The 143085-nt window shown below is 30.2% G+C and overlaps 14 protein-coding genes, 1 long non-coding RNA gene, 2 other non-coding genes and 4 pseudogenes across 30 annotated transcripts in view; 8 read left to right on the top strand and 13 right to left on the bottom strand.

Moving 5' to 3' along the window:
• LOC114189783 (uncharacterized) overlaps positions 1 to 1748 on the bottom strand; it is a 4535-nt gene extending 2787 nt beyond the window's left edge. The window contains exons 1-5 of the mRNA XM_028078469.2: positions 1456 to 1748; positions 1301 to 1351; positions 1026 to 1077; positions 598 to 656; positions 358 to 403 (exon numbers count right to left, since the gene is read on the bottom strand). Of these exons, the coding sequence (XP_027934270.1) occupies positions 358 to 403; positions 598 to 656; positions 1026 to 1077; positions 1301 to 1351; positions 1456 to 1581 (334 nt within the window). The 5' untranslated portion in view covers positions 1582 to 1748. The remainder of the gene's footprint in view (positions 1 to 357; positions 404 to 597; positions 657 to 1025; positions 1078 to 1300; positions 1352 to 1455) is intronic.
• A 4068-nt stretch (positions 1749 to 5816) lies between these two features.
• Positions 5817 to 7411, bottom strand: LOC114192518 (uncharacterized). The gene is made up of 3 exons (XM_085675522.1): positions 7248 to 7411; positions 6271 to 7157; positions 5817 to 6178 (listed from the first exon to the last, which is right to left on the bottom strand). Exons 1-3 carry the CDS (start codon positions 7409 to 7411, stop codon positions 5817 to 5819), a joined length of 1413 nt encoding a protein of 470 aa, XP_085531648.1.
• Positions 7412 to 8396: 985 nt separating this feature from the next.
• Positions 8397 to 10082, top strand: LOC146884524 (serine/threonine-protein phosphatase 7 long form homolog). Its single transcript, XM_085675520.1, has 2 exons — positions 8397 to 9317; positions 9405 to 10082. Exons 1-2 carry the CDS (start codon positions 8397 to 8399, stop codon positions 9837 to 9839), a joined length of 1356 nt encoding a protein of 451 aa, XP_085531646.1. The 3' UTR covers positions 9840 to 10082.
• A 3989-nt stretch (positions 10083 to 14071) lies between these two features.
• Positions 14072 to 14784, bottom strand: LOC114192164 (dirigent protein 22 pseudogene; annotated as a pseudogene).
• Positions 14785 to 25965: 11181 nt separating this feature from the next.
• LOC114191469 (carbon catabolite repressor protein 4 homolog 1-like) lies at positions 25966 to 32898 on the top strand. Of its 2 annotated transcripts, none has more exons than XM_028080646.2 (12): positions 25966 to 26409; positions 28948 to 29680; positions 29928 to 30014; positions 30092 to 30175; positions 30251 to 30337; positions 30440 to 30526; positions 31018 to 31071; positions 31154 to 31245; positions 31333 to 31447; positions 31570 to 31714; positions 31799 to 31955; positions 32720 to 32898. In XM_028080646.2, exons 1-11 carry the CDS (start codon positions 26252 to 26254, stop codon positions 31945 to 31947), a joined length of 1791 nt encoding a protein of 596 aa, XP_027936447.1. In that variant the 5' UTR covers positions 25966 to 26251; the 3' UTR covers positions 31948 to 31955; positions 32720 to 32898. The 2 variants fall into 2 exon arrangements, with proteins under 2 accessions (XP_027936447.1, XP_027936446.1); XM_028080645.2 differs by having other exon boundaries at positions 32715 to 32898.
• A 2569-nt stretch (positions 32899 to 35467) lies between these two features.
• LOC114190346 (RNI-like superfamily protein) lies at positions 35468 to 41157 on the bottom strand. Of its 6 annotated transcripts, XR_003605790.2 has the most exons (13): positions 40882 to 41157; positions 40730 to 40789; positions 40119 to 40202; positions 39265 to 39395; positions 39083 to 39158; positions 37909 to 37979; positions 37638 to 37724; positions 37491 to 37563; positions 37338 to 37405; positions 37193 to 37261; positions 36743 to 36861; positions 35991 to 36106; positions 35468 to 35742 (listed from the first exon to the last, which is right to left on the bottom strand). XR_003605790.2 is itself a non-coding variant. In XM_085675573.1 (12 exons), the coding sequence occupies exons 1-12, from the start codon at positions 41062 to 41064 to the stop codon at positions 35677 to 35679; spliced, it is 1104 nt and encodes a 367-aa protein (XP_085531699.1). In that variant the 5' UTR covers positions 41065 to 41156; the 3' UTR covers positions 35468 to 35676. The 6 variants fall into 6 exon arrangements, 3 of the variants coding, with proteins under 3 accessions (XP_085531699.1, XP_027934991.1, XP_027934992.1); XR_014996570.1 differs by lacking the exon at positions 36743 to 36861; XM_085675573.1 differs by lacking the exon at positions 36743 to 36861 and having other exon boundaries at positions 35991 to 36096; positions 37338 to 37435; positions 40882 to 41156.
• Positions 41158 to 43000: 1843 nt separating this feature from the next.
• On the bottom strand, positions 43001 to 48868 carry LOC114191537 (DEAD-box ATP-dependent RNA helicase 37-like). The gene is made up of 7 exons (XM_028080760.2): positions 48598 to 48868; positions 47390 to 48265; positions 47212 to 47295; positions 46590 to 46832; positions 45371 to 45538; positions 45056 to 45169; positions 43001 to 43846 (listed from the first exon to the last, which is right to left on the bottom strand). Exons 2-7 carry the CDS (start codon positions 48119 to 48121, stop codon positions 43352 to 43354), a joined length of 1836 nt encoding a protein of 611 aa, XP_027936561.1. The 5' UTR covers positions 48122 to 48265; positions 48598 to 48868; the 3' UTR covers positions 43001 to 43351.
• Positions 48869 to 65884: 17016 nt separating this feature from the next.
• LOC114191768 (serine/threonine-protein phosphatase PP2A-4 catalytic subunit-like) lies at positions 65885 to 72437 on the top strand. Its single transcript, XM_028081149.2, has 11 exons — positions 65885 to 66196; positions 67603 to 67659; positions 67947 to 68030; positions 68351 to 68422; positions 69173 to 69244; positions 69473 to 69513; positions 70580 to 70646; positions 71273 to 71464; positions 71589 to 71678; positions 71773 to 71880; positions 71974 to 72437. Exons 1-11 carry the CDS (start codon positions 66101 to 66103, stop codon positions 72037 to 72039), a joined length of 945 nt encoding a protein of 314 aa, XP_027936950.1. The 5' UTR covers positions 65885 to 66100; the 3' UTR covers positions 72040 to 72437.
• A 2261-nt stretch (positions 72438 to 74698) lies between these two features.
• Positions 74699 to 78578, bottom strand: MS2 (Jojoba acyl CoA reductase-related male sterility protein). Its single transcript, XM_028080007.2, has 9 exons — positions 77774 to 78578; positions 77577 to 77680; positions 77060 to 77259; positions 76879 to 76979; positions 76568 to 76778; positions 76108 to 76269; positions 75772 to 75853; positions 75282 to 75658; positions 74699 to 75084 (listed from the first exon to the last, which is right to left on the bottom strand). Exons 1-9 carry the CDS (start codon positions 78171 to 78173, stop codon positions 74916 to 74918), a joined length of 1806 nt encoding a protein of 601 aa, XP_027935808.1. The 5' UTR covers positions 78174 to 78578; the 3' UTR covers positions 74699 to 74915.
• An 832-nt stretch (positions 78579 to 79410) lies between these two features.
• TRNAG-UCC (transfer RNA glycine (anticodon UCC)) lies at positions 79411 to 79482 on the top strand. The gene has a single exon. It is a non-coding gene; the product is annotated as a tRNA-Gly (tRNA).
• Positions 79483 to 79562: 80 nt separating this feature from the next.
• Positions 79563 to 79634, top strand: TRNAG-UCC (transfer RNA glycine (anticodon UCC)). Its single transcript has one exon. It is a non-coding gene; the product is annotated as a tRNA-Gly (tRNA).
• Positions 79635 to 82428: 2794 nt separating this feature from the next.
• LOC114192737 (uncharacterized) lies at positions 82429 to 84280 on the top strand. Its single transcript, XR_003606138.2, has 3 exons — positions 82429 to 82641; positions 82757 to 82828; positions 84024 to 84280. It is a non-coding gene; the product is annotated as an uncharacterized LOC114192737 (long non-coding RNA).
• Positions 84281 to 84614: 334 nt separating this feature from the next.
• Positions 84615 to 90679, bottom strand: SDG38 (SET domain protein 38). Of its 2 annotated transcripts, XM_028079199.2 has the most exons (7): positions 90303 to 90675; positions 87371 to 87426; positions 86675 to 86801; positions 86280 to 86349; positions 86013 to 86192; positions 85722 to 85793; positions 84615 to 85124 (listed from the first exon to the last, which is right to left on the bottom strand). In XM_028079199.2, exons 1-7 carry the CDS (start codon positions 90609 to 90611, stop codon positions 85006 to 85008), a joined length of 933 nt encoding a protein of 310 aa, XP_027935000.1. In that variant the 5' UTR covers positions 90612 to 90675; the 3' UTR covers positions 84615 to 85005. The 2 variants fall into 2 exon arrangements, with proteins under 2 accessions (XP_027935000.1, XP_085531570.1); XM_085675444.1 differs by lacking the exon at positions 84615 to 85124 and having other exon boundaries at positions 85722 to 85886; positions 90303 to 90679.
• On the top strand, positions 87828 to 89043 carry LOC146884523 (uncharacterized; annotated as a pseudogene).
• A 690-nt stretch (positions 90680 to 91369) lies between the features above and the next one.
• Positions 91370 to 94321, bottom strand: LOC114190100 (lipase (DUF620)). Its single transcript, XM_028078867.2, has 3 exons — positions 93950 to 94321; positions 93067 to 93399; positions 91370 to 92138 (listed from the first exon to the last, which is right to left on the bottom strand). The coding sequence occupies exons 1-3, from the start codon at positions 94169 to 94171 to the stop codon at positions 91617 to 91619; spliced, it is 1077 nt and encodes a 358-aa protein (XP_027934668.1). The 5' UTR covers positions 94172 to 94321; the 3' UTR covers positions 91370 to 91616.
• Positions 94322 to 98900: 4579 nt separating this feature from the next.
• Positions 98901 to 101990, bottom strand: LOC114189599 (serine/arginine-rich SC35-like splicing factor SCL30A). Of its 4 annotated transcripts, XM_028078210.2 has the most exons (7): positions 101812 to 101884; positions 101489 to 101532; positions 100867 to 101032; positions 100374 to 100451; positions 99571 to 99735; positions 99324 to 99413; positions 98901 to 99224 (listed from the first exon to the last, which is right to left on the bottom strand). In XM_028078210.2, exons 3-7 carry the CDS (start codon positions 101013 to 101015, stop codon positions 99077 to 99079), a joined length of 630 nt encoding a protein of 209 aa, XP_027934011.1. In that variant the 5' UTR covers positions 101016 to 101032; positions 101489 to 101532; positions 101812 to 101884; the 3' UTR covers positions 98901 to 99076. The 4 variants fall into 4 exon arrangements, with proteins under 4 accessions (XP_027934011.1, XP_027934009.1, XP_027934012.1 ...); XM_028078208.2 differs by lacking the exon at positions 101489 to 101532 and having other exon boundaries at positions 101812 to 101990; XM_028078211.2 differs by lacking the exon at positions 101489 to 101532 and having other exon boundaries at positions 99324 to 99392; positions 101812 to 101990.
• Positions 101991 to 107535: 5545 nt separating this feature from the next.
• On the top strand, positions 107536 to 109380 carry LOC114189619 (protein transport protein SEC13 homolog B pseudogene; annotated as a pseudogene). Its single transcript, XR_014996555.1, has 2 exons — positions 107536 to 107677; positions 108327 to 109380. The product of XR_014996555.1 is annotated as a protein transport protein SEC13 homolog B pseudogene (transcript).
• Positions 109381 to 111693: 2313 nt separating this feature from the next.
• LOC114189739 (uncharacterized) lies at positions 111694 to 114673 on the bottom strand. Of its 2 annotated transcripts, none has more exons than XM_028078408.1 (3): positions 114474 to 114673; positions 112678 to 113613; positions 111694 to 112176 (listed from the first exon to the last, which is right to left on the bottom strand). In XM_028078408.1, the coding sequence occupies exons 2-3, from the start codon at positions 113599 to 113601 to the stop codon at positions 111958 to 111960; spliced, it is 1143 nt and encodes a 380-aa protein (XP_027934209.1). In that variant the 5' UTR covers positions 113602 to 113613; positions 114474 to 114673; the 3' UTR covers positions 111694 to 111957. The 2 variants fall into 2 exon arrangements, with proteins under 2 accessions (XP_027934209.1, XP_027934210.1); XM_028078409.2 differs by having other exon boundaries at positions 112678 to 113633; positions 114474 to 114637.
• Positions 114674 to 117969: 3296 nt separating this feature from the next.
• Positions 117970 to 124394, bottom strand: LOC114192516 (EH domain-containing protein 1-like). Its single transcript, XM_028082261.2, has 16 exons — positions 124194 to 124394; positions 123672 to 123751; positions 122697 to 122765; positions 122553 to 122610; positions 122372 to 122424; positions 121907 to 121943; positions 121758 to 121813; positions 121267 to 121380; positions 120999 to 121101; positions 120837 to 120886; positions 120302 to 120430; positions 119950 to 120201; positions 119782 to 119861; positions 119220 to 119346; positions 118470 to 118613; positions 117970 to 118380 (listed from the first exon to the last, which is right to left on the bottom strand). The coding sequence occupies exons 1-16, from the start codon at positions 124276 to 124278 to the stop codon at positions 118195 to 118197; spliced, it is 1623 nt and encodes a 540-aa protein (XP_027938062.2). The 5' UTR covers positions 124279 to 124394; the 3' UTR covers positions 117970 to 118194.
• Positions 124395 to 126853: 2459 nt separating this feature from the next.
• On the bottom strand, positions 126854 to 128871 carry LOC114189830 (protein transport protein SEC13 homolog B pseudogene; annotated as a pseudogene). Its single transcript, XR_014996590.1, has 2 exons — positions 128706 to 128871; positions 126854 to 128037 (listed from the first exon to the last, which is right to left on the bottom strand). The product of XR_014996590.1 is annotated as a protein transport protein SEC13 homolog B pseudogene (transcript).
• A 2817-nt stretch (positions 128872 to 131688) lies between these two features.
• On the bottom strand, positions 131689 to 138704 carry LOC114192478 (EH domain-containing protein 1-like). Its single transcript, XM_028082213.2, has 16 exons — positions 138498 to 138704; positions 138239 to 138318; positions 137443 to 137511; positions 137299 to 137356; positions 136708 to 136760; positions 136587 to 136620; positions 136417 to 136472; positions 135092 to 135205; positions 134676 to 134778; positions 134516 to 134565; positions 133948 to 134076; positions 133599 to 133850; positions 133411 to 133490; positions 133113 to 133236; positions 132407 to 132550; positions 131689 to 132103 (listed from the first exon to the last, which is right to left on the bottom strand). The coding sequence occupies exons 1-16, from the start codon at positions 138580 to 138582 to the stop codon at positions 131918 to 131920; spliced, it is 1617 nt and encodes a 538-aa protein (XP_027938014.1). The 5' UTR covers positions 138583 to 138704; the 3' UTR covers positions 131689 to 131917.
• Between the last annotated feature and the right edge of the window lie 4381 nt (positions 138705 to 143085).

Here is a 143085-nt window from a genome sequence, read left to right as displayed (position 1 = left end):
GCTAGATGATATGTTATTTGTGACTGTAAGGCTATTTTTTCCATTCCAGTCATCACACGTGCATTAATATTTGTTTCAATATTATTTCGTATACTGGGATTTTATACTCCATGTTACTAGCAAACGTATTTGTGTCTTATACCCAAGGTAGTATCCTGTGATCTACAAAACTGATTCAAGTAAACCAATTGGCAAAAGCAGAAACAAATGGGGTATAACCTATCTTTCATGCTTCCTTCTATGTTAAAGCCATTACCGTGAAATAGTTGTCAAATATTCAACTGTGACTCTGTAAGCACTATTAAAAATATAAGGAACCAAATATAAGCCTAAGATGTAAGCATGTGCAGAAGTTACCTCCAAAAGCAGTACTTATGCCTGTGAATATCAACAATGGAGGAATCTGTGAACAAATCATAAAAGAAATAAGATAACTACAGAATAAAACCGAACTCTACGGTACATCAAAGCATCAAATATGCTAAGTATAAAAGGAAAGCGTAAAGAAGTTGAAACCAACTTCTATGCTAAGTTTATTCATGGCATAAACAAAGCATAAAGCCAAGTAATTTCAAAAGTCAATCAACGTCTACATACCCCAACTACGAAAGGAAGCCACTTCGGTCCCTTCAGACCCTTTTGAAGATATGGTAAACCTACAGCCAAAGATAATTAGCAATATCCTCAACAAAGAAGGAACATGACATGAATTTTAATTTTAATCCATTAGCAGCACAAAGGATTTAACATCATCACTAAAAATTATAATACAACAACAAAGCCTTATCCCCAGCGTGAGGGCGGCTATATATGGATCCGAAGACAGCATTTGGCTCGATTACAGACCAAAATTTTAAAGATGTTAACATGTCATAATAAATTAAAATTCCTAACAAAAAAATAAATAATTAAAACATTTTCTAAACTAAATGGCCTGAGATTAATACTGAAAAGGCATTACATAACAAATTTAATATAATCTCCAACGGTATACCACAAAGAAGAAAACAAATAATTAAGCTTGCCTGTATTAAAACCATGAACTGTACTAAGCATAGCACCAATCCCCGTGCCAGCCTATTAAACAGCAAACACAAAGACAATAAGCAACAAGAAAGAACACTCATAAAACAAAAGTACAGTCCGAACTCGAGCCGAGAATAACTCAGTTCGAACTTTGAATTCCAAAAACAAAAATCGCAATTTTTCATCAACCTCGACTGCATTAGAATATTAAAATCAATACTGTAATGATACGACAACCCCAAAAGCGGACCCAATTGAGAAGGAAGGAACTTACGACAGCAGTGGCATCGTGCAACACCGGAGTGATTGTCCACTCGCCCCTTTCCTGATCGTGAAACAAAGACAAATTCGTAGAGTCAATTCATCAAACACCTTGAGCGCAGTTACAAACAAACACTTTGAGAAAAACAGAGTGAGAAAAATACTAACGGAATTAGGGTTGAGAAGCGAGAGACAACGAGGGCATCGTGGGGAACCGAGGCCAGGGTTGAGGGTAGGATCGTGATCTAGATTTCCGTTCCTTAGTTTCTCTTCGTAGACCTCTCTAGTACCCATTCCTCTCTCTCTCTGTGCTACTAAGATCGGTGTTGATCACCGAAAGGGTTTAGAAAGATGAAGAATAATGAATACTCTGCATTTTACTTCATTTAAAAGAAATTTGTGACTATCTTTTTCTCATAATTTCTGTTATGTTTTGATTATCTTTTAGATAATTTTCCCATTTCGTACGATAGATATACAGAGATGGTTTCGTTATAACGATTTATTCAAATATATTTATACATCTTAAGAAAGAAAAAATATTCAGATATCTTTCCAGAACAAAAATATATACTTTCTAAGAGGTGATTAATTTTTCGAAAAAAACAAAATGGCGCGTCAAATATTTTTAGAAGTAATTCTTTTGAGAAGAAAAATATTTTTTTTCTATACTACGAAAACACACGTCCACTATTATGTTTGTATTTCTTAATTTTTATAAAAATTTAAATTAGGTTTAATAAAAAATATATAATTAATTTTTAAAATAATTACTAAATATAAAATTTAAAAAAATAAAATATGTACAAAAAATTTGTAAAAATAATTGTTAAAAATAAAAGAGATTTTAAAATAATGAAGATAAATTATGTATAAAATAATTAATTTTTAAAATAATAATTAAAGATAAAACTTAAATAACTAAATATGGATAAAAAAAAATATTTTTTTATATATTATTAGCATAAACACAGGTGCGATAACATCTGTGTGTATACGTATTTTTTAAATATATATAGTATTATATTAGTAGGTAATGATACTGTAATATTATTAATTTAATATATAAAATTATATTATATTATTAAAAATTAAAAATAAAGTGAAATATATCAAAAAAATATGAGAGAGAAATGTTGATAAATAAAAAAAAACAGAGATAGACAGTTTTATAAAAAATTTGTAAAAATAAAGTCAATTTTCAAAAATTTAATAAATAATTATGTTTTAAAGGATAAAATTAAAATTTTAAAATTTAAACACACATGAGGGTAAAATTAAATCTTTTTACATGTTGATATAGATTATATTATAAATTATTATAGATTATAGATTAATAACAGAAATTGTTAATTGGACCCTATACTACTTACCTCTTTAGGTTTTCTGTCTCTATTTGTCCTTTTTCCAAAATGACAAAATTAATAAATAAAATAAAGTTTATAAAAAATTAATTTAAAATAATAATTAAAATTTTATTTATTTTGAGAGAACAGATGAAACAAAAAATTATATAATTTGAAATTCAATTTATTAGTATAAATTTTTAAAAATATTTATAATAAATAATAATAATAATATTGTAAAATTCTAAACTTATCTTTTATTTATCATTCATTTTTCTAAATCATTATAACAAAAACAAAATAAATTTTAAATTATATTATAAAATATATCTTTAAATAATTTTTTTTAATAATTAAACTCTTAATTGATATTTTAATGTCTTTCAAAATTCGACTCTCTAAAGATATTTTTTTTATTTTTTTATTTTTTCTTTTCTAAAAATGATAAATAAAAAAAGTACAATTATTTTTTTATTTTTTTTATTTTTAATTTTTTATGTTTTTTTCCTTTTTTTCAATTCAAATTTTATTTATATGATTAAGATTAAAATATTACTCGTAAGATTATAGAGAATGCTATAAATGATAAATATCTTTTATAAATAGATCTTTTATTGTTTTATTGTTAAAAATATTTAATATAATTAAAAATTAGTTAAAATTAGTTTATTTTATAAAATCTATTGTCTTTTTGAAAAGTGAATTTTTTTCCTTGTCTAACTTTTCTACTTGTTTGTTTTAAAATTGAAATATATCGAATGATTTATGATGATGAGGAATATCTTTTTATCCAATCAATAAGTTAAACAGAGTAAGTGTCTCTTATTTTTTTAGAGTCTTTTGGTTCTTGAGTTGCATGTATAGTCATTGGAGTTTGAATGTATGATTTAAGGGTTTTATATCAATCTTTGTTTAATTGGGATTATTAAAAAATTATCAAAACATTGATCTAATGTTTTTTTTTTGCAAATATTTTCTTTGTGACTATGGGTGCTTAGATGCAAATAAGACTTCGTGTTATGCTCATAGTTAGGTAAGGAAAGTTAGATATTTAAATTGATTGGATAGTGGTTGAATTGGATGTAAATGTGATTTTTCTTGTTTTATAATAGTGATTTAGTGAAAAGGAAAATTTGATGATTTAGGTTAAGTTGATTAGAGCTTTGGGATTGGATGGGAATTTTGTTTCAAAGATAGGTAAATATGGCTCAATTGATTTCAATTAGTATATTTTGAACTTGTATAACTTGTTTTGACTCGTAAGAGAGTTATGGATTATGCAAACACATTGGGTGAGTGTCTCACTCGTTGAGCAATAACATAATTCGCAAAGTTACTGAAGTAGAAGAATACCACTTGTTCGGTAGTAACTCTAAGTGAGGATTGGTTTTGTGAAAGTCAAAGAGGCATGGGCACATCATTTGTTTGGGCAAATTTGTGAAAATTGCTTCGAATGATTATGTTCATTAAGCGAGTGAAACTCTCGGCTTGGCGACATTTTAAGTATTTTCTTCCAATGCTAATTATTGGGTGAGTCTTTTGTAGCTCAACAAGAAAGTATTTCTTTTAAATGAAATGTTTTATGAAGTTATGAGAAATGTTGTTTTGAAATGTTTTGTGCTGTGATTATATATACATTGAAGAGAAAAAAATATAAGGTATGAGAAGTATGGAATGAGAATGTTTAAATATGAGAAGTATTTCATTCTTGTGTAGTAGGATGTATTGGATAAGGATCTAGTTGGAAATTATCCAAACTTTTTTAAGTACTGTAACTCACATAGATAAAAGTATTTAGATAATGAGAGGTAAATAATTTAAGAAATATTATAATACATAAAGTATACTTATGTAGTTATTACACATAATACTAATTATAAAATGCTTAAATTAACAGAATAGTTTTACTCATTCGAGTGTTACATTATGATATAAAGATTATATTGTATTTACATAGATATGGATATATATAAAGATCGCTAAGCTTTTAAACAAAAATGATAATAAAGAGATACTGAATCGTAATACGAGAATACGATCTCATATCGTTCACGCTACCTCATTCTTATTTCATATACTCATTTCTTGGTTTTTTTCTATTGTAGGCAAATGGGATGGGTTTATTACGTATATGGACAAATTTTTTAAAAATTACGGAAGTAGGCAAAACATTTTGGGGGGGCACGTTTTCGTAAGAAGAAATCGTGTAGCCCCCAAACGTTTTTGTGGGTCAGCGTGGTCAGAGGGGAAATCGTGTGGGGGGTGGACGAGATTTAAAGAAAATCGTGTGGGGGCAGAACGACATTGAAAGGAAATCGTTGGGGGGGAGGACGTTTTCAGATGAGTAATCGATTACCCCATACTGTAATCGATTACTGCATGTGTTGCAGTTTTCTGGGTGTAATGTAATCGATTACAGACGAAGTGTAATCGATTACATGGTTAATGCAGTGAAGTGTAATCGATTACAATGGTATTGTAATCGATTACATTGCAAATTTTGAAAAACAAAGTTGTTAAATTTGAATTGGATACATAGGCGAGCATAATAATTTGTTCTCATTTGATAAAGTTTTGTTGGTCCATAAAAGAATAAAGTATTTGAACTTGTAGTTGATGAAGGCATAAGAAATATTAATGTTCATAGAAAATTGTCTTAGTTTTGACATTGTAGAAAGAAGAAAAAAACATTGAAAATTAAATTAACTGAAATAAATAATGTACAACTTATTGACGAAATGGACATTGTCCCCTATGATGACCCTCAGTGCGACAATAAGAGCATTTTTTTGGCTTATCCGTAACGGGTTGATCCATTTCGTTATGGATCCTAGTCCTTGGAGGTCGTCCGGAAGCCTTACGCCTAGTTTGGGGGTCTGGATTGAAATTAGGACCTGTATATGTTGACCAATAGTCCTCATTTCGCAGGGGGTGGAATTGGACTTGATAAGCCTTATTTATGTTATTAAGGGTGTAAACTGGATCGATAAAATTTGAAAGTGGCATGTGACCAAAAGAACAAACAGCTATGACGTGCTGACAGGGTAATCGACTAGCTTGGAAGTGACCACAATCACACCACCAATCGTTTAATCTGACAGTGAATGAGATTGGTTTTGGCCGATAGTGATGGGGGCTCGATATCTCTTGCACCTCGAATTCTGAATTATCTCGATCGTAACGTTAAACATGACAATATGCAGATTTCTGTTGATTTTGTTGGAGCAAGGTTGTGACATCTTCTGGATATTGATGTCCAGCTCTTAACATAGAGTCTGCCTTTAAGCCGCGTTCAACAAACCAGGCATTTATGTTTTGAAATGTAATTTTCAAAAGTGCACAGATAGGTAATGAGCGAGCCCCCTTTAGCACAGAGTTCATGCACTCCGCCAAGTTTGTTGTCATGTGCGTGTACCTGCGCCCCCCATCATAAGCCTGAGACCACTTATGTAAGGGGATTTTATCAATCCAAGCTACTGCTTGTGGGTATTGGGACCTCATAGCTGAAAGTTTTGCTTGCACGATAGGTTGTTTGACTTCATAAGCTGTGAAAAAGAAATATAAAATGAAATGAAAAAGTATTATGTATGGGAAATATTTTGTGCATCTGGAATTTAAAGTTAGGAAAACGTCTTACCCAAGTTAATGAATTGTTTCTTGAGATCGGCATTTTTGAAGCGATTGTTGAAGTTGGAACCCAGATGACGTATGCAGTAGACAGAGTGAAGATTGTCTGATTCCCAGTCAACTTCTTCCGATCGTAGGGCTGACAAAATTCCCTTGCCTCTATCAGTAATTAGGCAGAGATTTGGCAGAGGAGTTACATGCTCTCGCAGTAGTTGAAAAAACCAAATCAATGCCTCCTTTGTCTCACCTTCTACTATTACAAATGCCAAAGGAAATATGTTTCTATTTCCATCCTGAGCAATTGCAGTAAGCAAGGTGGCATGATATCTGCCTGTTAAAAAAGTTCCATCCACTTGAACAACAGGTTTACAATACTTAAAACCTTCAATGCAAGGTCCAAATGCCCAGAAGCAACGTTCCATAATGTATGTGGAACTTCCATCCTCAGCATCAATATTAACTGGAGGACCGGAAAGTTGAAAAATTGTCCCAGGATTGGTTTGCTGGGCAGCTAGTAACCATCTGGGAACTTCATTATAAGATTGGTCCCAATCACCATACTCCATTGTTATTGCTTTCTCCTTCGCAGTCCATGCTCTAATATATGTGACTGTGTATCCGTAACGACTTTTGATTTCAGCGACCAAGCTTTTGATGCGAATGCTTGGATTTGTGCGGACCAAATGAAAAACAATTGAAGCAATTTGGGTGGAATCTAGGTTGCAGTGATCTTGTGACATTAATGTAGGGAAACACGTATGTGTACCATCAATGGACTTGATTTCCCAATGATGTCGGATTTTGCTATAACTGGCCCTCAGACGCCATTGACATCCATTGTTGTAATGGATGCATCGTGCAACATAAAGATGCGGTTTTGATTCTACCACATTGAAGCTGTATCCATTAGTGATGTGATAATGTTTGATGGCAGACACCGTTGCTTCTTTAGAATCGAATTGCATGGCTTCTTGTAGTTGGACTTACACATAGGGATTGTAATCCATAGGAGGAATTGGGACAATTTCTTGATTGTCTGCATTGTCTTCCTCAAAATCATCGGAAGTAAAGTCTTCGACAATGTCTGGAATGATAGGTTCGTCATCAATTGGATTAGACGAAGAAGATCCTCCATAATTCCAGGAACTCATTCTGAACAGGTTGGTATGGAAGGTTACACCGGAATTTTTTAGATCCAAAAATAGATCAGAAAATTGCAGATGTGAAGGTTGTATGCAGAGAACTTGTGATAAGAGAAACAATGGTAGTGTGGTTGAATATATACGCGTTTTAGTAACTACAATGAATTGGAGTGGGTTGGTGTGCAAAAGAAGGGGTCGGGGGGTGTGAAAAGTAAAAAATATTAATTTTTGAAGAAAACATGCACCCCCCACACGTTTTCTACTAGAAAACGTGCCCCCCCCCCCACACGTTTTCTACTAAAAAACGTGTCCCCCCCCCACACGTTTTCTAATTTAAAATCGTGCCCCCCCAATACGTTTTCTATTCAGAGAACGTGCACCCCCAGCACGTTTTGTTCTTACATTTTTTGGATTCTGCGTGATTCCTGGACTGCACCTGCCATCATACTATTACAAATTCACGCTTCTGTGGTAAAATTAAATCAATCACGCTTCTGCAGATTACTATTGAAAAGAATGCATCCTTTTTTGATAGTATTCACAATAATGGTTTGATTGGAAATGTCTCTGCCACCTGCAAATATAAGAAATAATATGAGATTCTCTGAAAAAGTGATTATTATTGAAGAGAAGGTTTGAGTGGCAAACATAGGGAGCCATGTGGTGGTGTGCATGGAGGTATAGGAAAATAGTGTCCTATTTTTTAGACATGTGGTGGAGTACGTGAGAGAGAGAAAAAAGAGAAGTAAGGCATGTGAGTGAATAGTGTTGTGAAGTAGTTTAAGTATCCATATGAGGTGCAACATTCACATCACTGAATACTTCATTGGCTTCCCGTAGTTGTTGGATTTGCAGCATAGAAAAATTTATTTGTCCTCCGTTAACCTAACAGGTTTGGAAAATTTTATGATAATTTGTTTTTTGTTTGTTTTGTTAGTGATTGAGTTGAAATGATATTCTGTTAATATTTTCATAAACTTTGATGTAGTTTATTATGGCTCAGAACAACAACCTCCCAGCAAACTTGTCCGTGTTGCGTCATCAAGACGATCACATCACCAACCACATTTGGGAAGGAAACGAGAGGGTCCTCCGACCACGACGCCATTCTATCTGGATACTAAAACATACTGATCTTATTGACCCTAGGGTTAGAATGGTAATTGATGCAGTTGGTTTTGGTCACGTTCTCAAAGTGAGTAATATGGAAATTAACCACCTAATGGTAACAGCATTATGTGAAAGGTGGAGGACTGAAACTCACACCTTCCACATGCCACTCGGAGAAACAAATGTTACCCTGGAAGATGTTTCACTACAACTGGGGATGCCAATTGATGATGAACCTGTCACCGGTGGAACTTCAGGAAACCTACTACAACTGTGTCAAGATTTATTAGGGGATATTCCTCCCGAAAATATGTTTACAGGGAACCAAATAAAGCTATCATGGCTGAATAGCAGATTCCGAGAATTACCGGATGACGCAACACTGGCTACAGTTGGACAGTATGCACGAGCACACATCCTCATTTTGATTGACAGCATGTTGATGCCGGATACATCAGTCAGTCTCGTGCATTTTATGTTCTTGCCATTGTTAGCAGATATGGAGCATATTTCAAAATTTAGTTGGGGTTCCGCAGTATTGGCATGCCTCTATCGTGCACTGGATCACAGCACAAAATTCCATCAAGACAACATTGGTGGATGCATGTTATTGCTCCAGTGTTGGGCATGGGAGAGATTTACATGCATCTCTCCAGAAATACAAGCAGTCACGGAGGACGAGATTGTGGCTAGGCTCGCGTTTCCCTTAAGTGTCAGATGGTGTCGGCAAACACGTTCTGTGTTCCATGACCAAACAACTGTGGTTGGCTTCCGGAAAAAATTTGATCAAATTCAACCAAAGCAGGTTTATTATCAATCCATGATTTAGTATTATGTTCCTTGAAATTCCCTTAGTTTTATCTTTTCAAATTGTTAACACTAATTTTTGCAGTTTTTATGGACACCATATCGACAGCCACATGTTAATCGCATGATAATAATAAATGTTTCTCCAATTAGTCGGGCATTGGTTCCTCTTATTTGTTTTGCGACGGTTGAATTTCACCAAGTTGACCGGGTAGTTAGACAGTTTGGTTGGCGACAAAACATTCCATCCGACCCGATGAACCTGGATGAGGTTCACCGAATTGATCTCCGAGGAAGGGGGGAAATTAATTGGAGGCAATATCATCATCGCTTTATCATGCTCTGGAATAATCGCCATAATTCCATTGTTCAGGGCGAACCTTTCACCAAAAGCGGCCATCTGCGTGATAACTCCCCCTACATGCAATGGTACATAAATCATACCATCCGGTATATCACGGCTAATGCGCAATCATCCGATGATGAAGTGAGAATCAATTTATCATTCCCTGCATGTTAATTAAAGTTTTGATTATAATTGATTTGAAATAATAAAATTGATTTTTTTAATTTGTATTAGTATGACATGCCGGAGCAATATCAGAATCCGCCTTCACATCAGCAGTTTCGTCCGGATACACCTTTTTCCGGCCTCCTTCAGTCACAAAATGTATCTGCTGGATTTGGGAATTGGGATCACAGAATGCATCCTCCATCGTCATCTCAACAGGTTCCCAGTTCGTATGGTTTTTTTCCAGCACCTTCAAACTTTGGATCAGGTCCAGCGCAATGTTATGGTGGTTCAGGTGGCCCACACATTTCCAGCTATGGGGGTGTTCCATCACAAATGTTTGGGACATCAGCACTAACTCCACCATCTGCATACCGAGGTACCTCATCTTCACAACCATACTACAGACCTGAAATTCCATTTAATGTGTCAGAAGGAGGTTCTGAATCTGTGGAAGTGGAAGATACTGATGACGAAAGTGAGTCACCCCCTCCTCCCCCACAACCTGAGAGACGACCTCGACGACCGACACGAAGGCCACCATGTGGCACAGGCAGCCACCGTTGAATAATGTTGTTGTGAAATAAACTTATAACATTATGGGACAATATTGTACTTTGTATGTGTATTATTTCAATATGACAATTCCATACATACGTAATGAATTCAACCTTTATCATTTTGTCTTTCTTCATTCACTCAATAATTGTGGAACTACTATGCTTATAAAAACCACATCCCCACACTACATCAAATGCAAAGTTTCAACTTCTCAACCACATCTCCTTCCTCTTTTTCTTTGTTAATACAAAACCCAAAGATGGAACAATTTTCCCCTGAAATGTTTGGCATAACAGAGTCACAGGATTTCTCCAATTCATACATAGCTGCCTTATACACAAACGGTGAAATCAAACTCTGTGACGATGGGGTGAAGTTCATATGTCAGACTCCAGAGATTGTTCGCATTCCATACAACTGCACATACAACATGCTGAAGCAAAGAGTTTGTGCAGCCATTCCAAGCCAGTCACACACAACCATTAACAACCTATACTTCAGACGACCCACAATGACTTCTGAAGGAAATGTTGTCTATGACGCATTTGAAATAAAGACAGATGAACATGTTTTTCAAATGTTGGAATGTAAGTCTTCTTTCCCTTTGAACACCATGATTGAATTGTACGTGACCTTCACAAGATCACCTGAAGAAATACTTCCTCTATTAACTACAAACACCCCATCATCATCATCCTCAAACACTCTCCCAACTTCACCAACTATTATTTATTTTGGTGGACCTTTAAGGGGTGCTACTATCATAGAGAGTCGATTAGGTTTTGGTCTTCAGTTTCGTTCCGATTCCACGAAAACATTCTCCATCACACATAATTGCACCTACAATGAATTATTACAAACCGTAACTCAATTAGTGGAGTGTGGTGACCGTAGAGTTGTGAAGCAAATTGACTATCGTCGCCCTTCAACAATACGCAATAGGCGACTATATCATGACACCGCGGAAATCAAATGTGACTTTGATGTTTCACAAATGATCAGTCGTTGGACACACGTACAAAGTCTAGACCAATCTGTCAAAAAACCGCGCATCTCTTCCTATATCGAGCTTTTCATCCAAACTAGAGACATCAGACCACCAACACCTTCCGAAGAATACCAAGATATCAATTCTGGATGGTTTGTGGATCACCGCGGAAGAAGAAGATACAGATGGTTACCGTAAATTGTTTTTTTTTTTTTTTTGCTTTCCATTTGAAGTTATGTGCAACTTATTTCTCATTTTATTTCTCTTTAATTAATGGAATATGTTAAAGTTTCTTATCAATGGAGTAAGAAGGCTTAAAAAATAAATTCTTATCATGAAAGTGTGTGGTAATCGATTACCATGAAAGTGTAATCGATTACAATGACCAAAATTTGGACTTGTAATACCACGGTAATCGATTACCAAAACCCAAATTTGTTCAATGTAATCGATTACCACCGTCTGTAATCGATTACACAAGCAACAGGACAACCTGGAACACAAACAATACCTTCGTAATCGATTACAACCCCCCTCGTAATCGATTAACAGGAGAATTTGCCAAAATTTATTTCTACATTAGTAATCGATTACACAAACACTATAATCGATTACCACTCTACCACGAACCACTGCAACTGATTCTTTTTCTTCGTAATCGATTACAAAACCCTGTAATCGATTACACAACTTTCAGGAGCTCCTGGAATGTTATTTTTAACGTCGTAATCGATTACACAAACCCTGTAATCGATTACGACTCGTCTTCCACTATAAAAACAACATTTTCTCTCTCCGCCGCTGCAGCAAACAAACCCCACCCGCGCCTCCATTCTCTCCTCCGTCAATTCATCACTCTGTCTTCATATCTTCACCAAATCACATCCCGTTTGTTGCAATCTTTCTCATTTTCAATTCTCTACAAAACCCACCGATTCAAATCTTCAAAAACACCCTCAAATGGCAGAATCATCAAGGAAACGCAAGACTCAAGTTGGTGCTCGCCGCCGCCGTGGTCCCGCCATCAACGAACCTGAAGAAATAATCGAACCTTCACAACCACAGAGACTCTTCTCTTCCGTAGCACATGAAAAAGGCATTAAAAGACCATGCCCCTTTACCATATGCTAATCATATTACTGACATTTTTATTAAGTTTAATGTTCCTATAGATGATGAACCATTTGAGGAGATTAATTGGAGAACAGGTCCAATTGGTGCTGAAGTGATTCATTCCTTTGGTTTTGTAAAAAACCAAAATGGTGAATGGATTCATAAACGTGATATGCAGAATGCACCTATTCATGATGACCGAACACCATCTCCACCGCCTCAGCCTACCCAGGATGCATCTGCTGCTATGCTTAATGATATTATCCATGAAATCCGCGATCTCTGGGCTTTTGTTGGTTCAAGATTTGACAGTATAGATGCTCGGGTTGGACAACTTGAGGAAGACATGGCTTATGTGCGGCGCCAATTTCCTCCATCTTAGATGCATTTCAAATGTTTATTTTCATTCAAAAACTTTGTATTTCTTTAATGCACTTTGACATTGATATTATTATGTTAGTACTTTAATTGATAGTCATTTATTTTTTCACTACTATCACTATTTTTTTATCTCATATTCGATTACATTATACATCATTGTTTTCCTATCGAGTGAAATGTTTTTTTTCTCAAAAAATTTCGCTTGTAATCGATTACACAACGTGCGTAATCGATTACACAATACCCAGAAAACTACAACACATTCAGTAATCGATTACAAACAACGGTAATCGATTACTGATTAAAAAACGTTATACCCCTGCACGATTACAACATGCAGTAATCGATTACAACAAACTGTAATCGATTACGCCCCCAAAAACGTTCACCCCCCACACGATTTTCCCTCTGACCACGCTGACCCACAAAAACGTTTGGGGGCTACACGATTTCTTCTTACGAAAACGTGCCCCCCAAAACGTTTTGCCTACTTCCGTAATTTTTAAAAAATTTGTCCATATACGTAATAAACTCATCCCATTTGCCTACAATAGAAAAAAAAAACCTCATTTCTTATATAACTTGCAGGTTGAGTTGAGCCTAATTAAGTGTCACTATAACTATTTTTGTTGTAAACATGATCATTAATATTAATATTTTTGCATTATCATAATTTTTAAATATTTGATGTACTTCGACCGGTTAAATGCAAAACTATTATTTAAGTAAGATTATTCAAAGCAACCAGTAATAAAAAAAATATCAAAAAGTAGAATTTAGTCAAAACAACTTCGATCCCCATTTGATTTAGAACATATATTATTGTAAGTTACCCCACCACAGTTAGAAGAACAAAACCTAATCAAGAACCCGTGACATGCGTGAATTTCCGATAATACACATCTAAATTTTATTTAGATGTGTAAATTTAATATTTTTTTTTTATAAAAATATTAATTTGGTCTTAATTTTTAAAAAGATGTTTTATTCAAATTATTTTAAATAAAAATTATTAATAATAATATTGATATTTAAAATAATTTACAAAATTAAATATTAATATTTATATTAAATTTTAGTAATAAAAATCATCGATATAATTAATGCGTTAATAATTTTTGTCTAATATAAATGGTTAGGACATTTTTTAAAAATTTAAAACTCGATTGACGACTTCTTACAAACAGTTACCAAAATATTCTTGAAAACAGTTACCAAAATATCATATTCAAACAACAAAACAAAAGTGGTATCATCTACCGATTAATATTATTTTTTTTGTTGAAACAAAACCCTTCAATAATGTAAAACATAAACGTCATACTCCACAACAGCTTCCAACGTACCGAAAGAATGCGTCTTGGCCTGCGCATACCCGCGGGCAAACCGGAACAGCCCGCTGCCGCCCACCACCGGCATCTCTCTCACGGCGGATTCCACCGTGTTCCGCCCCAACACGGCCAGGCTGCTCCCGTTGTACTTCCCCTGCGTGAATGCGAAGTTCATGGCCATCAGAAACCCCAGTTCGGTTGTCGACGCCGACGCGTAGATCCCCTGCGCCCTCCCGACCACCGTGGACTCAGCGTCCGGGAGCTCAGTTAGCGGGTCGTCCATCATCATCACCGCGCCGAACAACGTCGACGACTTGTCCGTGGTGGGTGCCGCCGCGACCCGCACCGCGGTCTGGTTGCTGCCGCCGACAATGTCGTGGAAGAAGAAGTGGAGGTGGCTGAGCTTCTGCGGCTGGTGGAGGCCTAAGGAGGAAGGGGAAATGCTTTGCACGAAACGGTGCGTTTTAGCGGCGGTGACGGAGGAGAAAAAGAAGAAAAAGAGGAGGGAAGTGGTAACGAATGGAATCACCATTGTTCTGTGAGAGTTGTTTTGACGAAGAAAACTCTGAAGAGAGGAATGAATAAGCACTTCTTATATATGGAAATAATTATCATTATTATAATAAAATAAAGTAAAGTATCTTCAATATTATACATTAATGAATAAGAAAATGATATTTTGATAATTTTTGATAATTTTATGTTAGAACGATAACATTTTTCTGAGTTGATTTAGAATTTAAAGAAATAAGAAAAATGAAAAAAAAATTACTTAAAAGATGTTATTGTATATGTTGAGTTATATATATTCTTTTCATATATGAATTATCATTATAATAGAAATTATGGTATATATATATATATATATATATATATGACATTAGTCTTACGTATATAAAGTATTTGATATTACTTTTATACAAAAAATTTAAGGTAATGGTGTTATGAGTCTTTCAATAATGAATCTTCAGTATGTAATTATTTCATATATTATGATTATAATTATTCAGAATTATGACTTCATTTAGTTATATGACATTAGTTTTACACATATAAAATATTTGATACTACTTTTACACCAAAATTTTAAAACTATGGGATTGTAGATCTTTATTCTTATATAGTATTTAACTTTATCTGTTACATCCAACGTGAACTTTTAACTCATATTTTGACTATTTCCAATAATATATGATAAAGAAAAGTTATTATTCAGAATTGTAGACATGCCCTTTCATTATCTAGAGTAAATAAATCTAGTTGAAATATTGAAATTACTTGTTATTATTTCATTCCTTGATTTGGCTTAGGGCTAAGTAGATCACCACACCAACACTCTTGATTTTGAATTTATCTACGACTATTTTTTAAATTATTCTTAAAGTGTTAGTTTAAGAATATTTAGTAACTTCTATTGAGCATGCTTAACTTTTTAATCATGAAATAATTTCTTTAATACTTCTTTCTTGTTCCACGTTTTATTATTTTTTTATTGAAAAGGTTACCTCGCACTTCAAGTCATTCATTACAAAAAAAAAAAAATACTAAATCTCTGTACCAAAAGATTAAAAAACACAAAGTCTTATTTACAAATAGTGACCAAGAAGAGTGGATAATAATTATAAGTAAACAACAAATAAAGTGTGCAGCATTTTATCAACTTTATCAATTAACTTGTTATTAAATGGACTCTTGTATCAATTAAACAATTTAAATTTGTTCTTTTCTTCAACCCAAGTGCGTTTGTCTTTAATCAATCTATATAATCAAAACAATTATAAAAATATAAAAACTAAGAATCAATCAATAAAGTGAACCAAACCACTACCATTATTTAAGGAAGGTATAATGGCACACTATCACCATATTATATTATATTATATATATATATATATATATATATATATATATATATATATATATTTCATGCAAAATACACTGGAAAAAAAAACGTATCATCAAATGATGGATGAAAGTAAATGGTGTAAATGACTCTAATATAATTGAAGTGCCCCAAGTATTTACTTAAATTTTGTGTTAATAGTTCAAATTTCATATACATTGTTAGTTAATATAATCTTAAAGTTTAATTTATATAAGGTTAAATATGTTTTTGGTCTTTCAAGTTTCAGTGAAATTTTGAATTAGTTTCTCTTCAAAACTTTTGATTAATTTAGTCTTTTATCTTAAAAAATGTATGAATTTAGTCATTTTAACCAAATTTTGTTGAATTTATCTGACCTTAAGTATATTTCATGGTAGTATTTGAACTTTTTACACTATTTCACACATTTTTGCTTAAATGTTAACTCAAATATTATCATAAAATGCGTTTAAAATATCAAATAAACTTAACAAAATTTGGTAATAAGAACTAAATTCATGCATTTCTAAAGATGGAAGACTAATTTAGTATAAAATTTCGAAGATGGACTAATTTCAAAATCCACTAAAACTTGGATTAAAAACATATTTAATCCATTTAGATATTATTTATTTTTACAAAATTGATTAATAAACCGATGATGATTTTCTAATTATATATGTTTTTTCATTTACTATTTTAAGTCGACGTAGGATTTAATATCTACACATTTTTACATCAATATTATTGAACTTGATGTGGACTTGGTGTGTAATTAATGTGGCAAAGTGCCATTTTTTTTATTCCGTCTAAACATGAGTTGGAATCGTGTATAAATAAACGGAATACTATAAAAGTAAAAATGTATGTTTGCAATACAATATATTTATGGGCTATACGTGAAAAAAATAAATCTTCTATAAATAAAAATAATATATTGTATTTTTCAGATAATAATCGCAATAATATTTTATTACACGTTATAAATAATTAAAAGGATTGATTGTAGAACACATTTTAATTAATGTCATTATTCATTATAATTTTTCAAGCACTTAAAAATATTACATACTAGTTAAGATTATTGTTTCTCCGAATTATTAGTCATTCACTATTAAAAATTCACTTAGTTTTTCAATTTTCAAATTCTTTTATGTTTCATCCTTAAATAAAGGTTTGATTTGTCTTAATTCGTTTAAGTATAATTTCATAATGTTTATTGCTCTATTATTACAAATGAATAAACGATAATATTATAACCATATCAACTTTAATGAAACTTTCAAGTATTATAGATTCAATGTGACAACAATCGTTAATTTTGGAGTAAATTTTATTTTTAGCCTCTTATTCTTTAAAAAAAAACATTTTCGGTCTTTAATATTTTGTTAATTAGTTTTAGTTGCTCAACAATCTATTTTTTACTAGTTTTAGTTCCTTAACAATATTTGTAATGTATTTTAACTTTTCAATATTTTTCTGTCAAAACAAGTATAAAGAGTTAAAAGTTGGATACAAAGTTTGAAAATAAGTTAAAAGTCAACTAAAATAATTTGAGTGTGATCGATGAATGTAAGTGAAGACTTAGAAGTAACAAATTCAAATTCTCTTGAAATCACCATATTAACAGCTCTTCCACCCTCCCTTCCTTTATTTCTAACCACTTGGCCACCTTATATCACTCATGTGAAGTATTGGAAGTATTCAATGAATTTAGATAAATACACTAGAAAAGAACAATGTGTCATATTTGTGAAGTTTTAACAAAACCAAATAGGTAACTTTTGCTAATGAAATATGAATTGAAGGATTCAATTAAGTCTAAAAGTTTGTGGATTATGTTTTTTCTATTAATTTTTTAAAACAACTTTGTCTTTTGACTCAATGTTTAATTGAACTATGATACAATGTTCACCGGTGTTCAAGAAAAAGGTCAATGATAAAAACATAATCATATTTAATCTTTGTCCATATAGGACTCCAAGCCCTTTACGAAAACTAATGAGTATTCCTTCACAATAAAAGTTTTCTATCTTTAAAATTTCTTATATTAATCTTAGTGAAAGAGAGAACACTCAATCTAAATTATATTATATATACGGGGGAGCCACAATAAAGCCAATAGAGGCGGAAGTTGGAAATCACTTTTTTCAAGTTCCACAACAACAACTTCGCTTAGTAACTTGTTCAACTAGTGTATGGTTTGTAGATGCTTATGGTCGATAAAATAAGAAGAGGAGTGTTAACTCTTTGGCAAGTGTATTGAATCGTTACAAGTAATAAATTAGAAGTCCAACTATCATTTTTTCCATGCGTGTGTTTGTCTAATTATGATTACATACTAGTTTAAGTGGTAGAACAACATATTAAACTACGAAATTTTAGAAACTATAAAGTGATTTAGTAAAAGTTTCACCAGGTTGAATTTCACGAATCAAATTAACGCAACAATAACACAATATATCTTTATCTTACTCAAACATTCACATAATAAGCATACTTGACCTAATTCCTTATAATCAAGTTCTAAATCTTTATGTTAAATCACTAATTTCTTATCCATGTAACATAGAATTTGGCATTAAGATAAGATGTCTAAAATGACTAAGAGATTAAGTTTATTCCTATAACCAAGCTCTTGGGTGTTCTATCTATGTCTAAGTTCCAATTCATTTATCACTAATTAAACACTAAAGAATATCATGATATTCCACTATACACATTAATAATCTTGATATAACATATGAATAAATAACGAAAGAGATTATATTACATTGGAAAAGTTACATAAAGTATGAGTTCATTACATTCAGGGGCAGATCATTGATAGGGCAGGGAGGGGCCATGGCCCCCCCAATATTTTTGAATTTTTTTTTAAATTATATGTATATTTTTGAAATTTTTTAAATTCTATATATCTTTTAAATTTTTAAATTTTTAAAAAATTATATGTAGTATATTTTATAAATTAATGACAATTAAATTGTGTGACTTTTTATTTTTGTTATAAAACACAACATTTAATCTTAAAAGTTGGTCATCTAGCTTTTTTTAGTCTCAATTTAGTTCTGATTTTTGAAAAAATTGATGCAATTTAGTTATTTTCATTAAATTTGTTGAAGCAAATGAAAAGATTTTTCATACACTTGGATTATGTTAACTGTACCAACAAAAAAAACATTCTTATTAACCGTTCCAATTTTCAACAAATTGAGACTAAAAAAATATTAGACAACAAACTAGACATTTATGGACAAATAAAGAAAAAAAATTGTTAAACCAAATATTTATTAAGATATTTTTTATTTCTTTCTCATTGTCTTTTTAATTTTTCACAAATTGTATTCATTTCTCATTCTCATATGTTTTCTTTTTTATTTCTGAAGAAAAAATAAATAGTCACAAACTCATTTTTTTTCTGATTTCTCATTTGTTTTCTTTCTTTCTTGAAAAAAAAGGTAACTCTCTATCGTCTTACCTGATAATAAAATATTAGTTTAAGAGTTATTAACATTATTTTTTTATCTTACAAGCCTTTTGCAAATTCATTTTTTATGAATATATAGGATAATTCGTTTTTTATGAATATATAAGATAAAATTTGTATTCTAATATTATTTTGAAAAAAAATATTTATATAGATGGAAAATAAAATAATAGATTTATTTATTTTTAAAAGATTAAAGGGAAGCTATTTGTGAAGATAAAAACAGATACATTCCACTTCATATATTTTAAAACATTATACTAATAATCTAATCTAATGAGAATTATTTTTTGTAACATTATACTAATAATCTAATTTAATGATCAAAAGATTATATTATTTTGGCCCCTCCAAAATTTTTGGTCAAGATCCGCCACTGATTACATCCAACCCCAATGAAATAGGAGTTTAATTACTCCTATTCATCTAAGGCATACAAGTTTGATGAACTTGATGGAATGAATCGAGGAACTTGAAGTCTTTTTTCCCTGTAATTGCCCTTGACCAAATTATGAGTTTCTTAAGAACTCTCTTTTTACGTTTAATTATCAACATATTAACCACTTTCAAAAATTGTCCTCTCGCTGGGCGAGCATAGACTCTCGCCGAGTGAGAGATAACTTTTGTTTCACTTCTAACTTCTTTGTCTCGCTCAGCGAGAAAACATATTCGTTGGGCGAGTATTAGACTTGACCGTTGGGCGAGAGTAATTGAGTGGCTGAGCAAGAAGGTCCTACCAGACAATTCTCAAATATTCTCCAATCTTCCATTTTCCTACACAATAATCCCAAAAAAAAAAACTAAATTATACCTAACTTAAAAGAAAATCTTACATTCTTTTCATAAGATAACACATGAATGAATACAAATATTAGGTTAAAACAAGCATGAATAATATTGACCACACTTATCAAGCTGCAAGCCAACAGGGAAAGAAAAAAGAAAGAAATAAGTGATGACCAATGAGATATTAATAGTGATTCAATCTTTTGATCACCCATTTATTACATCACCTTGTGGTTTCAAACAGAAGCGGACCTATGAAGGGATATAGGGGCCTATGGCCCCCCAAAATTTTTATATCTACATAATTTAATTAATATATAATTTTAAATATCTATTTAAAAATTAATATTTTTAGTATATTTAATATTTTAAAATTATTTATATATTTATATTTAATATATTTATATATTTTTTTCACATTTTCAATTTTACCTTTTTAATATTTTTAAAAATAAAACTAATTATTTTATTAACATTATCTTTCAAGTGATCACTTATTTAATTTAATCATTTTTTTATTTGATTATTTTTATTTGAAACTTAACTATTATAAATGAAAATTAATTATAGTAAAATTATAAAAATTATTTGTATCTATTTTATAATTATAATGATAACAATAATTATAATTTTATTATTTTTTATTATCTTACAAAAAGTAAATACAATGTTTTTACCAATTTATATAAATATTTTGAAATTAATCTTTTAATTTTTATTTTCATTCAAAAATGTGAAGTTAGTTCTCCAATTTTTTTAGTCCCAATTTGATCTCGATTTTTGAAAAAATAATACAATTTGGTTATTTTTTGTTAAATTTTCTGAATCAGATCAAGATTTTTTAATCAAAATTGAAGTTGTGAATAAAGATGATTTGCTTTATTTGTGTAACTGACCTGATCTTAGATTCAGTCATGATAAAAAATCATTGCTCCACTTCAAGAAATTTAACGAAAATAATCAAATTGCATCAATTTTTTAAAAAATCGGACCAAATTGAGGCTAAAAAAAATAGAAGACCAACTTGACATTTTTTAACAAAAAATGGAACAAAAGAGTAATTCAACCAAAATTTTGACACCCTCAAAATATTGGTCGAAGATCCGCCACTAGTTTCAAACTTTTTGGATTGTCAGAGTCACACGTCTTTTATATAGAATTGCATTCACTTTTGGATATGACAACGAGGCGAGACGGAGACGAGTTTCGCTATCTCATACCCATCCTCAGAGAAAAAAATGAATCTCCACCTCCATCCCCAAACCTGACGGGTATAAGTTTTTGTCTCATCCCATCCCCCAGGTAACAGGTATAATCAATTAATTATTTTTTATAAAACAATAAAAAATTATGATAAAGGAAACATAATATTATTAAATATTCAATATTGAAAAGAGTGTTGTTTCTTCAATATAAAAAATTTAGAAATAAATTATATTATATATTATAATTATATACATTTTAAATTAGAATACTAAGTAAAATTTCACGAAAACTTTATTAAATTTGCAAACATTAATCAAACCTAGTTGATAAAATTTAAAAATATTTAAAAAAATATATAAAAGGAAACAAATCAAATTAAAAATTATTTCAAATGTCTATTTACTTTAATTTTTTAAACTTTAATGAAATTTCTTTTTTTTTATATACTAATAAAAGTTATATATTACACCACTTGATCAGAATCGTATAAAGAACAAAGATTAAAATAATAATAATAATAATAAAACTTTAACATAGATCTTTCACCTTTTAAACTTCAATAAATATCGGATGGAGATAAAAAAGGTTCATGAGGATTATATTAAATTATTATATTATAATAAATAAAATTTAATTAAAAAATTATAGTACTAAAATTACACATATGATAATGAGATAGAAAATAAAAATAATTATTAAAAATATCAAAATAGTATTCTACATTATAAAAATAAACAACAAATAAAATATTAAAATAATTATCAAATCTGTCTCTTATAAAAAAAATTGAGAGATCATTAAATGAAATCACACAAAGAAAAATAAATGTATAATTAAGAATATGATAAGATAAAATACCTTAAAGATCTAAAAAACCTTTCCAAATATCAACTTAGTTGATGATTGATATATAACAAAATTCGTTTTACCGAAATAAAAGAGTTCTTCCAATTAAACAAAAATTAATAATAGTAGAATAAAGAAAATAAATGTTTTATATTACCTAATTAATGAAAGTTTTGTACTACGAAACACTTAAATTGATAGTGTTAAACATTCTCATGTGAAAAAGAAAATATACAATAAATAAAAATATTAAAAAAAATAAAAATATTCAAATGTGAGACATAACAAATATTTAATTAATATATATTTGAACGTAATTGCATAAAAGTTGGGATACGACGAAAAATATATTGGAGATAAAAATGAATTTCATGACAAACCAAATAATAAGAAGAAATACAAAAGAGAAAATGTGTGTGTGTGTGTATATATATATATATATATATATATATATATATATATATATATATATGGATATAAGATTACTTAATAGACAATATATATTTTAATAATTTAAACGGGGATGACGATATGGTAGGACGAGTATTATGGCGGGTATGGGGGCGAGGATGAGACATATATGTATATCCTCATCCCATCCTCATACCCAATTGAAAAAATCGGATATTTCCCATATTCATACCTAATCGATGCGTCATATTGTTAAAAAGTTAAGTGAACAATTTAAGATGGAAAAAAATCTTATCATAACATGAAAGCATTAATTGTTTAAGAATTTTCTCTTCTATAAGAAGTATTAAACAATATGTGAGAATTTTCTTGTAATATTTTAATCAACTATTATTGTATTGTCGTGGGTGGTATTAAGTTCTTAGCAAAGAAAGACGTAGTGTACTCATGTCTTATATTGGATTAAGATAAAAGAATAACTAAGAGTGATTTTATATACATAAATAAACTAAAAGTGGTAATTTAATAATACTTTTATCAAGTTTGAATAGTAAAAGCCTTTAAATTTGGTAAATGATAATTGAACATAGGTCAATTAGGGTGAACCAACATATAAATAAGAAACATATTACATCACTAATTAACTTCATATATCAACAATTTAAATGAAATAATCACCTTCTCTGATTTCCAAATGATTAATATATATATATATATAGTTTTAAAATGTTAAATTGGATTTGTAATAATGTTTATGTATAGTACTAATCTCATGATTAAGGATCAGATTGTGTACGGATAGTACTTACTTGCTACTTGACCTGCAACAAAAAATTCACTTGTTACCTGTCAGGTATTCGTTTAAAAATTACTCGCGGGTATTTGTAAATATCGGCGAATATTTAAAAAAAAATTATAATTTTTTAAAATAAAATTATGAAAAATATAAAATAAAATATAAATTAAACTTTAATTTGAATTAATTTAACTTAATAAGACATAAATTAAATTTGAATTTTTTGCAAGTAACGGGTACCTCCAAGTATGGATAATATGATTTATAAACAAGTATTAAAATACCTCCTATCCGTATATATTAATTATGCGCTACAAATTTTATCCGTGAATATCAATGAATATCCGTAATAACGATTATTTTTACCATTCATACTCGTGACATATATGATGAATATTGTTTGGTCTTAATCCATGCTCAACAAATTATTGTGTAAGATATAAGATATGAAATTTGAACATAACAATTTTTAGCTGCAATGTACCTTAATTGCACATAAAATATGAAAAACATATTTTTTGTTATGTAATTAAATCAAGCTAGTTTTTATAAAATGACAAGTATATCTGGTAGTACCTTTTCCAAGTTTACACAAAAGTAAGAATGTAATGTGTGATATCTCACAAAAAGATATATATTTCTTTATCCTGATAGACTTCGTCCATCCATTTAAAGCATCATCACCAATATTCAATAGATATAAACACTACACATTTAATAATAATAAAAATATGTAATTTTTTAAAAACCATTATTATAAACTTTATATTAACTTTTTTTTCTTCATTCACCTAACTTCATTTTAGTCTGGCACACCATCAAAACCTAATGTTTTTGTATGAACATTTATTAACTACTCAACAAAAACTAGCTATTGATTAAGTTATGCACAAAAACTATATTCATATGAACCCTTATAACAAGCTCCATTATATATTGATAGAAATATCGATAAATATAAATATAAATAAATCAAATACATCAAATCATCATTTTTTAATAAATAAGACCAAAAATGACTTATGTAAAAATAAAAATAAAAATGATCTATTCTCCAAATCCTAACACAAACATTATTAATTTTGATAAGTCTAATAATTAATAAAAGTATGAAAGTTCATGGTCCAATAACTCCATAAAAAAAACAAAATATTTTTCATAATAATTTTTATATGACTTTAGGATGCTTTTATAATTATCTTAACAAGTTATTTGATTTTATGTTACTATTTTATATTAAAGTGATTTTTATTATCTTTAAAGGAATAAATTATACACATTAAAGTAAACTAAAGACATAGAATTAATATATTATAATATGTAACTAAATTATTTTTAAAAAATCAGTTCTTTGTTAGATGATCCAACTCCAGTAAAACTCAATAGAAACCAATTTAAAACATGAATTTATTTATATTTTTAATTCTAACCGTTTATTGTTTTTGGTTTTTTGACAAATTAAAATAAAAGAAGTTGATTGTGTCTTTCATTCTTGTTACCATCAAGCATATTGTATATGTCTTCATAAATAATTGAATAATAGAGTCTGCCATAAAAATAATTGAATACAAATTTTGATATTTATACTTTTAAATATTTAAATATATTAACAATTTTTGTCTGCTAACTTTTCTCAATAGAATCAGCTATAAATTATTCAAACACCACACCCACATAACATGACACCTATATTTCATGTACTTTGTTTCGAGTAACTTCTAGCTGGTGAGAGAGTAAGACCTCTTATTATTCCATCATTGATTTATACATAATTTTAATTTAATTTTATATTATAATAATTATATATTTATCATACTTTTAATAATTATTATTTATTTTTTAATATATATATCATATATTATATATATATATATATATATTTAAAATAAATGTATCGATGTATTATATACATATCGTATGATGTATATTGTATACATTAAAATAAGTGTTATGTATTTACTACAATTATTTAATTTTAAAATAATTAAATAATTTACTTTTCTTAATACTATTTTTATAAATTTGTAGATATATATATAATAAACTATATTGTTTTTTAGTATAATAAAAATATAAATACAATTACACATAAATTTATTTATTTATATTTGTTAGTAATTTATTTATATTAAATTATTACTATGATCACATAGATGTAGACAAGAGCTTCATGCAATTTCAGCTATCTTGGAATATTCCACGGTGCACCGTACCCACCAGAAAATCCAATCCAATAATTTGCCCTAAAAAATATCTCCCTAATCTAATCTTCCAAAACATACTAAAACATCACAGCACGCAGCGTCGTCGTATCGTATACCTCCTCCCTTAACAAAAACTCCCTAAAAAAATTCGAAGAAAGAAAAGAAAAAGCAAACCCTGGAAGAGAAAACACAATTACTTGCACTCTCTCTTCTTCTTCTGCAGTAAAACCCTAGCAATCGATCCTTACCGTTCCCTCTTCCTTTCCAGAACCTTCGATTCGAATCCTCAGATCCGTTTGCAAGGCTGGCGGGTATTTGGGTCAAGTAATGGCGGATCCGCCAGGTATCCGCCGCGGCTTTCGATTATCCATCATAGGGTTATCACGTTTTCACGATTGTTTTCGCTGTTGTCAAGAAGAAGAGAACGAAGAAGAAGAAAAGTAAAGCATGCTGAGCGTGGTGCGCGTGCACCTGCCCTCGGAAATTCCTATTGTAGGTTGCGAACTCACACCCTACGTCCTCCTTCGCCGTCCCGATAAGAGCATCTCTACCGACGATGTCCCCGAAACCGCCCCTTTAGACGGCCATTTCCTCCGTTACAAATGGTCCGTTTCTCCATCCGTGCACTCTGTTTTTTTTCCCTTCCTGTTTTTTGAAATAGCAGGGATTGACTTTCGCTCAAGCAAAGGGGAATGATTATTAGGATTTGACAAATTTCACTGTAGTTTTTGGTTGACATGATTAGTTTGCCAAGGGTGTTATAACAAAACCTGTTTTCCGGTTTTGTGTTGGAGTTGAAAAGAAGTGCGTTGAGTGTTTGTTTTATCTTATTATTTGTTTTGTTTTGTTGTGAGCTTTTTGTAATATTATGAGTTAAAGTAGTAAGCCTATGTGGTCTTACCAAGGTTTTAAAAGTGATTTTGGTTGTGGTGGTTTTTAAATTGCAGTTGCGACCTAGTTCGATTGTTTTGGCATTGTGGGAAACTGGGGATATTGTCAAGGTTTCAAATTTTGACATTGTGTGCAATTATGGATAAATGTGACCCTTAATGTGGTCCGGGAGCTCAAAAACCTTGATATGTGGTCACGATCAAAAACCTTGACGTCTTGGATGGCCGATATGGTGGTACTGTTTTTGAAAGCTTGGGTGTTGGTGCTATCTTCTTCTCTTTCTTTTTGTTATAATGGTGGGAGTTCTGTAAGTAACTTTGTGTGAGGTTAAAGGGTTTTTGAGAATAGGATAATGATATACTAGGCGGTAGGACTTTCCCGTCTTGGGTCCATTTTCATGTGTTGTGTGTGTAATAGAATGTGTCACAATTTTGGGTTGTGTAGACCCCAAAACCTTGATGCCACGAACGGCTGAAATCCTGATTGCAGTCGTTTTAAAAAGTCTTGGGTATTATGGCTATGTGATATTTCTTCATAATAACTATTAGAATTCTTTTAGTACGTCTTATGTAAGACTAAGAAGGATTTTGACGATAGGATGAAAGCCTTGTGCCTAATTGATGCAAATTAGTTTAATGGTATACTATGATTGTCGCTCAATGCATTTTTAGGCATTGGGATGCAATTGTATGTGGACCTGCACCTGTGCATTTTCTCAGTTCCCATAGAAAATAAATAGCTTCTCTTGTAGACCTTCCCAGCACAAATCCAAGTTAATTCTTCGCATTTTCAGTGTCATCTCTTGATCTATGCATAGCCACCGTTACCATAATTTCGTAGTTACCATAATTTCATAGTGTAGGTCATATGTTTAATCCCTATGCAATTTAAGACAATTCTGAATGTTTCCCATTTTTCTTATATATTGGAGTCAAAGTTCTCATTCCCTATTTATCTGTCACGTTTAGATCTTGAAATCTTATTAAATAACTGTGAGTGATATGTGTTGTGGTTTTGACAAGTTTTATGCCGGTTACTGGGAGCCTAACACAATCCTCCTCCTTTACCCCAGCTTAGGACTGGTTATGAAATCATGGGTAGTGTTTACTCTTTGTTAAAATTAGCCTTTATAAAGTTATGTTTTTGTTAACTATTCATCAAAATTTCTCTCTAAGCTTTGAATTTTGGGTTATGGGATAATTCATCCTCTTATAGTTTTTCCTAGACGTGGAATTGAGTTCAAATATAATTAACAATGAAAGATATCACACTAAAATTTATATTATTTCTATAGTTTTACTGAATTATGTTATTGTACTTCTATTTTTTGTTGTCAATGAGAATTTTGGTAGATCATCATCCTCTTATGGGTATGTGAGATATTCTGCTATCCAATTTTTATGTTAGGTGCTGCAACTCAAAGTAACTAAAAAGTATTTGTTAAGTAATTAAGGATGTGGAGACATCCTGGATTCCTATTTCCTTGGTCTCCAAAATGTCAATGATTACTTGCAGCATCACGATAGGAATCCAAGAAATTGGGATTATCCTGTGTGCATGTATATAGAGGTAGACACAGTGTCACACACCATGTAATACCCAGTCTTGTTACCATGAGCATGAAAGATTTTATGGGGAATATGCTTTCTTTTTAATTAATGATTCTGGATATTTTGTAGGGTAGTTTAACATATACATTGTATCTGCTCTTGCCTCTGTAAGTGCATGTGTTCAATTATATATAAACTATGATATAATGTTTATATTTGTTGAGGAAACTGTGTTACTACCTATCTACATACATGACATACTTATAAAAAGTGTTACTGTTACTTGCTCAATTTATATATGTTATGTAGATAGTTCATGTGTTTTATAGTTTATCGTGGTTAATTTGTCTGCATTCAAACGGTCAAGTGGAGAAAGATATAACTTCTGGTTTTTCTGTGCTGATGATTGTATTATTTGTAACTGTCTCATGCAGTCTGGGTTTTGCCTGTGAGTTTAATTTAAAAGTTGTTTGTGAGTGAAAGGTTGTATTTGTAGTGTGTGTATGTACGAAGGTTCAAATTCTATATCTTGATACTCCCTCTTTTTTTTTTTCATATTTTGGTTTTGGATTAGTTGGTAGGTCCTGGATTCTTAATTTGTCACTCATGAATCATTCACATATATATTTGTACACTTTGTATTACTCTGATTTCAACATTTGATAGTTTACATTGCTGACTCTGTCCTTTTACTTTTGGCAGGTATCGTGTACAGAGTGATAAAAAAGTTGCTGTCTGTAGCATACATCCATCAGAGCAAGCCACACTGCAATGCCTAGGTTGTGTTAAGGCTAAAATTCCTCTTTCCAAGAGTTACCATTGCACAACAAAGTGTTTTTCAGATGCATGGCAGCATCATCGTGTCTTACATGATCGTGCTGCAAGTGCTCTTAATGAAAATGGAAATGAGGAGGAAGAGGTATTTGGACGCTTTAATAGTACTGGGTCTGGGACCTTATCTGCTTCTGCTTCAAGTGCTAGCTTGACAAATGGGTCTGCAACAAATTTGTATCCCGCCGCTGTTACACAAAGAAGTGGTGAAACTTGGTTTGAAGTTGGACGATCTAAGACTTATACCCCTACTGCTGATGATGTTGGTCATGTCCTTAAGTTCGAGTGTGTTGTAGTTGATGCAGAGACAAAATTGCCTGCGGGGCCTGTTAACACTATACTAACTTCACGTGTCATTCCTGCTCCATCACCTATTCCTCGCCGGCAGATACGTGTTGATGGAGTAGGGCATTTAGATGTTGATGCGAGAATGACAAGTTCAGGAACTTTTACTGTTTTATCCTACAATATATTGTCTGAAGCATATGCCTCAAGTGATCTATACAATTACTGCCCTTCTTGGGCACTTTCTTGGCCATACCGCCGGCAAAATTTGTTACGAGAAATTGTTGGTTACCGTGCAGACATTATCTGTCTTCAGGAGGTACATGAACATGTTCTTGCTTCTGATTTTGGTTGAAGAAACTTGTTTTATTTACTTGGTGCCTTGACTATTTATTTTAATGAGAATGGTGTTTAATTAAGTTAGAGTTGCAGTTACTATAGTGTTATTCTGAAAATTTAAGTTATAGTTCTTAAGTCTCTTCTGATCTTGATATCCTCATAGCCAGCTTCGAAATTTTGGTTTCAATAGCTTCTGTATTAGCTAACAGAACCTTTTTTCCCTCCAGGTTCAAAGCGATCATTATGATGAATTTTTTTCTCCTGAACTGGACAAACATGGCTATTATGGTCTTTACAAGAGAAAAACCAATGAGGTTGTTGCAATATTCTGGTCCTTGTGATCATAAACTTCAAAATATTTTATATGCTAAACACTTTCTGTGGGCTACAGGTGTACAGTAGCAACACCAATACAATTGATGGTTGTGCAACATTTTTTCGCAGAGACAGATTTTCACATGTGAAGAAATATGAGGTTGGGCATTGATTTTGTATATGGCTGTTCTGTTATGTTTCTATACAAATTACAATGATGTGTGCTTGCATGCAGGTTGAATTTAACAAAGCTGCACAGTCTTTGACAGAGGCTACAATTCCAACCACTCAGAAAAAAAGTGCCTTGAACAGACTGGTTAAGGTGGCTTATTTTGTGAAAGATTACATTTCACTTTTTATGTTCGGAAGGAAAAAAAATGATTGTCTTGTATAATTGTTACTTACCAAGTGTTTTTGGTATTAGGATAATGTTGCACTAATTGTGGTTCTAGAAGCAAAAGTTAACAATCAACCTTTTGATAATCCTGGGAAAAGACAGCTTCTGTGTGTGGTAAGCTCTTTCATTTAAAATGATGTGTATTTTTTGTTTGACATTTTCTTTTATTGCTTATTGCATTTATTTATTGTTCCCTAGTTTCCTGGTCGTTACTGCATTTAAGATTTTTTTCTCTGGTGACCATTGTGCCTAGTACGGGTCCTGGATGTTCCTTTCTGCCCCCTTTCCATTATTACTATATAAATACTACTTAACTACCACTTTTTTACGCATGTCATTTGGTGATGCATTGGGGGGACCCACTCTTTTACTTTTCTCTCTTATTTTTTTTTTTCCATTGAGCAAAAGAAAAGTATCTTATGCTGGTAATTATAAAAATAGAATAGATGAAGTTAATGTGCAATTTTCTTAAAACCATAATTTTGATCTTCCTCTATGATTGATATGCTATCCCTCCCGTGTGCCTGCCCCTTTTTAGATTTATGTTGAACTGCTTTTGTAGGGATTCTGCTTGTAACTCCTAACACATTGCTTGTGAACTTTAGGCAAATACACATGTAAACGTGCCCCAAGATTTAAAGGATGTGAAACTCTGGCAGGTATAATTATTTTCTAGTCTGTTCATATCAATAAGATTGTTTTGAACATTACTCTATCTAATTGTTTTCTCTCCTATTTTAGGTTCACACTCTCTTGAAAGGGTTGGAGAAAATAGCTGCAAGCGCAGACATTCCAATGTTGGTCTGTGGAGATTTTAATTCAGTTCCGGGAAGGTTTGATGAATACTTTTCTTTATAATTTTTTGTTTTTATTTTGGAAGGATATTGTATTTATAATGGTTAATCTGAACTTTGTTGCAGTGCTCCTCATGCACTTCTTGCAATGGGGAAGGTAGATCCTTCACATCCTGATTTAGCAGTTGACCCACTTAACATTTTACGTCCTCACAGCAAGTTGGTTCATCAGTTACCACTGGTAATTTATTGGACTGCATCCCATTAAGTAATGGCATATTCAAAATATGCTCGTTTGCCTATTTTAGTTCTGTTTTTGTATCATTTTTCCTATTTAATATGCTGTTCGTGTCATAAATTTAGGTCAGTGCATACTCATCTTTTGCGAGAACAGTCAGCCTTGGATATGATCACCATAAAAGAAGACTGGACGGTGGAACAAATGAACCTTTATTCACAAATGTCACTAGAGATTTTATTGGCACTCTAGATTACATATTTTACACAGGTGGGCATGTTGTATATCACTTTGCTAACTTTAAGTCTATATATGAGTCACAATTTTATGAAGCGATATGATTTGTGGTTTCAGCGGATTCTTTGGTTGTGGAGTCATTATTGGAGTTACTGGACGAGGAGAGTTTGAGGAAGGACACTGCACTTCCTTCACCTGAATGGTCCTCAGATCACATAGCTCTCTTAGCTGAGTTCCGCTGCTGCAAGAATAAATCTAGGCGTTGACGCTTAAGGTATTTGCCATCCTCCGCCTCCACCTCTTCCACAAGCATGTAGCATGTTTGATTAGTTATTATTGAAGAAGATTAATGTCATAAACTTTCTTTTGGTGCTTGGTTCCTCTAAAATTGTAAAGGCTGTCAAGTCTCCTGTTTATTAGCAGAAAAAAGGGGGATAGGGTTGTGTCATTTAGAGTGAGGGTTGAGAAGAAGGATGTTATGGATGAAAAAATAAGTGGTGGAACTAGGTAGTAATTTACAATTTTGAATTATCAAAGAAATGACATTTGCTGTCAGTGTCCTAAAATTGCAAACAAACCGTGTAGCACCCATGTAATGCTACGGCATATCTGACTCCTTAGAATGCTGTTTTAACATTGGCATTGAGGAATTTCTGATATAGGCAGCCTTTGAATTTGTATGGTCCCTTGTTGAACTTGTTAAAGATGATCTCATGAGCAACATGCATATTATTCTGCGCCAGCCCTGCAAAGAAATGTTAACTGTCATGAAGACAAACATTGTCATGATATTAGGAGCTACTCTTTTGTGTTCTCTGAGATTATTCACACTATTATGCTCGGGGGCATAGATAGTTTTAAACATGGTATACGAGTAAAAGAATATTAAGTATTGATTGAACAAACTTGCTGTCTTTTTCTGTCTATTTCATATCCTGCTCCACTATCACATTGGTTAGAGTTTAGGTGTATTGTTTGCTTGCATTTCAGGGATTGTTTAATTTTTTTTGATGATCACTTCCATTCCTTGTAGGTCAGTTTCAGAGATACATAAAGAAAAAGGCTCAAAGAAGCATTTGGTTGGTAAGTTTTTTGTAAAAATGGTAGATCATGCCTGTCTTTTTCAGGTATCTCCATGTGGGGATCATTGCAATGATCTGCTATGTATCATCATGTCACCTTTATCTCATAGAAAAAAATTATGATTTTCTGCCTTATTGACTTGTCTCTTTCTTCACCCCCTCTCCCCAAATCTCCTAGTTTTTCTTTTCCCTTTAAAAGGGAATTTTCTCATAGATGCCCATTGTGGCTCCATACTCCATACATCTTATTACTAGCAATAGTGAAGAACTAGTGTCCCCTTCCAACCTAGTTGCCTCCTCGGAGCCCTATGCATAGATAGAGCTCCAAATTCTCACGTATCTGCCCTCTTAATCTTCCAAACTTGATAATTGTTTTCAGAAACTTGACAAATTTGGCATGGCGTAATTGATAACGTAGAATAGAATTTAAAATGGGATGAGGTCTGAACTGTTGCAATGATTATATATTGCCAAAATAGGAAGATATGCTTACAACTAGGGATTGTAAGAAAGGGCTTAATCAGTGAGTATTCTTGTGTTGCTCTAAAAATCATTAACATTCTATTTTCTCATCACAGTACGACAAAATGAATGTTGTGTTTTTGCAGAATGTTTTGTTGGAGAATTATCTATTTTGATTACGCCTTTTGACACCTTTGATCAATAAAGTTATTTCGAAGAGATCGTGGAGGAGTTTTGAAAATGCTTAATTAAAGATATAATAAACGCAGATGTTGTAAAAATGCCTTGTTTCTCGTTTGATTTTCCGTTTGATAATTATCCATCCTAACCACCACATCATTCGTGATATTTTACTGGACCTAAATAATGATTGTAAAATTAAATTCTTAAAAACATTCATGTTACGTGCACAACCGAACTACAAGTTAAGCACAACATTGTAACAAACCTTTGTAATTATGGGTGTTCATTGCCATATAATTCGTACCATTGTATTGTAGTTTTATTTTAAGTGCATGTTGAGTTATTAGACTACCAAAAGAAACAAATTTTTCTAATGAAAATATTACTCAAAGCAATCAAATCATCAATCTTAGCGATCTCATGAATGGCCTCTCTCCAATTTATCTAAACAAAATCACTAACTCCACGCTTTACTTCATTATCAAATTTATATTCCAGATTATAGTGTAAAATGAGATTAAGATGACTTACAATATGCGATAACTTACGCAATTATTGGTGGTTTCATATTTGATCAACGATTTTCCAAAAGGAAGTGTAGATAAGAAAGATAAAAATAAATAAATTAGAAAATCAAACAAGCGAAAAATAATTAGTTATTGTTATCTTTCACCGAGACTTTGTATGATTTGTTTAGAGCTGTTTGTTTCTTCATAAATAAATCTTAAGATTGGTTTCTCACTTGAATACCCTATCTTCAAAATCCCTTATTTATCAATTATTTTTACAAGCATTCTATCTCCAGTCTCTATAAATTGATTACATAATCACTCCTTGTAAACATCCTAATAAATGATTCTTTAATTTTGTTCAACATCTCAATATCAATAAGTGGCAAATCAAGTATAGGATTTATCAAATCCTTTCATTTAGTATGTTCAACAAGGAAATAAGATTAGTTTTTGGTATAGTTCTCTTCCTCTTCCAATAATCTATAAATTTGTCATTATTGTGTATCCATTTTTTCTTCCAAAAATCTTATTAGTCTTTTCAACCTTTTGCTTCAAATATTTTACTCTAATTTATTGTATGATGGGTGACATAAATTTGGTATCATATTTGACAAGCAAATCAAATATCATCTTCATCTCTTCATTTTTGCTAAATTAATAGGGCAATTTCTTTACATGTATCCCCTCAATTTTCTTAAAGATGAGATTGATAGTTGTTCGACTCAATATTACTCTATCTTCAATATTTTTGAATCAAATTATGTTGCAAGTGATAAATAACACCCAACATTAATTTTTTAACACCGTCTGAACTTACAGTAACGTGACATAAACTGATGTCATTTTCTTTTTTAAATTCTAAACAAAATAAAACAAAAGTGAGAAAGTTCAATAGGCTACATAGTCTGAATCATGATTCTTGTTTGGTCAGAATTAATTAGAAAATTACGTTGACGCTTAATAACAAGTATTTCAAAGTGTTTTACATACATAATGGGATATATATCACCTATAATCAATTATGTGTACTTTTATTTTAATATAATAATTAATAAATAAAATTATTCTTAACAAAAGAAATTATATTAGTTTATATTTATTCCTACTATCTCATCCAATATAAATATACTTTGTCATGTTAATTTTGTTCCTTTCTTTTCCAAAAGTTTATCAATTTCCAATACAACATCAAACAAAAGATTTTCTCATATTCCATTACACCATCCAAAGAAAGGATAAGGAAGGAGTCAATCATTCCACTACATTTTCAAAAATTCAAAGATTTTTCTTTGATTTCATTATAAATACTTATAAAATAAATAAATCAAACTTTCATAAATTAATCTCAACTTTCATTTTAGGAAAAGCTACATAAAACACTTTAAAAAAACGGTTAAAATTCATAGGTTAATTTACAAATAAAAACCCTTTTTCTTAACCTCGTCATTTTCTTAACTAGAAATTCATAGGTCAATACACAATTTTGTTTTTCGCTTACACTCGGGCTTCTTGTGTTACAATTGTAGCTGTAAAATAAGACACAATCATTCAAATCAACAAAAATTACTTGCACACGGTTTTCTAACGCCCAAAAATACATAATTTTACTACAATAAATTGGTAAACTAAAAAAGGCACCACATGAAGAAAGAAATAGGAAAAAATTTGTGATTAAATTTGCAAATTTCAAGGTTAATATGCCCTAATTGTTAAAGGACTGTTTTTATCACCAAATTTTCTTTTCTCAACCACCTCATTAGCTATGCACTTTAAAGCATTTCAAATAGGGAAACAATTGTAGCAAGTCTTCACGGCTTCGTTTCTGCAAGGGAATAAAGGAACTATTAGAAAAACCAGTCCAGCTAATAATTGGAATTTTTCACTAGAGGAATGCTACCAATACACTCTTTCGAACAAGCTATTTATTGGTTAGAATTTATTGAAAATCAACAACTTTTTATAAGTCTCTCTTAATTTCTTCAGTATATATATTAGAAATAGTGAGTTAAAGAGTGTGTTACTAGCATTCCTTTTATATAGAAATAGTGCTATGTTGAGGTAGGAATTTGCCTTGATGCCAATGCATCCATTCACGTCAAGGGTCGTAATTTTGTTGGAACAAGACTTTGAGAGTTCCTCCAGACTTTTGTCAGTCACACCAACTATTCCAAACAAGCTACACATGCCTTTCAATAAATCAGTAAGAGAAGTGATTTTTGGATAACACAAAGCATATTAGGTGACATCATATTATGAAAGGAGTAAATCTCCACTATATAACATATACAATAGTTAAGATTAATAAAAAAAATTGTTAAATATGTTTAGTCTCTAAACTTTGACGCAAAATTGGAATTCGTCCTGTTTGAAACTATATATTTTGATCGTCATATTTTAAAAATGAATAGGTATAGTTATTTTAATCCAACTACGTTAAATTTGTGTCAGATGCATTTCCCAATTGACATTGAAGTGAGAACATGTCAAATGGTGTAAACTACTCAAATGAAACATGTTTGACACGTCAAAAAAAATTAACATAATTGGATTAAAAAGACTATAGTTATTCATTTTTAAAGTTTAGAGACAAAAGTAAAGTTTCGGATAAGGACAAATTTCAATCTCACATCAAAATTTAGGGACTAAAATCATATTTAGCCCTAAAAAAATTCAAGATGATTGCATGACTGAAATGTACTCTTCTCTTAGCTCTTGCTCTTACTACACCTATGCATGATGACAATGCATTACTTCATATGCTATGATTTATAGACAACTTCAATAAGATAAAGCTAGTGACCCCAATCCCTAGTCTCAATTACCTTAAACAAGCTTGGCCACTCGAGAAATGTGGTATGCTGAACCAATGTCTTGCGCTCAAATGCGATGAAAGAAGTATACCATCATTGCATGCCACAGGATTTAAACGTAACTACTCAGGCTATTATACACAATATTTCATCATTACTTGAATGTCATGTACAAGTGTTGCAAGTGAATGTCATGCACAAGTGTTCCAAAAGTGAATGTCATGTACAAATGTTGCAAAAGTGAATGTCATGTACAAGTGTTGCAAAAGTGAATGTCATGTACAAATGAATGTCATGCTCCTCACTGAAACAAAAAAATGAACATTCAAACCCCTTATCCTACCATATATCATGAGAAGAATTTATGTTCATAGTACGACAAGCACAAAAAATTTCAGAAGTCAAGAGTGCACCACCCAGTACTGTATATTCAAGTGCTACAAACTTCTCAAATTAATATACCTTAGAAACTGAAGAGAGGTGCAACCCTTTGCAATGGATATGACCCCTTCATCAGTCACACGTACGCACCTATCGTGCAAAATAATGAATACGAGCGCTTTACTTTAATATGACAGATAGATGTTCAGATTGAAGATTCATTTACCATGTCAGATTGAGGGATTCAAGGTTCTTGCACTTAGAAATACAGGAGAGTCCTTCATCTGAAAGATTCTGCAAGACAAAATTGTATCCATTAGTAGTCTGCACTAGATGGGGTTGCCCAGAGATAGCTGCAGAAAAACCCAATACTTTTTACCTGGGCGCCACAGAGATCCAAAAACTTCAGACGTGATAGAAGACCTAAGTTCCTGTAAGCTTCATCTGTGAAACTGAATAATAGTCATGAATTAATGAAATTCCAGGGCAACACAACTTGAATTCAGCGTCAGGTTTCAGTGCCAACCTTGACAGTGCATAGAGATTCAAACTCTGAAGAAAAATACATTTTTGCAACAAACTCTTCAAACCTTCATCTGTTAATTTGACGCACCTAAACATCAAAATTATGAGACAAGCATCAGAAGATAGGTATAGTTGACCCCACTGTTCATTTGCATCATCCTAATCCTCCCACCCCAAACTATCACCTTACTGATCCATGATCTGGGAAATAGTATTTATAATCTCATAGCATGCAAGATGTTACAAAATCTGTTATAATTTACTGGCGATACCTTGTCAAATTTAGTGACTCTAGTTCTGGATAATTGTCAGCAACAAGTTGAACACCTTGGTCTGAAATATTCTGCAATTATCATAAAAAGTGCTTTGTTGAGACATCAGAAGATACAAGTGCCAACTCTCAATCGATAATTTTCAATTTATCATAGACTAAAAATATGAATTTGCATTAAGGCACTAAATACCATTTCTTTTCGAGATAAAACAAAGAGAACAAGGGTTTGTTCGGAAAAACCTTTTCATAAACACTTAGACAAGAAAAGTAAGAACAGTGAAATAATTTTCTTCAAAAGCTAAAATTAGTTTTTGCATAAGCTAATTTGTAGAAACTCTGATATTAACTTCTCTAAAATCTTATTTTTATCCCATGCATAAGATAATTTTATCTTTTTTAGAAAGAATATTTGATTTTTTTTTAATTTACTATTATATCTTTTGGAAAATTTTATCCAAACAGACACTTAAAGCATATTCAGTAATACTGTTAGAATATTGTAGACATTGATAGCTGTACTTTGCTCACAATAAGAATTAGCTACTAAGTTATAGCCTACAGGCACTTTGTTTGAGGCCTATAAGCAAGTTACATATAATCCATCTCTTTTTCCTTTCTACATTGAAATGCATACATGGAGAAAGCATATATACCAACTATGCAGAGTATGTAGAAAAATTGACGCAAAGTGCAAATTAGAACAGAGTAATGGACACGGCGCGTATTATGAGTGCAAATGACCATAAAAGGATAAGTTGGATAATAATTGCATAAAGGTTAACATCAAATCGAACACCCATCTTACCTCTTTGGATTACTATAATTTGCCTTTGTTTTTTCATACATTTTGTTATTGACTGCATTGCTAATTTTAAGTTTTATAATTAGTAATGACAACGGGACATGTGATTTCCTTAGTCCAAAGAAGCTTTGTTTTCACCCAATGTCTCTTGATTTCCTTTCTTTTTCACTCCCTAATCAAACAAAGGCTTAAATTTGATTTGATTGCAAAGCCCTAAATCAATCTTAACTTCCAAAGCTAGTCTTTCAGAACTTTATTACTTTTAAACCAACCCACAGACTTAAAATGAAGGAATGCGTCATGTAAATGTACATTCATGCAATACTAAATCAATAACACTGAATAAATTAATTACAAAACCAAGACATACCTTACATCCACTTATGTTCAAGTCAACTATATGTTTGCAGTTCTTCACTATATATTGTAGTCCTGTGTTAGATACCCTGCAATTCGTATTTCAGTACTAAGGATAAGGATTGACTTTTGAATGCAAATAAAGATTGCCAACTACAAACATAAACATCAAAAATTAAGAAAAGTTTAAAGCACCTGATATTCCAGTAGATCGAAAAGCTTTTGAGCTGGGGGCAACAACTGGTTATTGCTTCAATTCCTGTATCCGATATTTTTTGGCAGGCATTCAGATTTAAAGACTCCAAGCTTTGAAGAGAATTAAAACACTAGAAATGCTTCAAAATATTTGGTTAGAAACGCAGACGACATATATTCTATTACATAAAGTACTTGTGCAAAGATTATCAACTAATGTTGTTTTCTTTATCAATAAATATCTAATTAGCAAAGATATTATGTCCCAGCTTCTGCCAAAGTATAAATTATTATGAGAGGATAATCAGACAAGACTTCTTCAATCCATGATCTGCATTCCCATTACTAGAATTAGCTGTAAATTTATGCTATCGTCTTTCTATTTATTATCCAACAGATTCACAATGACACAAATTACATTTGGGACATGTGATATCTCAACATGATATAATAACCAAAATTTTAAAAGAGAAAGAAATACTAAAACTAGACTGTACCATATTAGTTTCATCCTTCATGCTCTTTAATTTTATCAAGCTTGGTGAGGTTAGAAAAAATTTCCATTTTCAAATATATTAGCAACTGTTTGAATCAAAATTCAGTAGTGAAGTTAGAAAATATAGAATACAGGATTTTGCAAATTGATTGGTGGACACTCCGCATGCAGACACTTTTTGTTTTCTCATATCAAATCACCAAACATTCCCATACTAATCAATCTTGCTGTACACAACAGAGTAACAAATTTATATGACGATATTTCGGTTAAACCAGCAGACTACTTCCATCCTTAACATTCAAAGGTAAAACTCATACAAAAAAGTATAAAATAGTAAAAAAAATGCATATGTTACCTTATCCTTAATAAGAATGAGATGCGTGTCTTCAACATCTCTCGCAAACTCAAGGTTAATCTGCTTCACATGGCGATATCTAGGCTACAAGAATGCATCAATTCCACCCAAATAACCACAAAATGTCAAACAAAGAGCCATAAAATAACAAATTTTAAAAAACAGTAAAACCTTCATTTTTAAAATTCATCACCTATAACATACGATTTTTTCATACATATGGATCAAGGAGCAGCAAGTTCAAAAGAAAATGTTTATTATTGACTCTCACAATGAAGACACACTATACCATAATGGTAATAAATAAAGCCTTTGTATTATTGATCTTGACACCTTAACAAATTCTTGCACTCACTTGACACTCATTTTTTCGGCCTTCCTCCTCTCTATTACTTTACAAATACAAAAGTTTAATTTTTTCAATAACCAGATTACCCTTAAAGCATGTTATCAAGTAGGTATTTCGGCGTCAAAAAAGATCATTTTTTTTTATTATTACATAGTTAACTTACTTCACCATTTAGGTAATTGAACAAAAGAACAATAAAAATTCTTCAACCCAAACCAAACACAAGTTAAATAAATCAAAAAAGAAAAGAAAAAATACTAACCAAAGAAAGGGCAGCTATAAGGCGATTCCCCGCATTCTTTAACTCGCGCAAATTGAGAAACTAATTACAACCGAAAATCAAAAAAAGATTGATACAAAAGAAAATGAAAATATAATTTGATGAAAAAATGAGAAGTGCTTAGAAGTATATACCTCCCAAAGGGGTTGACAAGAGAGAAGGGTTCGGTGAAGTGAAGGCGATACAAGAAGGAGCGAAACGAGGTCTGTGTTAGAAAGAGGTAATGTGCAGCAGACAAGTTTGAAAACCTTTGGCACTGTTTCTCTGCACCAAATATTCTCCTTCGATTCTGTCTCTGCTGCGTTATATTCCTCCATTCGCGAAAATTCAAGTTCCTGTTTCTGGTTTTTCAAATCGAAACGTTTCGTTCCTAATACACAAGTAAAGGATGTTTTTCTTATAAATGCAGAAACGGTCCTAAAGCTTTTACTTTAATCTTTTGCAGCTACATACATCGACCAATAAAATTCTAAATTTAACTTTTATAATTTTACACCTTACTCATATTACTCATAAATTCGAATCATGTCTTTAATTTTATAGGATTAAATTTTGAACCATGTCCTAAATTTTATAGGATTAAATTTTGTATGATTAAATTAAGTTAAAATTTAATTTTTTTAATCATTTATATTATTGCAAATGAAAGAATATTTTATTTGAGAAGGTAAAACTCAAATTTAATAAATGGGTTAATTTTGATAGGCACTTAACGAATTTATATTTTTTTGTTGTGTACTTTTTCTTTTGCTATTTTTTTATTGTATTTTCATAATATACTGACCATTATTAATTTTTATATTTTAAAATATATTAAAAAATATTTAAAATATTAAAACCCTATATTTTTAATGCTCAAAAAAAAAAGATAAACAATCTGGACTCGCATTTAACCATAAACTTTTATTACAAAACATCCCACCACATCAATGTTTGAGTTTGCATGTCTTAATCTTACAAGAGGAATTTCTATTCACTTTACTTATGCTTTAATTTAATCTGCCATTCAATAAGATAAAATTCATCCCAACTTTGAATTAAAAATCTTTATTCAATTCTTCTATCTTAAACCTTGAATATATATATATTTAACATCTTTATCGATTAATTCTCATTATGTAATTTTTCACATAATTATCATTATCACTGTATAATCTTTGTCACTTATGTCACAATAGTCAGTTTCAATACTACATTTTTTTATTATTCAGTTCAACACTAATAAATACCATACTCTCCACCTGTTTTTCTTCTACTTTATCATGGTTAATATTGTCTTTCACCATAAACACCTTCACTTCGTAATATGATTTTTAGCGATATTAGTTCATCACTACATTCCTCATCTACTATTAACTCATCTCTCACAAAATTTAAATTTACTAGTAGAAAAATAATTTGTACATAATTTATTCACACAAAATTACTTAGCTCAGAGGTATAAAACTATAATAAATTGAAAAGTATAAATTTATTTAGTACTCAATAAAATGCAAAAATTATTAAAAACTTAATTGAAAATTTTCACATTTAAGAAAATAGTAAGAAAAAATTCAATGACATATTAAATGTTAGTGTACCTTAAATTTCTTGAGGGAATTCATATGGCATGTTCTAAATAAGTAATTTAAGTAATTATATTATAAAGTAGTATAAATGTTTTTACACATATTTTATATTATTGAGATTTACATAAAAAAGGATTATTGAGATTAGATAATAATCACAATACAGTTATTTAATTATTTTAAAGGATTAATGAGATTAAAAAAATGATCTCATTACGGTTCAATTAAGTAAATATTGGACGACTCCTCAAAAACTAAAAACACAGGAATTTATCTCGACTACTTAGTAATCTAAAATCGACTGCTACCTGAAGTATATAAGGTTATGACACATACAATAAATAAAAAGGAGAGTAACAAGAAAATACCGTCTTCTATTTTTGATTGATGTATACAAATGGGTGAATAGATGAGAAAGAAGATATAAAAGGCGATATAAAGCATGATAACGATTTGCTTTCTGACCACTAAAAAGTTGGGTTAGTTATTTCATATTAAGGAAAAATATATAATTTTAACGAGCTGACAAAATCAGCATATACTAATATCATAAGATGTAGTATACAACCATTAAACTAAACACAACTTAAGGGTAACTTGGTTTCCAGGAAGAATTGTTAGTTAGTGTGTACTACTTAGTGATAGGAGGGTAGAAGGGTACAGTGAGTAGCAGAGAAAAAAAAAATTGAAAAAATTAGGTAATTAAAGGCATAGAATAACGAAATCAAGAATATGTGCATGCTAATTAGGGATAAATCCTGACTTAAGGACCTAACAAAAAAATACATAACACATCCAATCTGTCCTTTCGTCCCCATCCAATCTGTTTACACCCTCTCTCCCTCTTCTTCTTCTTCTACAATACAGACTCAAACAAGTCAGAAATTTTTGGGTTGCTTACAGATTTTGTGTTCTCCATATGCATTTCCCCCACCTCATTTGCCTAACCATGGTTGAGAAGATACAGCTTTTCACCATTAAAGTCTGAAATTTATATACAATCAAAGTGAGAATGAATTAGTGTTGTGACACTAATCTAATCCCAAGCACTTGTCACACCTTGACCATACCCTCCTCCTCCACCGTAATTGCCATATCCCCCAGCTGCTCCGCCACCATTTCCACCACTATAGTAATCTGTTGATTTATTAAATGAGCCCTCCCTCCTAAAATCACGACCACCAAAACGGGATCCCCCTGACCTCCTGTTTCTGTTGCCACCACTGTAAGCAGCCCTTGCCGCATAACGGGTGAGCCAGGCAGGAACTTCTTGATTAGCCTCTTGCATCAGATCAGCCAATGGTTTGGCCAAGGATAAATTACTTTCATTGAAAAAGGCCGTTGCTAATCCCATTTTACCAGCTCGTCCCGTTCTTCCTATTCGGTGCACGTAATCATCAATGTCATTGGGAAGATCAAAATTTACCACATGTGCTACCCGAGGGATGTCCAGACCACGTGCTGCAACATCAGTTGCCACTAGAATTGGTGTGTTTCCAGTCTTGAACGACCTCAATGCTAGTTCTCTCTCCTGCATACACAACCATTAGTACACATTTATTTTCAGGAGTACCAAAAACGTTTCAGACCAACGGATAAGGGATCTTTATGGTGGAATCAAAGTGTCCAACAAAAGAGGGTACATTAAATCAATATGAGTACAATAATGCCAAGAATTGGGTAAAGCATCATAATGTCAGAAATGGGATAAAAAATTGAGAATGTATATGTAAAAAGCCATTTCTTTTTTACAGGGATTGGTAGGAAGATACTGCAGCAAAGCAGGGTTGCATACGTTTTTCATTTATTGACCTGGAAAATTAAGTATGATTGAGTGCCACGAGAAGTATTGTGGAAGACTTTGAAAAACAAAGGTGTTTGCATGGCTTACATGCGTCCAATACAAGACATGTACAAGGGGGTAACTGCTAGTGTGAGAACTCCAATGGGCAAAAATAAGGACTTTCTATGAAGATTAGATTACATCAAGGCTTAGCATTAGTCCTTAATTGTTTAATCTACTCTTAGATGTACTTACTAGGGAGGGATAACCAAAAGATTGTCCCTAATTTTACGTTTTTTGCAAATGATATATCTGTGATTGAAGAATCAAGTGAAACAATAAACTTCAAACATGAGCTTTGGAGGGAGAGAAAAAGGGTTTTCACTTCAGTACAAGTACCACTATATGCATTGCAATTTTAGTAAGTGGAAAGAGAGATTTGACTTGGAAGTAAATATGAAAGAAAATTTTGGAGTAAATATGAAAGAAAATTTTATACCAAAATTTTTATGCTTAAATAAATATATTGGACCAATAACACAAAATGATGAGAAAATTAATGAGAATATCACCACATCAATACAAGGATGGTTAAAATGGATTTTGTTGTTGTGTTTGTAGAAAAATTAGATACATGATGTCAATCCTCTTTCTATGGTAATAGGGATTAAATTGGAGTCTTGGACAGGAAGTCTTAAATTTGATCCTTTATTTTTCTTTTTCATAAAAATTGAGCTGCTCATATTTGTTAGCACCCTTAGTCACATCAGGAAATGTAGAAATTCATAACACAAGTGAAACTCTCGTTACTACATCTATTTAAACTAAACCAATTCAATCCCCTGGTTACCACTAAAGAAAAAGTGTAACATAAAATAAACAGAAAAAAAAAACGTAATAAAAATGTTGGCATGCTTTAAACTTTATACATAAACTGGATTAGGAAAACAGACTCACTTGTTGTGTTCTGTCACCATGAATGCTGGCTGCAGGAAATCCATTAACACACAAGCAGTGTTCCAATGCATCAGCTCCTTTCTTCGTTTCCACAAAAACTAATGTCAGACCTTGCTGCAAAAAACAACCCAAAAATCCTTTATGAATATGATAAATTAGCAACTCAGATTCACATACTCTTATGGAAACAGTTGTTTCAGTGCAGCACAAATGTATAAAAATAGTGAATTTCACCAACAAAAAAATAACTAATCATGTCATACTCGAATACAAGGCTAAAAGAGCAGCAATATGTACTGGTGACAACAAATTTACCTTGCCGCAAATTCCATTTTCCCTCTGAGCGTGAAGAAGATCCATGAGATGGCTCCTCTTGTCTGACTCAAGCACATATTCTACTCTTTGAGCAATTAGATCAGTACTTGAACCGACTCTTCCAACAGCCAGAAACACATAATTTGAAAGAAAATCTGATGCAAGTCTCTGCATTCAAATGAAAATTGCAAAATTTGTTATCTCAAACCCCAATTTTCAAAAGTCTTACATTGTTCTATCATGTAGCTAAGAGAAAATTACACCTAGCTGATTGCTACATGGTTGTCAACAACTCAAGCTTTATAGATTTTTTTATCACATATACAAGACATTAGCCTCATCACAAATTATTAGTAAGCAAAACTTAAGTATCTCAGTGACAATTGACAACAAGAAAACATCACCCTCAACAATTCCCAAAAACTAATACCACCATCAATTGTTCAAGTAAACTACTGATGCAACCACCATACTGCCTCTACAAATATTATTTTATTGCCGCCCAGTGACAAACCAGTTTCACTGTCTGGTTCTGCCAAACAAATGCACTTTGGTTATAGGCATCAACACTTCCACCTTACCAAATCTAGTTCCACTTACAATGATATAAATTTTAAAACTGAATGGTTATAGAAACATAAGGGTCTACATAACAGACAGTTGCTCAAACACTTACTTTTCTCATTTAAAATTATATATATCCCAACAGTAAAAAACGAAAAGAAATACTAGAAAAATGTACATATACAGTAAATGGTTTTGTTATCTTTATTAAACCTTCGTAGAGGGGAAAGAAATAGTGAGTGGAAGAGAAAAGAAAAGAGAAATAAGTGAGAAATGAGTGAAAAGGTATGTTGTTTGGATGGAAAGAAATAGATGAGAACCTTTATTTTTTAGCTCACTTCATAATCAATTATGTTACGTGCCAATAACGTGGGACCCACCATTATTCACACTTTCCCCTCCTTTCCTTTGTTCTAAACCAGCCCCTCTCCCTCCCTTCCCCTCCTTTCCTTCCTCCCCCGCCCACTTTAAGAAGTAGCAAACAAAATAAAAGGTGTTTCCAGCTTTAAGAAAAATATGAAAAATTCATCTTCCCCAAATTATTTTCATTTCACAAAGGCACAGCAGTAGAGAAATTTTTTTGAGGGAAGGAGGGTGGAGTTCCCAATGCAAAAACATAATTAAGTTATAAATATGAATCCGAGTCACAAGATACCTGTATCTCTTTGGGAAATGTGGCACTAAACAACAGTGTCTGTCTCATGCCCGGAGGAGGCATGTCCATTTGTTCAACTATCTTTCTTATTTGAGGCTCAAAACCCATGTCCAGCATCCGATCTGCCTCATCAAGCGCCAAATACCTTATCATCTGCAGTGACACCCGAGCCCTCTCAAGCAAATCCACCAATCTTCCTGGAGTAGCCACCAGAATATCAACTCCTCTCTCAAGCTCCCGTAACTGAACCATACAACACAATATTAATGGTGGATTTTTCTTGTCAAAGGCTGGTAATACTTATATTACAGGAACCAAGCCCAATTATTTAAACACATCTTTGTCCTTGCTAGAAACAAAAAAAGAAAAAGGCATGTTTTTTGTTTAATAAGTTATGTTCCTCATTGAAAAAGAAAAAAGCAATGTTGTTTTTTTCCTTAACAAGTTATATTCTTCATTAAAAAGAAAAATCAACACATAATTATCGAATGCATCAGCCTAAACCCCAATGTTAAGAAAGTGATGATAAATAAAACAATCAAAACAAAGATATATAGAAGCAGAGCATCATAAGACTAAAATACGTTAGAGTGATTTGAAGACATCAAAGGATGAAAATAACCTGTTGGGTGATTGGAGCTCCTCCATAAGCAACCACCACTTTCACACCTGTTTGGTACGAAAACTTTTTGGCCTCATCGTGTATCTGCAAGATAAGGACATTTTCGATTTTGAGGATATAGATATACCGGTATGCATAATAAAGCGGTGTAAACCAGAATCTAAAATCAGAATAGCACCTGACATGAAAGTTCCCGTGTGGGGGAGAGGATAAGTGCCAGCGGAAAAGCAGTTCTAGCCACACGTGGCCTTTGAACATATTGCTCCCTCATGATTCCACTAATAACAGGGAAGCAAAAGGCAGCTGTCTTTCCTGACCCGGTCTGAGCACAGGCCATCAAGTCTCGCCCCGAAAGGGAAATTGGAATGGCATACCTCTGAACCGGGGTTGGTTTCACATACTTGCATCTCTGTATATTATGATTCAATGCCTCGCCCAAATCTATTTCGGCAAATGTATTCACAGGCGGGGGCACATTGTCCCCACTAGTCTCCACAGGGATATCATCATAAGCCTCAAAGTTAATCCCAGTGCCCTCTTGCTCCACAGATTTATCATCAGCTTCATCATTCTCAAAAGGGTTCACCTCACGCCTCCCACGGTCCCTCCCCGCCCCTCTACCATTCCAGCCACCACCAGTCTGATAACCAGAACCATATCCTTGTTGCCGCCCTTGATCAGCTTTAAAGTAACCACCACCACCCTGATGAGGAGCTGCACCACCAGGATTCCCCCGGTCATTCACCGGCAAAGGAGCCGGCGAGTGTGACACTGCAGGAGCCTCTGACGACATTGACCTGTTGCGAAGATGCGGAGGCACGTATGCACCTCGGGGAGGATGAGCCGAGAAATTGCCATTGCCAGAACCAATGGCTGAGTTGTCAGCAGAATCTGCCCACGAAGTTCTCATAGTTGCAGAAATCGCGACTTTGCTCTTGCAACAAGTAAATGCTGAACAGAACAAAACCAAAAAAAAAAAAAACAACAAAACACAAAACTACGCTTCCCAATCCACGATCCTCTTATGCACGCTCCGTCACACAACCACGATCAACTACACAGCAAACGAAAAAAAAAATTATCAAATCACACAATCAACAAGAAAAAAACGAGATCGCAGTAAGAAAACTCAAACTGAAAACTCAATATCAACAAAATAAAAAAACCTCAAATCACGAAGACGAAATCCAGCAAAGCAAACCAACAAATCCTCAAATAATTATCCAAAAACCGAACAGTTTCAAATCGATAAACGCTCCTAAAATTTAAAAAAAAAATACTAATCCGCGAGCAAACAGATCGAGAAGAAAAACGAGAGTACACGATTTCTGAAAACAATGAGCAAATCGATATCGAATGAGAGAAGAAGAAGGAGAAGGAGCGAACCTGAACGAATGAGGTAAGAAAAAAAGTTGGATTGAGATTTTGTGTTTCGAATAGCACCTTGGCGAGGATATCGGTGAAAGAAAAGGAGATTTTTCTCGGTGTTTTCCGAGTTGAATCAAAAAAATTTCCTAATTTCTCTTCACGTTTTCTACGCTGCCTGCCAAACACAAAAGTTTTGTGCGCTGAAAATGAGACGAAGGTAAAAATATCTAAGTGAAAGAAAGAAAGAAATAAATCCACCGGCGGAAATAAGCGTTTGCGTGTGAATATTCTATTCTGCTTTTTTTTTTCTTATCTGCGTTTACCTCTCTAACCAAAATAGCATTTTCTTTTCTTTCTTTTTTTCTCTCACTTTCATATCCGTTGATATCTTCATGACTTATTTTTACTTCTTTTCTTTTTAGAATATCACTGAACCTATAATAATAGATATTTTTTCTTATAAAGAATATAACCATAATTAGTTCTTTTAAATATAAATGTTATTAAATTTTATTATACATTTTAAGTTTCTATTTTTAAAAATATTTAAAGTAAGAAATAGATGTATTTATTAGAAAATTATAAAATTTTACGAACATGTCTAAAAGATAAAATAGAATTACAATAACTCCGTCCAATTAAAATCTTATATGTATGTAGTCAATAAATCTTGACATATTTTCGGATAGATTGAATTGAGATTTTTAAGAAATAATAATGAGACTTTTAAATATATTTATGATATTCAATCAATGGTATAAAAACTGTTTTTAAAGGATAATAATGTAATTTTGTTATATTCAATTAAAAGTTATATCTTTTGTGATTTATGAAAAAGGTTATACCTGTTTAGAAATGTACAAGTTTTAATAAATTAATGATTTTATGGACTTTGGGTATAAATATCAATTTATTAATATTTCCATAAATATTAATTTTGTATTAATATTTTCATAAACATGTGAACGGTTGAAGTAGTACTTTTGTATTAGTAGTAATTAAAATGTTTTTGTGTAAATAAAAAGAAAATAACAAATCCAAATACATATTTAAAACTAAATAATTTAAAATATAAAAAAAAAATCAAATTTAGTATATTTAAGTTGTTAAAAATGATAAAATTATTTGTCTAAACATGTTAATTAGTTATCTCCTTCTTCCTCTACTGCATATTGTCCCCTCAAATCATAAATATTCATCTATCTTTAATATGATCATCTAACGGTTAGGATTTATAGTTATCTAATTAGAAACATAAATTTGAATATATTGTTCAGATCTATAAAAAAAAAAAAAAAAAACTGAAAAAAACCAATATTATAGTAGGGAAGACTTGCATTAACTTTAGATATGTTACTTATAACGTTAAGCTAAAATTGTATTTTATTTTTTTCAAATCTTCATATATCTTTACCTTTAACGACTATAATTTTGAATAACTTAAAAAATCATAAAGTCAGTTCAAATAATTAAATTTTTCCTTAATTAAACTCATTATAGACTATAGAACTTTAGCTTAAAAAAAATGACAAAATATATTATTTTATTTCCCAACTCTAAATATATTTATTGTCATCGTAACTTAAAAGTTATCTTTTGTTTTGAAGTATGTTTTCACAAAATTTGTTTTGAGTTTATGAATAAAAGAAAGCAATAATTAAAGTTGTTTGTTTTCTTGTTGTTTTGCATCGTGAAAAAGAAAAGAAAAAAAAATGAGACAAAATGGAATTCTCGCCCTTTATTCATGAGTAAAAAAGATGAGTAAATTATTTCTATAAATTGATAATATTCAAAACATATTTTATTCGCATCACATATATCCAAATTATATTTACTTAATATTGATTAAAATTCTCCTCGAAAATTATTCAGTATAAGCTGGAGTAGAGACTCATATAGGAAGTATTTATTTTTAATTAAATTTTCTTCTCTCTCTAATGTTTATATTCTCTGTATTTTGTCACACATTCTTCTCGAGAGAGTCTCTCTCTTGTATAGAAGAAACTTTCCTCATATCTCATGGCAGATAGAGCGATACTTAGTCCATGATTGAGCCATTATGCAACTGTTCTCGTGTCTTGTGGTGTCAATATAGGGAATGGTATTGGTGGATAAGTCAGTTACACGATGTCGCTCCTTATTCGGCTTACGGGCAATGGATCAAGTTGAGCATATTGATTTGATGTACCTACATGCTACATCTCCCTCTAACGAGTGGTCTCATTGTGCATGCTCATTATTAATGTATGTCACGATAGTTATTTTACTATTGTCTTCAGAACTAGGTACAGACCACTAACCCTTTAGGCTTGAACTTGCCTCAACGATGGAAGTGCAGAGCCTAAGAATGAGATGTTTCACATCGCCTACAGGACGAGACGAGGTATGTAACACTGACCCCTTAGACTTGAACTTACATCAGCGATGAAAGTGCATAGCCTAACAGTGAGATGTTCCATGTCGTCTACAAGACAAGGTACAGACCACTAGTCCCCTATGGCAACGTGTTGGAAATCCAAGTGTGAGTTTAAATTTCACATTGAGAAAACATGAGAGAGTTGAGGACCATATAAGGATGAAGACCCATTAACTCATCGCCTTAAGATTTTGGGTTAGGAGTGAGTGGTGTAAATCCCCTATGCGTAGGTTGGACTTATGTCTCATTGGTGTTGTATCTCTCCGGTGATCCTCTCTTGAAAGACCCAACAGTATCAGAGCCAAAGGTTTGTTTGATGATCGGCTTAGACGAGACCCTGTATCGAAAGTCTTCTTGATAGTGAGTCACACAAGTAAGGAATACTCGTAACTTAAAATGCTTTCGCTTGAAGGGGTGTTAAATCTCTATGGTGGTCATTCTCTCGAATGACTCAACACAATGTGTTACAACTTCTAACAAATTACTTTATGTGAAAATACATAATTCACAATGGTTTAAAATAATCCTATAATTTTTGGGCATTTTTTTGGGTATGAGAACATATGGTAAAGCCTTGTTTTGATAACTTAGATGTTTATAAACTAGAGTACATCGGTATGTGACAATCATCCTATACCAAAGTGGAACTAATTTTATGGACTATCAAATCCTTTATCTTTGAACTAAGTTTGAAATTATAGTTAAGATTATCAACTACTTTTTTTACTAAATAACTTCTTCACAATTAAAACCATTAATTCCTTTTCATGGATTATGTTATAGAAATCTCACGTTAAAAAAAATAAAATAAAATAGTATTATAATGCCAAAAATATTTTAAACTAACAACGTTTATTGGTCATCAAACTAAGCTAATCAAAAGTGACACCTCATAGGTAACACTTTACAAGTGAGACTAAAACTACGATGTTTCATTGAGTAAAATTAATCAAAAACAATTATTAAGGGAATAAGTGAATTTCATGAAAACCTATATTATTAAAATTTTAACGTATCCTAAATTTTACATGTTTCAATCAGTCCAATTGATAATTTATACAACAAGGCATAAAGAGTTTTAAAAAGTAGTTGGTAAAAAAATTGTTTAGGAACACAAACTAAAATTTTAAATATTAATAAATAAAAAACTTGTTTTACTAAAAAAAACATTTAAATTTGAAAAAAATGATATAACTATAATATTTTAAGAACAATAAGATTTGCCAGAGTATAAAGAATAGTTCTTATTTGGATTTTGAAGATAATATTATCCTCGTAATAATAATTAATATAAACTAATTTTTTAATACAATAAATTCTCATAATTTAAATAAAATAGTTTTTAATTTAAATCTAATAATAAGAAAAATAATTTAAAATATGTTAAATTTAATAATTTGGATTATATTTTCTTAAGTAGTTAATAAAATATATGTAAAAAATAAGAGATAGAGTATTAAAAATCAGTAAATGGAGAGATTGAATTTTATTTTGGAGAATCAATATGCTTTATACCACGATAATTTGAATTTTGTGGATCTAACTTAGTTGCAATATTGAGCTTTGTAAAATGTTTTGTTTGATAATATTTAATGTTTTCAAAATTTTTGATATGATAGTATATACTATGATGAATCTTAAAATATGTAGTTGATAGTGCTTTTATGTATAATATTACATTATTATTTTCATCGAACAAAATCTATATAATTTAAATGTAAGGAAAAATAGTTTGATTTTTTTACGAAAAAGAAATTAATTATAAATCAAATAGCAAACTAGAAAGCAGAAGTTTTCGATAAACATATAAACTAAGAAAATCATAATTCAATGTTGCCAACAATATTGTTATTTTTTAATTGAAATATCCTATGTAATTATAACTCAATTAAACATTAAAGTGAGATGGAATAAAGAAGATTATCAAATTTTTGGATTAGATTTATTAATCTTTCCGTGCCAATCTTTGTCAAATGTTTTAACAATTAAGTAACATTTTCCATTAGTATATCATGTGATGTTGTATTCTACAGGTGGTGAACAACGTCAACAAAATCCACGTGTCATTTTCATTATATATATATATATATATATGCTAACATGTACCAAACTTTTTTATTTTCTAGAAGAAAAAATGTTTAGTGACATGAATGAATGTGATTAATTGATCGGTGTCATTTTCTTCGATGACATGAGGTCTCCAAAAGAAAAAATGGTTACTTACTCGTTAAGTAAATGTTTTATGTTTTTCTCTTGTGAAAAGTACGTAAAGTATAGGATTTAAGATTTGCTATTGTTTCTCTTTCTCGTTGTAATGAAAAAGTTATATTTAGTTATGTTTTTAACATTCAACTAATTTAACTGGTACACTGATATTTGGACGTATTTGTTTTATTTTATATATTAAAATAATAAAATAATAAAAATATTATATAATGAAATATTATGAAAATTAAATTATATTATTATAAATGTTGTTATTAAAGTAATGAAATAGTAAATTTAAATAATGCAATAATAATTTCAATTTTAAATATAATAAATAAGATTGATATCATAATTTAATACAGTTAATTGATTTTACGAAATAATTATAATAATCTATAATTCGTGCAAACAGAGGCGGACCATGATAGGAGCAGGGAGGGGCCTAGGCCTCCCAAATATTTTTGATTTTTTTAAAATTATATATCCATTTTTTTAATTTTTTAAAATTTTGAAAATTTTAAAATTATAAATAGTATATTTTAAAAATTGATGATAATTAAATTGTGTCTCTTTATTTTTTTTTTTATAAAATATAATATTTAATGTTAATAAATAATAAAACATAAAATCCAAAATAATAAAAAAAATATTTAGGTTTCATTAGTCTTCTAGCATCTATTTTCGTCTAAAAATATCAAATTGTCATTAAATTGAAACTAAAAGAATTGGAAGATCAACTTACATTTTTTGAAACAATAACCAAAAGAGTAATTAAACCAAACATTTATTAAAATATTTTTTATTTTCTTCTTCATTGCCTTTTAAAATTTTGACAAAATTGTACTCATCTCTCACTATCAAATGTTTTTTTTTAAGAAAAATGAAGTTAGACACATACTCATTATATTTGTTCTCATTTCTCATATGTTTCCTTCATTTCTCAAAGAAAAAAAAATGTAACTCTCTCTTGTCTTACTTGATGATGAAATATTACTTTAATAGTTATTAAAATTATTTTTTTATCTCATAAGCCTTTTGTATACTTACTTTTTATGATTATAGAAGAATAAAAAATCATGTATTATGTGTTTTTTTATAACCGATTTTTAATTGTGACTTGATTATAATATATTCTTCTTCTAATACTTATGTCTCTCAATATTTTATTAGATTATGATAAATTATTTTTTAATATATTTTAAAAAAAAAGCATATCGATGAGGAATAAAATAATGAATTTATTTTGTAGAAGTCGTAAAAGGGAAGTTACACGTGAAGATGATTTCTTCACAACTTTTAAAGTGTTTAAAACATTATACTAATAATCCAATCTAATGATCCAATTATTTTATAGAAGAGTCATTTTTTAATTTTTTTTAAAGTATTATACTAATGGTCCAATCAAATGATCAAAAAATTATATTATTCTGGCCCCTCCAAAATTCTTGATCAAGATCCGCCACTGCATGCAAACAATTTTTTATTTTACATTTTTCTAGAATAATAATATAATTATTATTATATTTATTTAACATTAAAAATACTAATAATAATATTAATATAAATTATAAATTATAAAAAATTTAAAAGATTAAAACTCTATTTAGCAAAAGTATTTAGTATAACAACGTTTTCTATAATTAAAAAAGCACATTTATAATAATAACACCATTATGAATAGTAATAATAATAATAATAGGCTTAATTACTGTTTTAGTCCTCTTATTTGTTACCAAATTTCAAAATGGTCCTTCTATTATTCGAAGTCTCAATTTAGTCCTCAAGTTTTCAAAAGTGACTCAATTTAGTCCTCAAAGTTAACAGCGTTAAAAATCAATAACGGAACAGTGACATGGCTGTTTTACTCTGGCTGACTTAGAATTACGTGGCCCGTTAGAATTATGTGGAAGGTGAATTGGGGGAAATGAAATTAGGGTTAGTATATTGGAATTGGGATCAGAGGTGAAATAATTTGTCGCTTCTTTGCGTTGGTGTGAGGAATTTGGAGTAGGGAAATTGCGTTCTTGGGTTTATCATCTGTAATCGCCATCGTGGAGCATATTCCAGGTGAGTTGTTCTTCGAAATTTCGTTCTTGCGTTTTAGGGCTTTGTGTATTTTGGGTATAGGGTTTTCAGTTGGTGGGTTTGGGTGTAGGGTTTTGATTTGCACACTTGATTGTCGGTTTTTAGTGAAGCTTTGTTTAATTTTTGCGATGTTTCGGTGTTGTCCCACCACTTTGACATTAATATGTGGTTTGTGGTCCCCCTTTAACGGGGTTTGTGTATCCTGTCGATTTGTCGGTGGTATATGTTGTAATAATTGTATATTGGTATAGGTATCTGGTAATTTCACAGGTTTATGATGGAAGATGACAAGTTTAAAGTAGTTATTCACCATGGAGGATATTTCGTGAATGAGGGTGGAATCAAGTACGTCAATGGCCATAGAAGCGAATTATGGTGTGATGAAGACAGGTGGTCTTACTTTGAGGTGCTTTCCATATTGAGAGAAATGGGTTATATTAATGTCAAGGATCTGTGTTATTCAGTAGGAGGTTGTCCAGTGTTGGAGGAAAGGTTGCGTCAATTTGTTGATGATGTTGGTGCACTGCATATGGTCCAAATCGCGAAGCAACGTGGTGAAGTCCATATGTATGTCATTCACTCAGTATGTGTAGCAGAGGAGGTTCATATGTTGGAATATTATCCAGCTGGGGATAATGGTGAAGACAATACTGGTGTGGAGAACGACACTGAGGTTGAACCCGTAGAGGAAGTGCAGTGTACTGATGCAGAACAAGTTGAACCCACAATTGGTGAGGCTGAGGTGCAGTGCGAGGCACAAGTAGTAGTAGATGAGGGTGATGTGCAGTGTGAGACAGATGTTTTAGAAGAGGTGTAGTGTGAGGCAACAACAGAAGTGCAGTGTGAGGCAACAGAACAGGTGCAGCCTGAAACTGTTGAGGTTGAGGTTGAAATTCAACATGTTGGTGAATCACAGGCACAACCTCAGAGTGGTGTGTCGCAGGTGCTACCTCAAACATAGAATGTGGAAGAGGTTCAGATTGAAGATGGTTCCTCCACTGATTCCATACATGAAGACAGTGATGGTTTGTATGATGTGGATATAGATTGTGACCCAGGGATGGGTGGGTCAGATTGGACTTCCTATGGACAGAGGAAAAGAAGTAATAAGGCTAAGAATAATGTAGAAATCAACAAACATGCTAGGGGACTATCTGATGATGAATGGGAATCTGATGAGCTATTGAGTTTGGTAGGCACTGATTGTGATAGTGAGGAGGAAGACATTTGTGGAAAGTTTGCTACATTTTCTATGCCCAAAAGTATGGCTGACTATGAGTGGGAAGTGGGCACATATTTTGTAAGTAAAGAAGAATTTATAGAAGCCATTAGAACATATGGGTTGCAAAACGGGAGGAACTTGAAAATTGAGAAGAATGACAAAAAAAGAGTAAGGGTGACCTGTTTGGGTTCAAAAGGAAAATGTGGTTGGATTGCATATTGTGCATATATACCTGTTATTCAGACTTGGCAATTAAGAAAGATATTTGATAAACATACTTGTTGCAGAGAGTTTAACAACAAGCTAATGAATACCAAGTGGTTAAGTGGAAGAATAGAAAACACTATGAGAGAAAATCCTACTGTGAAGGCTGTCCACATTCGTGAAAAGGGCTTAAGAAAGTGGAACGTTTCTATATCTCGTGCAATGTCTTTTCGTGCAAGATCATTGGCTTCAAGCAAGATTGATGGGTCGTTTACAGATCAATACAAACGCATGTATGATTATGCTCATGAGCTGCGCAGATCAAATCCTGGTTCAACAATCAAATTAAAGGTTGAAGATCATGATGGTGCAAAGATATTCCAAAGATTTTATGTTTGTTTAAAAGCATGTAAGGACAACTTTGTATCATGTAGGTCTATAATAGGATTAGATGGATGTTTTTTAAAGGGGAGGTTTGGTGGTGAGTTATTGACAGTTGTGGCACGAGATGCAAATGATCAGATGTTGCCATTAGCATACGCAGTTGTGGAGGTTGAAAATAAGGACACGTGGTCGTGGTTCTTAGACCTTCTAATTGATGATCTTGGTGGGGTTGAATGTTGTCCCTCATGCACCTTTATATCAGACCAGCAAAAGGTAATTCCTTGTGTTAAATCTGTGTACTGCCAGCTTTTTTTCAGAATCTAATGTATCTATTTTTATAGGGTCTCCTGCCAGCTTTGAATGAACTCATCCCAGGAGTTGATCAAAGGTTTTGTATGCGCCACCTGTATGAGAATTTCAGGAAGAAATTTTCAGGGAAAATGCAAACGCTTAATGTGGAGGGCTGCTTACTGCACATATCCACAAGCATGGGAAAAGGTTATGTTAGAGCTTAAAGAAGTTAACGAGGATGCATTCAAACATTTAATAGCTATTCCTCCAAGGCAAGTTCCTTCACTTATTACTTAGCTTTTTATATGCCACAATTTGTTGACATGCTGCAAATTTAATAGGTATTGGTCAAGATCAAGGTTCAATACCAATGTCAAGTGTGATACACTAGTTAACAACATGTCAGAGGCATTCAACAGCGTCATTGTGGATGCAAGGAGTAAGCCAATAATTACCATGCTTGAAGACATAAGGTTGTACATGATGAATAGATGGGCAAGTAATAGGTTGAAGGTTAGTTCCTTCGAAGGTTCAATATGCCCCAGGATTCGTGACAGATTAGATAAGGAGCTGAAGTTAACAAAATATTGGGTTCCCAGGTATTGTTCACATTTGATTGGATTGTTTTATATATTCAAGACTATGACTGGTTTAATAATTTGTGTACTTTTTTTAATGAATATAGTTGGTCAGCAGACAATCTTTTTGAGGTCAGACATGTGTCTACTATTGGTGAGAAGTTTGTGGTTAATGTGGACAACATGGACTGTAGCTGCAAGAAATGGGGTATTACTGGTGTCCCATGCTCACATTCTCTGGTTGCAATGAAATTCTTAAATCTGAGTGTAGATCCATTTGTAGCACACTGGTTTACCAAGTCCTCATATGAAGAAATATACTGCTCAATCATACATCCTGTAAATGGCCAAGATGTCTGGGAAATCACTCCCTTCCTTGATGTGCTGCCTCCATTAAAGCGCATACTGCCTGGACGACCTAAGAAGAAAAGAAGATTACAAGCCTCTGAGATGAAGAAAGATGACACCCAAGTTAGAAGAGGGGGGATAAGGAAGAAATGCTCAACATGTAAGCAACTTGGACACAACAGAACAACTTGCCCACAAGCTCCACCATCTCCACCAACTCCACCACTAACAGCTACTTCTGATGAACAATCTGTGCCTCCAAACCAGGGACCAACTGCTGATGAAGGCCAAAACATTTCCAGTCAACAAGCTGTGCCTCCAAACCAGGGACCAACTGCTGCAGAAGGGCAAAATATTTGCAGTCAACAAACTGTGACTCCATCCCAGCCTCCTACTTATGCTCAATATGTGCCTCTAACCCAGCCACCTATTTCTGGTCAATCTGTCCTTGGAAATATGCCACCAGCTGTTAATTGTACACAAGGTTCAACTTCAACTTCAACTCCACCACTTACAGCACATCCCACTGCAACACCAATTTCACCAATTCCACCATCACGTGGCAGACCCAATATAAGGCCAAAGCTTCAGCATAGGCGAGGCCGTGTTTGGAAACCATGAAAATATGATGTTATATGTATTTTGTATTTTGTTACTGGACAACAGATAAGCTGAATTTGATGTTCTATGTATGTTGGACAAATCTGAATCTGAATCATGAAACAACACTGTATTTTGGAGAAACTATGATGTACTATTTTGGAGAAACTTATTGTGGTTGATATAAATATATCTTAAGTTTCCTTGTTTAATTGAAATCTTTTTCTGTGTTATTATTTTCCACTGTGTAATAGCCAACAAAACATACAAATGAACATGTACATAAATAAAAGGCAAATCACAGAATTCACTAATTTTTCAACTTTATATATCATAGCAAAACCAAATACAACTCTGGTGCAGTATACAACATCGCACCATATCAGAACAAAACATACTACAAACAACCCCTTCACAACAATTTAGGGGCTTTTGATCACTACTGAAACTAAGAATACATTGAATACAACAAGAATACAAACAATTCCTATTAACCTCTTTATCCATTTCTCATACAACTTATTACTTTTCTCTAAACTAACAATCTTTCTCCTCTGTCTCATGATAACACCATCTCTATCATCAACATCATCTTCTCCACACCACTTGAAATAATTACAGCCAACAAAACCTTCATTTCCTCTCTGTTCATCAAATCAAGCACAACAAAAATTACATTATTCACAATCATGAATTACGAATAATCAAAAAATAAAACTCAACAAGCTAACCTTGAAATTTGGACAACCCCAGAATTTCTTTCCAGCATTCCTACTTGTTCTGGCAGTTCTCATTACAGCAACCTCTCCACATTGACAAATGGGAGACACACCCAACCCCTTCCACCCACCACCAAGAGAAGACACACCACGAATTTCATTGTGTGAACATGTGCAAGACTTACAAGAGTTGGCTTCAGACATCTCTGTTAACAACAAAATCGGGGGCGAAATTAATTACAACAATCTTCTGCATCACCGTAACGGAGGAGATGAACGAATGCACCATGGCCTGGGCGAAATTAGGGTTTCGTGATTCCCATTTCTAATCAAAGTTAAACATCTTCTACATATGCCACGTCAATTACTCTTGCCTTTTAAAAACGTTGACACGTATCAGTACAATTGTGCCACCTCACTACTGTTTGAACGACGTTTGTTTAAATTAAACGGTGAGGACTAAATTGAGTCACTTTTGAAAACTTGAGGACTTAATTGAGACTTTGAATAATAGAATGACCATTTTGAAATTTGGTAACAAATAAGAGGACTAAAACAGTAATTAAGCCATAATAATAATAATAATAATAATAATGATACCAATAATAATAATATTTATGCTATAAATATTAATATTATTATAATAATATCACATAATTAAAATAAAAATGACAAGTAATTAAAATACAATCTCGTAGTAAATTAATTTAAGATGTGTGTCTAACTATAATAATAATAATTATTATTATAATAATATCACGTAATGATAAAAATAATAATAATAATACAATAACTACATGTATAAAGAGATATATATATATATTTATTGTATCCTCTTTTGTTTATACAATTTTATCCTCTTAATTATTATTTGTTAAATTAAAATAATTATTCATAATAAAAATTATTTGTCCATTTTATCATTTTAATAATTTTAGTAACTATTTTTTTAATTAAAATATGTACATAGATATAAAAATAAAATGAACAACAAAACAAATAAAAAGTGCAAGTAATTGAAATATGATTGTGTAGTAAATACATGTAAAATGTGTGTTTAACTATAATAATAATAATAATAATAATACTAAAATAATATCATAATAATAATAATAATAATAATACAACTACATATATAAATAGATAAACATTTTTTGTGTCCTTTTTTGTTTTTTCAATTTTATCCTCTTAATTGTTATGTTTAAAACTTAAATAATTGTTTAAAATAAAAAAATATTTTTCAATTTTATTATTTTACTAATTTTAGTAACTATTTTATTGAATTGAAATAATTATTCAAATGTAAAAATAAATAAACAACAAAACAAATAAAATGGTCAAGTAATTGAAACATGATTCATAGATAGTAAGTAAAAGTAAAATGTGTATATAACCCTAGCGTAACACAGGCGCTATCGCGCCTGTGTGTATATATTTTTTAAATATACGTGATATTATATTAGTAGGTGATAATATGATAATGTTATTAAGTTAATATATATATATATATATATATATATATATATATATATATATTAGAATTATATTTATTAAAAATAAAGTGAAATATATCAGAACAGATAAAAGAATAACCATTAATAAATAAAGAAGAAGCAGAGACATCTGATTTTATAAAATTTTTGTAAAAGTAACGGTCAATTTTAAAAAATTTAATAAATTGTTATATTTAAAGGGTAAAATCGGTATTTTAAAAAGTGGACACAAAAAGGGGAATCCCCTTTATATATTGTTATAGATTAAATTATCAATTAATATAATTACAAACGGCAAATAATTATAATAAAAATATTAAAAAAATCATTATTAATGGATTATACTTTTAACTGGATTTGGTCACATCTAAATTATAAATGAATCAGGTTAAATCTAAATTTCATCTTCTTTTTTTTTTTTATGAATCAAATTCAGATAAGTCGAATCAGTCCAATGGTTGAAAAAACTCTACTGTTACTTATAGTAGCATCTTCTTGATAGAGTAAATAGTTTGTTGGATATGGTTTAAATATACATAAAGGTGAGAATTTTAACCGAAGGAACAAATATTTAATAATGGAAAATCCACAATAAAGAACCACGAACATCGATTTGCATCTCATCATAACTATTTAAATTCACATGCCTAAACATTATTATGCATTGAATAGATTTAAAGATTTTGCAATTGTTATAAAATGTAGGCTGAATTAAAATGTAGGCTGAACTAATGGATATAAAATGTAGGCTGAATTAAAAAGTTTATAAAATATGTTTTAATTAGAACATTAAGATGTATACTGGCTAAATATAAATAAATCTAACATTAGTGCCTTAAGTTTTTTTGTTTCCAACCGTATTAAAATTGTTCAAGCATCTATTTTTAAAAATATTAAGTTTAATTGATTTCTATAAATAATCAAACTTAAAAACTGATGAATACTATACTCTTCGGTATTCTCTGTCACAAAATTGAACTTTAAAACACAGGCTGAATTATGCGCCTGTGTGTATTTTGAACTTTTTAATTCAGCCTACATTTTATATACATTTTGCAATTTTCTGTTATTTTACAGTTTTCGCTCATCTTCTATCTCCATAACGAAAAACTTTACACTGTTCCTTTGCACAGTGCTTGATAATTTAAGAATTAATTAACCTTCAGATTTCAAAGTTAAAATAATTTAATCTATATATAAACTACAGCTTTTGTTTAGAAAATTATCTTATAGTGGCCACGGTACTTTTTAAAATAAATTAGAATACATTGCGTTAATTTAATTTGAAAACAGATATGAAATATATTACAATGTTCCAGATATGAAGTATCCTTAAGTTGGCTTTGAATCTGGCATGTTTTGGAGGTTCCGAAAGTAAGTGTTTTTGTTGTTCCTTTGTTCATTCATCTCCTTTTCAGGTTCGTTACTTTGTTTCATGAATTTAATTTAACGTTTTGATGCGTCGTTGTGCAGAAGTGATAGTCAAACTTACTGAGTTTTGCGGTTCGTTCGTGATCTTGAAGTGTCAATTACCCAAGGGAGACTTGGAGACCCTGATTTCCATCACCAAAGAAGAAGATGTCGCCAACATCTATAACATAAATGAAAAAAGGAAATTGGACAATTACCCAAAGCGAATAATCATAAATGAAAAGGAACAATGGAAAATACCGTTATTGTTTTCTCCAATGAAGTCCAATGAAAATAAATAACATCGACAAAGTGAGTGTGAAAACAAAGACAATAAGCAACGCAAAACAACTTCACGAAAGGAATAGAAATGATGTGGTTGCAGAGAAAAACAAACTGTAAAATAACGGTTACTTTTGAAACAATTTTAAAAATAATAAATAATTTATTATATTATTAAAAAGGGTAAAATAGGAATTAAAGAAAGTGGACACAGAAAGGGGAATCCCCTTTATATATTGTTATAGATAATAATAATAATAATAATAATAATAATAATAATAATAATAATAATAACTATTATAATAATTATAGTTCTAATTAATAATAGTAGTAATAATAATAATAGAAATAATTGTAGTTAATAACGATAATAATTGTACTTTAATCCATGATGGGAATTTTTTTAGTTTAATTGAATAATCCTTTCTAATTTTCATTGTTGAAAAAGAATAAATCATTCAAAAAGTTTCGTATATAAATATCATTAGTCATACAAGTAGGTTATGGTATCATCCATCAGATATAAATTCACATTTTCCTTTGCATCCAATTTAATCAAATATTAAAACATGGTTGCATATATATAGATAAATATGTTTGTTTAAAATCAATGTAAAGTATTTGTGCAATGCCAATAATATTGTTTTATAAACTATAGCTCCAAAAGTCTTTCACTTATTAAGTGAGTTTAATCTTGCTTTAATTACATATTTTTATTTTGACCAATCATTTATTTTCAATGGACAATGACATTTATACAAATCTATCAAAAAAGACATAATTAAACCGTTTTAACAAAAATGAGACTTAATTAATAAAACAAAATAAATAAGGGGACTCAATTGAATAATTTCAACAAAAATTGGAACCAAAAAGTATTTTAGTTTGGAATTTAAATTTCATGTCATGCCCAACAATCACTAAGTGACACTCAACCCAAACAAGTCAATGAGCTCATTGTTTCTTTTGCGCCCAACGATACCAAAGTTTTGCCCAACATAATTGAGATAGTGAGGCATTGTCTGGTTGGTGCCCAACGACACTACAGGGGCATTTGGTGTTTCACCAAAAAAAATGAGTTTCTTTATGATATTTGATTGATCAATTTGACTATTTTTGAGTTATTCACCACTTAATATATTTCATTTGAAGACAATATAACACTATTTTAGCTTAAGAAGCACCACTTTGATATCTCAGAAAATTCCCATAAACAATCAATCAACACAACATAAGCACTTCAATTAAATATTTTTAGCTTCTAACCTAACATACTAAATTGTTTAACCAATATACCTAAGTCAGGTCAATCTCTCGTCATTTCTAACTCAAAGAGTATATCATACCACCTCAAGCAAGCAGATACCTAATTAGATATATTAGGTTTTACCATAAAATCAAATAGTTAAATTTCACAATACAAATAACAATTCATAATTTGTTCATCATATCAAACCACCATTAGTAGTAATATTTGAACTTTAATCTAGCTTCCTTTACTTGGATTAACACTCCAAAACTCCAAAGAAGTGTTTTATACGGGCTCAACTCCACAAGCTGCATAAACTCTACCTCACACAACTTGCTCTACTTGCATATAAAGAACCTTGATAAACTATCAGGACACACCCTAACAATCATAATCGAACAAATATTCATCTTAAGCCCTTAACTTCACATACAAACATTTTAACATCTCCATGTAAACACATTTCTTAAACGACCAAAAAAAGAGAGGCAAAAGATGAACTTACTTTGTTTAAAAGCCTAATCGGGTAAAATTTTGACCTTAACACAACCAGGGGTCCTATGACGTACTCCAATCTTTAAATAATTGGATAAATTTATTCCAATATTAGAGAAAATTTAGAGAAAGAAAAAAAAAAGAGAATAATTTTGGAGAGATTCTTGTCTTGTAAAAATGAAACTTGATTAACTTATTATTCTATTTATAAGCTCAACTTTTATTAATAAAATAATCAAATTTATTTCTTAAAGACCTCTTTTACTATTATCTATTTTCTAGTTCCTTATGATTTTTTTTAAGTATTTTAAAATAAATCAAATAATCAACCAACTCATTTAATTAAATTATAAAAAAAATTTATTTAGCTATACCTATATTATATCTACATATCTATATATTATATAAAGGGATTATTTTTTTTATCACGTCTATTTTTCAATTTTATCTTTTAAATATTTTTTAAATTAAAATAATTATTTTATTAAATTTTTTATAAGATTTTTTTATTTGATTGATTTTTTAAACTTAAATATTTTTTTAATTATAAAACTAGCTAAAAATAAATAAAAAATATCAATATAATTATTCATATTTAATTTTATAATTGTAATAATAATAATTCTATTACTTTTATATGATAAAAAAAGTGAACACATGCGGGTCTTATAACTCGTTAAAACATAAAACTATTTAAAGGTGAAAATTTTAATTATCTTTCATATTTTTAAAAAGAGTTAAATATGTTTTTATTATTCGATTTTTAGTAAAAACTGAAATTAGTTCTGAAAATTTTGAATCAATTTAGTCTTTAAACTCTGTAAATACATAAATTTAGTCTTTTAAACCAAATTTTATTAAGTTTATTTGAGGTTTCAAATATATTTTATTATATTTGACGTTTCAAATGCTTTTATCAATTAATATTGAAGTGAACATGTGTCAAACGAGATAAACAATCTAAAATACTTAAACTTTAGTTTAAAGATTAAATTCACACATTTCTAAATATTAAAGACTAAATTTATTTATAATTTTAAAAAAAGACTAATCCAACTATTTAAAAAATAAATGAAAAACTAACGCTCGAAGTTAATGGTATTAAATGTTTTAAAATAAAATTAATTATTAAACTCTTGAAATTAATGTATTTATTTAAAAAAATGAATTGTTAAACTCTTGAAATTAATTGTTTCTATTTCTGTAAAAAGAAATTAATGATTAAACATAAACTCTTTAATTTATCTATTAAAAAAAAAAATTAATGTCACCTTGTTCAAAGAGCATGCAATGATGATAAACCGCGAATTGGAGAACGCCAGAGAAGGGAAGAAAAAACCAAAATAAGAAAGAAACAAACAAAAAGAGCGTTTTACTGAGAGAGCACATAGTTTGTGCAAATCAACCGCCATTACGTAACACTCCATTATTTTCACTTACTCGTCACTCTGCTCTCTCCCCACACCGGAGAAAACCAAATCGCTTTCTCCGTTAGGGTTAGGGTTTCCATTTTCCCCTAATCCAATCCTGCAGCGACATGGGCGCCAATTCGTTGCCATCGGCGGAATCCAACTTCGATCTCGACGAGCAGATCTCGCAGCTCATGCAATGCAAGCCGCTATCCGAGCACCAGGTTTGTTTTCCCCTCGTTCGACACGATCCGTTTCGTGTCGATGCGGAATTCACTGTTTTCCGAGATTTGAAATTGTTCGGTGTTTTTTTTTTCTTTTTCGTTTTGTGTTTGTTTCGCTTTCTTTCCGGCTTTGGAATCTCCGAGAATGGGAGAATTGATAGGATCGAGATGGATATCGCTCTGACAAGATGTGCGGAGAAGAACTTTCTTTTTTATAGAAATGGAAATTGTTTACAAAAACGATTTTCTTTTTCGGCAATTTTCAGTGCAGTTTCCTGTAGTCCTGATTGGATTTGGATGTAGTTGGAGAGTTGGTAAGGGAAATTAAGTGATCAATTTCGTGGGTTTTGAAGGAATTTTAATTATGGTTGGTTGGTTATGGTATATGGATGTTACGAATTGCTTCCTTAAGTTAGGATTTAGGAATATGTTGTTATGAGACGTTTCCGGTTTGGCATGTATGATATTTGGAAATCTAGTTTAGGATTTTATGTTCTTGAAACTCGGGCAGGGCTTGCTTTGGAGTGAGGGGCAGAAAACAGTGGAAATCAGAAGCTATATGGAATAGCTTCTACTTTGGATGTGAGAATTTGATGAGAGTATTGTTTAAACTGGTTAAACCAAACAGCTCATTTTAGGCATGTCCCTTGTGATGGTGTGTAGGGTGGTTGTAAACCACAGCCTCTTCACTTTGTAAGGATGATGTTGCTTTCCTCTGACCCTTGTCCCAAATTTTTGGGATCGTTGTGCCCGGGCTGTTTGTCTTTTGAAGGGTATTTGATTATGGGATCAGAATTCTCACGGAGCGTTGCTAGTTCTGTAATGCATTTGCCGAGATGAAGTAATTTTGTTTCTTGTATTGTATATTATATAGCATTGTCATAACAGAGTTATGTGCGTAAGGTTGTCACGGCTTTGTTTGCGTCATGGCTGACAGTACTCATGGACATCTGTGGCTTTTCTCACTAAACCTCTACATTGAAGAGCAAGACTGCTACCTCTGATCTTTTCTACTTTTTATATTACTTTCGTGCTTTCCAAAAAAAGATACTTTTTATATTACATCTGTGGGTTTTCACTAAACATTATTGCTTTTTTGTTTCGCCCTGCAAAAAAGATATTGTCTCTCAAAGTTTGTATCTTGAAAAATGAAAATTGACTTAAATGGGAAAATGAATAACTTCCATTGCTTCTTTTGTGATCTATTTGCTCCTTGATACTTGTTTTGCTCTAAAAGTAATCACTAATGTTGGCTTTTGTTTCTTTCTTTTTGTGGATTGTTGTAATGACACAATCATGGCTCTTATTTTTTGGACGTTGTCTCCAATATCATTTCCTCCTCCGACTAATGTTATTTTTGTGTAAATAAATATAAAAATAAATAGTTGCTCTTGTTTCTGATGTAGGTAAGAGTTTTATGTGAGAAGGCTAAGGAAATTTTAATGGATGAAAGTAATGTCCAGGTACAACCCTTTCTTCCTTTTATCATCTGTCAATATTTCTCTAGATATTGTTCGTACTTTTCAAAGCTTTTTCATCTGTTCCATTCTTTGTATGAAAAGTAATCCTTTGTAGCAGGAATGAGTTGTTGCCTTTTGTACATCATTTGTTTTAGGTTCCCCCCTTATTTGGGTTCATTTGTCTGATATTATTTCTTTTATTGCCTGTTACTTTTATCTGGTTTCACTCTCGAGCTTTATGACTTTCTCTGGTGCCTATACATCTCACCTTTCTCTCTCTTGTATCACAGCCTGTGAAAAGCCCCGTGACAATTTGTGGTGATATTCACGGGCAGTTTCATGATCTTGCAGAACTATTTCGAATTGGAGGGAAGGTATCAGTTCTGACTATCACTTTCCTTTTGTATTCAACTCTCTGTTTCAGCTGGGGAATTCTTAACTAACTAATTGAGACCTGCCAAAGAAAAGGCTTTTGAAGATTGAAGTGCTTCAGAGGTATCGTGGAGTAGATTGTATAACCAGGAAACTACTCCTTGAATTCACTTCAACCCTAATATTACCACGTTAAAGTTTACTAACATGTGTCACTGGTGCAAAATGAACTTTTTGTGATAAGGTTTCTGTTTTTGTTTTTTATATTATACTTTGCTGACTTTTTAGATATGGAATCTAAGAATTTTTGTTCTTTTTACAGTGTCCAGATACTAATTACTTGTTTATGGGTGATTATGTGGACCGGGGTTATTACTCAGTTGAAACTGTAACAGTAAGTACATTGAAGACAAACTTATTGAGTATTCTGCACCTATAATAGTTGTTGCTTTGTGATTTATCTGTTCGTCCCCACTCCTATTCACCCCAAAAGAAAAAGGAATAAAAAACCTCTGGGCGTTTGCATGTTATGTTTTTCACATTTTTTGGCTTGTGAGATCTATGAAAGTATGGGTATGCATTGAAGTTGCTTCTTCCTATTAGGGTGAAATAGAATATTAGATTATCCCCAAATGGGAAGGAGCTCCTTTCAAGTTTCAACAAAGTTAGATTTAGAAAGGTTTGCAGTTGATAAATAGATTAGATGTTATATATAAGTCTGTACTATATTAGGTGGAGGTATTACTGAGATTTTTGGGTATTGTTGGGGGTTTAAGAAAGTAATATTCTGATGAAATGTCAAACCTGAAATTAATATATTTGAAACTATGGTTGTATATTTGATTTTGTTTTTAAATTGACATTTTCTATTTGCGATCATTAAAGGTTGTAATATCTAATCGTACTAGATTTAAATCATCTGTTGAAGTTAATTCCTTTCCTTTAATGTCAGCATGTTTATGTACATGACTACATCTAAAAGATTGCAATTTTTTTTTTTGGATATTATTTATGCTGTTATTCTCCCTTGAATAAATTAATAATGGTGAAGTTGCTGCATGTTTATTTATTTTAACATGTCTTCGTATATTACTTCTTATTGATGTATTGTGTGTTAGAGGTACTGATTAATTATTATCTCCAGCTTCTTGTGTCACTGAAAGTGCGATATCCTCAGCGAATTACTATTCTTAGAGGAAATCATGAAAGTCGACAGGTATGCATTCAGAATCTTCATCCATTCAAAGTTATATGTTATGTTTTCTGAGCTCCATTTTCTGACTTTTTTATGGAGTTACTGTGTAGCTTGTATTCTTTAATCCTTCAAAAATTAACTTGTTTTGGAGGGTTTTTTAGTTGCATAATGTGTTGTTGGTGGCTTTGATTTTAAGACACACGTCTTAGTTGTTCCTTTCTTAATCTTTTTTACTTTTTTTTTGCACAGATCACTCAAGTATACGGTTTTTACGATGAGTGCCTCAGAAAGTGAGTTTCAATACCTTCATTTAGAGTTCAATTTGGTGGGAAGGGGATAGTTCTTTTTAAAGGGCAATGTATATACTTGTAATTTTGCTTATGTTTCAGTTAAACTTTTTCTAATCGTTAATGTAGGCTATTTTGTTTCCATGAACTTATGTTAAAAACTTAAGGCATGTACTATATAGGCTATTTGGGAAATCCTTGGTATTTGTCTCCTGCAATTTTCTTTGGTGGTGTTCTTTTAGAATTAGATTTGATTTGCAAGTTTCTTTACACACTGAACTGGAGTGTCGTCTGAGCTGTTCCAGAGATTTAACACTGTATGCAACCATTTGATTCCAGATCCTCTATTTGGAGATGTTCAGCTTTTTATTTTGTTTGATATGTGGCAACATCTGACCATGGTTGTATATCTACAATGAAGGCTTTAATACTTAAGAGATTTGGGATTGAATTTTCGTTTGGATGTGGGGAAAGAAATGGGAAAAGAAAATTTTGAAATTTGAATTGGAGAGAAAATTTGACATTTTTGTTTCTTGAACTCAGCTTTCTCTTTATCTTCTCTTCCAACCAAACAAGAGAAATCAAATTTTAAAATTTTCTTCCCTATTCTCTTTTCCTATCCAAACATAGGGTAAAGGTAATACTTGCATCCATGAATGTGATAGAAATATTTTAGGATTATTAATCTTAATGTCAATGAGCTTGAGCTCATTATGACTAATACCCCTAATAAATTTGAACAAATATATGTTATTGGATTCAGTGTTATCAATGGAGGAAGGCCAAAATTATTCCATATAAACACATAACCACATCATTACACCCTATGATGCTGCCATAGTGAGCCACCCTTCACTGTTGTCTGTGGCAATTGATAAGAAATCTGCCAAGCCATTTAACAGCATTGACTGGATTTAGATCAACATTCAACCTGAGTTGATCTGGATTTAATTCTATTTTAGGTTCACTTTATGAGACTATGAATTGATAATAAAATGTTATCTTATAGATTTATCTAATTCCATGTTTCCTTTAAATGCATATAATAATTCATATGATTTTTTTGCAGGTATGGTAATGCTAATGTTTGGAAGACTTTTACAGACCTTTTTGATTTCTTTCCATTGACTGCATTGGTTAGTATATTTTATTTCCTCGCTTGTGATTTTAACATTCGAAAAGAACAATAAATTTTGAGAATAAACTTCATATCGGTTATTATGTAAATTTAAACTACATTCTTTGTAGTGGATTAATCAAAATTATCAACATTTCCCCTTTTTTGGTCAGTTGAGGGTTGTAGAAACCCTTTACCCTAAAGTAGTACCCATTTATTCAAATTTTAAACTAAAAATTTACATGTTCTATTGAGAAGTAAAATGTTGGAGGGATGAGTGTGATGCTGGACCAAGTCATGATATCATAAATTTTAGCAAATTCACAAAGTTGTGCAAAACATAGAGAGGGTTTGTAATTGATTATTTTTCCAAATTAGTTAGTTTTTTCGAAATTGCTGCCTTTTAAAGGTGATCTATGTGGTCTTTTAAGCAAAAGACCATGATCATGAAACTACATTGGATTTCTGTGTTAGTGAATTTAAATGCTCAGGTTTGTTCTGTTAGTTTGTAATTGGAAACTATTTCAATTGGCATTCATTTTCATCATAATGATAGTCTTGCCATAATGGTAGAAAATTGGTAGTTGAAGGTCACAGTTATGGGTTTTGATCATTCAGCTTCTAATTTAATATGGCCCTTTCCAGGTCGAGTCCGAAATATTCTGTTTGCATGGTGGGCTTTCACCTTCGATTGAGACTCTTGATAACATAAGGAACTTTGATCGCGTTCAAGAAGTTCCTCATGAAGGGCCGATGTGTGATCTGTTGTGGTCTGACCCTGATGATAGGTGTGGCTGGGGAATTTCTCCTCGTGGTGCAGGATATACTTTTGGCCAGGTAGCTAAATATACAATTAATTTCTCGATTCTATACTATACCTGGTTAGATGTTAGTTTTTAAGCATTGAGAGAGAGTGGCTACTGTATTTTATTTTCTAATTCAAATTCACATTCTCTTTCAGGATATATCTGAACAATTTAATCACTCCAACAAGCTTAAGTTAATTGCTAGAGCTCATCAGCTGGTTATGGATGGATTTAACTGGGCTCATGTAATTGACCTTCTCACGGAATAATCTTTTTTGTCTGTTGCCTTTTGGAATTAAAGGAGTGAAGTTTTAAACGTCCATTGTTTTGTTGAAACAGGAACAGAAGGTGGTTACCATTTTTAGTGCACCTAACTACTGTTACCGATGTGGGAACATGGCTTCAATTTTGGAGGTTGACGATTCCAAGGGCCACACATTTATCCAGGTTTCCCTTCCTCTCTTGTTTAATATAAATTTTCTTCAATACTGCATGGTAAGTTAATTTCATGCAGGGCCTAAATTTGGAATGTTGTTGCAGTTTGACCCTGCTCCTAGAAGAGGAGAACCTGATGTTACCCGTAGAACGCCTGATTACTTCCTATGATGTTGCTGCTGCAGCATATCATACTGATGTCATAGTTACAACTCATTCTGCACAAATGGCGTGTAGTTTGTTCATCCTCATCCGCATTGATGAGATTGCTGTAAGCACTTAATCTATGGGTACGCACTTCAAACATTTTCGGCGACTGCCCAATACTGCTTTGATGTAAAATAGGCAGGTAAAAAATTCCAGTTTTTTTTTGTGACGCCCAAGAACTTGTTGGACATCCTATTGGAGAAATCTCCTTAGATGATGGCCGGCGAAATGTGGATATTTTTTTTGTTTGTGTTTCCCTGTCTTTAGTAGCAAGGGATTTTATATCTGTTGATGATTTGCATTGCTTTGTTCCATCAATTTTCAGTTAAAGCTGCATGATGATAGTGATTCAGTTTTGTTCATACTAATTACGTTAAATTTCATTACATTATCGGTGTTTATGATTTGGTCTGAGATAAGATAGCCAGTAAAAACACACACACACACACACACTTGTCAAACATGTCCCCTCTCCTCACCATGTTGCAGCCAAACAACTATTATAATCAAATACACAGAAAACAGAAAGTTCAAGACAATGGGCATACAAAAAAACTGGCAAAAAAACTGGCAAATTCAAGACAATGGACCGGGTTAGATTAGCGACATGATTTGGGCATGAACAACTAAATTATTTTAGTTATGAAACGAAAATGTTTATATTTTTATATTTTGATACATTTAGTTTATGCTTAATACTTTCATAAAATAATATGATTATCATATGGTCCTAAGAGTCTTTTATGATATATTTAAATTATTTCAATGAACTATTATATTTTAACATTTTAAGTCATTTTATTTATTTATTGATATTATAACATTATGAGGATGTTCTTAATAAACATGTTCAAATCAACCAATACCCGAGATGTACATAATAAACTCTGCCAATTATTTTTGAAGTACAAAATTTATTTTAATGTGCATCGTTTAGGTGTACTACTATAGTTTTAATGAATAACTAAGCCATGCATAGCGAAGGAAAATTTAAGTGGCATATATTTAACAGTATTGAGCAAGAAACTTTTAAACATGTATATAATATTTTCTCCTTATTTGAACATGAAAGGTTGAATGATTATTTTGAGCTATCAAAAGTAATAGACATTCATTTCCTCGCGGATGTGTTGGATTTCTTGGGAGTGTTGTGGCGAATGCAAACTAGGAAAAAAGAAGAAGGAAAGGCTCTTTGTTGTGTTATAAATTACGGATTACACATAATACTACTTTTTCTTAAAGTACTAATACTTGTTGGATTGGTGCATATGCAACTTTGCAGCATAGAATAATGTGTAATAAAGCAAGTTGTTTAATATAAAATTATGAGAATGTTTTACAATACTTGTTTTTTATATTCAGTAAATTCATTTTTATTTCCGTTCTTATTTTGGTGAGTATAACATTTGTGTTTTATTCGACTTAATCTGGTCGCGTGTATATTTTATAGTCACATTTGTACATGTTCTCGTATCAGGTAAGCTATTAATTAAATAATTTTTTATAATAGATAAAATTTACAATTAAACAAATATAATAATATTATTAAAAAATTAATGTTAAAATGACACCAATTTTTTATGTTGAACATTAAGAAAGAAATTTGCATAAATATTAAAAGAGAGTACCAGTTGACGATTGAATAAATGTCGAGTAATTGCAGAGAATATAAACTATTACACATAATTGAAGTTTCCTAAAAACTTTATCATCTATTATTTTTGTAAACATTGAAAGAATAAAGTACTTAAAAATTTAAGTGAATTTGACGGTATAAGTTAAACAGTTGACAAAGAATAAAAATTTGTGTAATGAAAGAAAAGTTTTCAAATAAAATAAAACTAAGAATAAAAAAAAATAAAAGATATATTATTAGGCTACATAATAAATTAAAGGTATAATCAATTGAACAGTTTCAAAATTGAGAGTTATACATTATGTCACAAAAAAATAATAAAAATAAATATAAAAAAGAGTAGAAAGGCTTTAGTTTGATGAAATTGAGATTGATATTTTCTGGAATGTAATATATTGTTCAAATGAAATTGTAATTCTTTTATTTATCAAAATAGTATCTTAATAAGACAGTTAAAATAATGAAGATTTTGAAAATAAAGATTAAAATGTCATCAATAATAAACATCCAAGTTAAGACTATCGACACTAAAAGTTAATGGAAGTAATAATGGATAGTTATAATTTATGTTTTATAAATATTAGACTTATAGTTTGTACTAGGAATTGAAACTTGAAAAACTTCTACTTAAATCATAAGTCACCTACGCATCAACGACTTATTACAATGTTTTCAACCATTTTATTATAATAATTTACACTCAATAACCACAACGTTTTCCCTTTCTTCTTTTTTGAACTTTTTTCTGCTTCACTAATTCACTTTAGGAACTTTATAGTCTTCTCTTACTATTTCTTTTATTATTTTCTCGTGCAGTCTCTTGAATAAATTCTTTTTGAACGTAATATTCTCATTCTCATTTTATATAATAGTAAATGATATATTTTGGAGAATGAAATGTTTCTAAATAAAGTATACATCTTTTGCCTCAAAAACTGATGGAATTATGTTTTTGAAAGTTCACCTAAATGAATTTGAGAATTAAAATACGAAGCAAAGGTGTAAATAAGTGAAACTGGGGAGTAGTCAATTACAGAGATTTGATTATTCTTATTATTAAATTACAGTATAAATAATGAAGCATGTCCTTGTAGTAGTTTTTGCCACACCCTAATGGATTCAATGAAAGAAGGAAATGCACATACATTAGTACAGTTTGTTGCAGCATAAATAAAAGCAGTGGTTTCATGGCAGAACTTGGAAGTTACTGGTTACTCATTCCTCTTCCCTTCATCACATGTCTCCTTAGTCCTGGTATATGAACATTGGTGATGTACTCTTTCCAATCAATGCTCTTTACATCAAACCCAAATTCTCTCTTTTCTTCTTCAGACATACTTTCCATCAATCTCTGTGTGTTACTGTTATCAAACCTGCATCACATCACAGTTCTTGGTTTTAAATCAGTAAACTATTTTACACTGTTATGTGTTGTAACTTTTTTGCAGTATCATGTAATCATGAACTGTTATGTATTGTAAGATTCTTGACTTAAGTTATAGAGTTTAGTTTACATGAAAATTGATGTTTTTTTTTTTCTTTCTGCAATGAAATGAAAAGAGTATCTAACCTTCCACCATAAAATGTGTATGGTTCATAAATGTTGGCCAAGTACTTTGCTTGCTCCACTGATTTTCTGCACATGTTTTCAAGTTTTTGAGACATGTTCTTGAGACCTCTTTTTTGAGTTGCATCTCTCCACAGGTGACCAGAGAATTCTTCTGTAGAACTGAACAACTTCATCAATGGAACTTGAATTGGCCTACCCTTTGAGTCAATGCATGGTGAGGAACTGTAATGTTCATACAGAAGCTTTGCCAGGTCTTGGAAAACTAGGGGGTTCACCACTGATGAAGCAATTTGGTACACATTGATATCTGGCTTCTGGGTCACTCCATGCCTTGCCATTGCTGCTAAGGTTGCATTCACAACCATGTCAGCTGGAACCTATGATGAGAGAAAATGAAGCACTGTTTATTTAGTCTGAGAATTGTGAATAATGTATTAATCTATGGAGTTTAAGAATTGTTTAAGTAATCTAATTCTTTAATGTCCCTTACTACATCAAGCACTCCATTTGGATCCACCAAGAAACCTGTTAGCTGGCCTTTCCCATAGCAGAGAACTATTGGATCCATCATCCTGGTGGTTGCAAGAATTATAGCAGACAAATTTAGAGTACAGTTTGTTCAGATTCTTCTTCTCAGAAGTGTCACTTTTCAAACATGTTGAAAGTATTTGGTGAGCATTTAAAAGAATTAGAACTTGAAGAAGGAAATCAGATTTTAGTTTCTTTTGAGAAGTTATGAAACAGTAACTTCTGAAAAGTCTCTAAAAGAAAATTACTTTCTGCTATCTTAAAATCACTTTTTTTTTAAGCTTAAACCAATACTCACCTATTTCCTTCCATCCACCCAGGAAATGGTTCACTGAAAGTGCTCTCAATGACACTTGGTCTCATTACAACAACTGGAATATCCCCTCTCAATTTGTCAATCATCATTTCTCCCATAGCCTTTGTGAACACATAAGTATCCTGCCACCCATATCTTCTGGCCCTGTGTTGGAAATAACTCAACGATCAAACCAGATTCTGAATTTTATGATCAAAATTGCAAACCCTTCTGTTTCTACTGTTTTTTCTTGATCTTATCACAATAAGAAAGGTAACATAGAAGTTATTAACAAACTTTCTGCGTCCATAGTTGTGTTGTGGTTGTAATTTTATGGTTTTTGGAATCTCCACAACAGTAACACTAGTTGCATCAGTCACATTTATCTGTAACTTTTTGTAGGATATATGATTGCAATGAAACCAAAACAACAATTTAAAACCTTCATAAGGACACTGAATACCTCTCTAGACCAATCTCCTTCATCTTCTGAGCTAGTATGTTGTCTTCAACATCCCCTTTGTAATTTGAAACGAGATTGATTTCTCCTTCAACGTCCAATGTGGGAAGGTATTTTGGTGAAACTTCAGATATGAACTTTTCTTTTGCTATGCACTCTCCAATGCTAAATGGTCTTTCCATGATCCTACCTTGCCTTTGTCCATTCACATATGCTGTTCATTACAAGAAAGAGTTTTTGTCATTTTGGTAATATACATGTAAATCATACACAGCACATGCATCTGATTTTTAAGCTCTTTGTTGTATTTTTACCTGTTGAAACATGGAGAAAAAGCTTAAGCCTCTTGCACTTTTTGGCAATGTTCATGAGACGGCATGGTCCTATGGTGTTTATGTTGATAGCAGTGTCATATCTAATCACATTATTACTCAAATGATTAGACAAAGAACTTATCATTGGTGAAGAAGCTTATGGAGGGTTTTAGAGGCTAACCTTTCATCAAATGTTGTATTAGCTGCAGAATTTACAATGACATCTACCTCCTCTTCAATTAAGTTTGATATATCTTCGTCTAGTCCAAGATTGTGTTCACAAATATTGCCTACAACAGGAACTAGCTTGCTCAACATAAAGGCTTGGTACGATTTTCCATGGACTTGTTGAAGACTTCTGAAAAGCTCTGTATTTATGATCTAAACACGAACATAATATTAATGAGATCATGAAATGAAGCCATGTACTTGGAGAAATGCAAGCTGAAAAAACAAGAGCTTGTTGGCATGACAAAACATTTTCTACTCATTCCTATGTTCAAAACTACACAAACATCATCTTATTTTCTGCTTGTTCTGTATTCCAAAAGAATCATATACAAACAGTGAAAACAGGACTATTTCATGCACAAATCTTGAAACAAAGAGAAACTAAAATACCCTTTTTGTAATTATGTGTGAAAATAGTTGTCTTTTTTCTCAAACCAGATAGACTGCGAAATTCTTAAAAACCTTACTTCATTTTGCAATCTATCCATTGCAGCTTGCTTATTCTTTGCCTTGATCAGAAGGTACATTTTTCCCACTTCTGGTTCTGTCCTTAGAATCTTCTCAATAAAAACTGAATTAAAGGAACAAACTAAATTAAACCACTGAAGACTCTAAAGATGCTTAGCATATTATCACCACAAATGATTATATTTGACATACAAACCTTTGGCTAGAAAACCAGTTGCCCCAGTAATGAAAAACTTCTTCCCTCTCAGAAATTTGACGATGCCTATTCCATCTTCCAACCCTATCAATGTTGTTGGTGCACCATAAGGCATCAAATCCTTCACAACAATCTCAGCTTGATTTTTCACATTTTGTGACAAGACCAAGTTCCCTGCCTCCATCAGAGTTGCAGCTGCATTATTATCAGTGCCAACCAATGATGATCTTTCTGTCAACACAGAAGAAAAGCCTGAGGACTTGATCACATTCCCTCCCCCCTGACAGTACACAACATTTGTTTTCCTCCTTGAAGAGTACCAAACACTGTTTTGTGGCACTGCAATGAGTTTACTGAGAAAACTTGATGAGTAAGAATACCCTATGGACAAGACCCCCATGACTAGCAGGGAAATTGAGAAACAAAGTCCAGAGCCAAAAGGGTAGTGATTTCTAGATGTTGTGCAGTTAAAGTTTGTTGCTTTGAACTAATTTGTTGATGAACCAAAAAGAAAAGCTAGTAAACAAACTGAAGTGTATAAGATAAGAGAAGGGTTTGGTTGGTTTGGTGCACAAAGAGAATGAATGCAGGGAAAATAAAGGTAGGGTGGATTTAAGGGTGAAGAAGATGAGGGTTAGGTGCTTATAATATTGTTTTTGTGAAATGAAAGAGATGAAAAACTCTCTTTTTGCCGCATTGTCACACCTCACATCACATGAAGGCACCTAAAGCTTAGAAGAAGGAAGCACTCTTTCTTTCACATGTTTGATTTTTTCTCTTGTTGGTAAGTTGTGGTTTCCTATGATCTATCCTTTGCTAGAAAATATGCCAGAAGAAAGGGTGTGAGACACTGGTTTTGGTTTTGTTTCCTCTTCAGATGAAACTTTGCTCTAACCACCAACACCATAGATGTTAGTTAGACTTAACTATATTTTTGTCCTTATTCTTCTTCTGTTTTTTCACATATATATAATCTTTTAGAGACAATCATGTTGGATTATACACTAAATATTAAACTTTTTTTTTTTATATATTATTTGGTACTTTAGATTTTTACTATTTCAAATTTGATCTGTCAGGGGTGTGGTTTTGATTCATTTTTTTTAAACTTAACATTTAATAGAAAATGTTAATACGACAATGCAATCAAATATTGATTATAAATGGATGATATATTACATAAAAAAAAAAAAAAAATTGAAGCTTTAAATGGGTAAGATTTGACATGCCATGTTGGAAAAATGCTTTTAATGAGAACTAAGATGTACCATTTTTGTAATATGTTTTATAATCACCAAATTTGCAATCTTTCAACCTTTTCTACAGTATATATCGAATTGTAGCTTTAGCATCACAATATTTTCAAAATCAGAGATTTGTAATACAAGAAGTGCATATTTATATTTTATTTATTACTTGAAATAAAACAAATATTATAGAATAAAAGATTTTGACAAATGAAATTGTGTTGTCGTTAGGATAATCGCCTTTCAAACAATATAACAAAGAAAATATATTAAAGAATAAAAGATTTTGGCAAACAAAATTGCGTTTGTAGTCCAATGCACTTGGACAAAATAGTTTTCTTACAAGAACAAAGGAATTTTAAATATTAAAAGATTTTGACAAACAAAATTGCGTTTGTAGTCCAACGGTTAGGATAATTGCCTTCCAAGCAATAGACCCGGGTTCGACTCCGGGCAAACGCATTTTTATAAAATTTAGTTTTGTTTTCTTTAACTACAAAGGAAAATATATATTAAAATGTAAGGTTAAAAGAAACAAAATTGCGTTTGTAGTCCAACGGTTAGGATAATTGCCTTCCAAGCAATAGACCCGGGTTCGACTCCCGGCAAACGCATTTTTTTCAATTTAATTTTATTGCAAAAACTAAAAAATAATATTCTTATAAAAGGATTTTAATACACAGAGTTGTTTTTGTAGTATAACGGATAGCATAATTGCCATTTTAAGCAATGGATGGGTTCGACTCCCTGGAAATGCTATTTTGTTATTTAAATTTGATTCTAAATTCTGATTCAATAAATACAATTATTTTGTTAAATGTTTATTTATTTTTAATTATAATTTCTATAACAGAAATTTGCTTTAAGTAACTTGTACAAATTTGAGACCTAAATAATTGAAATAAGAAATAATATTTAATTTAAACAAAGAATTCAATGTCAGTTGTAATCTTATCAGTACAAAAAAAATAATCAAGCTATGTTAAGACAATGTTACCTAAATAAACAAATAAAATAATTAAACAATAAAATCAACCATCGAAGGACTAAAATAAAATTTATATATTTTTATATTATCATATGATGTGTCATTGACTATAATATGATATACGAGTACGTATTAGATACGGATACTAATCCAAATTGAAGTATAAATACATGGTTATTGAGATTTACTTGAAAAATCATGAATGTAATTTTCTAAAATTTAAAAACATAAAAATAACTTTTAATATTACAGACTAAAAAAAAAAACTACATTTGAGAGACCAAAAAAAAAAATAAAAAAAATAAAAAAAAAAAAATATATATATATATATATATATATATATATATATATATATAATCATAAAGAATTATTTATACAAAAAAAATAATATTCTACGAGCACAACAAACCTATATTCTACAAATCCTAGACATGAACATTAAAGTTGCAAAGCAACCTCACATCTCAATGTAAAAACTAGTCTAATAGTCCAAAAAGAGTCCAATAGTGTTATAGTCTAAAAAATAGTCCAAACAGTCTAAAAGTGTTCTGTAATAAATTCTGCATCGTCATGGACCATGGTAATAATATATTGTTCTTCATCTTCTATGTTAATAACATTTGATGGAACTTTAGATGATCTTTCATTTAGTACCACATTTGGATAATTAACATCTTCTCCATCATAAATTGAAACAAAAACAATAACTATAAATCAATTTACAATAAAAATAATACAATAACAACTACTAACAAACAAAGTCAAATAATTACACAGTCAATGCGGGGACAAAGTGGATATGTAAATCCTCATCCTCATCCCCATACTTGATTGAAAAAATCGAGTATTTCCCATACACATATTTATATCTAGTCAATGTAAGGATTCCTCATCAAAATAAGGATGAGTTCGAACAATACTAACGTGACGAGTTTATTTATCATCTCTAATTGCCAAGGATCTAATTTAGGAGGATTTGAGGTTAGGTTGAGAGAGTTAGGTTAAGTGCAGGCTAGTAGGCCAGCCTGTCCCGTTCAGCCTCTAGCCCACGTGTGCTGCAGGTTATGCGAGTTAAAATTTGTGAGTCAACGGACTCAATATCTCAACTCGTTCTGCATATTTTTTGTGAGCCTATAGACTGATCCACCAGGCCAAGTCCACATTGTGATCACTACTAATAATTAATATTGTTGATTTATAAAAAAAAAAAACTTTATGAGTTGAATTAGTGAGTTATCTAAAGTAGATGATAAGTTAATGGGTTAAAATTTTAATGCAAGCCTAATTCTTTTGGACTCATTAATGGATTAAATAACTTTAATTGTTTTTCTTCTTTAAAATATAAATGCATGATTATAGATTCGTGAAATATTTTAAAATATTAGTATTTCTTCCACAATTTTAAATATATAACTATTTTCATTATATCATACAACAAATTTTTTTATCATCATATAAGAATACGCTTAATTAATTTGATAGTTCCAATTTTGGAGATGTGTCAATTTGGTCCTAATTTTTTTTTAAAACATTTCAATTGTATTACAACTTTTAAAATGTGTCTCAATTAGATCCTTAAAAAAATAACGGTGTACTATATGTTAGTTTCTGATTTTTTTAATGTTTAATTTTATTTAATTTTACTTTTTGGAATAATTATATGAAAAAAGGTTATAAAAAGTAATATACTTTTTATATAATGGTGTAGATATCAAATGAAAAAAATATTCCTTTGACTATATATTATTATTGAATATCTTTAACTTGCTCAATATTAATCCAATTAATATCTCTGCTACCTTAGTTATATTAGTTAATGTTAATATTTTGATTAATATTATTTAATTTTGATTAATATTATTTAGACTATGTAAATATGACATCTATGTGTACGCATTTTTCAAATATGTATGATATTATATTAATATGTGATGATAATGTAATATTAGTAAGTTAATATACAAAATAATTTATATTTATTAAAAATTATTATTAGAAATAGAGTGAAACCAATAGAGATAAGATAAGAAAATAACTCTTGATCAATAAGAAAAATAAAAGAGGGAAGATAAACAATTTTATAAAAAACAAGTAGAAGTAAATGTTAATTATTAAAAATTTAATAAATAATTATATTGTAAAAGATAATATTAAAATTATGAAATGTGGACAAAAAAAAATTCTCTTTACATATAATAATTATAGATAATCAATGTAAGGATAATTGAATTAATATTATATTAAAATAAAATACATTAATTGATGTAATTAAGGTAACAAAGATTATAATTAAATTGTTATTACGCTATATACTGAAATATTAATTAACATAATAAATTGACTAATCGAATTATTATCAATTACAAATAATCTGACATACATATTGTAAGCCCTTTTTCCTTGTCCCAGAGGTTTGGGCCTGGCCCTTCGTAGGCCCAAGGGCAGCCCTTCTGAAGGACACCCTACCCTACCAGCCCCCTCACATTCTCACTTACCTCTGTTTCAGAAAAACAGATTGCCTTGGTCTCTCTTGCAGAAGCAGCTCTCTTCTTCCTCTCAAATTCCTAGAAAAGTGCTCTGCTAGGGCACAACTCTCGTTCAGCTTCAAGCTAGCAAGTCCTTCTCACCTTCAAGTAAGTTAAACCTTAAGGTTTTGGGTCCCTTTTCCTCTTCTTTGCACCGTTTAAGTAAGTTAGACCGGTTAGGGTTTTGTCTCATACCCTTGTTTGTCTTCATTCCATGTTCCAGCCCTCTGCTCTAGTCCTTGGAGCTGACGTACTTCCTAGTTGCGGGTCTTTTGCGTTTTAGCACCTAAACAAGGTAAGGGAAGCTAGATTCATCGGTCTTAAATTATTCTTGGCTGTTTTTGGTCGTTGTATGTTTATATGCGTGCATAGTGTGCTTTTGTTGGATGAAATGGAGTTGCATGTGTGTTTGGGAGTGGATCTGGGCGGTTTCCGCCACTGCATGTGGGTTGACAGTGGTGAGCTCTGCTATTCTCGCCCAAGCGAGCTCGTCTCGCCTAGGCGAGAGTATCAGAATGCTCACCCTGGTTCTGCCTCGAGCACTCGCCCAGGCGAGGGGCTGCGTTTTGAGCGACAGGCCAGCTCGCTCAGGCGAGACAGCGTCGCCTGAGCGAGAGATCGTGAATCTCCCAATGACCCACTGTTGTAGGCTCGCCTAAGCGAGAGCCAGTCGCCTGAGCGAGACAACTTCTCTCGCCTGGGCGACGAATCCTAGCTTGAGCGAGACTACTGCAACGGGTGGTCCCGATTCTGTTTTTCCTCCTTGTTTGATGGGTGAATTTTGTGATTTATTTATTTACCCCTTTCTTTCAAACCTAAAGAATGTGAATATGTTTATGTGGTTGTTTGAATCTTATGAACTAAAAATTTGTATGTTGGCATGAATAACACACGGATTTTGTTTGGTTGGTTGGTTGAGAACTTGCATGAGAATTGGATGTTTCGAGAAAAAGGTGGTGGATATGGTATGAAACATAAATTTGGTGTGATAGGCGTAATTCCATGAGTCCCGTGGGGAGACTTTATGGTGGCGTGTAATGTATATATTAAGATAAGGATTCAAGTAAGGATCGCATCCCGAAACTCTAAAGGGTCAGTGAGTCTCAAGTAGAGCAAACTGACCCAAGTGGTGAGAGTAGCGGGAGGCCCTAGTCTTTGGCAGGATAATGGCCTTAGACGCTTAAAGGCTAACCTTGTGTGTGGTAGGGTGAAACCCATTGGCAATGGCTCTGCAGAGCAGTAGAGGCCACCACAAGTGCAAGCGTCCAGTGAATCCGATCTTAATATATTTATCCGGATAATTGAGTCATAGTGTCCTGTTTGTTTGCTATAACATGATGTTTTGTGCCGGTTGTGTTGCATGTTAAGGAATGTTTAAGTACTTGTCTGTTGGATCATGATAAGATTAAATTGCACTAGCTTACCCTTGCATTTTGTGTTGTTTCTGTTATGTTTTCTCTTTTGCGATGATCACCTTTTGGTGGGAGCAGATGAGAGGGAGGTTCGAGATGGATCCGGGAGACGCAGCGGTGCGGCCTAGATTTCCTTGCTTGGATGTCTTAGGAGTAGTTCGTGGCCATGAGGCCTTTTTGTATTAGTTGCCTTGAGGGCAACCCTTTTGCAAGACTGTTAAACTTTTAGAATTGTGTTTTCTTATGGCATGGTTGTATGCCCAGGTTTTCCTCTAAGTACTCCTATGGATGACTGTAATAGTTACTTTTCGTACGTTTCATGTTAATCTGATTGGTTCTCGTTATCAAAATTTTGTGATGCTTTATTTGGTAGAGTAATCTATTAAAATGTGACGTCACACATATACCAAGCAAAAACTTTGGCTGTATGATGATAGTATGAGGTTGAAGCCTAAGGGCAACATGGTTAAAGCCTGGACAGCACTTTTAGAAAAGTGAGAGGAGCCAACTTTAATAATTTTTAAATGACAGTTTTTTCTTCACATTCATAACTTTCTTCCTGCATTCCATAATTTTTTTCATTTACATTTTTTTAGATTGTACAATTTAAAAGTTATTTTTACATAATTCAAAAAAATAGAAAAAGAATTATGAAATACAAGAAAACAGTTATGGAAGTCCTTCTAAATTTGATAGTTGGGTGAAAGCCCACAACTGTTATATTATCGAGCAATTCCAGAACGAGGCTTCATACAGCTTAAGCTTTTCCACATTTATATGAGTTTGGTCTAAGTCCTAACTTCTAAACAAAACATGTTGTAAAATGAGAATGCGATTTCTGAAAAATGTTTCAGTCTTCTGAGTTCACTGATGCATGAAGTATAATGGAATATGCTTAACTCAAATCCGTAAATCGAAAATGAAAATCCTTAGTACTCGTTCTAACCCACCCTTCTCCCCCAAAATTTGAACCTCATGTAACTCACTTGGGGAATTTTGCATTGTCAGAACACAACCACTACAATTGCAAAATCAAGAAGAAACCTTAAGAGAAGAATAATTAATCGCCATGTAAGCACTTACTACAATTGCATTGAAAACCAAAACCTCGAAGCAGAAGCTCTCTTCTAGCATCGCGGTCCAGGCTGGCATCAATATAGCATATTCTGAGTTCTTCACCTGCAGTTTACCAAAAGAGAATTGTAGTGCATCAATGCAAATTCAGCAAAAGTATTTCAGATAAGTGGGGGGGAGTACTAAGTTGCTATTTGCCAAGAACACTAATATTTTTTATTCTAATAATAATACAAATTCTTAACACTTGCTTTGACCTAATTAAGTTCCATTTTTTATTTACTTATGGTATGAGAAAATGATTATGAGTGATACAGAAATTTCGATGGACCTCCAAGAATGACAAAAGTGGAACTACAACAATGGAACTCATTCTTCTAAGAATGATCACATTATTTATCAGAATAATAAACTGCTTGTATATGGATCAGTCAATACCGTGTGTCCACTACCAAAAAATCTTATACAACCATTCAGAGCCGAGTTTTTATCTGACGATTTTGCCTAAAGTTTTCTATCACTGATTGATGGCATAAAAGAATTTTTTTTCACAATGGATTGTATTGATTGGAGACTGCCAACTACTGTCAGTAAAAGCCAATGAGCACATTTTTTTACACAATCACCAAACACATTACTTGCAACCTATAAAATTACAAGAGAAAAGACATTCAGTTAAATAAAGTAATTCCTAGAACAAACCTTCATCAATGTCACGGAGTGCCTTCAATTTTGCATGAGCGTTATCTATCCATATGATGTGTGCATTAGGATCTGTAAACAAATTGACTTAGATTGCCCCTTTCTGGAGGTCAACACTGTGTGTGCACTCATGTGTGTCACATTTTAGTAACAAAACAACTTCTCCTAAACATGGAATGCAAATATTTGTTTTAAGTCGGAAATCTTGAGCAAGCAATCAAAGATAGGAAAAGAAACAAGTCGTAAATGTATGAATACTAGAAATTGAGGGAAAAATAAAACTGTACTCACCACAATCATGATTGTAGAAGGACGGAAGTATATAGACAGCATTTCCAACAGCAGCCTCAGCTTCCACAGATGCAACCGCTAATGAAAGAAGATCTTCATACCGTCCTCCGACCAACTCAATCCGAAATGCATTGATTCGAATTCGAGCCAAAGCGTTAATGTACCATTGCTTAGTTAAAACTTTAAATGTTAAGAAAAATAGTCTCTCAACTTATATTGTGTATGTGCTGTACTTCGTACAAAATGTTCTTGACAAACGAAGGATACAGGCAATACGATCATCTCCAATAAGTGCCTCCGCGAAGGCATTCCTCAGCAAGACAAACTCCTCTTCCATCTGAAAAATGACGCTATGCATAAACAAACCACAGGAGCAAAAAACTGATGCCAAATCAGATTCCAATTTAAACAACAATAATTGTCCTCCTGCTGTATTGAATAATTTATATAAAAAGTGACCCCTTATAGCAGAAAACTATGCTAGGAACATGTGAAAAAGAGAGTTTTATGAAAAGCTGTTGGGCACCTATCATTCAGATGTTCATAAGAAAACTAATTGACTTTCAGAATCAGGTTATGATTGCTTTTAGAAGAAACCAGCTATCTGAAATAACCAACATTTGAATTTTGTAATCATTATCCTAAACTTCTAATTGTCTCACCTCTGATACCATCTCAGGCGTAAAATTGGCAGGCTGGAGTATGTCAAGAGTGTCACTTCTGGCATCTCCTGCTATGACCATGCAAGCCAATCGCTTTACCAGAAAGGGATACTTCAACCCACGAGACCTTTGAGAAGATTAGGAAATTGTCACTTATATATTTTAGATACAGTGCAATACTAAATGATAAGCTGAGGTTTTAAGTTTTAACAAACACCAAAACTGTTTCAAAAATTTATCAACAGCTGACAAAAGCATTTGTTGAAAGGATTAGTGAAAAGTCACGGAGGATGGTACGGCTTTGGTACCATAGTGAGAAGAGAGAAGTCGTGAAAGAATATATAATGAATTGAATGTGTCACGTACATGCATGATTATTTATATTTATGATGAATATAAATTGGTAAGATATTTCCCCCATCATATCTCCCTATTGACTGCAATTAAATCATATCTGTCACCACATTCAATAAGGTTAAGAAAGGATGAATATATACAACTTTTTTTTTGGGTTGAAGAATTGTAGTGCATGAAACCTAATAGGCTTACTTACGAAATCAAAGAGAAAAATTAGTTCCAAAAACACTGAATACAATATTATGTTATAAATCTTTGTCCAAATTGTTTAAGAGATTGCTGAAACTCGTCACAATTGAAGATGCCAAAAATCCGATGCTAGAGAAGAAAATCTCATACCCACAATAGTCATCAAAAGCCACCCAATTTGCTTTCATCTCAACATCGTAATATCCCTAAATAACATAACAAATCTAAAAATAAGCACAAATCTGCAGACAAGCAAGAACTTAAAATATATTCACTGCAAAACTACTTCATGGCATTTTAAAATACAGGTTAATTGTTGAAGCTGATCATGCAACACAAGAGAGAATCGTAAGTTTACAAATTACTTATGGCAAATTGTGACTATTCAAGAGCTTACAAGTGGTTAGCCCCTACAAGAGTATAAAAGTTAAATTTGGCACATGCAGCTAACTAAAGAACTGCTATGAAAATTTTCCAACAGTTATAAAGAGCTAAAAAAGCTTCGACTAAATTTAAAAAAAGCCTAAAATATACCTTCGGCCCATCTTATTTTTTTGGTTCCAACATTGTTCCCCAAGTACAAAAGACATCACTCTAATTCCTTAAAATGTTTCTATCGAATCAATTTGGTTTTTCCTTCAATTTCCTGTACTAATTTAGTATGAACATTTGGAGGATTCTAAAAGGACGGTCAAGATCAAACTGCATCAATGGAAAAGGACCGGGGACAAATGAACTTAATTTTGAGATTTGGGATGATGAAGATTTATTGATTGTGACTTGGATGAGCCATTCTATGATCCCCGAGATAAGTAGAAATTATAAGTTTTATTCTTCTGTCAAAGAAATTTGGTATGACCTAAATAACACATTTTCTTTGAAAAAAGATTTTGCTACTTGTTATGACATTGAAACCAAGGTTTTTAATACCAAACCAGGTTCTCTATCCATATTGGAATATTACGGATTTCTGAATGGGCTGTGGATGGAACTAGATCAATATCAAAATTTTAAGATGTATAAAACAGATGTTGTTGCACTTGCTGAAGCCATTGAAAGAGAAAGAATCTTTAATTTTCCACATGGTCTAAACCATGAATATGACCCAATCAGGGTACAAACCTAAGGGATAAAAATGCCTACTCTTTTAGAAGTGTTCTTTATTGTCAGGGGAGAAGAGAGTCGGAGGACTGTTATGCTTAATGGAGAAATCTCCATCACATGCTCTACCAAAGGGGACGTCAAGGATCAAACACTAGAGGAAAGTCCTACAAAAGGCAACCATAAAGAAGATTGCTCATTCCGTAAAAAGATATATGGGCATACTAAAGAAATGTGCTTTAAACTTCATGGGAGAAACAAAATACTGAAGCTAAGCAACAAAGGAATCTCACAAAACTGGGCAGACAATACTACCTCAGAACAAGAAGAAACAAATCAACCCAATCTCATCCTCAACTAGATCTTGATATGAAAGCGATGAGGAGGAACTTGATCGTCTTAGAACAATGACTGAATCAATGAGTAAGTCCCCTGGACCGTGTACGTTATCCACGAAAGGTAAGAATCCATTCAACACAGTTGGACATGAGTGTTAGGATGTTTGGATTCTTGATTCAGTAGCAATTCACATAACTATGTTTCCTGTGTTTTTCAATTCATATGTTAAAATGAATAAAGAACGACTCATTATAGTTATGCAGTTACATTACATTACAAATGGTGACAGTATACCTATATAAGGATGTGAGAACATAATGTTAAAATCATATATTAAGCTAAAAGATGTTTTATATGTCTCACAACTAACCACTAACAAATAGTCTACAGACCGTAAACGATATTTACACCTGGTGATGTTTAGACCAGTACAACAACCTCTGTAACAGACCCTATCCACAACACCTCCAATTATTCAGGGCCTTGATTTTGGAGAAAGTACAATATAAAAGACCTCCAATTATTCAGGGCCTTAAGATTTTGGAGAAGGTACAATATACAAGACCTCGAATTATTAGGGGCCTCCAGATTTTAAGTACAATATGAATACTTGGTGGATATATTTACTTCAACAAGAGCTAGAAGGTTGTTTTAGTTTGATAATCTGTTTGGATATTATTATCAATATAAATAAAGAAGTCAAAAAATTTATGCTTTATTAAGTAAAAATATAATCATATTATTATATTTTGGAATATTAAAATTGTGCTTTTATTTTAAAATATCACGGGATCCAATTTTCATGGTGGTTAGAACAAGACCATCAAAAAGTTTAAGATGACCACGATGATGCTCTTTAATCAGAATTGGAGCTTCTCCTTTGTAATCAACACAATAAACAACATTGATGATGTATTTGGTTTTGAGTAAAGAAATAGAGAGAACCGAAATATAAAAGAAATAAGTTGAGAAAAAAAAACTAGATATTTAATTATTATGTAGAGTAGAAATATATGAGAAATAGAACAGAAGTATTTTGAAAGTAGTATAACTTAATTAACTTAATACAAAATATAAACTTATAAAAAGTAGTTAAGAAATAGTAGAATGACTCCCAACATTATAAAATAAATGCTCGTTCTCTTCTCCTCCAACCAAACTAACCAAATTATTTCTCTTCTTGGCGCGCGCTCTCTCAATGCTCTATACCAAACAAATCCTAAGTGTTATCCTATAAAATGAGATAAAACTCATGATGAAGGAAGATGGAAATGCGAAAAATTACCTTCTAATTCACTTGTAACTTTCATTTCAACTCATTGTTCACTCAATCGCTTTAAATTTTAAAAATAGCTTAAAAATGTTCAATTTTTTAACTGAACACATTTTTAAATATTCAAATATTGCAAAATATTCATAAAAATTGTTTATGGTGGTATAAGAGAATAACCCGTTCTATAATCCACGAAATAAAATTATGCATAATAAGTTCTTCGTTAATTGTTATTGCGAAACAAATCTCCTCTGACTAAGAATGTTACTGATCATGCCTCTAATACAGTTTCCAAATTTTCTCTATTTTGAAGGAGATTCTGCCCATAATGCGTGTGCATAAAATGTGAAAACAAGAGAGATAAGGAACCTTGGATCGTTGTTGGCAGTGTTGGCTGCAAAAGGGCGCGCGGGGAGGATGGGAGTGAGGGAGCGCGGCGAGACAGGAATAGCAGGAGGCGCGGCCGGAGTAGGGGTGGCAAACGGCGGGGCTGGCGGTGTGGATGAGGTCGGCGGCGCCGATGGGGCGCGTGGCGAAGACGGCTCGTCCGACGGACTCGGTAAGCGCGACTCGGATCGGAGGCGGCGATGGCGAAGCGGTGGAGAATGAGAAATAGAAGGAAAAGAGGGGAAACGGTTTTACGAAGAAGCGGCGTGAGAATGAAGAAGACACTGCCATTTCTTATTCTTCTGATAACAGACACTATTCTGAACTTCTTCACTCTGTTTGGTTTAATAATAACTAGAAATTATGCATATATGACAGTAGCACTGAACTAAATAATAGTAGCAACATTAATCCAAATAATAAGATTTATAATTAATTAAAACTGTGATATTAATTTATTCATTTACATGAATAATAATTTGTTTTTTTACTTTTAAATCATGTTATCATTACTTATGACTTAAAAATAACAACCCTGTAAATTTATCTTGTACATAAACATAATAAAACATGCCTCAATTAAAATCATATAAATAAAACATACATTACATAAACATTATAAACCATACATCAATTAAAGTTAAAAAAAACATACATTATAGTTTGTCATTACTAATCTGATTACACTTGTTCCACACTCTTGTTCCACACTCTAAACATATATATATAATTATTTTGAATTCTATACTGATTTTTTTTGTATTATTCTTTTATGATATCTTTATAATATATTAATTACCACTAATTTTAATGTTTTAAAATATATTTAAAATATTAATATAATGTATTTTTAATACGAATAATAAAGAAACCAGTAGAATGCTTTTGTTTTAATATAATTCTTTTATATCAATCATAATTAGTATACTTTCAAAACTACAACTTTAAAAGTTAATAAAATGATCATGATAACAATGTAATTTTTTTTTCTTCTGGTTTTTTCAATTCTAAGATTAGTACAGTAACCACTCTACATTAACACAGAAAAATGGAACAAATATGACTTCATACAAAAGACAACCTCATATCTTATCAATACAACATTCAAAACAAACTAGAAAAAATAAAAAACTCCATATGAACAACCAATAGCTAGGATCTAAAACCCCAGAACGTGTGATACAATTACAGAAGCATTATTATACATGTTAAGTAAGTCAGAATTAGCATGATATGATGATGATGATTCATGAAGCATGAAGCATTAGTTTGGATGAAAATAAAAGCAGCAAAGAGTTACAAGTTTGCATAGAAAACATCATCATCTGAACCAGAATCTGTGTGCAGTTCCTGAGGAGGTATGAAACAGTCCAAGGACAAGCCTGGAACATTGAATGCAACATCATCAATGGTCCATGACTCCTCCAACCTTGTGATGGCTGGTCCAGCCTTAAGGTTGTCACCAAACCTGGTGATAAGTGCAGTTGATGAGCCAGCATGTGCAATCATGACACCATCCACAACCCTATAGTCCTCAATTTTTGTTGACATTGTGGTTTCCCAGTACGTGGGATGAGACCCTGGTGCTTGAATCCTTGTCAGATAAGAGTCCTCCAGAAACACCAAAAGTCCACTTCTTTGGCTGAAGTAACCAAATATCGCATGCTTTATCATCTCAGCAGTGTTGTCACTTCGTTCAACAAGATCCTTTTGATCAGCTGAGAGCTTTAGCACAAAACACTCCATGCCTGAGATTTGTTTCTCCCCCATGTATTGTGCTCCACAGAACACACCTGACACTGCCAAAGGGTCTAGTCCCTTAACAACACAACCACTCAAATCAGTGCCAAATACTAGAGATACTATTACAGAAATTTGGATTCTCTGCTAAGTTTTCTATGTTCTCAGTTATGTTTTCAAAATACATCGATGAACACTGATTTCAATGTTTTCAAATACATTACAAAGATTTTTAAAGTACCAACAGTTTATATTGTTGATGTTCAACAGATAAGAACACCAAAAACTTCAGTAAAAAATCTAGACTCTGAATTCAGTCTTGCTTCATAGTGGACCGAGAAGCTAGAAAATCACATTACATTGAACTCTTGTTTAAAGACTCTTAATGGAAAAGTTAAGCCAAAATAATCACATGTCATGGTGAGATGGAATAAATGAATGAAATAATGAAAAGGAAACACAGGAATGCGGTTAGATGGAATAAATGAATGAAATTTAGTAGGTGATCAAAGATTCATTAAATTGGCCGGTGGCATATATTGAAAGCTCTGTATTAATTAAAATGAACAATAGTGTTAACCGGCATTTATGACTATTTAAACAAATCAAAAGTATTTGATTTGATTACAGTACACTTGTATATATATACATATGTGTCAAAAGACAGATATGTTTATATGTTACAAATCAACAAGATTTTTTTTTTTTTCTCAAACACCATCTTAAAACAAAAGAGGTTCTTCCCTTACCCACCAATTCATGGAACCAAGGATTAGGTCATAGGTCATACAAGTAATTCTTTATACAATGAGAAAACTAACATAATATTTTCAAATTATCATCATTATGTCCTTAAATTAACAGTTACCAATGCATAACATTATACCAACCAACATATAACAGGACCAGTAGTAACAACACACAACACCAAATCTGTTGGAAAATTTAAAACAAAGACATGGTGACTTGGTGGTGGTGGTGATGATGAAGATGAGGAAGAACTTGCCTGAAGTGCACGGCGGAGAGGGCGGACGCCGCCTTTGGCGGCGTGCACGCCGAGCCAAGGGGTGTGGCGCCAAGCGATGGCACCGTTGCTACCAGCCAGAACCTTTTGACCACCCAAAACCAGCTCTATCTGCCACTTATCTGGAACCATCTGCCACATCACAAAGCACCCTTTCTCCGAATTATTACCACCATTGGTGGTGGATCCAAGCTCATCCACCACATCCATTGCCACTTTCCCTGTTGTGAACACATTTTTCACTGTCCCCTCCAGCTTCTTACACCCTGTTGCAGCCCTGAAGTGTTGTATAATGTACTGTGCCGAAGATGACACCTGTTATTACACCACAAAACAAGAAAAATATTTATTGTAATGCCTCTTCCTTTCTCCTTCAGACAACACATCAACCTTGCATATTTAACCACACACCCTTTACAGCAATCACATGGTAGCATCATGGAATCGGTGGCAAACACATAAAGATTAAAAAGATGCTCCTTCCAAGTATAAACAAAGTGGTCAGAAAGTAACACTTTCTAATCTTGATCAACACAAGAAATTACCGTGCTTTTTTAAAACACATACCCAAAAGTAAAAACCCTTCATTTTTCATACCCATCAAGAGAAAAGGTAAATATGTTTTCTTGTAATTATCTGGGTTCATAAAAAGCTTTCTTTTTTCTTGGTTTCAACAAGGTATTCTTCTTTGTAGATATAATGAACTTCTTTTAGATATAAACCACCAGAAACTTAACATTTCTTTCAATTCATGCTTGTGAGATAAAGCTTATACCAGAAATTCTCCAATGACAGCAACATTCTCTTGCATGGTGCATTAGAATTCAGAGAGAAAAAAAGAAAGAGAAAGAAGAGAAGGGCTTGCCTCATTGAGGGGTGATAAATGGTGAACGGGAAGAGGAAAAAGAGGACAACCCAAGACACTGAGAAGGATCTTGAGATTAGACTTCTTGTTGAAGACAAGGGAAAAGTGAGTCTTGATCCAGTTCCAGTTTCTCCATGATTGAAGACACTTCTTTGAGTTGTTGTTGTTTCCTTCATTTTCTTCATTGATGGGTTCTTCAGATAATGGTGCAAGTCTACCCATCACAGCTTCTTCTGGTTGTTGAAACGTGAGACACACAACACAGAAAGAGGAAAATGCGTGGGAAGACTTAAGACAATGCTTCAAAGGAACACAACACAGTGTTAGCAGTTGTTGTTGTTGTTGTGTTGTGTGGGGGGATTGATCACGCGCAGGATCAGAAGGTGGGGGCACGTGGAGAAAAAGGAAGAGAGAAAAAAAGTGAAAAGGTTTCACCAAAGTTAAGTGCGAGATTGAATGTTATGATGTGACAGAAAGGGTGGAGTTATAAAGAGAGAGTGAAAAGAAAGAAGTGAGAAAGATGAGATAAAATAGAAGTTTGATTGAACTTTTGAGCTTTAACTTTTGATTACTTGTTAAAATTAGAATCAGTAATATCATAATCAGTTTATCATGCATGTGATCACTACTTGAATCATAAGATAAAAAAATATATATATTTAAGTTGTGATGGATTAATGTTTTATTTGAATTGGAGTTAAGTGTAGAAAAAAGAAAGAACGAGAGAAAATGATGAAAATAGAGTAGTATAAAGTGAAATTTATTAGATTAAGAAAAAGTGTTTAGAAAAAAAAGAGTTTTTATTAGGTTTAATGATGTATCGTAATATTAGTGGTTTAATTTAAAAGTAGATATAAATTAAAATTAACAGATGGTTGATTATAAAGTAAATCATTAATAAAAATATAAATTTTTTATAATATTTTATAAAGTAATATTTAGTTAAAGAATAATTAAATTTTTAATATATTCTTATGTTGAAAGATACCTTGATTTATTTTGTAAATGTTTATTCTATAAGAAAAAAAATTAAAATCATTAATTTTAGATGAATGTTTATAGAATTGAATTTTTTTAGTGAATATTTGTTAAAAATAATTTGTTAATTTAAATATTTTAAAATGGTTTTTTATTTAACTTTTTTTTATATGATATTTAATTTTATTATTTATATATAATATAATTACATTGAACTAAAACGATTATCAAGATTTACTTATAGATTTATTGAAAAGAAATGATATATATATATATATATATATATATATATATATATATATATATAAAACTAATATTAACCTCACTTTTAACTCCAAAATATTAAAACGTTGAATTTATAGATTTTTTTATACTATATTTAACTTTATTATTTCTATGTAATACATAACTTAAATTCACACTTTATACTTTATTTTTAACAATAGAGAAAAAATATATTTTAAGTATTCAATAAAAAACATTAATCTAATTTTAAAATATAAAGCTAAAAGTTTAATTTCAAGTTAATTTATGACAAAAGTATATTTAATCATTTTTTAAATATTATGTATTACATATATTTAAACTAAAGGCATATGAACGCTTTAGTATTGAAAACATACTCAAAAAGTGATTAAGAAGATGACTCCTTATCTGGACAACTCTAAAGAAACTGAAAAATATAAGAAAAAACATAAAAAAGAAAAACTATCATTAATTTGAAATTTGAGAATTCACATCAAACTTTGTTTTCCAAAAAGCATTCACTTTAGCCAATAACTTTACCAGTTGTTAACAAAGGTGTTCATGCTTTCTTCATCTTTTTAGATGGAAATGGAATAATAATAATAATAAATATTTGTCAAGAGCATTGTTGCTCTCTAACTTCCATCATTAATTATTTCTAAGATTGTTGTCTTTTACAACTAAAGTTGAGAAGAAAAAAAAAACTGAAAAATGAAATGAAATGAATAAATTACCACAAGAATTTCTCGTATTTTTTATTTTATTTTCCTACTCCTTATAGAATTTCGTAACAAGTAAATTTTGTTATTAAATATTTACAGAAAAATCTCACGGAATTTTAAAATAGAATTCTAAAACTTATAAATAAAATATAAAAAGATAAACGTGCAAAATAAAATAATACTATTTTCTTAATGATCATAACATGCATCATAAACCCTAACATCAATGAATTGGAACAACTTTGCATGTCACGTTCTGTGCGTATTTTCTCAAAAACAAAAATCCCAAAGCACGAAAACATTTCGCTACATAATCCTAAAATATTGATATCTAAATTTGTTACTAACATTAACTACAAAAAAAAATTAGTCATTAAATTTGTCTCATTAGTGATCAATTTAGATACAAATTTAAAAACCAATTTTTAGTAGCTAAAACTTTGTTAGCTAAAGTTGGTGACTAATTTAAAAAGTAAGTCACTATAGTGACAAATTTATAAACTAATTTAGAAATTATTTTAGTTATCAATAATTTTTAGTTAATAAATTGATATCTAAATTGGTCAATATAGTGACTAATTATTTATTATCATTGAAATTGATCATTAATTAGACATTTTCTTGTCTAAAACTCACAAGAATAAATTAAAATTTCATAGAACAACCCTTATAATCAATGGATATGACTTTAGTTTGTTAAATTTAGAAAAAAAATATTTATTTAGTTCTTTAAATTAAGAAAAAGAAATATATTTATAGTTAAAAAATGTGTTAGAAAATAGTACTATATTGCCATTAAGTGTTTTATTTGGAATATATATATATATATATATATATATATATATATATATATATATATATATATATATATATATATATATATATATATATATATATATATATATATTATGTACACATAATAGAAATAGAAGAAGGAGCTTTTTGATGCAATGCAATGTAATGCAGGTGAAGTGTCCCCATCTTCTTCTATTTGTAATAATGTTTTTTTTTCTGGTAGTTTAGTACAAACATTGGAACATAAAATTTAAACTTTTGTTTTGTAATAAAAACTAGTTTTTATGATTTTGAGGTAAATAATATAAAAATTAAATATGTTTATTATTCATAATAATTTATGATTAGATCGTAAATAAAACTATTTATAATATATAAATTGTTTATACTATCAATGTGGACTGTTTTTGTTTCTTATTAATTTAAATTAAAATTATTTCAGCCTTGAAATTTTTGACAATTTTAGATACAAACGTTGGTTATTAAAATTAGACTTAAATTGGAAAACTATATTATTAATTAACACTTTCAACATCTACTTTTTCTGAAAAATTAAAAAGGTTATATTAACATGAAATAACTTTGTTGGGTATGGGTGACAACTAAACTCAATGATCTTATCATCATATGAGCCAAAATAGTTTGATTGTGTTGAATTGTAGTTTCACGATTTTTATTTTTTATTTTTTACAAATGGCACTACTGACAAATTTTTACCTAAATGAACCAGTATGACTTTGTTTCTTCAACAAATACTTTTTACTATTTAAAGTGGGAATTGAGTCTTAGGAATGCTGGTAGAAGAGAAAGAGGTGTCTAATGTAGTAAGTTGTTTTCGCACAGTTTATCTATAAAGTGGTGTTTAAATATATCTATATATTATAAATTTATATCATTGACGTAAAATATCAACAACATTTAAATATAATTATTAATTTAATAACGAGATTAATCTAATATATAATAAACTTTATTATTCGGAAAATAAGAACGGAAATGGGTCAATTTGTGTATTTTTTTTATTTGAATGTGTATTATTACTGGAAAAAAAAGTGTAGTTCACCAACTGGTTGGAACTGAAAGAGATATTGAGTAGTTAGTACATGAAAACTGAGTTTTTTAAGATCTGAGGGCCATCGCATATCTAACTTTGTCTTTTCAATTTCAATTCCTTGCAGAAAAATTCTATCAGGAGAAATCTTTAAGAAAAATAGTGTGATGATATATCTATAAAGTAAATTATTATATGGAGTATAAACGAAAGTTATTTAATAAAATACAAGTTCATAGGTAAACTATTCAATGAAAAAAAAAATGTAACTAGTTGGTAAAATATTTTAACATTATTTCAGGTAGAAATTTAAACTATTGCTCTTACTATATTTCAAATTTGAACATTCATTTTTAACTAACAAAATGAAATTAGTTTCACCGGGGAGTATGGTCTAAGGTCCATCCTTTTTTTTATGGTATTTTTTTTTTCTCTATTTACATGTCTCTTTTCTCGTATTTTATAACCGGTCTTATAAGTTAAAATATAATAAAATATACAGCAATTTTATCCGATTTAAATTGAATTTAATATGTTTTTTTTTCTGTAAAATTTCTCTGCTTACAATAATTTTAGCTACTTGAACCTACCTATCATCCACAAAGAAATGAATAATTAGAGAGAATGATTAATGGTTAAAAGATAAGTTGGAGATCATTGGATCAAGGCTATGGTAGGTTACAAACATCTTTTCATGTATTGAGAGTATGTTCAGTGGACATAATTTGTTGCAACGAACTGTTACGAATGAATTGTTAGGAATGTCAAATTATAATAGGAGAGACTAAAGACTTCTCTGAGTAGATAAAATTCTTAAAGATCAACGGAGTACGCTCTTTACTAGCATCAAGTCAACATTCCTAAATTAATTGAAGTTTATTATATTCTCAAGAAAACAAATCCGGAACTCTACCTTTCTACTTTGATAATTCTATCAAAGAAAAGCCCATCCAATTTCTTTAATAATGTAAGACTTGGTCCATCATGTTTCCTCCTTCTCTTCTATTCTTTCTTATTTTTTCTTCCTTCTTCATCTTTTTCATGTATCTCCCATTCTAATATAATATCTAATCCAGAAGAAACTTCTTCGTTTATCATCTCGTTCAAAAAAAAAAAAAAATCATAGCCCAGTGAAAAAGAATATGTGACAGATCAAAACTTAATTTAACCACCGGTTGAATAGAACTATTATAATCAAACATGGCGTACGAAGGTCGTAAGTGACGACAGATTCTTTCTACCAAATTCACAAAATACTCACACTCTGAATCTAAAGTACATCATCAGCACACAAGATGAATAAAAACATGAAAGTAGAACTTTCCACCGCACTATTCACCTAGAGTAGCCAGGACTTCTGCTCAAGCTCCTGCTGTAACTTCTGCTTCTGCCATAACTCCTGCTTCTGCTGCGGCTTCTTGACCCATAAGGTGATCTAGAGTATGATCGATCGCTATATTTTCTGCCCCTTGGTGAGATTGACCTGAATTACAATAAAGGTGGTGAGTACAAACACTGACCATCATTTACATCAGAAATTAAATTTATTACATAAGCTAATGTAATAACAGAAAACAAAAACCTGTAATTTCGTCTTCGTCTTGGAGAAGGTGAATAGTCTGGACTAGGAGAATAGGTTCGAGGCGATCGCCTGTAATCATATGATCGATCCCTGGAGATTAGATAAATTAAACAAAAAAGGAATCAAACATGGAGTAACAATAAACAAAAGGCCCTTTTCATATTGATGTGATAATGTGACTCCCTAGTCTACTACTTATACCAGTTATACAACAGCATTACAAGCAACCGAGTGTTAATTTCCTTACCTTCTCCGTTCCCTTGCTCTCATTTCAGAAGGTTTCTTCCTGTTCTCTTCAGCAAACACTACAGTTAACTCGCGACCAAGAAGAATTTGACCGTCCATGTGATGTTTTGCATCCGCAGCATCAGCTGGGTCCACATACTGGACAAACCCGAAACCTCTTGGATCCCTGTACCATAACATTCAAGGTTATCAGATACATTATAAGCATGGTTTAACAAGTAAACACACCAGCATTATGAGGAAGGTGGGTTTATTGCACATATCCGCAAATATGAATCTGACTCCGAATTATCACAAGTCACTCTCAACACTCCATAGAAATCAATAATAAACACCACATGGATGCTAACCTTGTAGAAGCCAAAGAATTAATTGAGATTGAACTCTCTTCAAGACTTGAACTTCTTCACAATGAATTCAAACTCAACCTTCCAAACCTTCAAGGATACTTACATAACCTTGAATAGAACTCTTATTACTTCTTTCTTCTCTTCAACACAGTACTCTTATTACTTCTTTCTTCTCTTCAACACAGTACTCTTATTACTTCATTTGTGTCTTCAACTCTTTCAATAAAACAACCAAATTCCCATAAAATAATTGGAGTATTAATTATTACCGAGAAAGAAGTGGCAAAACTAAATACTTATGTAAAAGCCACCACAATTTTCTGAAATCCCAATTCAGGCATTACTCAACATTGAATGTTTCATAGTAGTTTAATGTCACTAGCAATTTATCAAAGTGGCCGCTGAGAAATCTTTCAATACACAAGGAGCCATGTTTTAGTCAATAACCACATACCCAGTATAATAATCTCGAGGCAGGTAAACGTCCTTAACAGGACCAAATTGGCCAAATGGACCATGCAGATCTTCCGCCCTGAAAAATGAGCAGAAAAGTTTAGCATTACAAACAAACTCGCTCAAAATACTGATAAAATAAGTAACCATTATTTCTTCAGAAATAAAATAATCCAAGCATTTTCGATTCAGCTCCCCCCCAAAAGGATGCTCGTTTTTTTACAAAGCTTCTTCATCAGGAAGCTGAGACCAAAAATGTTCAAATTATATATAGATGTAGTACAAGATGGGAAAAAACTTTTCCTTCTCTGACATTCCATTTTTAGGACCTATGGTTCTTCCATTACGTACAATAGATAAGCCAAAGTAACATTCAAGCAACAAAGAAAAAGGCTCAACAATCCTGATCCGCATTACACACAAAAACAAACACTGCAAAAAATCACGGAAAATAAAATACTTACTGGAAATGCAAAAATCCTTGACTAACATACCTACAATCTCTGTGAAGGTTTCGAACCAAAAGACTAGTTGGCAAATCTCTATCACGTCCTCTGTGTCTGCCCCTAGGGCTGGGACTGCGCCTTCTTCGGCTATAATGCCTTGGAGGTGACGGACTATAACTGTAGCTTCTTCCCCTCATATTTGATGTTATTGCACCTACATCCACACATACGAAAATACAATTAAAAACACACCACAACTTCGATGGAACCAAAGCACAAATCCTAACCACTGCCAAAATAATAATAATAATAATTGGAAAACAGGTTTAGAGAATCAACTGGTTTAAAACTCATAAAACTAATCATGACAAATTTAATCCAGACCGAAATTGCTCATGACCCAAATTTCCAAAGAAAACTAAAAAGGCAGAAGATTCCACGTCAAGAGAACAGCAATTTCATAAAAACAAATCCGAAGAATCAACACATCCACCGCCGAAAAAAACAATTATAACTAATTTATCCAGACGGAAATCACTTCTCACCCAAATTTAAAAAGCAGAAGATTCCATCGCCTTGAGTACAGCAATTTCCGAAACAGTTTTGGAGAATGAACAAGTACAAAACACATAACCTAATAATTATTAATATGATCCACAGCTGAAATTACCTTTCAGCAAATTTCAAAAAGGAGATTAGAAAAATGCAGATCCACTGCATAGAGAAGAACAACTCTGATAGTCAACAAGTCAGCCAAAAACTAATCATAATCGATTTTATCTAGATGAAAATCACTTTTCACAAAAAAAATAATCCAAAAAAATTATAAAAAGGCAGAGGAATTCATGCCTAGAGAACTATAATTTATCACCTAAAGATGATAATTATCGTAATTTAATACGAATTAGCAATTTCGTCACAAACGAATCAAAGATCAAGGATGAGAAAGACGTAAGAATAGAATGAGAAGAATATGAGAGATGTTAACATTACCTGTTTAACAATTAGCGAATCACAATCTCTGTTTGTTGCAGAGAGATGGGGAGAGGAGAGACTTTGATTTGGAAAGGTAAATTCATTGGCAGTATTTGTAACCTGGCTCTTCTATATTCGCGAAACTTCTCCTCCCAAGAACGCCTGATCCAGTACATGCAGTTGCACGGCTTACCATGAGGTCGTAATGGGCCTGCCAACTTTGAGCCCCTTTTGTCAGATTTATTCCATGTCTCATTCTCTTTTTTCGCAGATTTTTTTTTAATATCGGAACCGAACCGAATCAAATTAGACTGGAGTGAACCGAATTGGATCGGATTGAACCGAAATGAATCGAATCATATCAAATTGAATTGAACCAGACCGAACTAATCCAAACTGAATCAGATTGAACTGAAACGAACCAAACCATACTAAATTGAACCGAACCGAACCAAACCGGATCAGACCGAAATGAACCGGACCATATTGGACCGGATCAAACCAAACCAAACCAAAATGAACCAAACCGGACTGGACCAGATCGAACCAAATAGAACTAAATCGACCAGACCAGATCGAACCAAATAGAACTAAATCGACCAGACCGGATCGAACCGAATCGAACCGCACCAGACCGAACTGAACCGAATCGAACCGCACCGGACCGAACCGAACCGAACTGAACCAAATTGGATCGGATCGAGACAAATTGGACCTGACCGAACCAAACAGAACTTAATCGAACCAGACCAAACTGTAATCGAACCAGACCAAACTGAACTGAACCGAACCAGACTGAATTAAACCAAACCGAACTGAACCGAACCGAACCGAACCGAACCAAACGAAATTGAACCGGACTGAACCGAATGAACAAGACTAAACTGAACCGAACTGAATCGAACTACTCTTCAGTTGTATCAGTTGTAGTGAATTTTAAAACACCTTAAAAAAAATGAGGAAAAAATTTAAAGGAAAATTTTACACTTTCATAATTAATTAATATAAAACAAAAGGAAAGTCGCTTTGTAATGTGCATAAAAAATGTCACCCAAAAGTTTTTCAACACCAAAACCATAATCATAAGGTTCCTTTTAAACAATTGAAACATAATGTTTTTGCCAAAATTAAATATAGCAAGTGTATAAATAATAACATGAATAAATTGTTTACTTTCAATACAAAAAGATCCAAAGGACAAACTTGAATTGGTTTGTATTTACCTTTCACACAAATAACGATTTTGTCAGAGTGGAGAACGTAGAGTTCCGAAATTGGTAAAAGCCTAAATATTTAAGAAAAATATTATAAGAAGATGAGAAGAAAAGATGAAATGTAAGTAGTGAAACATTGAGTATAAAAAAAATGAGAAGAATGCAAAATACATATAAGAGAAGGACAAAATGTTAGTTAGGTTTAAAATTCCAAAAAAGACATACCAGTTGAGTGGGGTGTGAGGTGTTAGAATTATAGTGAAGGTGGTAAGGTGGGACGACGATAGTAAGGGGAAAGGGAGACATGGTCTTATATAGTAGTGACGGGGATGATAAGTTCACGATCATTGTCTCAATGATGGTGATTTAATTAAAAAAAGGAGTGTGCACGGTGTTTTGGATAATAGGCCATTGAAGAAAAAAGAGAAAATAAAATATATAATCCAATTAGTGAGCAGTTAACTGATAAAAGTTCAATTTTTTTAAAATAAACCGTAAAACAATACTGTTTAATTTTTATTATAAATATATATTTTATGAATTTAATATTTAATGTTTATTACAAATAGTTTAGTTTTTTTGTTACTTTAATACATATAATTATAGTTAAGTTTAGTTAGATTATTTTTGTTCATTCCTAAAAAATAAAATAATTTTATAAAAATGATATATTCTTAAATATAAAGAGAAAATAGAAGAAACAAAAAATCATAACAAAAAAATAACATACAACTAAAGGAAGATATCAAAAATATTCATGAGACTTATCCTTATTATACTAGTCAAGTGAATTTTATCAATATTTTTTTTAGAACAATAAATGCTTCCTTTTAATATCTTTTATTTATTTTTTAATTCCTATATTATTTTGTATCATTTCATTACTTTTCATTTTATTTCAAAAGGTCCAAATTGAACTTTTTACAATCTTGATTTGTCCTTTTATTGGATGTACACATAATTTCATGCTATAATAGAAGTAATCAAATCTACTACTACGAGAGTTATTAATCTATATCCCAATGCAGATGTTAAATTTTGTCTAAAATAACTATAAATCTCTTCTACAGTGGCAAAATAATAAGGGTAAAGATCTAAAAATTTAGAAATCATTTTGAAAATTTCATTAAACAGACAACCACTAAATAATCAAATCAAAGAGATGAAGAAGCACATGATAAAGTTTTTTTTTTATCAGCAAGCACGTGATAAAGTAAATGCAATAAGTATGAAGGAAGAAAATCTCTAATACTTTTAAAGGTTAGTCAACAAGTAATTGTAAAATATTTACAAGAAGAAATAAAAAATACATTTTCCACTGTATTAAAAATAACATTAACTAATGATTGATTGTGTTTATTCTTTATATATTGTTATAGCTGAATGGAAAATACTTTTTTTTTGTGCTCCTATGATTTCTAACAATAGTCTCATGTTTCAAAACAACCTTCTACCCTTCCTAAAGGGACTTCAAAATTACCTATTCAATAAGATTTTTGGAACAAACTTTATGAAATTCTAAGAACATGATTTCCAAAATAGAGTTTCTAGAAGAAGAATTTTGAATAGAATTTTTGAAACATATTAAATATATTTTGTAAAGAGCTTTCTAAATAAGCTTTCCAAAATATATGAGTACTTTTTAGATGAACTTTTCAGAACAAACTTTTCAAAACTTATAAGATGCATTTTTCGATAGGATTTCAAGAACAAGATTTATGAAATAAATTATTCAAAACGAGTTTTCTTGAACAATCTTCCTACAAATTATTACCGGTTTACACTATCTCTTATTGCTTCCTCTCAAAAGGACTGCAACAACAATGGAGTATAGGGGTGCAGTGACAATGGTGATAGATGCGGAGGCGCGGTAGCCGCAATGGCATGGTTCAACGATGGAAGCTGTTTTAATATTTTTGCTTTTAGCATGAGAGTTAAACTTAACTCAAATTTCTATAAAATATTAAAAAATGCGAATACAAAAGAGAGAATTTACTCCTTCTTTTGTGCCCACATTTCAAAATTCAAATTTCACCATTTAAAATATAATTATTTATTAAATTTTAAAAATTGACCGTTATTTTTAAAAGTATTTTTATAAAACAATATATCTCTGCTTCTTTTTTATCCTATTTATCAACAATTATCTTTCATATTTTCTATTAAACCTAACAAAATTTGATTAAAAGGACTAAATCCACGTATTTTGAAAGATGAAGGATTAAATTAGTCTAAAGTTTCGAAATATACTAATTCTAAAATTTACTGGAAGTTAAGGAACAAAAACATAATTAACTTTTTTTATAATATTGGAAATGTATTTTTTATTACATTGTCTTATAACTTTTTATCTATTTATTATTTTTATCGGTGAAAATAATGTATATTTGTTTTATCATTATAATAGAAAATAAAAAAATTATAAAATTATTAAAAATTAAATTGGACAAAAAATTAGAAAATAGATTAATTCTAATTAATGCGGAAAGTTAAGAAATGTAAATATATTTAATCCTTTTATATAAATACTCTTTACTTTTTAATTGACTTCCTTCACCTTTATTTGAATTTTAACTATATAGTATAGAATTCGATGCTTTTAACTTTGATGGGAAAGCATGCTAGATGTGTTACAGTGATAAGAAGAAGAAGAAGAAGAAGAAGAAGAAGAATAATAATAATAATAATAATAATAATAATAATAATAATAATAATAATAATAATAATAATAATAATAATAATAATAATAATAATAATAATAATAATAATAATAATAATAATAATAATAATAATAATAATAATAATAATAATAATAATAATAATAATAATAATAATAATAATAATAATAATAATAATAATAATAATAATAATAATAATAATAATAATAATAATAATAATAATAATAATAATAATAATAATAATAATAATAATAATAATAATAATAATAATAATAATAATAATAATAATAATAATAATAATAATAATAATAATAATAATAATAATAATAATAATAATAATAATAATAATAATAATAATAATAATAATAATAATAATAATAATAATAATAATAATAATAATAATAATAATAATAATAATAATAATAATAATAATAATAATAATAATAATAATAATAATAATAATAATAATAATAATAATAATAATAATAATAATAATAATAATAATAATAATAATAATAATAATAATAATAATAATAATAATAATAATAATAATAATAATAATAATAATAATAATAATAATAATAATAATAATAATAATAATAATAATAATAATAATAATAATAATAATAATAATAATAATAATAATAATAATAATAATAATAATAATAATAATAATAATAATAATAATAATAATAATAATAATAATAATAATAATAATAATAATAATAATAATAATAATAATAATAATAATAATAATAATAATAATAATAATAATAATAATAATAATAATAATAATAATAATAATAATAATAATAATAATAATAATAATAATAATAATAATAATAATAATAATAATAATAATAATAATAATAATAATAATAATAATAATAATAATAATAATAATAATAATAATAATAATAATAATAATAATAATAATAATAATAATAATAATAATAATAATAATAATAATAATAACTATTATTATTATTATATTTTTTTATAATAAATTTTAATCATAAAAAAAATTCGAATATAATAATTTTTTATTCACAAAGTTTTATTTCTAAATTTCTTTACTTTCATCATTTTATCATTAAAATAAACAACTCTACAATCTCATATCTTTTGGTTTTATCCTTCTAATAATTACTTTTTTAATTTAAATAAATAATTCTTTTTCTAATTTTATCCTTTTAATAAGTAGTATTTTAAGTTTAATAATTACTCAAATAAAAAATATATATTTTTCAATTTTATCCTTTTGGTGATACACGCTATGTTTTTACAAGTGTTTATCCTATTCTATATACTACTATTTAAAAGAATTTTCCTTGTTTCTGTGCAAGTTTTCTTCTTATTCTGTCCTTTAGATAGCTATTTTTTAAACTAAAATAACATCTTACCAATTTTACATTTTTTGGTATCCATATTTTTTAATTTAATAAATTTTTATTTGATAATTTTTTAAATTTAATATTTTTAAATTAAAATAATTATTTATAATAATAAATTACCTACAAACAAATAAAATCTCTTTTTATATAATATATGTGTTTCTATTAGTATTATAGAAAAGTTGATTTATATGTTTTTGTTACATAATTTTTTTCTAAATAACCTTTTAATAAATATTTTTTAAAATTAAAATAATAATTTTGTTAATTATATTCTTTAGATATTTTTTTAATTTAATTATTTTTTAATTAATATTTTTTCAATATTATTTACAATAAAAATTTAAATAAATAAATAAATAAAAACTAATGTTATATTTGTTTTAATAATTATAATTTTATTATCTTTTGATAATAACATATACATGTATAACAGACATGTTTTCTTGTAGAAATCCTGGTCTTCTTCATTTTCAGTTTCTCAGTTCATTCCTTAGATCTCATCTTACACTCACCCGGTTACTCTTACTCGCGCCACCATCCACGGCAGCTCCGACAACCACCTTTGGTTCCCTCGCTTTCTCCCTCTTTTACTCAGGTCCTTTCTCTTTCCACTCTCTTTCTCTCTTGATCTATTAAATTTTCAACTTAGATCTTCTGATTCCGTACCATTTTTCGATTCTTCCTATTCATTAAATATCTCTATTCTTTTGGGACAATTTCCTCACATCATCTCCATTACTTGATTTTCTTCCATTTTCATCGACAAACCATTTCCCCTCAATTTTCGTTTTTTTTACAGGGTTTGCTGTTATTAATTTTGCGAATTGCTTGCGATTGTATAACTTTATAGATCATAATTTGCGCGGAATTGCGTTTTTCTTTCTTCAGTGCCAAATCCGATGAATATTTATGTAAAATTTGAAACCTTTGACTGGGTTTTAACTTTTCATCAGCTTGGGAATAGGGTTTTGCTCTAGTATTATGTTTCTGTTGATGGATTTATTATTTTGTGCAGTGAATTGTTTTTGGAAATTTGATTAGTTGCTTGCTTGGAAATGTTATATATTTGTGTTATTCAATCTTATGCTTATGCTTTTGTTTTTCCTTCATTGTATTTTATTTGAGGTTTCATTTACCTTTTCTGCATTGGAAGTAACTAGTTAACAGAGGGTTTAGTTTAGTTTAGCTACTTGCAAATTGTTGTATAAAACTAATTGATTGCATTGTGTGTGTGATGGTAGCAGAAATATGCCTTCTCAAAAGGTTGAGACGGGTCACCAAGACACGGTCCATGATGTTGCGATGGATTACTATGGTAAGAGGCTGGCAACCGCTTCATCAGATCACACAATTAAGATAATTGGAGTGAGCAACACGGCCTCTCAGCATCTAGCAACATTGACTGGTCACCAAGGACCTGTTTGGCAAGTAGTGTGGGCTCACCCTAAGTTTGGTTCTCTACTTGCATCATGTTCCTATGATGGCCGTGTCATTGTATGGAAAGAGGGTAACCCAAATGAATGGACTCAAGCTCATGTGTTTGATGAGCACAAATCATCTGTGAATTCTATTGCATGGGCACCCCACGAGTTGGGTCTCTGCTTGGCTTGTGGTTCATCCGATGGAAATATATCTGTTTTCACTGCAAGAGCAGACGGTGGCTGGGACACTGCGGCAATTGATCAGGCTCACCCAGTTGGTGTCACTTCTGTGTCATGGGCACCATCAACAGCACCTGGTGCCCTTGTTGGTGCAGGGTTACTTGATCCTGTGCAAAAGCTGTGCTCTGGTGGCTGTGATAATACTGTGAAGGTATGGAAGCTCAACAATGGACTGTGGAAGATGGATTGCTTCCCTGCTCTTCATATGCACTCAGATTGGGTTCGAGATGTTGCTTGGGCACCCAATTTAGGGCTACCTAAATCTACTATTGCTAGTGCATCGCAGGATGGTAAAGTGGTTATATGGACCGTGGCAAAAGAGGGTGATCAGTGGGAAGGCAAGGTTTTGAATGATTTCAAGACACCTGTTTGGAGGGTCTCATGGTCACTGACAGGAAACATACTGGCTGTGGCTGATGGGAACAACAATGTGACATTGTGGAAGGAAGCAGTAGACGGAGAATGGCAGCAGGTGACAACAGTGGAGCCTTAGAATGTGATTTGCAGGCATTGTTTATTACTTTGAAAATGGTTAGAATTTTGTTTTGAAATATAGTTGACATCTTGTTTCCCTGTATGTTATACAGTTGATTAATTGAGCTTCATAATGCGCTAGTTCATTGATGTTTGTGATTCATTGCATATTCTGTGATTGGAAGAATTAAGTTCATTACTTGGAGGTATTTTGAGATTAGAAGAATTTTTGAAGTATATAATGTGACAATAGCTTCTGTTCTTGGAGTTGCATAAACTGTTGCATTTAATTTTTGCTGCTCATGATTAATCCATCACCATTGTGCGTAGTATCCTTGAGAATTTGGTTTTTAACCAAGCCTGTGATAGAGAACATCACATGATAACATCGCGTGATCTATGTAATTGGCCTTACTTGCTGGGGTAAAACTATTTTAATTTTTGTAGTGCATATATTGGTAGGTAGGAGAAAGTGGTTTATAACTTTCAACGCATTATGATCTTTCCAACTGTCTTGTGCTTCCACAGAACTGAGACTAACTTATGGTATAAGAATGATTTAATTTTAGTAACAGACATAATCAGCAGTATTAAATTTGATGTCATATTTCTCACAAGTAATAAAATTCGTATCTGTTGCTAGCTCAGGGTTTTATATGATTGTTTAGCCAAGATTGTTTGGATTTCTCTGTGCAGTAGAAGAAAACTTCCCTTTTCCTGTTTTGTTTAGTTAGATGGTGCAGTATTCACATCATCCACTCTATTATAGCCCGGGCATACCCTTCAAATTTTATATGAAAATTTAAGAGACGAGCTTTCAAAGCAAAGTTCCATTTAGATTTTCTCCTTAAAATTTTAGGGAAATGCTGTCTCCAGTTTCATAGAAAAGTGTTGTGCATTTTTAACACCATGAGTAAGAATATATGCTGGTAATTACGAATTCGTGTTTTTAACTAATTTTTAGTGATAGTAGACAATGATGGTTTACATGCATACGAGCAAAAGCAAAATCAAAACAAGAAGCGGCACACAGAGGACTCAGAAAAACACGTGAAATATATATATATATATATATATATATATATATATATATATATATATATATATATATAGAGAGAGAGAGAGAGAGAGAGAGAGAGAGAGAGAGAGAGAGAGAGAGATCTTGAAAAATAGACTGCTAGACAATTTTTTAACATAAAATTATGAAGGATTTCATTTGTTTCTTATTTTTAATTTTAATTAATACATTCTTTGCTCGTAGTCACAGGAATTGTAGTTTTTAATCTGTTTTATAGAAAATTGAAAATAAAAATGACATTATTATAAAATAGTTGATCAAAAATACCAATAAATAGAACCAAAATTATTTATAGAATGTATCTTTTCGTTATGTGGGTGATGAATTATAATTGAATATTATGTGAATTATAATTAAAAAAAAACAGCAATAAAAGATAATCATCTTAATCTTATTTTTATACATTCTCATTATTATATATATTGAGTAAATTTTGATGAGTATAGATAGTATGAAGTTTCACATAATTTTAGATGGATATAAACTTTCATATTCTAGAAATATACATTTTAAAGAATGTAATTAAAGATATTATTGGTGTGACTTAATTGTTTGATTCCTTCTCACTCTATACATCTAAGCAATTTTTTTGAAGTTTTAGAAATTAAATCAGTGACAATTAATATTGAATAAAAAACTATAGAGTAAAATGTAGTTTTAATTCTCGTTAATATTTTGAACTTCAGTTTTAGTTTCTTTAAAATAAATTGTATCTCTAATTTTAGAATGCACTAAGTATTACATAATAGCATTTTAAAAGTGTTATTCAAAGTACTCTGACAACTTAAAACAGTGTATTTTAAAAATAAAACAAAATATGAAAAAAAAATATAATTTATCGTATAATATTGCCAGATAGCGTATTTTAACTACTTTGAGAAAAGTTGACATGGATGCAAACAAAAGCTCATGACACATTGGTTAATGGAGAACTAGCTTTTGAATTTTTAAAATAAAACAGATATATTAGAATTCTAAAATCTCGAAGTGTATAAACTTTTAAGCTTCTACCATTTTATATTTATTTCAATTTTATTTTTAAAATATTTATTAAATTTTCTTTTTAGTTGTTTTTATAAGACGTGATATATCATTTCTACCATATAAGATAAAAAATTAATTTGAACTTTTACTATATAAGCTATTGATTACAATAGGAAATAAATTCATTATTATTTCTACATAGATACTTTTGCATTATATTATTTATAATATTTATTTACTATTTCACATAATACTTCAATACATTATTATTACCTGGAGACTCAAGTCAAGTCATTTTGATTATTACACACCTAAAAATCAATTTATATTGCAATACCTAAACAACATAATGTGTCAAAATTGTCTTTTCTTATATTGATTATCCATACAAAAATCACATTTAGTTAAAATCGATTCTATAAAATCACACTCATTCAAAATTAATTTTGCAAATGCAAAACCAAGAATCACAAAAATAATAATGGTATGAAAAAATTACATGAGAAATGACTGAACCAGAAGTAATATTAATGAATCTTATCCTAAAAGGGATGCTAAGGAATCATGCTAAAACTTCTTAAAAATTAGAAAAACTAAAAAAATGCTATACAGTAACAACATGCTCTTAATAATCCTCTTGTTATTGAGAATTATGATATTGTAAGATTATGTCATGCACTATCCTTGTCTTCCATTTTCCGTGTGTTCACTATCCTCTTTATTGACACCCTTTGCTGCAGAAGTTCTATTGTCTTCACTTTTTTTGGCAACTTCTTCTGCACAAGTTTTCTCTTTGTCACTCACTTCCAGAGGCCCTAGCTTAATTTCAAGGTCCTTGACAATACTTCTAAAAGATCTCACATCCTTAGCCTCTGCTAATTTGCTTCTTGATGATGCCTACAATGTGAAAACTAAAAGTCTGAATATTGATAATACGGAAAAAAAAAAAAACTTTATTTACCTCTTCTGAAATAGTATGGGAAGATAAATGGAAACTACTGATCAAAGTTTACAATTTCTTAATACATCAAGGGATGGTCTAAAAAATAGGATATTTAAAAACACATTTAAAAGTATAAAATGAAAAACAAGTCATGAAAACTACTTAATGATGTTTGTGACTAATTAAACAAAAAGGAATGCAAGTGGAAAACAGATTCGTAGCTATACTTCAGAAATTAACTCAGTAATCAACCACCCCCATTCACTTATAAATGAATAAATTTTCCAGTAGTGTTCCCTCAGTAGTTAAATTGAAACCATTTCAAGTATTCATAATGTTTTCAAGCACAAAATTTATTACTAAAAAATTTTTTAATAAAAAATATCAGTACTAGAATTCAGTCCCAGAATTTGTTTGTTAAACCAAAAGCAACTATGGCATTTATGTTGACTAACCTGTACAATTTGCTCCACACGTCTTTGAAGATCTTTGTCTGATGCTTGCTGATGGATGCCTTTAAGTATTAGTAGTAAGTGAGACTCAATATCATCTGAACAATGTTTTCTTATTATACTTTGCCCAATTGTAGATCTACAACCTATGGCAGAGAAAGGGCAATCCACAAGCTTCAGTGGACAAACAGTTATGCAGTGCCTATCCATGTCACGTCGCAAGATGTTGGCTGTGCACTTTTGTTCACATGGAACTATCTTGAAATCACAAATTGAATCATGCTCTTTCAATTGACCAGCACTGAATCTATCATTGCACCCGAGATTTTGGCATACCACAGACCTGAAGTTGCAAGCATCAACATGGTTGGCAAGATCTTCTGCAGATTTAAAACTCATACCACAATGAAATGAGCTTTTGAAGTCCACGTTCTTAAGCAAATCTTTGGCAAGTGTTTCTCTTCTATCCAGTGGCCAAAAACCATTTATTTCCATCTCCTGAACAAAATCATCTATTTTGTCCTCTCTCTTATCACTTAGTAACCACCCTGAAAACTGACTCAACAAATTTCTCTTTGAATTAACAAACTCATCAACAAAAAAAGAAATGATATCAAAAGGGTGTTCCAAAGCTTCACCGTCAGGAACATCCTCAGTGATAATAGACTCAGCAACAAATAATTCACTCTTTTGGGTGACAAATTCTATCATCTCCTTTCTCAAATCAACAGCCACAAAACCAGGGGTCTTGAAGGGATCTCCTGTTGTGTTATCAACACAGGCACAGGCTAGTGCTGGCATGAACATTTGAGCCAGTTTGTGAACTACTTCTATGTCACAAAAATCACAATGCAACAAAGGCCCTTCGTCTTTCTCGTGTTCAATCTTCTTAGGCCCAACATCCAAGTTATTTGAAGGCAACTCCATTCTTGATAAAACCTAAAAGTAAAGATCAAATACTACACCACATTTATTTTAATCATTTGAAACCTTTGAAATATTATAAACATCTCATGTGGTCGTCCTAAAAATTATGAGTTATTTTAAAGAGCATGTATGCTATCAACACACACATTAATCATGTCTTGGTGACCTATTTCAAGCTTTTGAGAAGGCATATTTCTGCTATCAACACGCACAATGCAAATAGTTAGTTTCAAAGAACAATTTGCAAGTGAAACTAATATTCTGAACTAAACTAAAACTTCTGTTAACCAGTAACTTCCACTGAAGAAAAGGCAACAAATCTCAAATAAAAGACCATGAAATAATAACAAAAGCATAAGTACAAGACTTAATACAAGATATACAAAAGAATATAGTTTTCCAAGCAAGCAACTCCTCAAACATGAAACAATAATTCACTATACATAGTAATAAATCCATCAACAAAACATATGCCTTAAAGCAAAACCGTCTTCACAAGCTGATGAAAAATGAAAGCCCAGTCAAAGGTTTTTAATTTTACACAAATATCATCGAATTTAGCACTAAAGAACGCCAAATGTAATTCTGTGAAAATCATGATCATATAATCCCAAGCAACTTGCAAATTTAAAAACATCAAACCCAGTAAAAAGAATATGAAAATTGGGGGAAATTGTTTATCTTTGAAAACAAACGCTCCAAGCAACACAGACGAGGGAATCACTAAAGGAGGTTAAATGAGGAAATTGTCCCAAACAAAAGCAAGAGTTTTCAAATGAATAGGAAGAATCGCAACATGGGTATGGAATCAGAAGATCAAAGTTTGAAATTTGAATAGATCAAGAGAGAAAGTAAGAGGATAGAGAAAGGACCTGAGACAAAGAGAGAGTAAAGGCAATGAAACAAAAGGTGGTTGCCGGAGCTGCCGTGGACGGTGGCCCGACAAAGGGTGTCCCGTGAGTGTAAAATGAGATCTAAGGGAGAAACTGATGAACTGACACTAGAGAACACGAATTCTTAGAACCAATGCAAAAGTATATTATTTACTATCCACTTTTTTCTTCTTCTAATGATGATAAAATGATAAAAATTTATTATTTACACAATTATCTCTATTATTATATAAAAGAATTCTTCTTTTTATATAAAATTTTCGCAATTTTAATTTTTGAATAATAATTACTGTTTATTTAAATTTACTTAGTGTGTATTTTTATTAGTTAAAAAAGTATTATCAAATTTAAATAAAAAAATCATAGAAAATAGCCGTCAAACAAATATCTCTTTTATTACAAATTACGTAAACACGTGGCTATGACGTAAACACATGGCTATTGCACATGTATAAGACATATATACTTCTTTTTAAATATGCATCATATTATATTGGTAGATAATAATATTATTATTATGTTAATATATAAAATAAAATTATATTTTTTAAAAATAAAATAAAATATATCAAAAAATATGAGAGAATAACTGTTGATAAATAGAGTAAAAGAGAAGAAGCAAAGATAGATTGTTTTATAAAAAAACTTATAAAAATAACGATCAATCTTGTGTTCACATTTTTTAATATTTTAGAGAAATTTGAGATAAGTTTAACTCTCATGTTAAAAGTAAAAATATTAAAATACCTTTCGTCATTGAACTATGTCATTGCGGCTATCGCGCCTCCGCATCCGTAGCCATTGTCACTGCACCCCCATTCTCCATTGTTGTTGCATTCCTTTTGAGAGGAAGCAATAAGAGAGAGTATAAACTGGTGATAATTTGTAGGAAGATTGTTCAAGAAAACTCGTTTTGAATAATTTATTTCAGAAGTATTATTCTTGAAATCCTATTTCAGAATGCATCTTATAAGTTTTGAAAAGTTTCTTCAGAAAAGTTCATCTAAAAGAGTACTCATATGTTTTGGAAAGCTTATTTAGAAAGCTCTTTACAAAATATATTTCATATGTTTCAAAAATTCTATTCAAAATTCTTCTTATAGAAATCCTATTTTGGAAATCATGTTCTTAGAATTTCATAAAGTTTGTTCCAAAAATCTTGTTGAATAGGTGATCTTAAAGTCCCTTTCGGATTGGTTTGGTGCGGTTCGGTTCGGTTCAATTTGGTATGGTTCGGTTCGGTTCAGTTCAATATGATTCAGTTCGGTTCAGTTCAGTCCGGTCTGGTTCGATTCGGTTTGGTCCTCTCCGGTTCATTTCGGTCCAGTCCATTTTGGTTTAGTTTGGTTTGATTCAGATTGGTTCGATCCGGTGCGGTTCGATTGGTTCGGTCTGGTTCGGTTCGATTTGGTATGGTTTGGTTTGGTTCAATCTGGTCCGATTCGATTTAGTATGGTCTGGTTCGATTCGGTTCAGTCCGATTCATTTTGGTCTGATTTGGTTCATTTTGGTTCGGTTTGGTCTGCTTTAGTCCGATTTGGTTCAGTCTAGTTGGGTTCGGTTCGATCCGATCCAATTCAGTCCGATATGGTCCGGCCGTTTCAATTCTGTTTGGTCCAGTTCATTTCGGTTTGGTCCGGTTTGATTCAGCTTGGTTCAATTCAGATTGGTTCAGTTCGGTTCGGTCCAGTTCGGTTCAATTTTGTATAATTTGGTTCGATTCGATTCAATCTAGACCGTTTTATACAAAATCTTATAAAAATAATGGTCAATTTTCAAAATTTAATAAATAATTATATTTTAAAGGATAAAATTAGAATTTTGAAATGTGAACACAAAAGATAGATCTCGTTATCTATAACACAGATGTATTTGCACAAAACATGCGAGTAGTTCAATCTTCCAAGTGAAGTTCCTCTTTTGTGTATATTGTTTTCAACACTTGCACGAATGTGGATATAAAACAGAATCACATATTGTTATAGATAATATTATTTAATATTTATAGATAATATTATAGATAAGATAATTAACTGAGATTAAAAAAAATACTGCCAAACCAAACCTAAAAGTAAAATATAAAATTAAATGTATTAATAAAAGTAAAATTAATAATAAATAATATATATTATAATAACAGCTGCAACATGATTGTATCAAAGTGAAATGCATAACTTCTTTGACATCTTTTATCTATCAATTTGATATAATTACTGTTATTTTGAAATAAATAATTTATTTAAATAATAATATTTAACTATTATAATTATGTATAGTTAAAATATAATATTTAAATCATTTGATAATTTTAAAAAAATTAAGTACCTAATCACGGAGTATTTTTTTAAATATATTAATTAAAAATAAATAATATTATTTTTAATATTAACTTTTTTTATGTTAGAGTAATGAAATATTATAAAAAATGCTGTCAATAATACTTATAATAATATTAATAATAATATAATAAATAATATTAATAACATCATGTTCTCCTCACGTTACATTGTACGTCAAAATAAAATGAAAAATAAATTAACAATGGAAAAAAAAACAAATTAAAGTAATTGTAATCATGTAAAAAATAAAAGAAAAATATATGTATAAAATAAAAACCACCAAAAACATGAAATTAATGTTAAAATGTGTAAATAGAGAAATACATGTAAACATAAAGTCAGCTTAAGCTTTAGAATCAAATATTATTGAAAGGTGTTGACATATAAAATCAAGAAAAATTAAGTTAAACTTAAAATATTATAAACAAAGGTAACATACACATACATCATTCGGTTTAAAGTAAAATGCAAAGTCTTATTAGTGTGTAGCCACTATTTTTTTTCTTTTTTTTAAATGGTAAATATTAAGATCAAAGAATAATATTATAATATGAGTTTGTTTCTGTGATTTATCGGTCATGTTTAATAAAATAATATAATTATATGATTAAAATTTTTAATACAAGTTTTATATTAAAAATGAAATGTGTAAATATAATGTATACAAATCGTTGTTAAAATAAAATGTAAATATAATGTGAAACATAATCTTATAAAAATTGAAAACAACAACAAACATAATTAATGCTAAAAGAATAAAATTCATAAAATAGTACACAAAAACCTGTCTAATTTTATTATTTACATTTATAAGTTACTTTAGCGTATGGATTGATTGAACTTCTATAATTTAAAAAGCTAACTTTTCAAAAAATCAGCTAAAATTTTTATATATTTTTTTAAATCTTGATAAAATTGACTTGCATTCACTTATGTGAAAATTAGAAAAGATATTGAAAATGTTTTTATCTTAATATCATTTATAAGCTAAATACCCCTCCTCTTTCCATTTTTTTTAGACAAATGACAAATTATTCTCAATTAAGCATTGGTTGTGAGATTATTAAGTATGGTAAGAAAAATTATTTCCCATTTAAATTTAAATATTTTTTTTTATAACCCAAACAAGGATAATATATTTTTATCGAACAAAAAATTTCCTTCTGCTCATTAAAATCATCATGTTAGTACATCTTTTACAAACTTGCATCTATGCAAGTGTGTTGGTGAAGCCATTGTATAATATTTATTTTTTTCAAAAATTGTAAAGCATATTAATATTAATTTGAATATTAATATGCATCATATATATACATAAAGATTGGCCTGCACATATTTGTTTAAATTATTTTGTCCCCTCATCAACCATATGGATTTCTGAATGTCTTCAAGAGGTTAGGAATATCATAAGCAAGCATATCTTCCACTGTTTGAATCAATTTTTTATTCAATCTCTCAAACTTGTCAATGTTGTAACCCTTCAAAGTCTCTCTAAATTGTTCAACATCTGGAAAATCACCAGCTGGTAGATGAAACTCCCTTTGTACCTGATTTTACAATTTCAATTTTCAATAATTATTATTATATATAATTAAACATGCATGTGAGTTGAATTTATATAAAGCCAAATTCATACCTTTACAAATTCATCTTCCAAATTATCAATTAGCCTTTGTTGAGCTTTAGCTTTTCCTATCATTGAAGGCATTTGCTTCTTTAAATGGCTAACAATGTAAGCATGTATCACAGCAGACCTAGCTCGTTTTACAAATTCATTGATCTGCAACATACACACAAACCTTATCTTAATTCAAAAATTTATCAACTTTAACAATAAACAAAACATAATCAATCATTAACTTCATATTAGAATTCAAGAAAATGATAACCTATAGTACAAACCAAAACAAGAGTTTTTAAATATTGTTTGAAACTTTTGTATAATAATGGTGAAAGCATAGAAAAAGAGTCCAGATTCTTTATTGATTTTTTTTTATTTTGTTCTCTGCTGAGTATTAAAAATACACTATTTTGAAATTTTGAATATTTTTTTAATATATTTTAAAACGTTAAAATTAATGATAATCAATATATTATGAAGATATAATAGAAAAACAACACACACAAAAACCAACAGAAAATCCAAATTCCATGGAAAAGGCAGCTTTGTCCGCATATATAACAATGTTTCCTTTTCAAATGTTTCACAATTTTTTTTTTATATTTTAAAATTTGTAAGTAATTTTGTATTGTTATTATGTTTTCATCAAAAACAGTTTTTAATTTTAAATGTCAACCATAAAAAAATAGTTTGTAACAAAAAGAGTTGCCTAAAAAATCGTAATTAACGTAGTAATCTATGATAAAAATTATGAATAATACTCACTTTACGATCACAAGCCTTCTTTGGTATATCTTTTAGATCACATAGAAGGTCATTTTGTTCTTTCTGGAACAATTCATTCCCAAGTGGACCACTGATAGAATTATGCGTATCTTGATCGTTGAATGAACTGTAAAAACGTTTGAACATGAAAAAAAAAAATAGGTAATTTTATATATTAATCAATGAGAATAAAGAGTAATTAAATATAACTTACACAAAAATGTAACTTAATGACATTTCAATATTCTTAAACACAAATCATGCAAATAAATAAATAAAAAAAACAAAGAAAATCACAAACTAATTCTCAATGCAGAGAGAAACTTTTTAAGGTCTATAAAGGAGTCCATGCATAGTATAAGGAAAATGATTTTTTGACTACTAAATTTTGACAACTTTCTCTTACAATCTTAGGTGTCATTTTGTAAGTAGTTTTCCTCTTTTCCATTTTCTCATTCTCAATATTCCAAAATTACTTAAAAGATGATACCTCATGTTGTAAGAGAAAATTTTCAAAATTTAGTAGTCAAAATATCGTTATCCATACTATAAAGTGACTTACCCAATATATACACGCATGACTTCAGGAACATTCAATACTTTCCCAAGTGACCACATTAATGCACCATATATTCTCATTAGCTGCAAAATATAGGTCAATTTTTTCCTTTAGTGAAATTACATTATATAATGTAAAAACAAAATAAAAATAAGTAATATATGTCTTTACTTGTTGAGGATCAACTTGGTCTGCCTTATTTAAGACCACTCGAATTTTGTCATCATTTCCTCGTAGGGATGATATCACACGTTTGAACTCATCACTAACGTCAAGTTTGTGAGGATCAAACAAAAGAAGTATCAAGTCACATTTAGCAGCAAACCATGATGTTACACCAGTAAAGTCATATTGTCTTTGTGTCCTTTGTTTTTCTCCAGATAAAACTCCAGGGCTATCAACAAATGTGATGTAGTCCAATAACTTTCAACAATTCATACAAAAAAAATGAGAGAGTTAGGTTTTAAATGCTACAAAATAAATCTCTTAGATTTTATTTTGATTAGGTATAAAAGATTCTTACAGGATGAGGCATTTGAGAACACTCAAATTTGGACAAAAATGATGTCCCAAATGTGGTAAGACCACTGAATGGCATGTCTGCTTGGACAGCCACAGTGTTGCCAGGAATGCTTCTTTCATCAGGTCCAGACTATGCGAAAAACAACTACCATTAACTCTTCAAAACTCATTAACAATTGATTTTTCTAGATAATAAAGATTAAATATATTTTTATTTCATAAACTTTTGTATAAACCAAACTTTGGTTACTAATATAGTCCATCTAAACCAATTTCATTAATTTTTTTAGGTACTAAACGCATTTCAGAATGTCTTTGAGTTGTTTATACAATTCAACATGCTTCAACTCAAATTCATCCTGAAACATTTATTTAACAAACCCAAAAGAATCAACAACATTAATTTAAAAAAATATATCCATTCATTTTTAGAACATGAAAATTAAAATATATCAAAATTTGGGACGAGAGAAACTTTAATTTCGCTTTGAAAGAAGCAAAATATATCAAAGATAGGGTTTAGGGATTACACATACCATAACAACAACAAACCTATCGGTTGTTGGCTCTGGTCCGATATGAGATCCTAATAACATTGGTGAGGAAAACAAATCACTAACACAAATTACATATAACTTGTGTGAGCAATTTCAAATATATATTATAGACATAGAATTTGAGGTTGAAGAATCACTTGCCTGGGTAATTAGTTCTTAGCATATGTTTAATGAATGTTGTTTTTCCAGTGGAATATTGACCCAAAAGTAGAATCATAGGTTTGGCATCAAAGTCACTATTTGTCTGTAATGCATAAAGAAAAATAATCATGGAAAACTTAATTTTGTATCCTTCTCCATATATACAAAATGTGGGTGTTGGTCATGTCAGAGTAAACAAATTAAATTGAATATAAAACATGTATTGTATTTCTTAATCAAAGAAAGGAAAATAAAATAAAATACTAACCAATGCAGGAGATACAAAATCATTATAGCGATAAGTAGCTTCTAAAGGCTTCAACTTTTGAAGGTAAAGTCTCTTCAAACCATCTATGACTGATGTTACTGAAGAAGCAGGAACCTTCATATACCCAAAACATAAATATATTAGAAAAAAATTATCTTTTGTTAGGTAAATCTTCGATGTAGAGTGATAAAATAGTTAATAGATGTTCTAAACAAATCTTTTAAATTCTTATACCCAACAACATAATATAAAAAAAAAATCTAATACATAATTCAAAGATAAATAAAAAATCACTTAATTATTTATCTAGTCATGGAGTAGCATGACTTGTTCTTTTTTCTTTTTACTATCATACAACTCCTATCACTTCATGAAAAATTTTAGTCAAGAACATCCAATTATAACTTACAATAATTATCAAAAATTGATAAAATGTTTTTCAAATCATACTACTTAAAATGAAGTAATTATTCAAGTAACAAAATTCTTACCTTTTTTACTGACTTGGCAGAAAACCAATTACTTGCAACTGATGGTTGAGGAATAACTGCATATTGATAAAAAATAAATAAAAAAAAGAATAAAAAGAATAAAAGTAATGTGAATAAATGCCTTTACTAATTGAATTAGTATACATTACCACTCAATTCTTTATCTTTATTTTTTCGCCTTTTCTTCTGCATAAACAAATCCATGTAATGAGAAGTTATTTCACTATATGATTGGTCTCTCGAATTTCAGTAAAATTTGGAATTAGTTATTCTTCAAAACTTTCGACAAATTTAGTAATTTATCTTTAAAAATATGTGAATTTAATCTTTTTAACCAAATTTTGTTAAGTTTATTTGACGTTTTAAGCTCATTTTATGATAGTATTTGAATTGTTTACACTGTTTGACACATTTTCGATTTAATGTTAACTCAAATATTACATAAAATGCGTTTAAAATGTCAAATAAATTTAACAAAATTTGATAGGAAAGACTAAATCCACGTATTTCTAGAGATAAAAGACTAAATTAGTATAAAGTTTCAAAGAAAAACTAATTTCAAAATTAATTTAAGGGAAAAAAAACATATTTGAAAAAAAAAAAAAAACACTTACTGCAACTAATGCATCTAACCCTTCCATTGTGGGTGGTTTTACATATCTCATAGCTGAAATAAAAAGTCAATCATATGTTAGTAGCTTCTATGAAATAAATTTAATAAGTAACAAAAATGAAAATGCAATTTTTATATTGATATAAAAAATATATATAACCATTAAACCAAACAAAACTTACCATCACTATTTACTACATCTTGTGTTATTGGGTATCCACTTTGTGCTAAAGAGACAAGCTATAGTTCATCAAATGGGTTTAGTTAGGTTTTGAAAATTGGAAAACATTAAATTCCAAAAACATATTAAATAATTATTTTTGTACCTGCATAGCAATCACAAATTCTCTAAAACCTAAATATCCTTCTCGTTTTGAATCTGCAACGGCCCATACCTTGTTTTTCATAAAAGGGAACAATGAATAAAAAAAAATTAGTTACAAGAAAAAAAAAAACAAATATATCAAAAGAAGTATTGCAAAAAATTTCAAATAATGTAACTTATCTTAGTCATTTTTTATCTCAAGGCTTCAAAAGGATAAAACTTAATACATGTATTACCTATATAGTATGTTCTTTGTTCATATTAAAGTTTCACATTAATTAACAATATAAATCTTATTAAACAAGATTGTAGAACACTTAATATTGTAGGTGAGTTTTCTCCTTTCCAACGTTGATCTTCACTATTAATATCTTTATTAATATATTAGGTTATTACTATAAAAACATATATTTTTTATCAAATTTTTTATTAGGAAACATTTACAGATATGTTACACGAAAGTGTTAGGATTTAATATTAATTTTAAAAAAATATTTTGCACATAATATTTTTCGCAAAAGATTTTATAAAAATATTTGCAAATTCTATAATTTTGTAAAAAGTAATTATTTATGAAAAAATTGCAAGTTAATTAAATTTTGTAGAAAAAATGTCAAAAAATAGTGTTATTTTTTCTTTTTGCAAAATTTTATAACAAATTTGGATAAAAAAGCTCAAATATTAAAAATTATAATAGTGGATGTTGTTAGTTAAAACCAAACCCTAAATATGTAATTTATTCAATATAGTCGTGAAAAAGATATACTATGATGTGTGAGTAAATTTAAATTTCATTTCTATAAAATGATTTATAAGATAAAATTTACATTCATTAATATATTATAATTATTCTTATTTTTAGTCGGACGTAAATTTTCAACACAAATATTCTAAAAATGTTGTCTTAATATTAATTCACAAATAAATAATTCCTATCAATATCCCTTCCATGTTCCCAAACAAATCCATACAAAACCTGTTTCAGTTCTTGTCGTGACAAGTTTGAGAAAGCAAAAAACTTGAGGGCTTCGGTTCCTGTGAAACGACCATCTCCATCTGAAGACATAAAAAATGAATAAAAGTTTCATTATTTGCAAAAAAGAACAAATTCATTTTTGCATAAAACAATCACACAAATGACAAAATAGGAAGGTTAATACAAACAATTTTAAATTAATTCAACATTTAATTATTTTATAAATGAAAAATAATTTTATGACTCTCGTTCTTTATTTTCTGACGTGATTTAGTGTGAGTTATTGATTCTTTAAAAAAAAAAAATACATTAATCAATAATCATACTAAATTACGTCAGAAAGTAAAAGATAGAAATTAAAAAATAAAAGTCATACTATCATTTTCCTTTACAAATTTATATTGATCACTAATTAAGGATCGGAATGAAGCCAAACCCTAAAAGCTTGAAAACACAAAGATTAATGAATTTGAATTATCATAAAGAATGTAGCAAAGATTGAAAAGTTGTTGAAAGAAGAACCTGCATCTGCAAAATTGAACCACTCTTCATATAGGGTTTGATTATCTTTGAAACTTGAATCGACTGGTACAATTGCAAGTTCCATGATAAGAACAATTTAGAAAATTGATTCTTATGATTTTGTGTGAGATATGAAGAGGGTCTCAGATGCTTGCAGAGGAATGGTTATCCCATTGGTGTTGTTGCAAACCATGCATGACACAAATTTGGTGCTTTTTATAATGTTGTGAATGTTGATGTTAAGTGTTGAGGCACTTGTTGAGAATCCAGAATTGGAATTTCCATTAATAACTTCATATGAACACGTTAAAAGAGGAAACCATGTTGAAACTTTTCTTAAAATTAGTATAAGAATGGGTTGACCAAATTATTACACCACTCATTGTTTAATTTCAATTCATTTAATTTGGAATAAATTCAAGCACCTAAAAATATATAGTTGGTTATAGAAAAAAAATACTAAAATTATACTCCCTACTTTATTATTCTTTAATATATATATATATATATATATGTATATATATATATATATATATATATATATATATATATATATATATATATTCTTGAAATTGTATAATTTTCCTATGTTTCTATCCAATTTGGATTCTAGGTTTTTTTCTTTTTCACTCAATTTTTAACTTTTTTGTTGCATATATTTGTTAACAGTGTTACTCTATATTTTTTTTGTGTGTGTATTTTTAATTTCGAGAAAGGATATATACAGGTTAGATAGAAATTTGGGGGAAAAATATATGTAAAACTTTAAGTTTAACTATATGGTCTCTGTTTATAATTCGAGGGAAAAATAAATGTAAAAGTTTAAGTTTAATTATATGGTCTTTGTTTATTCATAACAATATATAAAGAAAATTTTTTCTTTTGTGTCCACATTTTATAATATCAATTATATTCTTTATAATATAATTATTTATTAAATTTTTTAAAATTAACGGTTATTTTTATCTATTTTCTATAAAATTGTTTATCTTTTTTTCTTTTTTTTATTCATCAACAATTAATTTATCTATTCATTTCACTTTATTTTTAATAAATATAAATTTATTTTATATATTAACTTAATAACATTATATTATTATCACCTACTAACATATTATTATTCATATTTAAAAATCGTACACAGACCTGATATTGTATCTGTGTGTACGATAGTTTTTCTTAATTAGTTTTATTTTTTGATATTTTCTTAGCTAGAGAAATATTTGTAATATACTTTCAATATTTATTGTTGTGGTAGTATACTTTTAACATTTACTATTAGGTGGGTAAAACACACATGAAATCTCATCCCAATAGTAAAGAGTATTGAAAGTAAAATCATGAGAAAAACATGGTAACATGCATTTAAAATTAAAAAAAAAAATAAAAAGTTATTTGTACGAAATCCTTAATGATGTAATTTTTTTAGAAGATAAATAATTTTTGTAAAAAAAATTGAAATGCTTTAAGATAAGAGTAGGTGATTTTTTTTAAGATGAAGAATTTTAAAAGAATTTTCAAATTTTCAAATTTTTGAGAGAAATTTAATTATTGAAATTAAAAAATTTTAAACTTTATCTAAAAATTAAAATTTTCAAATTATCTATATTAACTCGTTTTTATTAATCTATGACTCTTGTCTTAATACTTCCTTATTAACTCAACTTTGATCAAAGCATATTATTGTTGTGGTAGTATCCTCTTAGTTTTTGTCAAAATTTCATTGACAAGTTTGTAATTGAACTTTGTTAACTTGATTGGGATCAAGACTTTATCATCTTGGTCAATTTTCGAGCATTGTCAATTCAACCAATTTTGGATCAAGACTTGTTTTAATTTTATGTTAGTTAAAATTGTTCTTTGGTTAACTTAATCAAAGTTATTTTTTAGTTAATCTATGTCAAAGTTAGCATGACTATTTTTTACCAATGTTAATTATGATTTAAAACACTAATAAAGATGTTAAATAGAATATTTATCATATCATATACAAGATCGGAAAGATAAAACTTCAACTATAAAAATGAGTTTCTCTGCGATAATTCTAAAGATTTTGAAAATAATAATAATAAATTATACGTTAAAATCTCTTTTATTATAAAATAATTTATCGTGAAACCACAAATGATTTAAAATCTCATAACAAAATCTACTATTAAATAAAAGCTTAAAACATCTTATATTTTATGTTACTAGATCAAGAACCTAACCAAAAAATAATTTTGCAATTTAAAAATGAGATTTTATACTTCAAGAAATAATGACAACTTCAACATCCATATCTTTTTTCCTCACTTTGGATTTCTTCAATTCTAAGATTTCTTCTCCATCCCCTCTCTCTACCTGTTAAAATTTAATTTTAGATATATACATTTCAAACCCATTTCATGATTATTGTTCATTAAACTTATTTCACTTATGGGGATCATTTCCTAAGTTAAACTGTTACATGACTTTGGAACTACTTCAATTCTAAAGATAATCATCAGCAAAAATGCAGCCCAATCTGTTGCTAGGTTGACTGATATGGTATGCACTGCATAAAAACAAATATATTTATCCGTGCAAGATCAATTATATAGATCACATGATGCTATCACAGGCTTGGTTAAAAAACAAATTCTCAAGGATATTGCACGTAAATGGGGATGGATTAATCATGCGCATTCAAAATTAAATGCAATTTCAAGAACAGAAGCTATTGTCACATTATATACTAGCAAAACATTCTTCTAGTCTCAAAATACCTCGGACTAATGAACTTCATTCTTCCAATCACAGAATATGTAATGGATCACAAACATCAAGGAACTAGCGCTTGATGAAGCAAAATTAATCAACTGTATAATATGCAGGGAAACAAGATGTCAACTATAGTTCAAGAAAAAATTCTAACCATTTTGAAATTAATAAACAAGGCCTGCAAATCACATTCTAAGGCTCCACTGTTGACACCTGTTGCCATTCCCCGTCTACTGCTTCCTTCCACAATGTAACATTGTTGTTCCCATCAGCCACAGCCAGTATGTTTCCTGTCAGTGACCATGAGACCCTCCAAACAGGTGTCTTGAAATCATTCAAAATCTTGCCTTCCCACCGATCACCCTCTTTTGCTACGGTCCATATAACCACTTTACCATCCTGTGATGCACTAGCAATAGTAGATTTAGGTAGCCCTAAATTGGGTGCCCAAGCAACATCTCGAACCCAATCTGAGTGCATATGAAGAGCAGGGAAGCAGTCCATCTTCCACAGTCCATTGTTGAGCTTCCATACCTTCACAGTATTATCACAGCCACCAGAGCACAGTTTTTGCACAGGATCAAGCAACCCTGCACCAACAAGGGCACCAGGTGCTGTTGATGGTGCCCATGACACAGAAGTGACACCGACTGGGTGAGCCTGATCAATCCCTGCAGTGTCCCAGCCACCATCTGCTCTTGCAGTGAAAATAGATATGTTCCCATTTGATGAGCCACAAGCCAAGCAGAGACCCAACTCATGGGGCGCCCATGCAATAGAATTCACAGATGATTTGTGCTCATCAAACACATGAGCTTGAGTCCATTCATTTGGGTTACCCTCCTTCCATACAATGACACGGCCATCATAGGAACACGATGCAAGTAGAGAACCAAACTTAGGGTGAGCCCACACTACTTGCCAAACAGGTCCTTGGTGACCAGTCAATGTTGCTAGATGCTGAGAGGCCGTGTTGCTCACTCCAATTATCTTAATTGTGTGATCTGATGAAGCTGTTGCCAGCCTCTTACCATAGTAATCCATCGCAACATCATGTACCGTGTCTTGGTGACCCGTTTCAACCTTCTGAGAAGGCATATTTCTGCTATCAAACACACACACACACGCACAATGCAAACAGTTAGTTTCAAACAACATTTTGCAAGTAAAACTCATAGTCTAAACTAAACCCAGTGTCAACTAGTCACTTTCAATGTAGAAAAGCTAAAACAGATATCAAATAAAAGACAATGAAGGAGTAATAAAATCATAAGCATAAGATTCAATACCAAATACACAAATCTATAACATTTTCCAAGCACGCAACTCATCAGACTTCAGAAAACAATTCGCTACACATAATAATAAATCCATCAACAAAAACATAATACCCATGCTTATTCCCAAGGTGATGGAAAGTGAAAACCAAGCCAAAGGTTTTAAATTTTTAAACAAATATTCATCGATTTTAGCATTGAATAAAGCGAAACACAATTCCGTGCAAATCAAGATCTATAAATGATCATAGAATCGCAAGCAATTCGAAATATTATAAACATCAAACCCTGTAAATTAAAAAGGAAAATTGGGGGGAAATGGTTAATCTTTAAAAATAAACTGATCTGGCGAGAAAAATGTGGGTGAAGTGAGGAAATTGTCCCAAAAGAAAGAGAGATATATCCAATAAATAAGAAGGATCGCAAAAATGAGTACGGAATCAGAAGATCTAAGTTGGAATTTGAATAGATCGAGATAGAATAGAGAAGGGACCTGAGAAAGACAAAGAGAAAGTGAAGGAGCCAAGGGTGGCTGCCGGAGTTGCCGTGGACGGTGGCGCGAGTAAGGGTGGCCGGTGAGTGTAAGATGAGATATAACGAAAAACTGAAACTGAAGAACAGGATTTCTTATAACCAATGGACAAATATTTTTTTATACCGGTGAACCATTCTATGACCATTGTTTAAATATACATTCTCATTTTCATTTTACCTTTTAAATATTGTTTTTTTAAATTAAAATAATTATCTTACTGATTTTTTTTATGAGATATTATTTAATTATATTTTTATTTGATATATTTTTAAATTTAAATATTTTTTAAACTAAAATAACTACTAATAATAAAAAATTACTTAAATAAATAAAAATATCTATAATAAAATTATAAAAATCATTTATAATTAACTTTATAAAAATGATAATAATTTAATATTTTTATTATAAAAAAATAAATACCTGTAACACAATTAAAGTATTAATGTAAGAGTTAAATATATTTTTGTCCCTTAATTTTTAGTAAATTTTAAAATTAGTCTATTTTGAAATTTTAGACCAATTTAATCTTTCTTTTTTGAAATACGTAAATTTAGTTATTTTAATTAAATTTTGTTAAATTTATTTCATATTTCAAACGCGATATAAATAACACTATTCATAAAATATTTTTAAATTTAGTTATTTTAATTAAATTTTGTTAAATTTATTTCATATTTCAAGCGCGATATAAATGATACTATTCATAAAATATTTTTTTTTTATCAACAACAAAGATATAAGAATCATGAATACATAAGAATTTAAATTGAATGATAAAAAATGAATGATTGCAGTTTCATTGAGATCGTAAGAAATTATGAATTCATGTAGGATTTTACCCAATTTTTAGTGATATGTATAAATTGACAAATTTTTATAAAAAACTATTATATAACCGGTGGATGGATTAAAAAAACACAATATATATATATATATATATATATATATATATATATATATATATATATATATATATATATATGATAATGAATATCTCAATAGTAGATTTACTCTATTAATTAAATTATTTAGGTATTAAGTAAATTCGGTTATATGGATGAAAGAAATATACACAAGCACACTAATATGATTTAGATAGAGTCCTTTCAAACTTAAAACTTTTATACAATATAAGAAAATCAAGAAACTACACCATATATTATATCTATGTACATCACTTCAAAACATAGAACTTCATTCATAACCCTCATCCTACTAACTAAAATCACCTCCACCTATAACCTCATATGCCCATGCCATAGAAGCGGTCATTGCAAAAGAAGACACAAACACAAACAACAGAGGAGGATAAGTTAATAATAACTTAAGAAGACATAAACATTTATGGCATAAATATTATAACAATAATCTAACATACCAATTTAACCAACACAATATTCCACACATCACAACACAATTCTCATCCATATTCATATACATAATCTATACTTAATTATTTCAGACTCTAGAAGCTTTGCCTTGTCATGTAAAATGAAATCCTAAAATGTTACAATTCCAGTAATATGGTTGTCCTTCTCATGACAATGTGAGTTCACTTATAGCCTAAAAGAAAAGGAATACACAACCCTAAGACCAACTATAGGAACCTCCTTTCCTCTTTGCCACCTAGTAAAGTATAAGGATACCTTCCAAATGAGTGTTCCGAGTAAATACATCACACTATACTCACATGTCATACCCTTCCTCCTTAGGAACAATATGACCATATAATTCAATTACAACATTCAATTAATATATCACACTCATTTATATTGGAACACTTCCTTGAAACATTTACCTCAAACCCATTGTTGGAAGTCTCACATTGGCTAGAGATAAGGTGATTTCATAGTGCAAACCTCACCTTATAAGTCAGTTTTGGGGGATTGAGTTAGGTTTAAAGTCCACTTCTTAACACCCATAATAATTCTCAGCACAATTTCTTCTTAAATAAAGCACCTTTGAAATTCATAGACTTGTCCAATAAAATTACACCCTCACTTGGACTCGAAGACTTCACATTTAGCTTAAATCTTTTAAGATATTATAGTATTTTTTTATAGCAATCACCATTGTTCTAAAGTCATTTTCTAAGTTCCCACTTATAACATACAATTCTGAAAAAAAAAATATAAGATGACTTTTATTTGTTTCTTGTCGTATAAATTCACTCTTTGAACATGATTAGGAAGGCATTTTTTATTTTGTTGTTTATATAGTCAAAATAAATAAAAAGAAGTATTTTACACCATTAATAATGATACTTTTAATCACATTTTACAGAAAATGATTAACTATAAGTTTAAATACTATTTTGGTCCTGGTTTGGTCCAATTTGTTCAGTTTGATCCCTTTTTTTGCGCATTCAATTTGGTCCATGTTTTGTTAAATCATGTTCAATTTTATCCTTTTAATTGACACCGTTTTAATTGAAAATGATAGAGTGTACATGCGGACACTGTTCATATTAGGTGGATTATTTTAATAATGATTGTTTCGGTTTTGTTCAAATAAGTCCCTATTTTAAAAATTTAACAACTTAAATCTACTAACTAGGTTTTCAACTTTTAGAAAACTTTTTACCTAGCTATTTTAAATATAGTTAACATTTAAAATAAATATGAGAGACAATTTCTTATTAATCAAGTTAAATTGGTTTTGTTAAATCAAGTTAACATCTAAGTATTTAATAAAATTGAATTCTATAAGAGTCCTCAAAATTATAACCGAGATATAAAATAATGTATCCTAACATTTTACAAGATAGAATTTTTCGATTTTAATTTATGAAAGGTTGGAAAACATTTTTCCATACTTAGGAAAATAAATAGTAAACATTTCTTTGAATGATATTAGAAATTAGTGACATTAGACATTTTACTATGTTAAAATGTTAGTAACAAGTATTTCAATAAAGTTAACAACACAGTAAGGAATATATATTATAACAACAAAATTCCCTTATTATAGTCATTAAAAAAGACATCATATTAGTACATGTCTTACATAGTTTCATCTCAAAAAGTGTTGATGAAGCCATTGCATAACTTTACAAAAATGTTGATGCATATTAATAATATTAATACGCATCAGTTATACATAAAGATTTACTTTGGCAAGCACATTGCTGTTTATTTATTTATTTTTCTCATAAATGATTTAACTAATTAGCCATATGGATTTCTGAATGTAGTCAAGAGTTTTGGAATATCGTGGGCAAGCATATCTTCCACTGTCTGAATCATCTTTTTATTCAATCTTTCAAATTTGTCGATGTTATAACAGCTCAACGTCTCTTTGAATTGCTCAACATCTGGAAAGTCACCAGCTGGTAGATGAAACTCCCTTTGTATCTGATTACAATTTGTGTTATTTATACATTAGCTTTCAATTTTCAAGAATTATCATAACTATGCATGTGACAGGTGATTTAGTGGTTAGATGGAAGGAAAGGGAAGAAAAAGTCGTAGATTTGATTCTTCTTGATACTTCTTACTAACAATTTGGAGAAATAAGGTCGGTTTGGTAGATATAGAAGAGAGGATAAGAGAAGTTATAAGTTTAATTTTTCTACGCTAACAAAAACTAACGATTAGCATTTGCCGATAAAAAAAAAAATGCATGTGAGTTGAGTCTATATAAAGCCAAATTCATACCTTTACAAATTCATCATCCAAATTATCAATGAGTTTTTGTTGAGCTTTGGCTTTTCCTATCATAGAGGGCATTTGCTTCTTAAGATGACCCATAATGTAAGCATGTATGACAGCAGATCTAGCTCGTTTTACAAATTCATTGATCTACAATATGAAAAAAAATGTTAATCAAAAGAGTCACATTGATAAGTAAATAAATCACAATAACGATTAACTTGAAACTAGGATCTAAGAGAGTAATGGTCTATTGTAGCAATTATTAAAGGTATACCAAATCAAAAATAAGTAAGATTTTATCTTATGAAACTTTTTTATCACAAAATAATAAGTATTAGTTTTGTTCCGATCTCAAATCCGATGATAGATCGTTGTAAATCAGCATACATTCAAGATATTGTCCATTTTAAAGTGGAGACTTTATTACAGTTTTGCCTTGAAAGATACTTCGAATATTGAAAAAAGGAAGATGTATTTAAACCGTTTCAAACCTCAATATTTAAGTAATGTGAGACTATTGGATATGGTAAGACAGTTTTCCTTCCCAAATGTTTCATGACAAAAGTTATATAAAGAAGTATATCAAACTCACAAATTTGTATTCTTTGGCAATATTTTTTTCATCAAAATAGATTTTAACAAAGAGGAGTACATAGAATAATCCTAAAGCAGTAGATAGATTACAATGAAAATTATAAGTAAAACTCACTTTACGATCACAAGCTTTCTTTGGTATATCTTTTAGATCTGATAGAAGATCATCTTGTTCTTTCTGAAATAATTCATTTTCAAGTGGACAAATGGAATCAAGTACAGATCTCTCGTTGAAAGAACTGCAGAAAAAAAAAAGGTTTTAACATAAAAGGATAAGATAATTTTATATGATAATGAATGAAACAAAAGTGTAACCAAATCTAAATTATACAAGAATGCAAATAACAAATGTGAAAGTTCATTACATTTTCAAGGTGTAGAAGTGAACACATACAAATTATAAAGTGACTTACCCAATATATACACGCATGACTTCAGGAACATTTAATACCTTCCCAAGTGACCACATTAATGCACCATATATTCTCATTAGCTACAACATTGGATCATACAAAAATATAAAAATATAAGCCAAATTTTACCTTAAATAAAATCACATTAGATTAAGTAAAATTAAAATATGAGTGATGTGTGTTTTTACTTGTTGAGGATCAACTTGATCTGCCTTATTTAAAACCACTCGAATTTTGTCATCGTTTCCTCGTAGGGATGATATCACACGCTTGAACTCATCGCTAACGTCAAGTTTGTGAGGATCAAACAAAAGGAGTATCAAGTCACATTTAGCAGCAAACCATGATGTTACACCAGTAAAGTCATATTGTCTTTGTGTCCTTTGTTTTTCTCCAGATAAAACTCCAGGGCTATCAACAAATGTGATGTAGTCCAATAACTTTCAACAATTCATACAAAATGAGAGAGTTAGGTTTTGAATGCTACAAAATAAATATCTTAGATTTTATTTTGATATAGGTATAAAAGATTCTTACAGGATGAGGCATTTGAGAACACTCAAATTTGGACAAAAATGATGTCCCAAATGTGGTAAGACCACTGAATGGCATGTCTGCTTGGACGGCCACAGTGTTGCCAGGAATGCTTCTTTCATCAGGTCCAGACTATGCAAAAAACAACTACAATTACTTCTTCAAAACTCAATAACAATTGATTTTCCAAGATAACTGTAATGGTTAAATATGTCTTTAATTCCTAACTTTGATATGAGATTAGAATTCGTACATTTTGACTCCTAAACTTTAAAAGTAAATACAGTCTTCCTAATTCAACTGTGTTCATTTCTTTTAGGTGTCAAACTTATTTTAAAATGTATTTGAGTTGTTTATACTGTTTTGACCGTTTCAACTCAAATGTCAGTCTGGAACATCGTTTAACAAACTCAAAAAAATCAACGACATTAGATTAAAATGACTACATCAGTTCATTTTTAGAGTTTGATATTCAAAATATATTAAAATTTAGGACAAGAGCGAATTCTAATTTCACATCAGATATAAGGACCAAAATATAACAAAGTTAGAGTTTAAGGTATACACATACCATAACAACAACAAACCTATCGGTTGTTGGTTCTGGTCCAATGTGAGCTCCTAATAACATTGGTGAGGAAAACAAATCACTAATACAAATTGCATAACTTGTGTGAGCAATTTCAAATATGTATTATAGACGTAGAATTTGAGGTTGGAGAATCACTTACCTGGATAAGTAGTTCTAAGCATATGTTTAATGAATGTTGTTTTTCCAGTGGAATATTGACCCAAAAGTAGAATCATAGGTTTGGCATCAAAATCACTATTTGTCTGTAATAAATAAAGAATAGTAATCAATAAAAAAATATTAATTGCATATTTATAAATGAGTTTAGATTCTTTATTAATTTTTTTGATGTTATTTTCTGTTCAGCATTAAAAATACACTGTATTGATATTTTAAATATCTTTTTAATATATTTTAAAACATCAAAATTAGTGTATTATGAAGATACAGTAGAGAAACACTAAAAAAACTCAACAGAGAATCAACATTCTTTATAAATGGTGTTCATTATATGAGTGAGTAAACAATTGAATTAAGTTTTTTATTAAACAAAAACAAATAGAATGACCTACTAACCAAAAAAGGAGAGACAAAATCGTTGTATTGGTATGCAGTTTCTAAAGGCTTCAACTTTTGAAGGTAAAGTTTCTTCAAACCATCTATAACTGAGGTCACTGAAGCCGCAGACACCTGTGAACATATTCTAAAAATTAAAATTAAAGATACTAGAAGAAAATTAAAGGTTAAAAGAACAAGTAATTATTACTTAATTACTTCCTTTTACACATACTTATAAAAATATTAGAAGAATAAAGAAATGAAATCATAACTTGTTAGTGCAAGGTATTTACAATTTCATTTTATTGTTACATCAAATATCTTTTGTTAAATGTTCCTTCAAAGAAATCTTTTATTTAATTCAAGTAGAGTTGTCAAAATGGGTTGGAAGCCGCAAATCAACCCGGCTCATCACGGGTTCAGACTGAGTTGGGTTGAAATTTTCTTACAAATTTTAATACGGGTTGATTTTTTACCCGACTCACCTAGAATCCGGCTCACCTGGGTTGAACCTGTGATGAACCGGGTTGGCTCACCAACCCACAAATTAAGGGTCACACAAGTGTTTTTTTTGTTAAATTGGGCTTTGCATTTGGGTAATTTTAAGTTGTTTTTTTTAGCCAACACATAGATAATTTATACTTTTGTGATTTTGGTTTGTATTTGGATTGTATTAAAATTTATTTAGATTTTAAATAGAATTATAATTTAGTTTTGACTGAAAAAAATTTGTATTTTTTAATTGAGTGAACCTATGAGCCAACCCGTTTAATCCACCAACCTGTGGTGGATCGGGTCGGGTTCAAATTTTTTTGGCTCGCTAATAAGTGAATCGGGTTGGATTAGTTCACTAAATAATCAACTCATGATGGATCGAGCCAGGTCAGACAGGATTACCCGTTTTGACAGCTTTAAATCCAAGGAAAACTTGACATTATTTTATGTTCTTATACAACAAGTATATTGAAGTAATGTATGACTTTATTCCCCATATAAAATTAAAACTCTAACATAGTCTTCAATCTAAAGTAACTCTCATTAGGTTAATCTTCAATGTAGAGCCATAAAACAATTAACTTATATTTTAAATAAATCTTCACAAGTTCTTAGACCCATAACAGCATAGAAAACCTAATACATAATTCAAAGATAAATAAAATCACTAGATTTTTTTCTCTACTCATACATAAGTTTAACATGTTTGAGTGAATTATCTAAACAATATTAATTATAAAGTTAAGGCAGCAAAAGATGAACAATATTAAGTAACAAACTATTTTCCAAATCATGTTAATTCTAAAGAGCTAGAAATGAAGTACCAATCAAAGTGACAAAATGTTTACCTCTTTTTTCGACTTTGTATGAAACCAATTACTCGAGGGTGATGGTTGAGGACTAACTGTATTAGTGAGTGAAATCGATAAAAAAAAAAATAAAGAAAGAAAGAAAAAGAAAAAGAAAAAAGAAAGTAATATAAATGAATGCACTTGTTAATTAAACTAGTATACATTACCACTTAAATCTTTACTATTTTTGCGTTTTTTCTTCTGCATTAACAAAACCATTTAATTAATGATAAATCATATCACTAAATGAATGTATATAGAATCAACAAAATAAAATAAAATACTTACTGCAACTAATGCATCCAAACCCTCCATTGTGGGTGGTTTTACATATTTCATAGCTGAAATAAAAGTCAATTATATGTTATTAACTTTTATAATGTAAAAATTTAATGAGTGACAAAAATGAAAATACAAAATTTTAATGGGTTAAATATGTTTTTGTCCCTCCTTAAATTTCAGTGAATTTTGGAATTAGTCTATTTTCGAAATTTTTTACCAATTTAGTCTTTCATCTTTAGAAATATGTGAATTTAGTTCTTCTTACCAAATTTTGTGAAGTTTATTTGATATTTTAAACGTATTTTATGATAATATTTGAGTTAACATTAAAGCGAAAATGTGTCAAACGGTGTAAACAATTAAAATACTATCATGAAATGCACTTGAAACGTCAGATAAACTTAACAAAATTTGGTTAAAATGACTAAATTCACGTATTTTTAAAGATAAAAGACTAAATTGGTCAAAATTTTTGAAGAGAAACTAATTCTAAATTTCACTAAAACTTGAGAGATGAAAAACATATTTAACCTAATTTCAATCAATGCAGACAACAAAACTAATAAACCAAACAACATAAAAACAAACAGAAGTTACCATCACTAGTTAGTAGATCATGTGTTATTGAGTATCCACATTGTCCTAAAGAAACAAGCTACAAATGAAAATGGATTAGGTTTTGCAAATTGGTAAAAAAATTTAAAAAAATATACTTTCTGAAGAAAAGAATTATTTTTCTACCTGCATAGCAATGACAAATTCCCTGAAACCTAGATATCCTTCTCGTCTTGCATCTGCAATGGCCCATACCTTATTTTAATAAAAGAGAACAATGAAAAAATAATTAGTTATAAGGAAGAAAAAAAAATATTAAAACAAAGATGTAAAAAATATCAGATAATGTAACTTAAATAAATAACTCATACTTTATTTTGAACACTATGGAAAAAATTGTATCTTAAGTAAACTTTTACCTATACAAATTTACAAGTTTTCAAAAGAATAAAACGTGCATATATTTTCTATTACTTTATGGGATATTTTTTTATCATACATTACTAATAAACATCTTATTAGATTAATATTGTATATTACCAAATAAAACTCCAAATATGATTATAAAATATAGAAGATCTTAGGTCAACTAGATATATGATCAAATTAAAATATATATAAATGAATACAATTATCATTTTACAAAGTTGGTTTTTGTGAAAATGGAATAAAAACATAAACTTACTTTATAATATAAAATAACATTACCTATAGCTATAATATTGCATATAAGTTTTATCCTTTTAAAAAATGACCCAACAGGAATATAATAAGCATTTTTAATTCACAACAAAATGAGTACATTAAGTAAGAAGGAAATAAATAAATGAAGAAAAATACAATTAATTTATTCGTTATAGATGTGAAAAAGGGCAACCATGATGTGTGATCAAGCACTTTAAAATGTCTCAACTTCAATCCAAAAATACATTTTCCTTTTTAATTTCCAATGCATAAAATAAATCTATAAAAATACAAAAACCTGTTTTAATTCTTGTCGTGACAAGTTTGACATGGCAAAAAACTTGATGGCTTCTTTTCCTGTAAAGCGACCATCTCCATCTGAACACACCAAAATGCAGAATAATAATCTCTTGCAAAAGGGTTAAATACATACAAATACAATTATTTTGCATAACACAATCAAAAAATGAGAAATTAAGAAACAAATATACAAACATGGGAAAACAAGTAACACCATGTGGATTTCAATTATGATAAAAGAGAATGAAGATTGAAACCTGCATCTACATAATTGAACCACTCTTCATATAAGGCTTGATAGTCTTCAAAACTTGAATTGATTGGTACTATCTCAAGTCCCATGATAAGAATAATACAAAAATATTATTCTTTTTTTTTTTGTTTTATGATTTTGGGTAAGATGTGAAGAGGGGTTGCAGATGCATGGGAAGGGTTGGTTACAAGAGAAGGGATAGCAATGATGTTGTTGCAAAGAATATATGATACAAAGTTAGGGTTTTTATACTGTGAATGTTGATGTTGAATGCTAAGAAATGTGCTCAGAACCTACAATTGAAATTTCCATTAATAACTCTGCATACGTTAAATGAGGAAACTGTCTTCAAGTTTTTTTGTTTTGTTTTGAATTAGTATTTTTACCCGTGCAACGCACACGGGATATTGAATTTTAAAATTAAAAATTACAGTACATTTATTAAATTAATTTGAAATTATAAAAATATAATTAAATTTAATATAAATTTTATTTTATAAAATTCAATAATAATATTTTAATTGATTTTATAATAAAAATGTATTTAAGTTATTTATATATATTTTTAATAAAATGTATTATATATAATTATTTTAAATAATATATTAAGATTTAGATAATTAAAATTAAGAAATCAAATTTAATTTTGAATGAAATATTGAGTAAAAAATGTAGAAAAATATAATAGTTGTTTCTCTAATAATAAAAATGATGGATGATATAGAAATTGTTGAGTAGACTTAATAAAAATACAAACATTAGACGATACAAAAAATGTGAAGAGTAAGCGAGATAAAACTACAAATGATAGATCGTGCAAATAAATGTAGATCATGCAAATAAATGTAATGTTTAGTTAGTCAGATAGTACTCAATCTCTTCAGATGTGTCAGTTTGGTACTCACTTTTAAAAATGTGTCAATCGAATCCCAACTTTTGAAAAAATGTCTCAATTAGGTTCTTTTCACTCTTGTAAGTCGTTTTAAATATCGATACCATTAATGGCGTTAATATTTTTTTCTCAAAGGGACCTGATTGAGACATATTTTCCAAAGTTAGGACCCAATTGACACCTTTGTAAAAGTGGGTATGAAACTGACATATCCAAACAAAAGTGAGTATTATCCGACTAATTACACCTAAATATAAATAGTAGATTCTTTAAAGATACAAATGTTAGACTGCAAACAAAATATAAATAGTAAACAATCAAAACTTACAAAATGTAGACTATGTAGACAAATATAAATAGTACACTATGCAAAAATACAAAGGTTAGACATTGATAGACTCTTCTATCGGAGTCCTTTTTTTACAATTTTTTTGGATTTTAAATTTCAAATTTTAACTTTGCTCCCATATTTCATAGCTTTTAAAATTTAGAATTTAAATTCAAACTTTATTATTATATATTTTGAATTTCAAATTTGACAATATATATCCTAATTTAGAAAAAAAATATTGAAATCGACATTATTAGTGATTTTTATATCTTTAAAAATTTTAAGAATGTATAATTTTAACTTGTAATGATATACCAATGTCTATGTTATAAAAATTATTTTTTAAATTATTGTTTAAGTTTGTGTAAAATGTCAAAAAATATGTGAAAAATATTTAAAAATATTTAACAATTCATATTTAAATTTTACAATTATTTATTTATTATTTTACACTATATTTTAATTATTTTTACTATTATTATTATATTAGGACTAATATGTTAATATATTATTATATTATTAAAAACCATAGATTTTTGTTCCTAAATATTATATTACTTGTTTATTTTCTATATCATATTTTTAACTTTTATTGTTTTTAATTGTGAATATTAATGTATTTCCATTAAATTTTTTTAATTTATCATTTTTCATATTTTGATAATATATAAAATACGGACCTTTCTTATAAGTTAAAAATATTTGAAAGTTGTTTAGAGACATTATAAGAATCTATTGAAAAACCTACACTATTTTACAATTTTTTTTAATGTTAAAATTTAAATTTTATTGGTATATTTTTTGTTTAATTAGTCAAATAGTACCATTTTCATTCTAAAGTTTCAGTTTGGTAATTGCTTTTAGAGAAAATGTTACTGTATATACTTCGAATTCCAATTTTCACAATATATGAATTTTAATCTTGCAATAATATTGAAATTGAAATAGTTAATTATTTCCATATCTTTAAAAGTTTAAAAAATTTATAATTTATAATTTTTACCTTATATTTTAATTATATTAATATTATTATATTTTATACTTACATTGTTACATATTATTATATTTTATAATATATTATTATATCATGGGTCATCAAATTTTTTGAATATTTGAATTTATATATTTTTATCAGAAATATTCAAGTATTTATTACAAAAATTAACTTTTTGTATATATTTTTCATTTTAAATGTTAAATTTAATTTTTTTTTATCACATTCTATTTTTTTTTACTGTCCGTTACGATTTCAAATTTGAATCCAAAATTTATTAATATTATTATATGTATTATGATTAATTTTTCACAACTTAAAAACGATATTATTTTCAATGAATTAATTTTGAAATTTATTCTAAAAACACAGGAAGGAATATATTACCTAATATTATCTACTGCTTTATGTTTACAAAAATCAACTATAAGAAAAGTTCAATTTCGAAGGACATTAAATGAGAAAAAAAAATAGTTTCCAATGTAAATTCAATGTAATATAATATTATATAAAAATATAAAATGATAATATTACATTAATCCTACATAAATATAAATTTATTCTTAAATTAATATTTAAATTTAATCATAAATTGATATAAAGTTAAGAATACAACCATAATCAGTATTATTAGATCAATCAGTTTTCAAACACGTTAATAGAAGAAGATTTTGGTTTCCAATGCAATATTTTAAAACCATAATTGATATAAAGTTAAGAATACAACCATAATAAGTAATATTAGATCAATCGGTTTTCAAGCACATTAATAGAAGAAGATTTTGCATTTTGTATTAATCATTAGCGATAAATAAAGAAGCATATAACATCTCAAAAAACATGATGAACGTAAGTGTTGATTTATAAAGTTTATTCAATAAGCTACGTTAAAATTTAAGAAGATTTTTGAAAACTGTATAAAGCTCTCTTAAAAAGGTAGGTGGATTTTTAAAATATTTTCCATTTAAAATTTTAATACAATAAATTCATATATAACATTGCAATGAGAAACACAAAAAGTTGTTGGTTTCTAATATTTAATGTTATTTAATGACAAAGACATTCATCTGTGAGAAGTCGTAAAAATATATCTTGGAAGTAGGTTGGAAGAAACTGAAAAGTTCTTTAAGAGGTTGAAAAAATATAGCTTGGAAGTAGTGTTGGAAAAAACTGGAAAATTGTTTTAATTCTTAACATCTTTATATTTTTGGAAGATGAAAAGTAGATTTTGAAAAATATAAAAATATTTTTCAGTAAGCTAGGTAAAAAAAACAAAGTCTTAATTTTTAATTTGGTAATTAAATATATTTAAGGTAACTAATTTAAAGAAACTATTAACTTATCAGATTTTAAGAAAAGTGTAATATGTAATGACTATTTTTAAAATAAATTAATAAAATACATAATTTTTCTGTAGAAGAGGAGAAAATATTAATACTTATATAAAAAATATTTGTTAGTTATAAATCTTTCTTCTACTTTAAACTTTTTAAAAGTCTATGTTATCATTAATGAGACAAATTCATGGAGTCAGAACTTTATTTTAATTTTGTTTGTTCAAAAATTTAAAAACTTGGATTATGCCTTTATAATTTGTATTTATTATAAAAATAAAATGTAGTTTATGATTTGCATTTACTTCACTATAAAAATTCTGAAATAGTAAATATTATTTTATCAAATAAGATTTAATATTATATTTTAAAGTATTCACTCTTCATTCTACAAAACATTTCAGTCATGTAATATTCGTAAATTCCACACAAAATCCTAATTAATTTATTATTTTACGTTCTTTAATTAGATTTATTTTATAAAAATTAGCTACCATCTCCAAGAAACTTTGTAAAAGTTTCTAAAGTTGTTATTTTATCATATTTACTTCAAAATATTAATTATGAAGACCATCAATGATGTATATTTTGGGACAATGCCATTAGAACTCAAAACAGTATTGTTAGCTTTGCAATTTTATATAATTATATATTAGATTATATACTATTAGAGATTTTGGTCATTCAAAATGACTTTTACTCTATGGGAATGTGAGAAGATTTTTAGACCCCGTATAAAAGTTTTTCAAGAAGGTATGTAGATTTTTTAAAATATTTTCCATTTAAAATTATAATACAATAAATTCAAATATAACATTGTATTGAGACACTAAAAAAGTTGTTGGTTTCTTCATAATTAATGCTAATTTAAATTGATTATAAAAATGTGTTGGAAGAGACAAATTTTTATCTTGAAAGTAGTGTTGAAAGAAACTGAAAATTTGTTTTTATTCTCCTAAACATTTTTTAATTTCTGGAAGATGAAAAGTATTTTTTGAAAAGTATTAAAAGCATATCTAGCAGGCCAAATAAAAAAAAGTT

Source organism: Vigna unguiculata, chromosome 7, assembly GCF_037176805.1.
Source record: "Vigna unguiculata cultivar grain cowpea cultivar isolate G323 ecotype 2 chromosome 7, ASM3717680v1, whole genome shotgun sequence".
In the NCBI taxonomy this organism is placed as follows: Eukaryota; Viridiplantae; Streptophyta; class Magnoliopsida; order Fabales; family Fabaceae; genus Vigna; species Vigna unguiculata.
Note: the sequence above shows the minus strand (reverse complement) of the source record. Positions and strands in the feature narration are given on the sequence as shown.

Coding starts and splice junctions, on each gene's coding strand:
- LOC114192518 (XM_085675522.1), bottom strand. CDS start 7,411: ATGAGTTCCTGGAATTATGGAGGATCTTCTTCGTCTAATCCAATTGAT. Junction 7,158..7,247: donor ATGGATTACAATCCCTATGT/GTAAGTCCAACT, acceptor TAATGGATACAG/CTTCAATGTGGTAGAATCAA. Junction 6,179..6,270: donor GAAACAATTCATTAACTTGG/GTAAGACGTTTT, acceptor TCTTTTTCACAG/CTTATGAAGTCAAACAACCT.
- LOC146884524 (XM_085675520.1), top strand. CDS start 8,397: ATGGCTCAGAACAACAACCTCCCAGCAAACTTGTCCGTGTTGCGTCAT. Junction 9,318..9,404: donor ATCAAATTCAACCAAAGCAG/GTTTATTATCAA, acceptor TAATTTTTGCAG/TTTTTATGGACACCATATCG.
- LOC114191469 (XM_028080646.2), top strand. CDS start 26,252: ATGCTGAGCGTGGTGCGCGTGCACCTGCCCTCGGAAATTCCTATTGTA. Junction 30,527..31,017: donor AAAGACAGCTTCTGTGTGTG/GTAAGCTCTTTC, acceptor TGTGAACTTTAG/GCAAATACACATGTAAACGT. Junction 31,246..31,332: donor TTTAATTCAGTTCCGGGAAG/GTTTGATGAATA, acceptor ACTTTGTTGCAG/TGCTCCTCATGCACTTCTTG.
- LOC114190346 (XM_085675573.1), bottom strand. CDS start 41,064: ATGGAGGAATATAACGCAGCAGAGACAGAATCGAAGGAGAATATTTGG. Junction 37,725..37,908: donor GAGTCACTAAATTTGACAAG/GTATCGCCAGTA, acceptor TTTGATGTTTAG/GTGCGTCAAATTAACAGATG. Junction 36,097..37,192: donor ACCTCTCTTCAGTTTCTAAG/GTATATTAATTT, acceptor AGGCATGTGTAG/CTTGTTTGGAATAGTTGGTG.
- LOC114191537 (XM_028080760.2), bottom strand. CDS start 48,121: ATGAGAACTTCGTGGGCAGATTCTGCTGACAACTCAGCCATTGGTTCT. Junction 45,539..46,589: donor CATTTCCCAAAGAGATACAG/GTATCTTGTGAC, acceptor ATTTGAATGCAG/AGACTTGCATCAGATTTTCT. Junction 43,847..45,055: donor ATGGTGACAGAACACAACAA/GTGAGTCTGTTT, acceptor TTGTGTATGCAG/GAGAGAGAACTAGCATTGAG.
- LOC114191768 (XM_028081149.2), top strand. CDS start 66,101: ATGGGCGCCAATTCGTTGCCATCGGCGGAATCCAACTTCGATCTCGAC. Junction 69,245..69,472: donor GAAATCATGAAAGTCGACAG/GTATGCATTCAG, acceptor TTTTTTGCACAG/ATCACTCAAGTATACGGTTT. Junction 71,679..71,772: donor ATGGATTTAACTGGGCTCAT/GTAATTGACCTT, acceptor TTGTTGAAACAG/GAACAGAAGGTGGTTACCAT.
- MS2 (XM_028080007.2), bottom strand. CDS start 78,173: ATGGGGGTCTTGTCCATAGGGTATTCTTACTCATCAAGTTTTCTCAGT. Junction 76,270..76,567: donor AAGGAGATTGGTCTAGAGAG/GTATTCAGTGTC, acceptor TTTCCAACACAG/GGCCAGAAGATATGGGTGGC. Junction 75,085..75,281: donor TACACATTTTATGGTGGAAG/GTTAGATACTCT, acceptor GATGTGATGCAG/GTTTGATAACAGTAACACAC.
- SDG38 (XM_028079199.2), bottom strand. CDS start 90,611: ATGGCAGTGTCTTCTTCATTCTCACGCCGCTTCTTCGTAAAACCGTTT. Junction 86,802..87,370: donor GCTTTTGATGACTATTGTGG/GTATGAGATTTT, acceptor ATCTTCTCAAAG/GTCTCGTGGGTTGAAGTATC. Junction 85,125..85,721: donor ACTCCGTGACATTGATGAAG/GTTTGTTCTAGG, acceptor GGTAAACTGCAG/GTGAAGAACTCAGAATATGC.
- LOC114190100 (XM_028078867.2), bottom strand. CDS start 94,171: ATGGGTAGACTTGCACCATTATCTGAAGAACCCATCAATGAAGAAAAT. Junction 93,400..93,949: donor ATTTATCACCCCTCAATGAG/GCAAGCCCTTCT, acceptor GTGTAATAACAG/GTGTCATCTTCGGCACAGTA. Junction 92,139..93,066: donor CTCTCCGCCGTGCACTTCAG/GCAAGTTCTTCC, acceptor TGTGTTGTTAAG/GGACTAGACCCTTTGGCAGT.
- LOC114189599 (XM_028078208.2), bottom strand. CDS start 101,015: ATGAGGGGAAGAAGCTACAGTTATAGTCCGTCACCTCCAAGGCATTAT. Junction 100,452..100,866: donor AACCTTCACAGAGATTGTAG/GTATGTTAGTCA, acceptor CTCATTTTTCAG/GGCGGAAGATCTGCATGGTC. Junction 99,225..99,323: donor AGACGAAGACGAAATTACAG/GTTTTTGTTTTC, acceptor ATTGTAATTCAG/GTCAATCTCACCAAGGGGCA.
- LOC114189739 (XM_028078408.1), bottom strand. CDS start 113,601: ATGGAGTTGCCTTCAAATAACTTGGATGTTGGGCCTAAGAAGATTGAA. Junction 112,177..112,677: donor GTGTGGAGCAAATTGTACAG/GTTAGTCAACAT, acceptor TTCACATTGTAG/GCATCATCAAGAAGCAAATT.
- LOC114192516 (XM_028082261.2), bottom strand. CDS start 124,278: ATGGAACTTGCAATTGTACCAGTCGATTCAAGTTTCAAAGATAATCAA. Junction 122,611..122,696: donor AATTTGTGATTGCTATGCAG/GTACAAAAATAA, acceptor GATGAACTATAG/CTTGTCTCTTTAGCACAAAG. Junction 118,614..119,219: donor AGAAGGCTTGTGATCGTAAA/GTGAGTATTATT, acceptor TGTATGTTGCAG/ATCAATGAATTTGTAAAACG.
- LOC114192478 (XM_028082213.2), bottom strand. CDS start 138,582: ATGGGACTTGAGATAGTACCAATCAATTCAAGTTTTGAAGACTATCAA. Junction 137,357..137,442: donor AATTTGTCATTGCTATGCAG/GTAGAAAAATAA, acceptor TTTCATTTGTAG/CTTGTTTCTTTAGGACAATG. Junction 136,761..137,298: donor TGATCTACTAACTAGTGATG/GTAACTTCTGTT, acceptor CTTTTATTTCAG/CTATGAAATATGTAAAACCA.